This window comes from Anabrus simplex, chromosome 10 (genome assembly GCF_040414725.1).
Source record: "Anabrus simplex isolate iqAnaSimp1 chromosome 10, ASM4041472v1, whole genome shotgun sequence".
NCBI lineage: Eukaryota > Metazoa > Arthropoda > Insecta > Orthoptera > Tettigoniidae > Anabrus > Anabrus simplex.
Genome location: NC_090274.1, coordinates 69,336,276 through 69,480,454, shown reverse-complemented (window position 1 = coordinate 69,480,454; position 144,179 = coordinate 69,336,276). Strand labels below are relative to the sequence as shown.

General features: G+C 40.1%; 2 protein-coding genes across 2 annotated transcripts in view; one reads left to right on the top strand and one right to left on the bottom strand.

Annotated features, from left to right (window-relative positions):
• Positions 1-4,267, top strand: part of LOC136882159 (sphingomyelin phosphodiesterase) — a 365,024-nt gene extending 360,757 nt beyond the window's left edge. Inside the window, exon 15 of the mRNA XM_067154709.2 lies at positions 2,267-4,267. The gene's annotated coding sequence lies outside the window, so the exon portion shown is untranslated. The remainder of the gene's footprint in view (positions 1-2,266) is intronic.
• A 29,419-nt stretch (positions 4,268-33,686) lies between these two features.
• Positions 33,687-140,388, bottom strand: LOC136882247 (sphingomyelin phosphodiesterase). Its single transcript, XM_067154800.2, has 14 exons — positions 140,350-140,388; positions 127,174-127,241; positions 123,438-123,622; positions 112,614-112,788; positions 107,465-107,598; positions 97,404-97,568; positions 93,870-94,097; positions 85,435-85,607; positions 85,131-85,313; positions 79,733-79,897; positions 67,690-67,882; positions 59,583-59,767; positions 54,350-54,520; positions 33,687-36,515 (listed from the first exon to the last, which is right to left on the bottom strand). The coding sequence occupies exons 2-14, from the start codon at positions 127,229-127,231 to the stop codon at positions 36,461-36,463; spliced, it is 2,070 nt and encodes a 689-aa protein (XP_067010901.2). The 5' UTR covers positions 127,232-127,241; positions 140,350-140,388; the 3' UTR covers positions 33,687-36,460.
• Between the last annotated feature and the right edge of the window lie 3,791 nt (positions 140,389-144,179).

Below are 144,179 nucleotides of genomic sequence, written 5' to 3'. Positions count from 1 at the left end.
TATGGAAACGTGGAGACCTGACGAAAAGATTGAAAGCCAAATTAGGCGTGATATAAATGTACATAGCCAAAAGAAATATAAGGGAAAGGAGGCGAACTCACCTTGAGTAGCCTGATGGCATAGATGTTGAAAGGAGAGGAGCTGGGCTAATGAAGAGAGCAATAATGGAGGCCGAGTAGCGGAAGGGAAGGGAGAGTAAGGGGAGGGGAAGGGGGAAAAGGAGGGGCTAAAGCTGAGGAGTAGGGCTATGGTGGGGCAGAGGGATGAGGTAGTGGGGGTAAGTGATGGGGTTGTGGATTGCACATGGCTTGAAAGATAGCGCTAGTGTTTGGAAATCTGATATTTTTAAACAAGTTAATTAAGAAATCGAAAAGGATATTAGGCTTGTCAGAGATTTCGTTTAAGTTTAAGTTAGGATTAAAGTATTGATCGAAATGGATGAAACAATTTTCTATTATGTTCATGAGAGGCCCGTTATTGGCCATTTGAAAGATCTCTAAATTATGTTCAATGTCGGTAAACTTGTGGTTGGAGTCAGAGATGTGTTGACCTATTGCTGAAAACCTATTGTATCTTATAGCGTTGACGTGCTCTGAATATCTAATTTGGCTTTCTATCTTTTCGTCAGGTTTCCATACTGAACTGGGAATTGTGACGTTAATTCAAATTATGATCTTCACAAGACCACATTGTTGGCTTCAAAACCACCTGAATTAAGCCTGTTAATAACCGCAACTTGAGAGAAGAAGATTATTCTTCCCACTGATAACATATGAGGCCTAACGATTTATGCACTTCAAGCTCGACTATTCTCTTGTTTATCAAGACTCAGCAACTGGGATACCTTCTCAAAAATCTTGTTTTACAGTCAGACTCACCACATCATTTCAACTGGTTATAATCTAACAGTTCTTTATAGGTGCTGTCATGTGTTTTAGATGGTTACACGCACCATACCCTCATCATTTTAATGTTATATTTAAAATTTGCCTTAGATGGTGCATTTAAATGTTGTATATAGATACGCCTTATGTTCTACGAACCTCAAACTGGACTACTTTCTCGTGTATCATACCCTAACTATTGTTACCTTCTCTGTTTTGATTTCATTGTTTTAACTCTTGACAATTTAGCTTTCAACATTTATCCTTGTATTTGCTGTCGCGTGTTTTGTATTTCAACTATTCATAGTTTAATATTTGTCTTGTAGGTGCTATCATGTGTTATATACTGCTATTTTGCTCAATTGATTTGTTGGCTGATGATGACGTGCAATGAGCGTCAAAACTAGTACCAACTTTCTCTAGAGGTTATGTGATATATATTCACATCAATAAACATTCATGGTACTGAAAAGGTAGACCTTTAACATTTTCATTTTACTGTAATCCCAGTTCAATACGGAACAAAATGAAGTTTCCAACTTTCAATAGGATAGGACTGACGTGGAGGGGAGGGGATCAAATGAGGTGGGTAGGGTTGAGGCTCTGGTCATGGGGGATTCCATTGTTAGACATGTGGGGAAAGTGTGTGGAGGAAAGGGGACCAGGGTAGAGTGTTATCCAGGAATTACGTTGAGGCAGGTGTTGAGGAAAGTAGACCCTCATTGTACAAGTCTACAGCCTGTAAGGAAAAATTATTTCTGAATTGTCGCTGGTGTCAAAATGTTGCTGTTGAGGAACTTCTTCAGATGCAGAAAGTTCAGAATCACAGAAATTATGGGGACCAACTTTGATGGAAGGACGAAGGAGTTGATAATTCCCATCATTTCTGTGATTCTGAACTTCCTGCATCTGAAGAAGTTCCTCAATGGCAACGTTTTCACACTGGCGACAATTCAGAAATGATTTTTCCTTACAGGCTGTAGACTTGTACAGTGAGGATCTACAGAAACTTGTCCCAAGCGATGTAAAATTATGTAAAAAATAAAAAGTAGATAGAGACATGCAGAAAGGCATTAAAAAAAAAAAGAGGAATCAACCAGTAATATGCACTGGCTCTTATTTTATTTACAAACAGTCCTTAATAAAAAAATCAACCCTTGTGCTTACAACTGGCACGGATAATTTTCAACATATTTATAACACTTATTTTTGTCCTTGTCTTGCAACCAATCAGCTCCTTCCTCCTTCAATCAAAGTTGGACCCCATAATTTCTGAACATGCTATCTAATTATTTATATTGTTAATCTTCAAAGTACAGCAAACTTGTTTCTAGATTTTTGTGTACAACTTGTTCTAATATCTTACCGTTCTCTTTTTCCAGGATGTCTGTTTTAATGTCGATTCCTACAATAACTTACAACCTACTGGGTTTGGGTTAGCCTCAGAAGAGCGGTGCTGTGATTACGGAGAGTCTCAGGGACGTTGTGACTGTAGGTGCACGAGTCTCGTCGCGTGAAGCTGTGTTGTACAAATTGTTATTTTCTGTGATTCTGAACTTTGTTTGTATGAAGTAGCAAGGCAAGTTGAAGTGATGTAGCACCTGGTGAGAGATTATCTTGTGTCATGTCGTGATCTGATTTGCTCAGCGAGATTTCACTGCAATAATACCTGAGGTTCCTTTAAATAAATTGCAGTATAATTTGTAAATTAAGGACTTTGTTAGCAAAGCCTGCTTTACATTATGGATTAACAAAGCATTTTAGTTTTGGAATATATCATGAAGTTTCTAAATTAAGAGTTTCAAATTTTACTTTCAATGATTATGACCATTTGACATGAAATTCTATCCTAAGTTAAGTTTTTAACTAGAAACTAATGTGAACATTTTGCTAAACTAATGTTTTGTTTCACTAGAGATTTAACGTTGCACTTACACATTGTGATTTTTGGCAACGCAAGGATGAGAGAGGGCAAGGATTGGGAAGGTAGCGGCCGTGGCCTTAATTATGTGCAACCTGGTATGAAAATGGGAAACCATGGATAACCATATTCAGGGCTGCAGATGGTGGAAATCGAACCCACTATCTCCCGAATACAAACTCACAGCAATGCCACCCGAACTGCATGGCCAGCTCGCTGTCAGTAAAATACATTTACCTACATAACTGAGACATAAGTACAGTAAAATCTCAGGGCATTTTCCCCACAAAGTTCAGGTTTCCATTTTATGAAGACGTACCGGTACTAGAAAATAGTGTACTTGAAAACGCATCAAATATTACTAGAATACATGAAACTAAACAGTAATCTGATTACTTTTGTTACTGGTAGAAGGGACACTGGAATACACGTCATTGTCCAAAGCCGAGTGAGTTGGCAGTGTGGTTGGGATCACACAGCTATGAGCTTGCATTAGGGAGACAGTGGGTTCGAACACTTTCCTATCCCATAGTCGCCATAAAACCTATCTGTGTTGGTGCGACATAAAGCAGCTTGTATTAGGAGAAAAGAAAACACAGGGGGTAAAGTACATCTTGGCATTTGTTGAAAAGATGCCCCTGAAGGAACTCCTGTGTTCAATTTTAAGAACATCGTTGGTATAAATATGAGATCTTTGTAAGTACTGGAGAGGTAAGAAAGTAGAACTGAAAAAGTTATCTTCTTCATCATTTATGGTTTGTCTCTTTCTGCTTCCATGCAATGTATAGCCTATCATTTACAGTATTAGAATGTAACAAATACAATTTTCTTTCAAGAAGTAAATTACAAGTAAAAATTACATTTTGTAAAAGTAACGATTACATGTAAAAATGACTTAGAATGTATTTGTTTTCCCAACTCTCATTATCTGGGCAACTTTAAGTTTTGTTGCAGTTCTGGTTAAAATGTTTCCTCTTTCTTTTCTCATTGTAGTGTAAGGTAACAATCACGAAACAAAGCTCACGCTGCTCGCTTCACATAGCTTGTCTTTGGTGCGAAAGTCAAAGTGACTTAAGCTCAAAATATGGCTCGGCCCAGTCCAAAACTTCTACTCAAACTGTAGAAGTGACCTTGGATGGTAAAATACAAATCTATACATTAAAATATATTCCTAAAAGCAGTCCAGTCTGTCCGTTCGTTCTACTGGACCGATTTGCTTCACTTTTTAAAAATTCTCTCTGGACACTGATAGGTCTCTAAGTTCAGTGAACTTTGATTAAACATAAAATTAAATCATTAAATGGAAACTCCAATTATTGCAGGTGAGAGCTAACCCTAGCTCGCAATACATTCTTTACTTAGCAGGTTGCTCACAGTTAAGGATCGGTATCTTAACATAAAGGTATGTATGTATGTATGTATGTATGTATGTATGTATGTATGTATGTATGTATGTATGTATGTATGTATGTATGTATGTATGTATGTATGTATGTATGTATGTATGTATGTATGTATGTATGTATGTATGTATGTATGTATGTATGTATGTATGTATGTATGTATGTATGTATGTATGTATGTATGTATGTATGTATGTATGTATGTATGTATGTATGTATGTATGTATGTATGTATGTATGTATGTATGTATGTATGTATGTATGTATGTATGTATGTATGTATGTATGTATGTATGTATGTATGTATGTATGTATGTATGTATGTATGTATGTATGTATGTATGTATGTATGTATGTATGTATGTATGTATGTATGTATGTATGTATGTATGTATGTATGTATGTATGTATGTATGTATGTATGTATGTATGTATGTATGTATGTATGTATGTATGTATGTATGTATGTATGTATGTATGTATGTATGTATGTATGTATGTATGTATGTATGTATGTATGTATGTATGTATGTATGTATGTATGTATGTATGTATGTATGTATGTATGTATGTATGTATGTATGTATGTATGTATGTATGTATGTATGTATGTATGTATGTATGTATGTATGTATGTATGTATGTATGTATGTTCAGTCGTCAGCCCGAAGGCTGGTCGGATCCTCAACAGCTCCGCCATCAGCTGTCGTAGATGGCCTAGGCATCACTGAAGAGGCATACTAGGGAAATGAGGACTGAGGTAGTTTCCCGTTGCTTTCCTCACCGAGCCAGAAGTTGCTATTACATATCAGTCTGCCAAGCCCACTGAAATGCATGCATCAACCGACCCTATGAGCAACATTTTCACACCGTTCATAGCAGGGACTGGCTACATAAGGAATGGAATTTCTAGCATCGTTCATACCTCAGTCACTTTCATATTGTCAAAGCCAAGGATAAGACTATGACAGGTTGATGAAAGTAACAAAATTGCTCTAGCCTATACCAGAAGACATAGTGCACTGTAAACACTAGGTCCTGCCAGTAAAGACATAAAGGTATCAAAGCTAATGGATTAAAAAATGACAGCAACTATAGCCCTTTCAGACTTGAAAGAAAACTGGCGGTGTGAATTTTTGTTTGTACATCAAAAACTGACTAAAATGCTCTTAAATACATATATATTTTTAGTTTATTCTTCAAAATAAAAATTAACTTCAGAGAAAAAGCAGCCACACAATTGTGAGTGTCAGGACTTAATTCACTACTTACAAAAAAAAAAAAAAAAAATTACCTCATTGCATGTGAATGTGGGGAATAATTTTAAACAATTAAATCTTCATTCAAACACAAGTAATTATTATATTTTCTACACTGAGGACGAGTTTTGCTTTTACTGACCTTTTGGCAGCAGCACCTTGTCGTCAGATCTGAAAGAAAACTGGAGGTGTGAATTTTCATTTGTACATCAAAAACTTACTAAAATGCCCTCAATTCCATGTTTTTACAGTTTATTTTACAAAATGAGAACTTTCAGCTAAAAAACAGAACCCACACAATTGTGCTTGTCAGGACTTAATTCAGTACTTACAAAAAATAAAAAAATAAAAAAATTCAGCTCAGTACATGTGAATATAGACATGTACATGATCAAATGTTCTATTTTACAGTGTGGAACAATGTATTTTAAACAATTAAAATCTTATACATTACATTTCTCACGTAGAGTACGAGTTCTGCTTTCACAGTCCTTTTGGTGGCAGCACCCAGCACTCTTGCATGCATTGCCTGTAGGGAAACCTAGCCCGCACACTTGTGCGTATCAACATTCAAAACCTCATGGTATTACGTACGATGTTGTAAGTTCACAATTTATGTTCGCTAAACAATTTACACACTTCATTGATTATATTCTGATATTCAGTAGAGCTTCTAGATTAATATGAATGCAATAAATAAATACTTATTTTAGGTATTACTGCTTCCCGCCATCTTGCTGATGAACTGTATTTTTAAACTCTTCTTCCTGCCCCCTGGTGGTCAAGCGCTAAATAAAAACAACTGAAATACATGCTACGTGTCCCGCACAAGCACTGCAGTCCGGTCTAGCGGCAAGAAAACGTCAAATAAGCTCAGACATAAATAAAATACGAACCCACACTATTGTGTGTACACAGTCTGAAAGGGATAGGCTAACCTGTAATTTCAATCAGATTTGGTACACATACAACGTACTATCTGGAGCGAAATACTAGGATAAGACACCCCTACGATTGGGGGTTGGGAGGGTATACGTGCAAAAATCATTGGAAACAACCAATATTATTGTCGAATCCACACTTTTCGGGGTCACTGAGACAAATTGTGACACTCTGGATGCCGTTTGTCCAAGTTCAGCCTCCATCAGAAGGGATGGGAAAGGAAATGTCCAAAATGACCTAGATTAGTATTGAATTCACAGTTTACAGGTTCGCTAGGCCGATTGGAAACCATCACGATGACAGGTGGAATCATGTACATCATATCTAAAGCGTGATATGTAAATATACACCGTTATCACTTATTTTTATTACTTGAAAGGATCAAGTACTTCACAGACAATCTGGGCTGCCACAAGGACAAAATTCATGTGAAACAAAATCCTCTCAAGGTACAAAATATGTCATAAAAACGAAGTGAGTCACTGCACGGTTCAGATCATGTAGCTGCCAGCTTGCATTTGGGAGACAATGGGTTCGACCCCTGTTTGACAGCTGTGAAGGTGGTTTTCCTGTTTTATGTCAGGCAAATGCTGGGGCTGTACCTTAATTAAGACCGCGGTCACTTCGAACCCCATTTGGCAGCTCTGCAGATGGTTTCCCCGTTTTATTTCAGGCAAATGATGGAGCTGTAACTTAATAAAGCCCATGACCACTTCCTTCCCACTTGAAGCCCTTTTGTATTCCATCGTCGCCGTAAGACCTAGTTGTGTCAAATTGTAAAAACAAACTTAGTAAAATATCAATTGACGTCACAATAAAGAAATCTGCAAAATTTCGCCTCACACATAACTAACAGGTAATACAAATGCTAAAAGTTTACGTTCAAAAAATTACCCGGACAGCACATGGAGCAATTTTGTATTAAGACAAGTTATCTGAACTATTTATAACAATCCTGCAAAGCGGCACGGGTTCTCTAATTAGACTAGCTTTACATAATTTTATTTCAATCAGTTGAACAATCATTGACTAAAGAGATCTACAGTTATTCCAGACAAAGCCATATTTTGATCTCACCTTGGTACCAACTCAGTTAAGACTGCTCCTGTATTTCCATTTAAATCTTCAACTCAAATGGTTCTTTATTCTGCATACAGTATTAAATTTAGTCAACATTTACCATGTATCTTTGAGTCTATGTACTCTATGATGTGTTCCAGAATTAAGTCTTTGTTAATTTGAGACAGACCTAAAAAAGAGAAACCTTCCTTATAAGTAATGACCACATGACAAAAAAATGGTAACTTTCATTATCGTGTTAATTTATTGAACTCTATTCCAGTTTAAGATGTGACAGCTCGTGTGTTATTTTAACTGTTAGAATCTCACATTTGGAGCTGATGAATATCTGCATATTGACCCTAGAGAATTTCATGTAACATCCCATTATTTCCCTGTGCACAAACTAGATTATTCTGAATTAATTTATTTTTATCTGACTCAAAGGTTTCTGAAGGCTATAGGTGAGTGTTAAACTGAGCCCTATACCATTGATATTGATTACTTTTGATATCAGCCAGAGCTTTTCAGTGGAACTCTTATGAAATAGATCCTGTTACTGAAATCTGTGAATGATCTAAAAAGCTATCTTCCAAGAATCTCAAGTTCTTAAATTTTTAGCAGAAGGCCGTAGTTAATTTATATTCTGTGTTAAGTATTAATAGTGTCATTCTCCAAGACCTTACACAATATCTACAACAAAGCCTAATTTATTTATTTATTTATTTATTTATTTATTTACATATTTTATGCCCACATTGGAGCACTGAAATCAATACATTTGAGTTCATTTCTTCTTTTTCTTCTCCCAGAACTTTCTCATCCTCTATGACCTGGAAGCCCTTTGTGTGTCCGATATAGTATGTTGTTTCCGTTCAACTGTTTTTAGTTTGAAACTTATGCTTTTAATATAAATTAATTTTCCCATTGATATTATAACTCGGAGCTTGAATCTTCATGCTGTTTAAAGTTAATATTTTCTGTGAAACTGCAATGAAATAGATTCTGTTACTGAAATCTCTCTATGGTATTATGAAGATTTGGTTAGTCTAGAAATCTACCTTCTAAGAATCTAAGTGATATTTCCTGAAGTCTGTAAGCATTGTTATAAACAGATGTGTATGTATCTTTAACTAAGTCCGTCCAATATTTTAGGGACAGCCAATCAAACAATAGGAATTACAAGAAATAAAATTCAGAAAACTCAATCGTCAAAAGTTACCAGTGTTTCGCCCAGAGTGCGGCATGGGCTCATCAGTTCGATACCGCACCTTTTCCAAGACACTGGCCGGCTAGCACGCCGGTAGTGACACCACTGCAAGCCATACATGTGATAAGCACAATGAAGTGCCAACGTACTAGGGGAGAATTGCATCTCCACTTGCTATATTGCCCTCCCGGGCAGTGTCTTGGAAAAGGTGCGGTATCCAACTGATGAGCCCATGCCGCACTCTGGGCGAAACACTGGTAACTTTTGACGATTGAGTTTCCTGAATTATATTTCTAGCTATCTCAATTGGAAGCCATATTTTGGTCAATAGGAATTACATCTCAGTGTGCAGAACAAAATCGGAAGGTCAGTGGGAAAGGAAAAGTAAAATCAAAATTCTCTTTCTAATCACCAAGTTGAGAAACTGCCAGTTGAATGTAAATTGGTGTTGTGTGCAGTATAAGAGTCAGACTGATTGGTGATGTGTGACAGATCCAGTAAGAGCTAGAGAGGTAGAGTATAATGTCTCTGACCATGTTGACCAAGAGATGAAACAAACATTCCTTTAAATATTGTGATCATGGATCATGGGACCAAATATATGTTGAACCTGATCCTCTTCCCATTTTAAACAATCTCATATAAAACCTGGCTACTGTGGTGGAAACTATTGACAATATCATTGAGTTTTCTTGTTCAAGTGTATTTACTTTAAACTGTGAGAATATTTCTTTGGACAAGTTAACTTCAAATAATAATCCTATCTGTTGAAGAGATTTATGAAGAAAAGAATTTAAACTGCTTTCATGCTTCTAATCAACATTGCTCTTGTATGCATCCAGCTATTATTGTGCTTTCAAACTTAGTATGTCCCTTCAGATTGTTTTATTATAAATATCATGCATTGTTATTCAAAATTTTGAAATAAAATGGTATATTTAAACTAATTTGTGATTGCTAATAAAAGCTGTTCCATTTTAGAATAAAGTTTTATAGTAGTTATCATTTCTAATTTCACAAAACCTTAAGGAACAAAAAAATAGAATACATTTATGTGTCATCTCTGTTATTAAGTAATATTACAAGGAATCAGTGCTATGTGAACAGTATTTTATAGGCAGCATGTAGTCCAAACAAAGAGATCAGGTATGGAGAGGCAGATGTTATATCGTAAGTTATTGTTCTGAATTGTTAATTTGTTGGAAAAGCTTTAAAAATTATGTGTTATAATGTGGAGTTGACCTACCACTTTTAATAAAACATTATATTTATAGCAGTGTTTTAATTTATTGAATATGTAAATAAACCAATTCCATTCCTCGACTGGACTTTATGTCAATAACTAGCTGTCATAGCCATCTTTGATAGGTCGACCATGTACATGGTTCAGGTAAATGGAAGAAAGCAATGTGATGCATGGCTGAAATCAAAGCATGAATATGGAGGTCAGTCAATCAGTCAGTGATCTGTATTTAGGGCTGTCTCCTAGATGGCAGGCTGCGGTATCAATTGTTTATCTAGCTTTTTCCTAAATGTTGTCAAAGAACTTTAAATTTTACTATACACTTACCTTGATAAGTTATTCCAGATCCTTACTTCTCATTCGTAAGCTGCATATAATGTGGTCAGGTGTTGAGTTACAATACTGTGAAACTCCAAAATACCTAGGAGTGATGCTTGATAGAGCTCTTACATTCAAGAAACACTGCATGAACACTAAACTTAAAGTTTCCACCAGGAATCATCTTCTACGTAAATTATCTGGATCAGAATGGGGCAGTCAACCAAAAACTATTCGTGCTTCTGCCATGGCACTATGTTATTCTGCAGCGGAATATGCCTGCCCTGTTTGGTACAATTCATCTCATGCCAGACAGGTAGACATATCACTTAATGAGACCTGTAGACTTGTCACAGGTTGTCTAAAGTCTACTCCAACTGAAAAACTCTATCGTCTTGCAGGGATAGCACCACCCGGTGTGCGAAGAGAAGTAGCTGCAAATAAGGAAAGGACAAAGGTTAAGCACGAAAGTACTCATCTACTGCATGGACATGAGCTTCCAGTACAGAGACTGAAATCTAGGAAGAGCTTCCTACGAACCTTTCAGGAACTTATAGTACCAGCTGAGAAGGCAAGGATACAGCTATGGAAGACGAAGATCCCCCAAGGCTCTGAGCAGATGGCGGTTGAGGAACGTTTGCCACCCGGTTGCAATGAGAGCTGGACAATCTGGAAATCTCTCAATAGGTTGAGATCAGGAGTGGGAAGGTCCAAAGTTAATTTGGCAAGATGGGGCTTCATCAATGGCGACAACACCAAGTGTGACTGCGGAGAAGATCAAACCATCCAGCATATGCTTCAGTGTCCGCTGTGTCCATCTTCGTGCACGCAAGATGACCTGCATCGAGCTACGAAGAGAGGACTCGAAGTAGCGTTGTATTGGTCCAAGATTATTTAAATGTTACTTGAAATTGTTGTAACTGTTTTCTTTTTTTGATGTATCTGACACGAGAATAATAATAATTCTATAAATGAATATTTGCCCCTATTTGTCCTCTTGAATTAAAACTTCATATTATAATGAAAAAGAAATGGCGTATGGCTTTTAGTGCCGGTAGTGTCCGAGGAAATGTTCGGCTCGCCAAGTGCAGATCTTTTGATTTGACGTCCATAGGCGACCTGCGCGTCGTGATGAGGATGAAATGATGATGATGACAACATGTACACCCAGCCCCCGTGCCAGCGAAATTAACCAATGGTGGTTAAAATTCCCGACCCTGCCGGGAATCGAACCCGGGACCCCTGTGACCAAAGGCCAGCACGCTAACCATTTAGCCATGGAGCCCATATTATAATATTTTCTTTTTTTAAAAGCTCCACTAAAACTTATTCATCTACTAATGTCATTCCACACTATCTACCCACTGACACTCGGAACATATCTCTTATTGCATGTTATAAATCTCATTATCATCATCCGTATTGAAAAATACTATGTATAATTAGGTATGAAGGATGTACTGTATTGTTTTAATGTCCACCTTCCAACATAATCCCCTTGTAACTGTATGCACTTTTACCATCGATGTGTCAGTCTCTCCAGACCTTCCCGAAACCATTCTTTTGGAGTGCTACGTACCCATGCCTTCGAAATCCGCAAAACGGCAACCACGCAGAGGCTTCTTCATGTTCCCGAACAGGTGATAATCGCTTGGTGCCAAGTCAGGAGAGTATGGTGGGTGTCGCAGCACCGTGGATCCCATTTGATCAATGGCAGCGGTGATCTCTCGGTTTTTGTGGGGCCGGGCATTGTCATGTTGTAGAAGCACACCTTTAGCCCATTTTCCTGGCCGCTTAGTTTTAATGGCACGATGTAAGCACTTAAGGGTTGCCACATATGCTGCACTGTTAATCGTGGCCCCAGATTCCAGCCACTCAATGAGAATGATGGCCTTTGTGTTCCAGAACACTGTCACCATTCGCTTGCCAACTGATGGCACTGTTCAACATTTTTTTGGCAGTGGACTGCCCCTATGCTTCCATTGCATCTATTTTTTGTTTTGTTTGTGGCTTATGGTAATGAAGCCATGTCTCATCACCAGTCACAAGCCTAGTCATAAAGTCGGCTGGATCTTGATCATGGCGTTGCAAAAGTTCTCTGCACATGTCCACACGCCTCTGCTTTTCGTCTGCAGACAAGAGTCAAGGCACCCACGTGGATGACACCTTCCCCAACTGTAAGTGGCAGTGCACTATCCGCTGCAGGAAGTTTTGGCTAATTCCCGTGGCTGCCTCCATTTCCGTAAATGTGATGCATTTGTTTCCTTGGATGGCCTGTTCGACCCGAGCAATGTTGGCTGGTGTTGACACTGTTACATTCCTTCTAGAACTGGTTCCCTTGTCCATCAATGTGCGCCTTGTTTACCAACCTTCCATGTTCTCCATAGACTGCCACCAAATGCTGATGAATTTCTGCAGTAGTCACGCCTTCTCTGCATAGGGAGCAAGTAGTATAGCGCTGTCCCTGACGGTTGCTTTCCATGTTGTTTGCTCCTACGCTGACAGTGTTGTTATGAAATGGTTATGACGAGTGCAGTCGGTGGCCCCTATGCATGTGCTTCTACCAAAGGGTGGAACAAGACACTAGTTACATGTCACCACCTTCAAAAGTGAAATGTGAACCATACCTGGACGTACAAAAAATAAAGTGTAAAACAATATAGCATGCCCCTCATACAATTGAGGGTCCACCTGTTCGATACACATGATTATTATATCATTAACCTTTTATTTATGGAACATGTTTCATGCATTTTTCAGACTTCATTAGCTGCTACCTAATGACTAAGATGAACCCTTTGCCGCCCTTAGCGCCCTTAGCGCCCTAAAGCGCCCGACTGTTCACTTTGCCTTGTGGTCCTTTGCGCCCGAAAGCGCCTGGCTGCATTATCTGCACACGTCTGCGATCTATGCGATAGTTTTAATTTTATTCAGCAGTGAAGTGTTTATAAGGCGTTTATGAACACACACAAGGCTTAGGAAATAAATGAAGAGCGATAATCTGTCTTGAAGTTGTCTAGGCAACAGTCTTGAAATGCCGCGAGCACGGGTCAGCTGTTTCGTTCGTAAACATGGAGAGACTGAATACTTCGGATATTGAAACTGAGATGAATATAGGCAAAAAAAATGACACAGAATCATTTAATAGGGGTGGAGGTGAATTTCTAGTGAGTAAATAACGTATCAACGAAGATAATTTTAGTGATCACAGTGATATAAGTGAAAACAGATATCGAGAAATCGGACCTGATGGCGTAATTCACGTAATACAAACATTTCGTTTTGTTACTCCTAATGATTATATGGATGATGTTGAACCTGTCCATAATTTCGAAAGAGTATTATGAGAAATAGATTATTTTTATATATGTTAGGAGACACATTATTCGGTAACATAACCAATTGCATATATATCAGTGCAGCATTCAAACAGGTGCATTCCAGTAAAATAGGTACACAATGGGAAGACATTAGATCAGAGGAAATAAAAGCTGAAATCCATGAGCACCATTCAACTTCCAGAATCATGTATTGGTTTAATGGGATTCAGACAACATGAGAATGTGACAAATACAGCCCACCTCTGTGTCGAATATCACCAGCAGGGGTGGAGATTTGAACCAACAACCTTATGACTCAATGAATATAGAAATGGATGCGATGGTGTGTTTTCTAACATTATTGAAAATGTGAATACATTGGGATCAATAGTTTTTATAATATTTAACTTTTTCTGAAACAATGTGCTCTGCTTCAGTGTTTCCTAAATAATAGGTTGAAACCTGGGGATAAGCGGAGTGAAAATGTGGACGGGAAAGGGTTAAAATTAATGTTAAAATAAAAGACAGGTTTTTAATGAGTAACCATGATGCTTACGCTATGTGAGCTATCTTTTCTAGTATAACGATTAAACATTAAAGTCAATAAAACTTAAAACTTCATCTTCTTGTCTCGTAACTGTCCAATTTAAAATACATTTCTTTGAAAAAAGGCTCTTGTAATGAAAAATCTTGATTTGGAGCAGCTACATAACTTGTGGAAATTATCACAACACTGGTTATCAGGTATTGTTGAAATGAAGCTTTAAAAATCACTGTGTAGAATAGGGGATTTCTCAAGTTGTTTTTAAAACAGACCACATACAGGGTATCTCTTATAAACCCAGATTGAGTGCACAATATTTGTACTCTCTGCTACGTCAGCTGCCTCAGCCGAACATACGTTGCATGGCTGCCCTGCTTTAAGTGTGTATACAATCTTATATGAAATCTTACCTTATAAAAAGACTAGCTGATGTACCCATGCTTCACTGTGGAATTCTACATTGTATACAGAATTCTAGGTTAAGTGGTGTACATGTTGTGAGTAAGATTGTATTAAATTCCATAGCTCTTAACGTTACCCCAGAAATGCGATGGGGAAGTCACTATACGTCTTTCCTCATGTGAAGACTGGGTTAGGAAATTTTCATTGTAATGGTAAGCCCTCTTGCCAACCATCAATCATGATCAAGTTGGGGAGTATGAATCTCACATTACGTCGACAATGTTCTAGGTATCATAGATAGTAATCTTAACGAAGGAAAGGAAATTTTGGAACTACTCAACAGTTTAGATCAGAACATTAAATTCACTATGAAAATGGAGAACAATAACTCGCTTAATTATTTAGACATAACATTGTCACGCCATAAGAATAATTACCTGGCATTTAATATTTACCGGAAACCAACTTACACTGCTAACACCGTTAAACAAAGTTCAATACAACCTGAAGCTCATAAAAAAGCTTCCTACGATAGCGTGTTAGAAAGAGCTTTAAAAATCCCGCTCTCAAAGGAAAATTTGAAAAAAGAAATCAGGACCATCCGTGAAATAGCCATGAGCAACGGATTCAGCATAAAATTTATAAATTGCTAATCAATAAACAGACTAACAAGCCCACAACTACTTTGATGAAAGAGTCAAAAACTAAAGAAAAATATGCCACATTCACATTTAGCAATAATCTGTATATATAAAATAAGAGTTTTGCCTGTACATTGCTCAGAATTTAAAAAGTATCATTTATGCATCAGTCGTGTCCACGGAAATAAGGAAATGCACTTTTTATTTTCCGTAATTATGTATGTATGTACACGCATCATGAGAAAACGGCTGAAGAGAATTTAATGAAAATCGGTTTGCAAAGTTGGAAAGTAAGTCTTTATAATGTAGGCCATAAATAATTTTATTCATGTTAAGTGAAATGGTAGTTTAGAGGAAGGCCCAAAATTTAATTCTCAAATATTGATGTTATAAATGGCTCTATCTTAATGAAAATCGGTATGCAAAGTCAGGAAATAAGTCTCTATAATCTAGGCTATAAATAATTTTCTTCACGCTGAGTGAAATGGTAGTATAGGTAAGATAAGGGTTATTCTGCCCGAAGGCAGGTCCGAACCTCCGCAGAGGTGTTCCTGAGCTGGAGTTTACGTGCGGTAGGGTGGCCAGTTCCTTTCTGCTCCTCCATTCCCTTACCCCCCACCAACAGCGCGTGGCAACCCATCCAACACCTGACCACGCCCAATGTTGCTCAACTTCGAAGATCTCACGGGATCCGGTGTTTCAACACGGCTACGGCCGTTGGCGTAGTACAGGGGAAAGCCTAAAATTTAATCCTCAAATAGTTATGTTATTAGTGGTAGTATCGATAAATGTTACATAACTAAAGTTATATAGTATAAAATTTCCAATCATTTATGTCTTATACATTGTTACCGTACTGGCTATGATCACAGAGATATTCATGAATTTGGATTTTTGTTACGAAGTCCATATCAGCGCCAAGTCACAAGAAAATGGGTAAACAGAATTTAATGAAAATTGGTATGTGAAGTCAGAGAATAAGGAACTACAGTCTATACTATAAATAGTTTTATAAGACGCCCTAATATCACAGAGTCAAAAGAAAACTTAATGTGAAGGCATACAATATAGAAGCTCATACAATTGATCAACAATAACATTACATTGACCATTGTTGTTTGTGATGCACTTTGTGTCTTCTGTTGCCACTCATCTCCGATAGATAGGATTACTGCTGCATACCGAGTATTTTTAAAAATTTGCCTTACGTCACATTGACACAGATAGGTCTTTTGGCAACAATGGAATAGGAAAAGGCTACCGGGCGAGTTGGCTGTGCGGTTAGGGGCGCGCAGCTGTGAGCTCGCATCTGGGAGATAGTGGGTTCGAATCCCACTCTCGGCAGCCCTGAAGGTGGTTTTCCGTGGTTCCCCATTTTCACACCAGGCAAATGCTGGGACTGTACCTTAATTAAGGCCACGGCCGCTTCCTGTTCTATCGTCGCCATAAGACCTATCTGTGTCGGTGCAACATAAAGCAAATAGCAAAAGAAAAAAAAGGAAAAGGCTAGGAGTGTGAAGGAAGTGGTACAACAAATAAGGTACAACTTTCTTCTTTAGCATGCAATTCCTCTGATTCATAAATTTTCTGATACTACTGGTACGTAACACACTGGTTCAATATAGCATTCAAGCTTTTCAATCCTTACTCTGAGGCGCTGATTGGAATGAGAAGTGTGCATATTTTACAGATTAATGGCAGAAGAGTGTTCACAGCTGTCTGTGGCCTGGTCATTCTTCCAGCTCTGGAACTTTGGACTGTTAGATCGGCACCGTAGTACTGTTACAAGTAATGAAAATCATTTTCTTCGTATTGAAAGAATCTTAATATAAGAAATTTATTTTAACTTCAACCTATTCAATACAGTACAAGATGTTAACGTATTAGTTAAACATCGTTAAAATAGTTGAGACATGTCGCCCCTTTTGTGGGGCATCATCAGTCATATCACTACCTCAAAATTCTACCAGACGTCCAGTTAGAAGTTATAAAAATATGTTGCATAAGTGAATACATTAAAAAACATTTACAAGATCTTATCATTAACAAAATATCAAATTGATTAAAAAAATGTTACACTAGTGAACATGTTGATGAATTTTCACTTTAAAATGAGGCCGTCATATGTACAGTATTGACAATAATGGTAGTTTAAAGTCTTATTTGATGCTAAGTTCGAAGACAGTTTAAAATTTATATACAAATATTGTGAATGAATGCAGAATACATATAATTGCAATTGCTGTACATGTATTTTACATTGTAAAATGTTGTTAAGAGCATTCCAAATTTGTATTAATTTCCATTAAAAAAAATTTTTAACCTCAATATTACGTTCCTGATGTAGTTTAATCAGAATTAGCTTCAAGATGTGAAATTTTGTATGTGATGTTATGACCAGCTCATGTAAAAATGTTGCATTACGTCGTAATTCAACTTGGATGTCTATGTTGACTAATTATTTTTTAGACTCAAACAAATTATTTCGCCAAAGTATCCATGGGCTAATCACCCCCGTTGGACACTCTCTATGAAGACGGAGTGCCTAGTGCATGAAAACAACAGTTGATATTTGATTCAAAAATGAACCTATGTTGTAACAAGTTAAAATAATGGCTTGAATGAAGGCTGTTGAAATGTCGTTAAATCTTCCCAATTGAATAGTCCAAAACAGGGTTTCTTTTACTAATGAATGTACATAACGTGGTATAAGCAATCCCTAAGTCTGAAGCAATTTCAGTTTTTGAATGTGTGGATTAGCATCCACTTCTCTTATGAATTTTTCTTTTTCATCTAGGGTATAACTTTTCCTGTTCTCCGTGGCTAATCAAAAGCAACTGAATGACAAAACTACTGTTCAACAGTAAACACCAGATACCGGCACCATGGCCATTTTACTTCTCCGTTGTTCCCGCGACAGAAATTCTTGTATTCAAACAAATTTACTGTACTTTCTTTTGTTTTGCGCACCGAAACTGCCCACCTTGCTTGTAATGTATCTTAATTTTTGGCGGCATTTTGAAGGTAAAAAAACGACTAAGGTAGAGGAGGAGCGAGAATGAGAGCTAAGGGGACTCGCTCGGTTGGCCTTTGTTAGGCCGCCAGTAAGTAAGGGTCAGCAATATCACTGGGTGAAACTATTTGGCTCTGTTTCAGCACCGAAACCCGACTGCTCTACAGTACTTCTGCCTACGCCGACAAAGAGGAAACTTCGTAAATACAGTAGTTTCTTTTAAAAAAGCATGTGCTCATTATAATTACGCAAAACTCAGTTATATTTCACTGACACATAATACGTATAACAGCGAATTACGTATAAATGGATTACGAATAAATAAGGTTTAATTAACATGCTTTTAAATTACATTTTGCCGGGACCTAAAGGAAATTTACTAATACGAATTACGCAGAACAGAGTTACGTATAAAGCAGGTTCAACTGTGTGTGTATATATATACGTATAGATATAGATGCTGGAAGTATCATTCTTCATAATGACGGACTTCATAAACACCATTAGGATTTTCTGCACACCAATAGTGAGAGTCGTGACTGTTCACACGACCATTAAGATGAAACCAGGCCTCATCCGAAAAGCTGTGGGTCGAATAAACGATCATTCAATGATGCAAGATACCACTCACAATATCTCACTCACTCTTGTGGCTGGATCAGCAGGTTTTAAACAATGGGCCCGTGTAAACCTGTACGGTTTGATGTGTAACAGCTTCTAGCTCTGTGTGCAGTAGAAACTGAAACCCCCTATTTGTTGTGCTAATTTTGTAAGTGATTTATTCGGTGACCATTTAAGATCCACACCAATGTCATCTAGCTTTTCGTCTGTTAAAACTGTTCATATGTGTGTGTGTTTTTTATTGAGCAATTTGCAATTTATTTGCAATTATGTGCTCATGATGGTGGCACTTCACTAGGATATTGGTGAACAAATGCATCCCGTACCCGTCGAATAGACTTGTACTTAAAATAACTTTTACATACGAAAATACGGTGTTGCATTGATAACTGTCTCACCATGTTAACAGCTGAGATTCAGACTGGCTGTTGGTCGAACATGTGCATGCTCCTTGCAAGGTCAAGCACTATGTGTGTGTCTCCTGTACAGCTGTTTATATCTCGGATGGTTTATATGAGATACCCTGTATGTGGTCTGTTCTACTCAGTGATTTTTAAAACTTCATTTCACCAATACCTGATAACCAGTGTTGTAATAAGTGCCACAAGTTCTGTAAACCAAATTAAAAATAACAAGTGAGTTAATTCCATCTTTCCAATATAAATTAAATAGTGTTTGTTAAATAAACAGTTAATGGGACTATTGTCGCGGCCACGAAATTAGGCGGGTCAGAGAAATTACGCTGTTGCCAAGGTTATGTAGCAACTGGTGAAGAAATGTCTAACTGAACACATCATTTCGGAGCGTGAGGCAAGTTGTTCTCTCTCAAGCTTCTGATGTTACTTCATACAATGTTTCGAGACAAATTATACTACAAGCTTCAGAAAAGACTGCTGATTCCAGTGGTATAACTATTTTCCATATAAAACCCTTTAAATAATTATGAAAAATAAAATCTTGAACGAGTAAGTTTAAATCCGTAGAATCATGTATTGAAAATTTTAGTAAGCGGCCAAGTTTTTATTTCTTCAGCCAATAAAATTTTGTCTGCGGGAAAAATGTAAAAAATCGCCTGACTTATATTTTTTATCTGAAACATATTTCCATGAGTCTTGTAATTTTCCTGGAAAATGGCCCGGAAAGCGATCATGTAAATGTCGCTAGCTGAGGCAGTTCCGGGGCGCGCGCACGAGTACAGGCTGCAGGACCCCATAAATACTTTTGGATTACATATTAATCTGTATCAGTTTTATTACATTATAAATATTTGAATACTGTATATTGTACCTAGTAATATAGGAAAAGAACTACTTTAAAGAATAGGTTTACATTAATTTACAATGAAGTAAGAATCGGTTTCTGGCTTCAAGGCAGTCTTAGTCACTGTCATCACTCATCTCACTATCTGTCGAGTCGTCTTTTACACTGATGATGAATGACTCCTTTCCTTCGTCCCTTACTATTTCCTTGGCCCAATTGTCTGTTTGAACATCTTCCGCACGATTGAAGCACTTTTCCCAATCTGCAGCAGTCGCACGGTCGATGGCTTCTGACGTGAGTTTTTCTACGCCCTTTATTTTGAATGTCTTGTTCCTCTCTGCCACTTCTCTCTTGACTTGAGTCCAAATCAATTCACATTCACTATCCATCTTTAACTGCCTTTACGATGCGAGCTCAACAGCTGCTTGACAGGGAATGACTCTGGTAAGGTGGCCTGGAGTGGATGGGCTTCAGTTTGACAGCACTGCACGATCAGCATTGCCAATCCGTGCCCAGGGGCAAGCGACTCTCGACCATCTATCGCTTCGCCGTTCCCATATCTGATGACAGCGCAGTTTTCCTCACCTGCCTAATTTGGTGGCCACGACAATAGTTTTGACCTATTTAAAGGTCATCTTCAGCCATATCGCATGTAGAACAAAGTATTTGAAACACAGTGGTTTTAAAGATGGTCTTAAAGTGTAGAAGTTCGACACTATGAAAAATTATTTTTACAATTTCATGAAAACACTTTTGTTGTAAGAAATTAGTTCACTTAGCTGTAGGAATATATGAGAAAATGAAGTCTTTAATATTCTTTTTAGCATTCAAGAGCATAGATACAAATCGAAATTCACAGTCTTGATGAGATGTGGAATTGGGCATATATTCATAATGTTGTTGTAGTGCCGAACTATGTCATAGCTTCTACAGCAACCAAACGTTCCTGAGTTGATCTCGGAGATGGCATTTCCCATCTGCATAGACGAGCCACTTGGTTTATAAACTATGTTTTGTACAACAGTAATATGGGTAATGGTTTATTGAAGGGGAACATTCATAACTTGAATAGGTATTCCTTTTTTGTCAGATGTAGTGATTTATTGTTTAATTTTGTTTTGAAGTGAATGCCTCTACGTTCTCCGTAAAGTACGTGCATTTGGTACGGACACCAACACTGGTGACATTCACTTCAAAACAAAATAGTTCCAGTCGTTGACACACTTCCCTTCACCTCCTCTACATTACGTAATCACCAGCATAGTAGCAAGCACAGGAACAAGGATATGTTTGTTTGGTTCAGAGGTGTATAAGTTTGTTTTAATTTTTATAAATTTGGTACCAGCTGAAAGTGAAGTAAGTAATAATTTTCAGTAGTCATCTGAGTTGTCGTCTTTTTTGTAAAAATAAGTTTCTAAAGTTGTTTTGATGGTTGTTTATTTTAAAGGAAAATGACGGTTAAAAATGGCTCGCATGGTCGGGCAAGATTAAGAGGAGAAATTATGGTTTATATGAAAGGTCTTAGAACTTTAGCAGTAAGTCAATTGACAATTTTTGGAATAAAATATACAAATACGATTTTTGAATTACAGATTAAGGAATTTAAGTATTATGTTTTTCTTTTTTTTTTTAGGTGTAAATAAGGATTTAAGGAAAGTTTTCAAGAACAGAGCAAGACAGCCTTCAAATTTTAGTATTTAGTGCTTATTCATTTTGTGATTTGAAAAATATTTCATTTTAAAAGTTTTTACTAAATGACATAGTAAGGATAAGTGAACATTTTAGACACAAAGGGAAGATTTAATGATTTCAATAATTTGTGTATAATTTTTTTATTGATGACTGTATTGTACAAATGTGTCAAGTCCAAGGAAGTTTGCACCACTGAGGAAGAGAGTACTTGAGCTCTCAAACCATCAGTGGCGGCTCGTGGCTGTAAAGTATGGTGAAGAGCTGTTACCCGTTCGGTTTCGAGTGACAGATTTAGGAACTTCTTTCTTTCTTTCTTTCTTTCTTTCTTTCTTTCTTTCTTAATCTGCTTAACCTCCAGGGTTGGTTTTTCCCTAGGACTCGGCGAGGGATTCCACCTCTACCGCCTCAAGGACAGTGTCCTGGAGCTTCGGACTCTGGGTCGGGGGATACAACTGGGGAGTACCTTGCCCAGGTGGCCTCACCTGCTATGCTGAACAGGGGCCTTGGTGGGGGATGGGAAGATTGGAAGGGATAGACAAGGAAAAGAGAAGGATGCGGCCGTGGCTTTAAGTTAGGTACCATCCCGGCATTTTCCTGGAGGAGAAGTGTGAAACCACAGAAAACCACTTCCGGGATGGCTGAGGTGGGAATTGAGCCCACCTCTACTCAGTTGATCATCCGACGCTGTGTGGACCCAGTTCCAGCCCTCGTACCACTTTTCAAATTTCGTGGCAGAGCCGGGAATCGAACCCGGGCCTCCGGGGTGGCAGCTAATCACACTAACCACTACACCACAGAGGAGGACAAGATTTAGGCACTACGTGTTGTTTTTGGTTGTTTTGTACTCGTACCTCGTTCCTGTGACTGGCAGAGGGTCCAGCACGTGACCACGATTTATTGAAGTTAATGTTTCGTCATGACCACGAAAAGCTAGTTCTTGCTTACTTAAATAGAGCACTGCATCAATTACAAACTGAAGGAAAAGCCTATTTAAATGTACATTTTCACTGAACTGTACAATTACAATATACAGTTTGGCATTTTCCTTCAGGACATCAGAGATCGTATTTTGGTTTGATTCCAATGTCTTGAAATCTAGCTGCCGTATTTTATGTTCTGCAGAGTCTGAGTTCTTATGTAAAGAACATGTTATGTTCAAAAGGGCTGAAAATCCTTCTTTATTCCATACATTATTTTTATTGATAAAAGACAAGCGGGTCCAACAAAACAACTTCTGTAGAGCTGGAGAGGAGCACAACCATAGAAATCCCTTAAACCACGATCGTTTGAAACTAAGATTGTAAGATTTACCGGAATGTTTCAGTTTTTTTGTAGCACAAATTTGCAGTGATTCAGTAGGGCGATCAAAACGTAGAACTTCATTCTGATCTTCGTTTCTCCAACGTGAAAATGGTGTTTCTAATGAAATACACACTGTCATAAACAGGATACATGTTTAAATAAAACAGCACAACACTACGAATGAACCACGATGCGTTAGTACTCGTACTTTACACAGGATGACGCAGCGAAGACAAAACATTCCGATCTTCCCGCAACTTCACTTGTACATTTCGCACTGAGTTGAGTACGCGGGTGACGTCATGGTTGTCATGGCAACCGCCAAGGCCGAGCGGCACTTGGGAGGTAAAGCCAGCTGCTAAATCTCTCGTCTTCACTCAAGCTCACGCGCCGTACTGTGGGTGGCCAACAGCCGGCACTTTTGTGAGCTCCCCTGGTTCTCATCAAGTAATGCGAAGTCCTGGTGCTCCAAACGCCGTACAAAAAACATTTTCTTTCTGTAAAACCAACAAATGTCATAAGAAAAGTAAATTTAAAAAATCATTCTGGTAAAAATAAATGGTGAAGTGGCACTTCACCTGAAAAGCCGCCCCTGGAAAACATGTACGGGAAGTAATATAATAAATTGTGAAGTATTGACAAGGCAGAAAAGTGTGTTCATAGATTGAATGTAAGTCAATACAGACAAAATTGAACCATCATGGTTAAAATAATCAATTGAGAGGAATGTGGAGTCAGTGTACAGAGAAGCTGTCACAAGTGTAATTGGAACAGTGTTAATGGTCAATGCTGTGAGGGGTATTGTCCTGTTGATTAGCACTGTTGAGTTGTTACCTGTTTAGCTATCAGTGTTATGTTGTTTGACTGCATAAATCACTGGATTTTCTTTGGAGTCGAACCAAGGAACAGTCAATCGTATGTTGTGGGGGGTCAGCAGCCTTGAGGGTAAACCTATCTGTCTGGACGCAGCTGCTGAATGGGGTGACTGGACTTGTGAGCAAATGTGAAAGTAACGCGAGCCTGTCAGTAAGGATTATAGCTCATTGAGGTAAAGACCTGCTGTGAGAGACTTGAAACTAGGCAGCTGTTAGTGGCTGTGCTCATTCATTGTTGCATTGAATTGTGTGTGTATTTATTGCCGGCCCTATGGTGTAGGCGTAGCACAAGAGTACAAGGCTTATGATCTACCAAGTTCGAGTGCTGGAATGACCTGGCCACAGACAGCGGTAAACACCTGGAGGCCCCGTGTTTGACTCCTGGCCAGATCAGGGATTTTTACCAGTATCTGAGGGCTGGTTCGAGGTCCGCTCAGCCTACGTGATTTCAATTGAGAAGCTATCTGATGGTGATATGGCAGCCCTGGTCTAGTAAGCCAAGAATAACGGCCGAGAAGATTCATCACACTGACTGCAGGATACCTCGTAATCTGCAGGCCTTCGGGCTTAGCAGCGGTCGCTTGGTAGGTCAAGGCCCTTCGGGGCTGTTGGCCATGGGGTTTGGTTTGGGTTTTTGGTGTGTGTATTTATTGGTTCATCCTGAAATAAATCAGAGAGATAAAATGGACAAAGTTTTATTCATAACAATGTAATTAAGCAAGTCAAATGTTGCGGTTGAAAGCAGTGCTATCATATGAAATGCCCAATCAAAAAAGCGGCACATATTCTTACTTTTCACAAAGAGTACAAGGCTTATGATCTACCAAGTTCGAGTGCTGGAATGACCTGGCCACAGACAGCGGTAAACACTGCTTCATCCAGTGTGAGAAGAAGAACTGTAATTAGCAGCTCTCGATCTTTGTTCCCCCTGTGGGTAGGGGTGGTATAATAGCACTCACAGTATCCCCTGCCTGTTGTAAGAGATGACCAAAAGGTCCCCCAGTGGTTCTTAACTTGGGAGCATGGATTGGCAGCCACGGGCTGTTCTTGTTCTGTTCCGACCCCGATGCTATTAGGTTTCCGAGGGCTAGGGTGTCTTTCATTTTCAGCTCCCTTCGTGGCCTTTGTCTTTCTTTGGCCGATACCTTCATTTTTCAAAGTGTTGGATCCCTTCTATTTTATCTCTCTGATTATTGTTATATAGAGGATGGTTGCCTAGTTGTACTTCCTCTTAAAACAGTAATCACCACCACATCTCGATCTTTGTTCATATGTTTCGTGTCTTTTTCGTTAGTTACTCACTGTCCATCCTGCAGTAAGTCCTCCTTTCGCAGGCCTCAATCTTCTTTATTGTAGCTATTTTTAGCATCCACCCTCAATGTCATACAGAAGTACAGATGAGATGTGGTGATTGTTGTTCTTGTGATTATCAACTGATGTAACATTTGAGGTTCTTTACAATGACAAGTACAATATAACACAAGGAGAACTGGAGGCAAAAGGATAAAAGGAGCAAACAAAACACTGAATATTGGTAATCACACACTACCAAAGCCTGGTATTTCAGCCAGTGTTAATTTTAAATGGAACTATAATTTTTCAGTCTTACACTGTGTGTAAGGGAAATTACATCAAGAAATTACTTACACGTGATAAATTTCATTTATGGTGAAACATTTGTTGTAAAGATTTTCACAAGTTAAGAAATTACTTGTCAAAAAGCTTTTCCAGTTCTGCTTCAGTCCAAATCAAATTTGTGAATTATGTTTTGAATAAATCCTGAGTATAAAGAAGCGTAAAATATACAGTCATTCAAAAAGGAATGAGTGCGTGGTATGGTATAAGTGTCCACCTCTGTAGTGTAGTGGTTAGCACTATCATTTGCCATCCTCAGGAGTGTGGGTTCAATTCCTGGTACTGCCAGAAATTTAAGAATGGCAGGAGGGCTAGTATCTGGTTCAAACCTGTGTTGGGACAGCAAGCTGGAAATTATTCTCTTTGTGTTTTGTAAAATTATCTTATCTAAGTCTGGACATGTAAACTATTCACCTTTTATTTTAGGAAAACTACGAAAGTTAAGACATTTGTGTTTTATTGAATTTTGGAAAATAGGTTGTGTATCATTCTATTTAACTTCAGAAGCCTCAAGAAAAAGAGACTTTTGGACTCATGAACTTTTGAAAATTATCAATATAGGAATACAGTTGAACTTGCTTTATACGTAACTCTTTTCTACGTAATTCGTATTTGTACGTAATATCCTTCAGGTCCCGGCAAAATATAATTTAAAATCGTATTAATTAAACCTTATTTATACGTAATCCATTTGTATGTAATTTGCTGTTATACGTATTAAGTGTCAGTGAAATATAACTGAGTTTTGCGTAATTGTAATGAGGACGTGCTTTTTAAAAATAAACTACTGTATTTACGAAGTTTCCTCATTGTCGGTGTAGGCAGGAGTAGAGCGATCAGGTTTCGGTGCTGAAACAGAACACAAAGAGTTTCGCCGAGTGACATTGTTGCAGCTTACTTACTGGCGCCTTAACAAAGGCGAGTCCCCTTCTCTGCTCCTCTACCTTCGTTGTTTTTGACACGCAGTCAAAGATTAAGATACATTTTAAGCAAAGTGGGCGGTTTCGGTGCGGAAAAGAAGAAAATACAGTAAATTTGTTTGAATATGAGAATTTCTTTCGTGGGAACAACGGAGAATTAAAATGTCCATGATGCTGGTATCTGGTGTTTACTGTTGAACAGCAGTTTTGTCATTCAGTTGCTTTTGATTAGCCATGGAGAACAGAAAAAGGAAAATTTATACGAGAAGTGGACGCTAATCCACATAAAACAAAAACTGAAATCGCTCCAGACTTAGGGATGCTTATACCACGGTATGTACAGTCATCAGTAAAAGAAACGCTATTTTGTATGAGTTCTTAAAACTGGGTTCAAAATCAGCAAAGCGCAGCTGTCAGCAAGAATGATGGTACGTAGATTTGGAGGAAGCACTTTTCACATGGTTCCAGCAAAAGCGGGCTGCAGCTCTACCAATTAGTGGAGACATGCTGAAGGCAAAGGCGATAGATTTAGCTAAAATGATGAGTATCACTGCTGATCAAGGCTTCATCAGGATGGTTGCAAGGATTTAAAGATCGTCATGGAATCACAGGGAGAACACTTTGAGGTGATTCAAAATCTGCGGACAACGTCACGGCGCAACACTGGAAAGAAGAGGTTCTGCCGGGTATCGTAAGCAATTATCAGCCTTCAAACATCTACAACTGTGATGGGACCGGCCGATTCTACAATCTCCTTCTTAATAAAATATTAGCTGGAAAGGGTGACTCATGCCATGGAAGGAAGAAAAGTAAAATTTGTGTAACAGTACTTCTCGCCACCAATGCAGATGGATCTGACAAAATTCCTCCACTTGTAATAGGAAAATCGAAGAATTCGAGGTATTTTAAGGGTGCGAAAACAAAACCTATGGAATATGAATCCAATGGAAGAGTGGCTGAAAAACTGGACATTAAAGTGAAAAAGAACAGAAGAAGATCCTTCTTCTTATGGATCGTTCTGGAGAATGTCCGAGCGGAATTTTTCTCTCCTAACTGTACCAGTGTTCTACAACCGGTTGATTTGGGCATCATTGGAAATTTCAAACCGCATTATAGAAAAATGCTGGTTCAACATTTTATAACACTGAGTGATGCAGGAAATGAACCTCTCTCCAATAATTTGCTACAAGCCATGGACTTTATTCAGGCTGCATGGAAGCAGGAGTCATCCTCCACAAGCAGCAACTGTTTGTGCAAAGCTGGTGTCTTATTAGAAGAGGCTGCCTCTAATGATCATTATGGGGACGAAGTTTTGTCTGGCAATGAGCTAACGCTACTGGAGGGTGTAGAATTAGATACTTTTGTGCATTTCAATGATAATCTGGCTGTATGTGGAGAACTACCGGATGAAGAGATGAAGCGAAGCGGAGAGATGAAGCGGATGAAGCAAAACATTGAACTGGTCGCAACATGTGATGAAAGTGTGTCAAAAGGTATATCAAAGCCTGCATCCTCTGAAGCGGTTTAAAAATATATTTCCTCGGTCCTTGAAAATAAAGCTCATTCAATCACTCTTGTTTCCAATTCTCGAATACTGTGATACAGTTTTTATTGATATCAATAACGAGCAAAGCATGAGACTGCAACGTGCCCAAAATGCATGCATCAGGTATGCATTCGACATACAACCATACGCCCATGTATCCCCATTCTATACACAATTATCTTGGTTACGACTGAATGACAGACGTAGACTCCACGCAACTACTTTGGTGTATCAAGTGCTTTCTGAAAACACTCCTCCTTACCTATCCACCAGATTTCGCTACCTTAGTTCCCTGCACCTGTTCAATACCCGGTCAGGCTGTACGCTAGAAATTCCTGTGCATCGAACCGCAACCTACAACAGATCGTTCACAATCTCCGCCACGAGCTAGTGGAATGAACTCCCCAATGACATCAGGGAAGCTAAATCTAAGACAAAATTTAAAATCCTTTGCCAGCGTCATCTTTTAAGCACTTCCAGTCTTTCTTGAGTGTGAATGGGATGCATGAATGAGAGTGAATATGGTTGTTTATTGCAATGTGTTCCTGTATATAATTTAGTTATACTTTACTCACCTTAGTTTAGTTAGTGATACTTTAGTTGCTTTAGTTATACTTTAGGTTGTAAAGATTTCATATGTTTAAATTTTATGTAAAATATACATTGTATATACATGAAGTGGTTAAGTGTAAGAAAGGGCCGGGAGCCCTAACTTCGCCACAATAAAGACGCTTTAATAATAATAATAATAATAATAATAATAATAATAATAATAATAATAATAATAATAATAATAATAATAATAATGCCAACAACGCGGCGGTGATGGACAAGCTACAGGCGATAGTCACATTGGAGATGGAGATAACGACTTGAATCTTGACATCTGAACTAAGTGAAGTGTTAACTGCAATCGAAGTGTGTAGGTGTTACATCAGTGTGAAAAGTTGTAGTGAAAATGCTTTGAATATATTACTAAGTTTCCTAAAGGAGGTTTATACTCTTAATGCAAGAAAAGTGAAACAAGCCAAACTATATGATTTCTTTAAGGCTGGACTAAGTTCAAAATAATATTTTCTGTCTTAATGTATTTATTACTTGCAAGGATTTACACATGTAGGTCTTGTCCATTGGTTTTTCAGTAAATATGTGATGTATTGTGTAAGTCTGATTTCTAAGTAATTCTGAGTTAAAAGTAGTTTTTTCCCCTTGATATACGTATAAGTCAGATTCAACTGTATCTTCATACATTGTTTTTACCATTTTATCTTTCTGGACTGGTGAAAAAAATTATTTATTAATTATTTGGAACTGTAAATGAACATTGCAAGAATTATGTTCAAAGAAATCTTGGTATTTAAAATTTCATGTAGTTGTGGTTGTACCAATCGTTTAATGTAACTAGCATTTGTAGAATTTAAGGTAATGAATTTTGTGGCAGTGTGTAGCTACACATGCAAGTATTAGTAAGATGCTTCTAGTGATTTCTTGTTTCATCAGAAAGGAAATTTCTGGAAGTTGTAAAACTTTAGGAGCTCGTATTGGCCAAAATAACATAATTTCTGATTGGTGAATGTAAGAAATGTAAGAAAAGCTTCTCAACCGTGTCTTTCTGAGTTGACCAGCGAAGAGAGCAGACGTATTCTCAGTCTGTCCCGAGGTGGGGTTCCCAGCCCTCAAAGTGAGCACAGTAATTGTCTCTATTTTTTGGTCTTACACCTTAAATGTAAATTTTAATTAATTGTTTAGAACTTACCTTTGGCATTTTCGCATTCACCAAGTTTTGGTTTCAAACAACTTAGTGTCTAACTAGTCGCTGCAGCTTTTCTTTTAGACGCAATTCCCTTTTGTTTTGAAAATTTTAAGTAAATATAAATGTTAATTTTCCATGGGGTTGCCTCCTGTAGTGCTGTTACAATTTAAAGTATACCTGTTATAGTTATGCGGCTTTTACTGAAGTGATTTAGAAAGGCAGCAACTTAGCTGGTCTGCACATTAAATTTTTGTCTTTAAATTCTCACACCTTCTTTATTGGTAATTGTTTCAACATGCTTCTTTCTTCATCTTACTTGTAAGAGTGGATTAGCTTTTGGAAAAAGGTATTATTTTCACTGTATTTTCACCTTTACATTGTAAAATTTAATTCGCCAACCTTGGTAATTATGGTAACTGACTGTTGCCTTTGAAGATTTTTGTAACTATGGATTTGTATTCAAGTTAAGGACTGCATCAAGAAAAATGAATAGTAGCAAAGTTTTAACAATATATGTGCGGCAGTATGAGTACATGTAATTTAAGTTGTTTGAATCCAAGGATTATTTGTATAAACCTCGTGGTTTAGTGGAACTTTAATTTCTAGATTTTTAAGAGTGCACGGCTGTGAGCTTGCATCCGGGAGATAGTGGGTTCGAATCCCACTGTCGGCAGCCCTGAAGATGGTTTTCCATGGTTTCCCATTTTCACACCAGGCAAATGCTGGAGCTGTACCTTAATTAAGCCCACAACTGCTTCCTTCCCACTCCCAGGCCTTTCTTATCCCATCGTCGCCATAAAACCTTTGTCGGTGTGACGTAATGCAACTAGCAAAAATGTCTAGATTTGTTTGCGTGATGTCACATTTCTTTCAATTCTATTGTTATTTTGTATGTAATGTCATTTTCACTAATTTTTTCATTAAAACTAGGGTTTTATGGGTGATTACGACGATTTCTTCTTCCCGCAACGATGTTCCTTCTCATGGACCTCCTAGGGCCCTCCACTGCTGCTTCCATTTCCTCTCCTTGTAGTTCTTACGTTGGTATCCCTAGTTTGTTTTGTTTTACGCAGTATTTAATTTCAATGACCTTATGTGCGGGTACTTTGGTTGAATAGATTTTTGGAGTTTCATGACATTTAAAAATTATTATTAGTATTTTAATTCATTCATTATATATCATGTAGCCATTGCGGTTATATATGGTACATGCAACTCACCTCCACTGGGTGGGGGTTGCCTGAAAAAAGCTGAACCGTCTCAGGACGAGGACAAGAGTTTACTTTATTGTACCGGGTGTCCACAATTAAACTGTTGGTGTTCAGCGTGGCACAGCATGAGCTATAATGATTGTATGGATCTGAAATTTTGTGGATATGCTAATTAAGCAATACTAGTGCGAATTATGGCACAAAATTATTAGTTCCATATCTTGCCACCAGGCGAAAATATGGCGCTCCAAATAGTGGTAGGATCACAGAAAAAAAGGCAGGATAGATCAAATACATGATGACGATGGTTCTGGAACATTTATTAGGATTTATGGTTATAAAAAATGTTCAGTATGACCTCCCAATTCAGCAACATGTTGCATCCTTAACACGGCATGGTCGACAGTCGCCCGCACCATATTGGGTGAAATCAGAGCGACAGGTCATAGTATGCTAGCCTTTAGATCAGGCAGATACTGGATAAGTCCCTGCTCGACATGATACTTCAAATATCACCACAGCCAGAAGTCGCATGGATTTAGGTTGGGAGATCTTGAAGGGCTACGTATATGGAAAATGCCCAGAAATGATGCAGTCATATGAAGGTTTCTTGCAGCTAAAAGGAATCAATATGTGTCACCAAGGAAATGACGTCAGAGTTACAAAATATTGCACGCTTTCACTGCTTACAGTGCCATATTTTCACCTGGCGGCAAAACTTGGAACTAATCATTTTTGTACCGAGCTCGATAGATGCAGTCACTTAAGTGCAGCCAGTATCCAGTATTCGGGAGATAGGTGGTTCAAACCCCACTGTCGGCAGCCCTGAAGATGGTTTTCCATGGTTTCCCATTTTCATACCAGGCAAATGCTGGGGCTGTACCTTAATTAAGGCCATGGCCGCTTCCTTCCCAGTCCTAGCCCCTTCCTGCCCATCGTCGCCATAAGACCTATATGTGTCGGTGCGACGTAAAGCCAGTAGAAAAAAAAAAAATTGTGCCATGATTTGCGAGCGGGTTGCTTGGTTAGTACATCGATGAAATTTCAGAATCCTACAATGATTACAGCCTGTGCTGTGCTGCATTGAACACCATCAGTTTAATTGTGGACACCCAGTATAAGTTCCTTGTGCGTACACTTTTGTCAGAAACGGTTGAACCTCTAGATAGACTGTATTGTTAGTTGTAGGTGTCCAAAGGGTTTTTACCTAGATGATAAGAGAATTCTATTTTAATAGAACTCGGCAATTCCAAGTGAAACCCCGCAAGAAATGCGAACTTGGATTAACACCCTCCTGCCCTTCTGTTGAGGATGTTAACCGAGGGATTAGGATAAATGGCAATGTCATTAATAATATCCGCTTTGCTGATGATATGGTTGTAATAGCCAGTAACCTTGCTGGTCTTCAAATTATTATTAACACATTAGAGACGATGCCCGTCAGAACTATGGGCACATAATTTCATTGCTGCTGACAAAGCTTGGAGAATCTACGAGGGCATGTTTTCATTGTAGCTAAAAATAGTAGCCATCATTTCAGAGGGCTGTGACTTCACCAAAATACTATTGGATGCTTCTATAAGCATAAAATCTACTAGTTATGATCATAAGGCTCAAGGCTTTGATAACACAGCAAAATTCCTACAAAACCTAAGGATGCCTCATTGTTCACTCTCAGGTGTGAAATAAATGGGAAAGTAGGTGCATGTGGACAGGAAGAGTGCGTGTTTGAGAGGCAGGCTTGTTTGTGTCATTCTTGTCTAATTCAAGTGTATGAAATTTAGATGATGAATCTATTCTGGATGTTCTTATGGAAGTCTTGGTTTCTGAAATTGAGGGCGAGGATGTCAGTTACAGTACACACCCATTAAGCATAATGATTCTGATGCTTCAGTCAAATAAAATTAGACAATAAGCTAATTTCAAACTGGAGTGAAGTTGTTTCTGTCGTGTACCTTTATACAGCTCCCCTACATTTTGGTTTGTTTCCCACGTACAGATGAGACATCCTGCAGCAACTTGTTGCGAGCCCATCGTCAAGCGACAAATGACTGCAAACAAATTACTGTATTAATATAGTATGTTTTAGTAGATATATCCTCAATATTTGTAAAATTTTAACCTAACTGGCATCCACATCTGCAACAGAATGTTTTTTTCATTTTAAAACTTATTAGCTCCATACATAGATGCTTCCTGGAAGTAAAGAGAAGAATAACATTGGCAAAACAGGCATTTATGACTAAGAAAAATATTTTAACCAGCAGACACATGAATATAGATGTCAGAAAATCCTTTGCAAAATCATTTGTATGAAGTACACTGTAGTATGGAAGTGGGAGTTGGACTCTGGGTAAATTAGGAAGGAATCGACTTGAAGCTGCTGAAATGTGGATATGGAAGAAAATTACCAGAACAAGCTGGACAGAAAGAAAAACTAACATGGAAGTCTTAAGGGAAGTTAAAGAAGAGAGAAGATTATTAAAGGAAATGGAAAACAGGAAATTAAAATTTATTGGACATGTCATCAGACACTACACTTTCATCACTAATATTCTTGAAGGGAAAGTACTGGGAAAGAAAGGAAGAGGAAGACCTAGGATGAAGTATTTGGACAACATAAAGAAGAGGTTAGGTTGTGACAATTAAATGGAACTGAAACGAACAACCAATGAAAGAAGAGAGTGGTTGTATCCACAATAGTCTATAGAATATTGATTGACATTTTTTATTTAAAAAATTCTTCACTATTAGATGATTATTATTTTTGTTTAGAGAAAAGTGTGATTTTTCCAAATATTCCACAGGACATTACAATCATTGGTTTCCCTAGCATAGCCAAAATTTCAAAAACCATTAAAAATCTTGCAATTTCTGAAGGGCAGCACATTTTTAAATATGGCTGTCTCCAATGTGTTAATAACATCGTAAGAATCAGTCCAGCATTGGTCTGTTCATGAATATTGGCAAGACCAAGCTGATTGTATTGTCGAAAATACCCAAACAGTCCTCCGTGCACAATAATCAATTGTTGAACAAGTGTCATCCTTCAAATATCTTGGGACTGTAGTGACTGAGCATTGCGATCCCTAGAATAAAATCTTATCCAGAATTGGGCAAGCCAAAAATTTGTTCAACAGTATGAGGGCGCTATTCACCAGTAGAGATCTCAACTTTCAACCCCGAGTTCCCACGTTGCGATGCTTTTCTCTCCCTCCGTCCTTCTGTATGGTTTTGAAGGCTGGACATTCAGCCCTTTGCTGGAGAGGCGGATTGGAGCTTTCAAAATGTACTTGTACAGAAGAATGCTTCGAATATCCTGGATAGAAAGGAAGTCCTCAACTTGTTAAATATGAGAAAAGAGCTTCTAACATTCGCCAAGGAACAAAACCTCAGGTACATCGGGAAAATCATGAGAAGTGAACGATATGAACTTCTTGATCTGTGGGGAGATGGAGAAATTCCTGGCTTAAATTCCTAGTATGGACGAACTTCCATCGAAATCTTTTTAGCCGCTGTTTCAAGAGTTATCATAATCAATTGGGTCACCAGAAGAAGCCTTCTATCCCTGGTCGTGCAAAACCAATAGCTTTCTAATCTGTATAGGGGAGTGTCTAGGCATGAAGTGAAGATCGCTCAATGTTGCCGAATATGCCCACAGGTCAGTTCTTGTCTAGCCCACACGGGAGACATTTCTATTAAGTGCTGTAGGTGCGTGCTTTGTTTGTCACTGCACACGGGTTGGCAATGCTGAGGCCTAAATCGCCAGTGCTGCCGGCTCTAGCACGCTGAGTGTTGCACTGTATTGAGTGTAATATTTTTCGCTGACATCTTTGTTTGAATATAATATTTTATCTTACTGGGAATATAGTACCTCTGTGTGTTAAGTAATGGCAAGTGCTAAAAACAAAGGTGTTCATAGTAAAGGGAGAGAAATAGCAACAGTGCGTTCACTGTCTTCTGTCTCATATCCATCCTGCTCTCTCTGTCACAAAGCTGACGGAACTAGTGCTTCCAAGCTCTTACTTCAACTTTTCGTGCTATAGCAAAGCGGTCTTTGGAGGGGTGGAAGGTAAAGGCTTCCACTATTCATAACCTCGCCACTTGGTGGGGTAAAGTGGTTAGTTCTACGCATGGCTGCCTTTGCCTCCAGGAATTAACCTTGTACTCATTTTAGGTACAGGAGATGTGAACCTCAGGGCCATTTGCACCTACGGAAGCAGAAATCTCTTTTAATTTTTCGTCTTCCTCATGGGCAATCAAACTCATGTCCTTCTGGGTGAACTGAGCATGCCTTTAATGCCTCGGCCAGGCAGCCCCTATATATTGATTATAATTACAATAATTACAAAAGTCTGTTAACATTTGATGAGGCAATACTTCATGGAATATTGTAGATGGAGAAGTAATAATTGACATACATGATTGGTTGGACATGAGATTTTATTGACGCCAAAATAAAGTGCACAAAATGACCAACAGATGATGCTGGACAACAACACGCCAGGTACAAATGGCCACACATGCTTGACATGACATGGGTTTCATTGACACCAACAATGAGTGCACAAACAGGCCAACAGACGGTGCTGAACAGCAGCACGTATGTGATGCCACATGAGACCGTGTATGATGTAAAAAAGTGCTGTCATAAGAGAGAGCGTCAGATGTGCCTGCAATCGCGGCATGTCATGCTTGGCCTCACCGGTCCCCCAACCTCAATCCGTGTGATAATTAGTTGGGGGGTTACTTGAACTCACAAGTCTACCATGATCATCCGAGCTCATTAGGGATGCTAAACGACAACATCTGACACCAGTTTCTCACCATACTTAGGGATATGCAGTACAGTGCTGTTCACAACATTGTCCTTCGACTACAGGTATTGTTGATGAATGACGGCCGACACGTTGAGCATGTGTTATAAAGTACATCGTCTTTGCTAAACCTTGATTGTTATGCTAATTATTGCTCGTGTATCATATGAAGCGCCATCTGTTGGTCATTTTTTATACTTTATTTTGGTGTTAATAAAACCCCGTATCATGCCAAACAAGTGTGTCAGCGGTTACCTCTCTACCTCCAATATTCCGTGAAGTATTGCCTTATCAAATGTTAATGGACTTTTGGGTCACCCTGTACAATACCATGCACTCATTCATTTTTTGAGTGATACAATAACATAATGACAGAATTAGGGAGGTGGCATTCATTGAATTCTTAACAGGAATGCCTGTGACATTCAGTTTGGAGTCTCCTTCAAATCTGAGTCTCTTTAAACAATATGGTGTCTAATGTTTCTTCTCCCTCAAATAATGCACTGTTAAAAGTCTTTAAAGTTCCAATTTTCTTAGATGTCTACACCTTAGAGTTCTTGGTTCTTGCTCTCTTTATCCTGTTGCACTAAAGGAATTCAAGCACATTTTCCACTCATTCCTTCAGTTCATAGTTGCTTCTCTATTGCGTGCTACACCAGAACAGATTCATCAAAAATCTAACTGTCTGGATACCAGGGAGTAAACTGGAACTATCACCGAAAACCTGGAAGAAAAAAAAAACAAGTAAAATGTAAATTATTTCTCTATGTTGAATTTAATAAGCAAGAGTGAACTTTATGAATGCTGAAAACCTAAGAATTCACAACAATTATTTGGTTTTCTTTCAATAATATTTTTATAAGGGGAGACAAATGAAAACGGAACACCCGCCATAACACATATTCTGCGCGTAAGATGGCAACACTGTTGTTATGTATTGATACTGCCATCATTGTAATAGGAGAACTGCATGCAGTTGTTGGATGCGCAGACTGGCCTAGTGTGTTCATACAGCTGTAAAAATGGAGGCAAGCAGAGAAGTGTGGTTCGTTTACTTGCAGCTGAGGGTGGTGGAGTATGCGAAACTCATCATCGCATGCCTGCTGTGTATGGCAAACACTACTTGTCCATGACGAGTGTGCGCGAATGGCATACGAGATTCCGAGAATAGTGCACATCACTGCAAGAAAATGTAGGAAAGTTACGCTTCAGCGATTTGGTTGGGGAACTCTTAAACATCCTCTGTACACCCGGATATTTCACCTTGTGATTTTCACATTTTTGGCGACCTGAAGAAAAAAGTTTGTGGACGTCTGTTTCATTCGGACAAGGAAGTGCAAGAGTGGATATGGTTGTGGATCCATCAGCAACCTACCTCTTTCTACAAAACTGGAATTGATAGTCTCGCCTCCTAATGGTATAAATGTATTAACATTTTTGGTGATTACTTTTTTATAAAACCATTCCATGGTCATGTTGTAGTGGGTGTTCAGTTTTCATTTGTTTGCCACTTAAATAATATTGTATTTACTTGCATATATCTCACATTTTTTCTTTCTGAAAATTCTAACTTAAAAAGCTAGGAGTGAGGTACATGCAGGAATTTATTAAATTGAAGTTGATAAGAATTTAAACATACATACATACACACATACATACATACATACATACATACATACATACATACATACATAATCATTATAGACCATTACGCCTTTCACCGTTCAGTTTACAAGCCTCTGAGAATTTACTAAACATCACCACAATTCTCTATTTGCAACTAGTGCTGAGGCCTCATTTAGTTCTATACCTCTTATCCTTAAATCGTTAGAAACCGAGTCTAACCATCATTGTCTTGGTCTCTTTCTACTCCTCTTACCCTCCATAACAGAGTCCATTATTCTCCTAGGTAACCTATCTTCCTCCATTTGTCTCACATGACCCCAACACCTAAGCTGGTTTATGCATACATCTTCATCCACTGAGTTCATTCTTAGCCTCTATCTCCTCATTCTGAGTACCCTCCTGCCATTGTTCTCACCTGTTTGTACTAGCAACCATTCTCACTACTTTCATGTCTGTTACTTCTAACTCAGGAATAAGATATCCTGAGTCCACCCAGCTTTCACTCCCGTAAAGCAAAGTTGGTCTGAAAACAGACCGATGTAAAGATAGTTTCGTCTGGGAGCTGACTTCCTTCTTACAGAATACTGCTGATCGCAACTGCGAGCTCATTGCATTAGCTTTACTACACCTTGACTCAATCTCACTTACTATATTACCATCCTGGGAGAACACACAACCTAAATACTTGAAATTATCTACCAGCTCCAGCTTTGTATCACCAATCTGACATTCAGTTCTGTTGAATTTCTTACCTACTGACATCAATTTAGTCTCCGAGAGGCTAATTTTCATACCATACTCACTGCATCTATTTTCAAGTTCCAAGATATTAGACTGCAGGCTTTCGATGCAATCTGCCATTAAGACCAAGTCATCAGCATAGGCCAGACTGCTTACTACATTTCCACCTAACTGAATCCCTCCCTGTCATTTTATACCTTTCAGCAGATGATCCATGTAAACTATGAACAGCAAAGGTGAAAGACTATAGCCTTGTCTAACCCCTGTAAGTACCCTGAACCAAGAACTCATTCTGCCATCAATTCTCACTGCAGCCCAATTGTCAACATAAATGCCTTTGATTGATTTTAATAATCTACCATTAATTCCATAGTACTCGAGTATGGCAAACATCTTTTCCCTCGGTACCCTGTTATATGCTTTCTCTAGATCCACGAAACATAAACACAACTGTCTATTCCTCTCATAACATTTTTCAATTTCCTGGCACATACTGAAAATCTAATCCTGACAGCCCCTCTGTGGTCTGAAACCATACTGCTTTTCATCCAACTTCCTCTCAACAATTGATTGCACCCTCCCTTCCAAGATGCCAGTGAATACTTTGCCTGGTATACTAATCAATAAGATACCTCGATAGTTGTTGCAATCCTTCCTGTTCCCTTGCTTGTAGATAGGTGCAATTACTCCTTTTGTCCAATCTGAAGGTACCTTACCAACACGCCATGCTAATCTTACTACTCTATGAAGCCTTTTCAACCCTACCTTTCCACTCTACTTCACCATTTCAGGTCTAATTTAATCTATTCCTGCTGTTTTATGACAATGGAGTTTATTTACCATCCCTTCCACTTCCTCAAGCGTAATTTCACCAACATCATTTTCTTCTTCCCCATGAGCTTGGTTGTTCACGACACCACCAGGAAGATTACCTTTTACACTGAGAAGATTTTCAAAATATTCCCTCCATCTGTCCAGGGATTCCCTGGGATCTATTATGAGTTCACCTGAATTACTCAAAACACTGTTCATTTCCTTTTTCCCTCCCTTCCTAAGATTCTTCCCATGAGTTCATTTTTAATTCAACAACTATTTGTTTTGCTCTGTTTCTTTCATCTATGTACAAATCCCTGTCTACCTCACCCCTTGTTTGGAACCATTTCTGATAAGCCTTCTTTTTACATTTACAAGCTGCTCTCACTTCATCATTCCACCAAGATGTTCGCCTTTTCCCTTCTTTACACGTAGTTTTTCCTAGGCATTCCCTTGCTGTTGCTACTACAGCATCCCTGTATGCTATCCATTCACTTTCTATATCCTGAACCTGCTTACTGTCCACTGTTCGGAACTTCTCACTAATCATATCCATGTACTTCTGTCTAATTTCCTCAATCCGGAGATTTTCTACCCTTATTCGTTTGCAGACAGATTTCACTTTCTCTATCCTAGGCCTAGGGATACTTAGTTCACTACAGATCAGATAGTGGTCTGTTTCATTGAAAAATCCCCGATAAACTCATACATTCCTAACAGATTTCCTGAATTTGAAGTCGGTTAAGATGTAGTCTGTTATGGATCTGGTACCCCTAGCCTCCCATGTGTAGCGGTGAATAGCCTTATGCTTGAAGAATGTATTCGTAACAGCTAAACCCATACTAGCACAGAAGTTCAGCTAATGCTTCCCATTCCTCTTAGCTTCCATATCTTCCCCACATTTACCATTCACCCTTTCGTATCCTTCAGTTCTATTTCCAACTCTTGTATTGAAATCGTGCATTAACACTATTCTATCCTTGCTGTTGACCCTGACTACGATGTCACTCAATGCTTCATAAAACTTGTCAACTTCATCTTCATTCTGCACCCTCACATGGTGAATACACTGAGACAATTCTTGTCCTAATTCCTCCAACTGCCAAATCTACCCACAACCTTCGCTCATTGACGTGTCTAACAGAAACTATGTTGTGTGCAGTAGTATTGCTGATAAACAGTCCTTCCTCATACTCTGCCCTTCCCTTTTTAACACCCATCAAGTACACTTTATAATCTCCTATCTATTCCTCGTTATCTCCCCTTACCCAAATATCACTTACTCCTAGTACATCCAGATGCATCCTCTTTGCTGACTCAGCCAGTTCTATTTTCTTTCTTCCATAAGCCCCATTAATATCGATAGCTCCCCATGGAATTCCATTTCGTTCGCCAAGTTGTTTCCAAGGCGTCCCTCGCCTGTCAAATGAGAGTGGGACTCCGTTACTCCCATAGGTCCGAGGCTTGCTTAAAGAATTTAAATACTTTTAAAAAATATGAAGGCCTCATAGTTTTGCATATTATACTGCATTTTATTATGATCCATAATACGGAGATAAAGTTAGATTTAAAAAGTATTATTATTTGTTTATAGGAAGAGGAATTGAGGACTGGAGATGTTTTCCAAATGGCATTCCTAAGAAATTTCATTTTATAAGCCTGCAGTTTACTAAGGTCTCTAGTCTGCAAAGTGCAAGTTTCTATATGTCCCCAGATCAGGGGACCAATGAGGTTATACTGGGTGAGCAGAATAATACTGGCCTGGAAAATAAATCAAGATCCAGATTCAGATCACGGAAGCAAAGAGAAAGAGGAGGAGTGAGAGAATGACGAGGTATTGGGAGGAAAGAAGACATGCCAAACAAGTCACTCGTGATCCTCAGGGGTTGTAACAAACTGAATAGAATATATTTAATTTGTTTGATACTAATTTCAGTCTGGTCGCATTTTGAGTTTGCAGAAGTAATGCGACTGTGTTACCATGATTGTTTAAACATTTACGTAAAGGTCAATTAGGTTGAAGCAAATTTCAACTTAAGTAGATTTATTGTATCAATAATTGTATTAATTATCAAAAGCAAACTATTACTGGCCAGTATTTTAGATTTATTTAAGACTTGTTTCTATTACCCATCAATTATTATTTTCTTTAATCTTTGGTAAAAAGTATGTTTTTCAATTTTCTTCCAGTTTTAATTGATTGTAAGTTAAATTTATTTATTAATTAAATATTTTATTTCCACCTTAAGGTTTGTAAATATTTTCTGAAGAGCACGAATGGTAGCTTCTGTAGTAGTAGTCGAATGCATATCCACTACATAGGGAAAGTTCGATAGAGAATCGATGATGATGAGCCACATGGAATTGAGGAAAGGACCTGCGAAATCGATGTGAACTTGTTCCCATGGAGAAGTAGCAGGAGGCCATGAAGCTAGATCAGAAGACGGGGCGTTCTGATTAATTTGACATTGTTCACAATGGCGGATGAGCTTTTCGATGGCGGCATCGATACCAGGCCAGTAGCAGTGTTGACGTGCCAGTTGCTTAGTGCGGGATATACCCCAATGACTTTGGTGTAACAAGTCGAGAACTTGTGTCTGTAGACTAGGTGGGATAACCACTCGGAAGGTGGTACCGGTTTCGAGGAGTATAACTCCGGCACGAGTCGTAAGACGATGCTGAATACGATGATAAGGCGCAAGGTGGGCAGGAAGTTTGTTCTGAAGGGGCCAACCATTGCGGATGTAAGTACGTACCGTAGCAAGTGTACTGTCCTTATCCGTAGCTTTAGCAATGCAGGTAGCGTCAATAGGAAAGGTGGATACGGTGTCTTCGAGTTCTATGTCTAATTGAAGACATTCGGATTCTTGAGAATCGAAGGCGGTATCGGGACCGACTGGTAAGCGAGAGAGGGCATCAGCATTACAATGCTGGGATGTGGCACAATAGGCGATCTGATAGGAATAATCAGAAAGGAACATGGACCATCTTTGAAGCTTTCTGAGGGAATGCTCAGGGATCTTATTACCAGGATGGAATAAGTGTACTAGAGGCTTGTGATCAGTAATGATCAGGAAATGGTTGCCATAGAGATATTCATTGAAATGGCGAATACCAAAGATGATTGCTAAAGCTTCTTTTTCTATCTGGGAGTACCGACGTTGATGCTCATTAAGTGTCTTCGAAGCGAAGGCGATGGGGCGTTCTTGTCCGTGACGATCCTTCTGGGAGAGAACGGCGCCGACGCCGTAATCTGACGCGTCAGTAGCTAGCGTGATGAGCTTGCCAGGCTGAAAATGAGTGAGTTTAACAGCTTGAACAAGGGCTTTGTTGATCGTTTGCCAGGCCTGTTGGCATTGCGGAGACCACTGAAATTTAACACCTTTTTTGCGTAAGGCGTTTAATGGAGCCGCAACTGAAGCGAAGCGGGGAATGAACTTGTTATAGTAGTTCACTTTGCCTAGGAAGGATTGGAGCTGCTTGATGTTCTGTGGTACAGGCATGTTTACAATCGCCGAGACATTCCGTTCACTAGGTTGAATGCCGTTTTTATCGAGGATGGGTCCCAGGTAGTGAACTTGCGGCTGAAAGAAAGTGCATTTAGCGAGATTCGCTCGTAGGCCATTGTCTTTCAACTTCGTGAGAAGGAGGCGCAGATTATGGAGATGTTCTTGATGATCTGCGCCGGTCACAATAATATCATCAAGGTAGTTAGCACAACCGGGAATGGAGGCGGTGAGTTGAGCTAAATAGCGCTGAAAAATAGCCGCTGAGGAAGAGACGCCAAATGGGAGACGCTGGAGCTGGAGCAGTCCGATAGGAGTGTTGAGTGTGAGAAATTGCTTGGATTCTTCGTCTAAAAGTAGCTGTAGATAGGCTTCTTTAAGATCCACTCTAGAGAAGAATTGTCCACCAGCTAGACGACGGAATTAGTCCTCTGGACGGGGAATTGGAAATATATCTGTATCGATTTGTGCGTTGATCGTAGATCGGAAATCACCACAAAGTCGTACATTGCCATCAGGTTTCTTGATTACAACTAGTGGAGTGGCCCATTGACTGGAATTGACTGGTACCACTATTCCAGCTTCTACCCATCTTTCTAACTCCTTAGTGACCTGGTCTTGAAGTGCCAGGGGTACTGGACGTGCTTTGAAAAAGTGCGGCTTAGCTCCTGATTTCAGCTGTATGTGAGCTGTATAGTTTTTTGGCGGTTCCGAGCGTAGAGTCGAAGACTTCAGGAAACTGCTCGATGAGAGCCGTAATATCAGAAGTAGGTTGCAAAGTAGATACCACGTTGATATTGTCATGAATCTGGAAGCTGAATAAATTAAAGAGATCCATGCCCATAATGTTCAATGCGGTGTAGTTGTTGACTACGAGTAGTGGAATGACCTTCCGAATTCCTTTATAACTGGCTGGAAGCGTGATTTGGCCTTTAATGTCAATCTTCCGTTTGTTAAATGTAACAAGCTGGATGTCAGCTGGAGAGCATGAAGGTGAACCTAAGTCGTGATATGTAGCCAGGTTAATGATAGAGACAGGTGATCCAGTGTCTAACTGAAAATCGACAGAGTGATCAGAGAATGATAGAGGAACGATGATCTTGTGAGAATTCTTGGTGGGAAGAATAAGATTTATCTGATCAACTTCCATGTCCTGTTGGGGCTGTATATGCTTCGGGCGCGTTGCAGGCGTCTTAGCAGGGCGGAGCGAACTCTGACATACAGTCTTGATGTGTCCTACTTTATTACATCGTTCACAAGTGGCTTTGAAAAAACGACAGGCACGTTGTTCATGATGCTTGAAACATCCTCTGCAGGAAGGCAGGAGTTGCCACTTACTCTTAGAAGTGGGCTTCCTTGGAGAAGAACAAGAGGGAACCGGCCGAGAATGCTTGGCAGAGAGCGACTTGGCTGCGCGGTTCAAGGTAGCAGAGGACTGGCGGGCTGGATTAGAGACTTGAGCGACTTCGTGTTTAGAAGCTATTTCTGCCGCAGTCTTGGTAGTAAGTTCGTATACCGTAGCAATACGCTGGACATCTTCTAAAGAAGGGTTACTCTTCTTGACAGCGTCAAAACGAACTTTGTCCTCAGGAGTATGCAGAATGACCATATCCCGAATGAGGGAATCGGTATAGGGCGTACCACAACCGTCCTTGGAACATATAAACTGGCAGGGTTTAGCTAGACCTCGCAATTCCGCTATCCATTCAGCATGAGTCTGATGCAGTTGCTTCCTGCTCTGAAAAAATTTGTAGCGAGCGGCCACTATGTGTGGGGCTTTAGCATAGTGTTCAGTGATACGGGCCAAGAGCTGTGCGAATGGCACTTCAGAGAGTTGCTCCTCTGGACTTAATTTTTGTAGTAATTCGCACGTAGCATTGCCAACCGAGCTAAGAAATAGTGCACGTTGGCGCTTGTCATCCGTGACGGAATGGCATATGAAATGTTGCTGTAGGCGGGCGAAATAGACTGACCATTCTTCCTTAGCCGGATCAAAAGCAGAGAACGGAGGAACTGCTGAGGGCTGTTGAGAAACAGAAAGAGTTGGCATAGCTGTGAGCAATGCCGCTTTTTGTTGCTGCATGAATTGCTGTTGTTGCTGCTGTAGAGCTTGCAATACGGCAGCTAGCTGCTCGGCTGTAGCCATGTTGAGATGCGTGAGAGAAAAGAACTTGTCTAGCAGCGTGTACTGAGCTGGCTGTAGACGAGACCTTCACTGGAACAGCTGGGAGTGTGTGAGAGAGCAAGCAAGCTGAAGCGTGCCGAACAGGTGCTGCGAGCGAGAGAGAGCCTTGGAATGTCGGCTGACTGTCTGTATATTTAAAGTTAAAAACTTCATTATTGTTCCGTATTGAATAGAGAAATAAGATGTACAATATAATAGGTTAGGATCCACCTTTCAATACTCCGTAATAAGATGGTAAGAAGTAGTTACAACCTGTTTAATGGGACCGGTTTCAACACATTTTAAGTGTCATCATCAGCCAATTTTCGAAGATCTTAAAACAACTAGCACATTGAATACAGGCAAAAAATTAACAATGTATCATAACGTAGCAATTCAGTAAATGTTCAAAACACAATAATCACAGTCAAGAGAGGAGGCTAATAGTTGCACTGTAGAAAAGGCTAACTGCTGGTAGAGGCCGTACAGGTTCCAATGTGGAGTGGTGATAGTTACGGAGTATAGTGTCACTGTGCCAATGAGTGGAGGATATCCTGTAAGAGTTTGTTGCCCTGTCGCGAATGAGTTGACGACAGAATGTAATCAGTTTTGTACCTCGTTTCGAATGAGTGGGCGACACACTGACCACTGTTTGACTTCATCGCCAATGTGTTGGTGGCAGATGGCACTTAGTTTTTTTTTTTTTTTTACCTCGTCGCCAATGAGTTGTGTTGTAAACAAGATAAGGTTTACAAGAACACAACTTATTTATTTGCTTCACACAGAATTCTACAGTATGTACAGGAATAAAACATAAAATTGTCTTGAAGCAAAGTAGATGATTAATCTTGAGAGAGTTTCTATTTCTATACACTATGTACACTCTGAACGTATTTACACTCACTGCTATCTTGAAAAGATAGTTCTTGGGAAAGATATAGTTCGTGATAGTTGAAAACTATCATTTGCACTAGCATAGATTAGCTAAGAGAGTTCCTTCTAACTTGAAGTGTCTGAGTTCATAAGCTTGTACTAAACGAAAGCTATGTTCACAATTAGAGAATCTAATATGTGTGTCGGAGCTTGAGTGAGCTTGGGGATGTGTGGCATACAACATCGGGGCTCGACATGGATGAAGGAATGGGAAAGTGGAGTAGTGACCTGAGGTGAAACCTCATACTACCAGAATTCCGTCCACCTGGTCGAGACACATTTTTAAGAGGAGTAGCCTCCGTGTTCGACGTTCAGTGTATTCTGGAGCAGGACACTGGGGAGAATCCTATGAGTGACAGACAGGGAGCTCCTTATATACTGCACACGACGTAACAGACATGCGCACTGAAGACCGCGTCGAGTATCGAATGATCCACACTTGCGTGCGTGCGGCTGGCTGGCGCTGAGCGAAGAGAGCAGAGGACATACAACATCAAGTATATATTTTTGTTTTTGATCCTGGCTTTTTAACCTCTAATTAATTCTGGGCCCCGTCCACATTTTATTTTTGTAGCTTACTGCACCCAAGGTAAGTAGCATTTGTTCCTTGTTCTTGTATTTGGTTGTTTTGAACATGTTCGTTTTGAGTGTCCTTCGGCTGTTGCAATTTTTATGGCAACGGTTTTTGTTTCGCTCACTTTCATCTTAAAATCCTTGAACTTGGCTACCCATTTGTTGAACTAGTCTTGTACTAATCACCGGTAACTTAGACTCATGGTGTTCCTCACATAGTGAGACTAATCATGGGCACTGGTATTCCTGTGGTGTTTCTCACATAGTGGAAGTATTTACAGGTCACGTATACTCTTGGTGCCGCTCACCTGGTGGTACTAATCATAGGCCATGCAAATCCACGGTGTATCACACATTATGGTACCACCCACAGGCAACATAGACCCATGGTGTTCCTCACATGATGGTACTATTCACGAGCAAGAGCCAAACCCATGTTGTTCCTCATATGGTGGTACTAATCAGAGGCAACGCAGACCCATGGTGTTCCTCATATGGTGGTACTAATCAGAGGCAACACAGACCCATGTTGTTCCTCATATGGTGGTACTAATCAGAGGCAACGCAGACCCATGGTGTTCCTCATATGGTGGTACTAATCAGAGGCAACACAGACCCATGTTGTTCCTCATATGGTGGTACTAATCAGAGGCAACACAGACCCATGTTGTTCCTCATATGGTGGTACTAATCAGAGGCAACACAGACCCATGGTGTTCCTCATATGGTGGTACTAATCAGAGGCAACACAGACCCATGGTGTTCCTCATATGGTGGTACTAATCAGAGGCAACACAGACCCATGTTGTTCCTCATATGGTGGTACTAATCAGAGGCAACGCAGACCCATGGTGTTCCTCATATGGTGGTACTAATCAGAGGCAACACAGACCCATGGTGTTCCTCATATGGTGGTACTAATCAGAGGCAACACAGACCCATGGTGTTCCTCATATGGTGGTACTAATCAGAGGCAACGCAGACCCATGGTGTTCCTCATATGGTGGTACTAATCAGAGGCAACACAGACCCATGGTATTCCTCATATGGTGGTACTAATCAGAGGCAACATAGACCCATGGTATTCCTCACATAGTGGTACTAATCAGAGGCAACACAGACCCATGGTATTCCTCACATAGTGGTACTAATCAGAGGCAACACAGACCCATGGTATTCCTCACATAGTGGTACTAATCAGAGGCAACATAGACCCATGGTATTCCTCACATAGTGGTACTAATCAGAGGCAACACAGACCCATGGTATTCCTCACATAGTGGTACTAATCAGAGGCAACACAGACCCATGTTGTTCCTCATGTAGTGGTACTAATCAGAGGCAACACAGACCCATGTTGTTCCTCATGTAGTGGTACTAATCAGAGGCAACATAGACCCATGTTGTTCCTCATGTAGTGGTACTAATCAGAGGCAACATAGACCCATGGTATTCCTCACATAGTGGTACTAATCAGAGGCAACATAGACCCATGGTATTCCTCACATAGTGGTACTAATCAGAGGCAACGCAGATCCATGGTGTTCCTCACGTGGTGGAACTAATCAGAGGCAACACAGACCCATGTTGTTCCTCATATGGTGGTACTAATCAGAGGCAACACAGACCCATGGTGTTCCTCATATGGTGGTACTAATCAGAGGCAACGCAGATCCATGGTGTTCCTCACGTGGTGGAACTAATCAGAGGCAACACAGACCCATGTTGTTCCTCATATGGTGGTACTAATCAGAGGCAACACAGACCCATGGTATTCCTCACATAGTGGTACTAATCAGAGGCAACATAGACCCATGGTATTCCTCACATAGTGGTACTAATCAGAGGCAACATAGACCCATGGTATTCCTCACATAGTGGTACTAATCAGAGGCAACACAGACCCATGGTATTCCTCACATAGTGGTACTAATCAGAGGCAACATAGACCCATGGTATTCCTCACATAGTGGTACTAATCAGAGGCAACACAGACCCATGGTGTTGTTCCTCACATAGTGGTACTAATCAGAGGCAACGCAGACCCATGGTGTTCCTCATATGGTGGTACTAATCAGAGGCAACACAGACCCATGGTATTCCTCACATAGTGGTACTAATCAGAGGCAACACAGACCCATGTTATTCCTCACATAGTGGTACTAATCAGAGGCAACACAGACCCATGTTGTTCTTCACATAGTGGTACAAGTCATAGGTTATGCAGACCCATTCTTAACACAGGGGAACTGACACATTCCAGTGCAGTATACGGCACCTTTTCTCACATGGACATTAGTCCGCACAGCCGAGTGCCCGCCCTCCCCCCAAATAGGAACATCATCAGAGAACACAGAGACATTTTAATACAGTATGTGTTCAAAATCTGTACCATCACATGCCATCTTTCTGAAGGTTATTGAACACAAAAATCACAGGAATAGAACCAGCTGGTGGGTGGTCAGGCCATGTGTGTTTGCAGAGTTTTGCCCAGACGTGTCATTTGGGCTCATCAGTTGGATTGACTTTGCTTAGCAGTGGATGAGGGAGGTGAAACATGGAGGATGTTTCCTCAGGTCAACTTTTGTACTATAATGCAGTAAACCACACCTGCCAAAGCTAGCTAGTTTCACACCACTGTAAAATACTACATTCTTGTACAGTCTGAACATGCTCATATAATTTGTAAAGAAACATTGCCTGGTGGACAAGTTGAAATCCTTTTTAACTCATCATCATCATCATCATCATCGTCATCATCATTTCCCCTTTATCCAGCTGTAGCCAGGTAGGGGCAAATATGGTCCCTCTCCACTTTCTTCGGTCTTTCCACCACTCCTCCTCCAACACTGCGTCCCAGTCCAGGTTTCTTTCTATAATGCTGCGTTGGATGGTATCCTTCCATCTCAATCGTGGTCGTCCATGGCCTCTCCTTCCTTGGATTTGCATTTCCATCACCTTTTTTGGCATTCTTTCGTCGCTCATTCGCTTTATGTGCCCAAACCATATTAGTCGGCTCTTCTCTATTCTATCATTCATTTTTTCCACTCCAATTTCTTCCCGGATTTTCTCATTCCTTATTTTGTCTCTTCTACTCTTCTGTATCATACTCCTCAAGAACTTCATTTCGGCTGCCTGAATTCGACTCTCATCCTTCTTTGTCATTGTCCAAGTTTCTGCTCCGTAAGTTGTTATGGGTACGTAATACATCTTGTACATAGTATCCTTTGCTTCCGTTGGCACATATCTTTGTCCCATAACATGTTTCTTACACTATGATAGAAACAACTTCCAGCTTGAATCCTTTTACTAATCTCAGCATCCAGTCAAGCATTCTCCATTAATTCACTCCCCAGGTATTTAAACGTTTCCACTACTTCCAGGGGCTTGTCTGCAAGACTAATCTGACCTTTCCCTTCTTTCTCCCCTCTAGTCATAACAACTAACTACCAAGTGGATATTTTAAGTATAGCAGCGTCTGTGATACAATCTGAAAATGTTGTTTATCATCCCTTGTGAAAGAAATGTGATTTCCAACTCTGCTAATCTTCTTCTTCTTCATGTGCCATGTCCTCGCAGAACGTTGGCGATCAGTAGCATAATCTGTTGTTTGTTCATAGTTGTTCTGAACAGAGTAAGCTTTGTCACCCCAAACCACTGGCTCAAGTTGCCGAGCCATGATGTCCTACTTCTCCCCGGACCACGTTTTCCATTAATTTTCCCTTGGAGTATTACTTGCAGAAGGTGGTATTTAGAGTTCGGCATCATATGACCAAAGTATTCTAGTTTCCTTCTCTTGATGGTTGTGAGAATTTCTGGTTCTTTGTTCATACGGTGCAAAACGTCTATATTGGTCATTTTAGCTGTCCAAGGTATCTTCAGCATCTTTCGGTACGTCCACATTTCAAATGCTTGCAATCTCTTGTACATGGTCTCAGTTAGTGTCCATGCCTCAACGCCATATAACAGAATGCTGAAAACGTAGCACCGGAGTAGTCGTGTCCGTAGTGAAATGGAAAGGTCACGGCTTGTCAAAAGTTTTCTAAGTCTTTAGAAAGATGTTCTGGCCTGCTCAATTCTGCATCGGATCTCGTGAGTAAGGTCCCAGTCATCATTGATGTGACATCCCAGGTATTTAAATGCTCCCACTCTCGCGATCTGTTCCTTTTCTGCTGTGAGTTTACCTCAAATGCCATCTTCTTTCCTACTTATAACCATCCACTTGGTCTTCTTTACATTAAGCTTCAAGCCCATTGCGCTGCTGGCTTCAGTGACAGCATGAAGTAGTTCCTGTAGATCCTGGAGATTGGTTGCAAGTAGCACAGTGTCATCGGCATACCTGATGTTATTTATGATGAAACCATTAACCACAATTCCTTGAGTCTTTCCGTAAAGAGCATCTCGAAAAATCTTTTCTGAATAGATGTTGAAAAGCATGGGGAAAAGAATACAGCCTTGGCGAACTCCTTTCATAATTGAGACTTCTTCCGAGACACGACCATCAACTCTTATGCAAGCACACTGGTTCCAGTAGAGATTACCAATAATATGAAAGTCCCGTCCATCAAGTCCTAATTCCTGAAGAATGTTCATAAGTTCATCATGGCGGACTGTATCGAAAGCCTTTTCGTAATCGATGAAACAAGCAAAAACATCGACATTGACATCTCGGCACCGTTGGACTAATACCTGCAGAGTGAATAATGCCTCTCTAGTACCAAAACCATGTCTGGTAATAGCTCTCACCAAATTAGCATGATAACGGGTAAAGGCCTTGAATTCCTCAAATTCACAGGATAAGTTGTACCTTCGGGGTGCGTGCTGTTTCACTCAGGAATGCTCAGTTTTGCTTGCCATTTACAGCAAATTCGCTGAATAACACAGTGAGCCTGTTTGTGCTTGTATTTCACATTCCATTCAGAAGTTTATTTTGTGTTGATTGGATGTATTTCCATTTGAGCTTAAGGCCAAACTAATACAGACACTGGTTCTCCCTATTCTTGATTATTGTGACGTTGTTCTAGTTGATATGACAAGAGAAGAAACACTTAAACTTCAACGAGCACTGAATTCCTGCCTGCGATTTATTTACAATATTGGGTACGATGTTCACATTACTCCATACTATAAGGCTCTCTCATGGCTGAAGCCTGATAAACGTCGGCAGCTACACATTTTAACGATGGTATTTAGAGTACTAGCGGAAAGTCAGCCACTGTATATTTCTTCTAAATTCACTTTTCTATCATCATTTCACAACTTAAATACATGTTCCAGATCCACTCTTTCTATTCCAGTGCACCGCACAAATAAAATTAATAGATCGTTTGTAGTGACCGGCGCCAGATTATGGAATTCCCTGCCAGCTCAGGTCAGAGAAACTAACTCTTTACAAAGGTTTAAGGTCACCTGCCGAGACTACCTGCTGAGGACAGCTAACTGAATGGTTGAAGTATGAATGTGTGCGCGCCTGTGGATAAGTCAATATTAAGAGTTCTTACTTTTAATTAGTTTTATTATTAACTTAGTAATGTATTTAAATTTGCTCTCAATTCTATTAATTTTTTGTTTGGTTTTAACTATTTTAAATACCTCATAACTTTATGTATGGTTTTGATTAGTATGTGGTTAAGTGGAAGAGAGGGCCTCGAGCCCTAACTTCGCCACTGAAAAAAAGGCATTAATAAATAATAAATAAATAAATAAAACAGTGAAGTGAGGTGAGTGAGTATTTGTCATGTGATAGCCTACATCTGGATTAGAAACATAATCGTGTGAAGTTGACTAGTGTGGTACATATTTGTCTTGTGATAGCCTAGTTATGGATATGGAAAAGTTGTGAAATTCCTTATTGATGAAGACAAAATTTCAAATCTGTCAGAAAGTGGTCTGGCATCTACATTGTTAAGCATGCGGGGGTCGCAAATATTGAAACTCGCACATTCGAGTTTTGACTCAATCAGTCGAGTTGGTCAAAGTTTTGCCGGATTCAAAATGGCAGCCAAAGTTATTCCTCGCAGCTGCACATGGCCGAATGTAACCTCCAATTCATTGTCTAAGAGTGTGACCAGAAAAATAATGTTTAATACAGTACTCATCCACTGCTCCAAAATAAAAGGCTTCTACTAACATTTGTTTTAGAAAAAGTGTGATCTGCAATAATACTTCGATATTTTTATTGGCACCCGCGCACATGTTTTCATGTTTGTTCTCTTGTGTTTTTTACACCTTTTAATACTTTCCTTTCATTTTTAGAAATGGTAGATATAATTTTCACTGTACCTGTGGATACACAACATAAAATGAACACATGTAAAAAATCATATATAGTGTTTCCATATCTCTGCTTGATAGTTTTTATTCTTATATTCAGAAGTATGTTCTCGCTTAACACGTTAGTTTTTCTTATCCCCTGCAGAAATGTCTTAAATGAGGTTTTACTGTATCTAATGATATTGTTATTAGCTTTGCATCCCACCGACTACTTTTCTACAGTTTTTTGAGATGCCGATATGCCGGAGTTTAGTCCTGCAGAAGTTCTTTTACGTGCCAGTAAATCTACCGACATGAGGCTGATGTATTTGAGCATCTTCAAATACCACTGGACTGAGCTAGGATTGAACCTGCCAAGTTAGGGTCAGAAGGGCAGTGCCTCAACCGTCTGAACCACTCAGCCTGGCTTACTGTATCTAGCTGGCGATGGAGATTGAAACTTGTTCTAGTGTTTTAATATAAGATATAATTGAACTTTAAATTTCTTGTATTGATCAGGTGGAACATCCCCTCCTTTGAATTACAGACTGAACTGTTGTCCCGTTTCATTGGTATAAGACCGATCGCATATGACGGAACTTGACTATTTTCACCATTTTGGTCCGTATTGACATTACGTAGCCGGCAGCACAGCGACTAGTAGCAGCGAGCACAACAAGATCATTGACAGCAGAGAGTAGAACACGTTTGTTTTCAAACTAGCACAAGTATATATTGAGAGTAAGGTTAAAATTTGACATCAAGACGAACTGAAGTAAGTAAAATACAATTCTCTGAACATCTAGATATCGTCTTTTTTATAAAAAACACGTCACTAAAGGTTGGTTGTTAGTTTGTTTATTTAAGGAATTTGACGGTTAGAAACAACGAGCAGATCATCATGCAACCAACAGCAAAGTAGCAACAAGGAGGACATATTGTTTGGGTTCAGATAAACATCACATCATTTCAATTTGTGGATAAATTAAAGGAATGAAGTAAGTAGACCTAAATGAAAATCTCCAAATATCTGAGTCGTCGTTTTTCTTTTTCGTAAAAAGTCTCTAAATTTTAGTTTGTTTGGTTTTGTTTATTTAAGGAATTGGAAGAGAGTAAGAAGAGAAAATTCTGATTCATAAGAAGCCTAGAAAATTAAAGCAGACGTTAAGAAAGAAGAGAGAAGAAATATTTTTAAAAAATGACTAACTTCATAAATGTAGTTTATTAATTTAATTTACAAAGTGGCTATTTATTATTTGTTATTTTATAATTCAGGATAGAGACTTATTTTATAGATTTTATAGAAGATGAAGAAAGAGTTACTATTTTCAGATATTAATAAGGACATAAATTAACATAGAGAGATTAATTTAATTAGATTTTATCATTTATGATTGGTAAAATTCTGGTAAAATATGTGACAAATGACAATGTAAATGGGCAAAAGAAAAACTTAGAGTAATATTGTAACTAATTTAAAATTCATATATTTTAATATATATAATTGAAATATGATACCAATGAACCATAGTCCTAAGATAATTAGTATTTGGCACCGCTGAGGAAGAGAGCAGAGGCTCTCGAAACATGTACATGTACAGTAATTAAATAGAATAAAGAGTATAAAGTATTGACAAGGCGGAAAATTATTTTATAGAAATTTATGACGGAACTTGTCAACAACATCTAACATTGTTCTCTCTTCGTACTGTTCTCGAACGTGGAGCAACCTCAGCCCATTCTGACATTCCACCCCTTATGACCGTAAATAATGTTCCATGGTAAACACCTTATCCCTTGTTGTGAGACCCATAACTGCAGAAAACAACATAAAACTGAATTCACAATATGTCAAACTAACAATAAAGAAAAATTTGAATGCTAGGGAAACGTGGAAAAAAGATGAGCAGTAATTTCAATGTCGTTTGGTTTGCAGCACTGCGTACTTACGTGATCACGAGGCTGCTGAGGTGAATTCTTACCGAGGCACCAACAATGCTCTCGATCTCCTGACAAAGCTCTTGGCGGTGTTGTGATCTTCCTGATCTCAGGTCACATAAGAGTTTCTTCTTACAGTCTGTGTCACATTTTGGATACAGTGTTGAATTCCGTGAGTAATGTCTACAACACGAAAGACAGTGAAATATTAAATACCAATACTTAAATATCTAGAAGCATAGATAGCTGGGTAGAAGTTCCAAGATGCCATCAGAAAGTTTGCTGAAAACTTAAGTGTGTATGAATTCTATTGTAAGTACCTAGGTGTTAATATAAGAAAAGATCTTCATTGGGGTAATCACATAAATATGATTGTAAATAAAGGGTACAGATCTCTGCACATGGTTATGAGGGTATTTAGGGATTGCAGTAAGGATGTAAAGGAGTGGGCATACAAGTCTCTGGTAAGACCCCAACTAGAGTATGTTTCCAGTGTATGGGACCATCACCAGGAGTACTTGATTCAAAAACTGGAAAAGATCCAAAGAAATGCAGCTTGATTTGTTCTGGGTGATTTCTGACCAAAGAGTAGTGTTACAAAAATGTTGCAAAGTTTGGGCTGGGAAGTCTTGGGAGAAAGGAGACGAGCTGTTCGACTAAGTGATAATGATGAAATCGAGAGTTGTGTCCAGGTTCAGGATAGAAGGTCAGGCTGGTTCGAAACGAAGAGTGGAATCCAGCAAGGAGATTGTCTTTCACCACTCCTCTGCATAATCATAATGGATGAAGTCTTAAAAGCAGTTAAAAGAAAGAATCAACAAAATAATGCTCTGTTTTTTGCTGATGATGTAATGGTATGGGGTGAGATGGAAGCAGAAGTACAATATAGACTAGATCTTTGGTATGAAGCTTTTACAACCTTAGGTCTTAAAATCAGCAAAATCAAGACAGTTGGTTTGATGATAAGTAGAAACTCTCTAACTATTCACCCCGTGCGGGTGGGGGTGTAGAATAACACCCACGGTATTCCCTGCCTGTCGTAAGAGGTGACTAAAAGGTCCGTCTTGGATCAAGATATTTCTAGAACCTCAAAGACCTTGAATGTAATGCTCCAAGAAATTCTGGTTCACCAGTCCACTCCTATTAAGTCGATCTATATTTTAAGAACACTAGCAAAGACAGAACATTATGTATATGAATATTGCTCAACAACATTATATAATGAAATAAGAATTTCGTTCTATTCAAACCCCAAAACAGAGTGAACCTGTAATCAATTCTAAAATGAACTGTTTTGCCCACTAAAAATCTTTACTGCAAGGGACCTCTGTAATGGACAAATAACGTTTTAAAGTCTAAAATATCAGCCGAACTTATCATTTTACTCGATTTGTTGTTAAATAACCAAACTTCATTAACGCAAGACATTAAGTTACCAAAGACTTATACTGTAACATATCTCTACACCTAGTACAAATAGGTTATTGTTTCCAATTTGATAATAGGTGAACTCATTTTAATACATGTCAGTTTTAGGTATTTTTGACCAAAATGCATAATTGCCTTTAAACGCCTAGTAGTTATAAAAGTTTTCAAAGATTGAAAATTTTTTTAACTGGATGCTAAATCAGCATTTTGTAATATTTAAAGAACCTGATGAAAGCTTTAACTTTAGTCAAAAATTGTATAAAAGTAATAAGTCATAATATGTTGCATATAATATGCTACCAATTTTAATCTTAAGTTTTAAGGAGTACACCGAAATTTTTAATAGTTATGTAAGAATATGGTCAATTTTTATATATATTTATGTTGTATGTCATGTTAATATTGTACTTAAGCCTTGTCACAAAGTTTCCTATGGCTGATGATGGCATACAAATAATGTCGAAACCGGTCCCAAATTTTTTGAAAGGTAATACATTCGTGATGTGTTAATGACGTCACATTGTATTTGTATTGAAAAGGTGGACAAAATTATCCTCAATTTATAGTGTAAAAGGGGCCCCAAAGGCTCTGAACAGGTGGCGTGCGTTGGCGACCACAGGGCCCTTAGCTGAGTCCTGGCATTGCTTCCACTTACTTGTGTCAGGCTCCTCACTTTCATCTATCCTACCCAACCTCCCTCGGTCAACTCTTGTTCTTTTCCGACCCCGACGGTATTAGAGCATTCGAGACCAAGGAATCTTTCATTTTCATGCCCTTCATATGGCCCTTGTTTTTCTTTGGCTGATGTTGTATACAAGAAGCACAGTATACAGAGCACAACTTGAAAGTTTATTTTTATGAAATCTTTCACACAATACACAAAAATAAGTGATCTTCTTATTTGGAGCACACACTAAAGAATACAGTGAGTAAGCTTGCTGTTTGAATGAGAAGTATTTACATTTATACAATTTTTCCCTATTACTTACAATTGGGCCCACACTGACAATATAGAATATCATGAACATATGAATGTGTCTGATAGCTGATGGCTGTCTAATGTCTGGAAGTCTGGCTTGAATGTAATACAAAGTTCTTCCTAGCAGAATGATATGTGTGTGTAGGCCAAGTTATAAGGAAGGTGGGAATATTGAGGCCGTAGTGAGTCCTGAGGTGAGACCTCTCAATCAGAATGCAGTCCACCTCTTCAGCCTACATTTTTAAGAGGGTACCTCCGTGGGTGATCTACGGCATAGAGCTGATCGCTGGACAACAGCTGACTGCCCCCTGCTGTCGAATTTTGCCTCGTATTTATATTGGCAGGCTGACGTCATACGCAATGAGTCAGCGCGCTGGCCGGAAACCCATCGCACGTTCTCGAAGGCTCGATGAATGAGCGGGCTGCATACTGCCAGGCGGAGGACACTACAACAGCTGACACCTTCATTTTTCAAAGTGTTGGATCCCTTCCAGTTTCTCTCTGGTTAATGTTAACCCCTCAGCGCCGACCTCTATACGTGGTATAGACCCTCGTTTCTTCCGTAACCGCCGACCTCTATACGTGGTATAGACCCATACATGGTTTCGCATTTACGGCTATAGCACGAAGAGTTTTCGAGTTATGGATATGCAAATTGTTTTGTTTCCAAGAAGACATTTTTCGGGTTTATCAGAGTTGTAAATAAGAATTGAAAATCGTTAAAATGAAGTTGTTTTTGCAAGGATAAATATTTGTCAAGTAAGTCTGAGCACTGATCTCTGCTTTAAAAAAAGTATGTTTACTTCTTTCTTTCCCACAGAATAAAACAAAGAAATGATATTCTGAGAAGTTTGTCTTTTTGCGTGATATTCTTTGCTCTAATTTTACATTAAGAGTGCGGTTTATTTATTATATTTGTCTTTATCAGCTTGTAATACTTTCGTAACTCTCCACGGGCATGAGTTAGTGCTGCTTTTTGTCATACGATACAAGAACCAGTTGTTCATGGTATATATCTCGTTTGAAAGACGATGTCTCGACCTTTTATCTGAAATATGTATCAAGTTGGTTTTTTGTCATAAATGTCATTCTCCTCATTCAGGTTCATCCTGGTGCTTTCGGTCTTGCTGCAGCTTCATCAGTCCGTGTGACGCGCCACGCTCAATGGCTAGCTCCAGCCGTGGTTTGACTGACAGTAACGTGCTTGAAATATTGTATCATTCAGATGAAAGTTTAGGCGGAAGTAGTAGTGACAGTATTAGCAGCAGTGATAATGAAATAGATGATGTGGCTGTAGTGGATGCAGTGGTAAATGATGAGAGTGATGATGAGGAGAAACCAGTACTTGGAAATTTCGTGTGGGAGGCTATGGGTAATTGTACAGGTCAAAGGGAAGTTTTCAACGGTGAATTCTGATTCCTGAATTCTCTAATAATATTCAGACAAGTCACAGGGACAAACATTGAGCAATTATCTTATCGGGTTCAGCTGATGGAAGGTTTGTTTACAATATACGCTCGCTCGGGCAGTGAACGAAATATTCAAGGCTGGTGCGCATAAGATAATACAGTTCCAAGGTTGCAGGAAAGACGTTTTATCAGGAAATTAGCACCCAAGAGTGAGAAATCCAAACCTCAGAGACGTTGTATCGTATGTTCAAAACACGGCGCAAAGAAGACGTCAGGGTGCTGCTGCCAGGAGTGTGATTTGGGTCTCTGTCTCGAAGAGAGATTCGAACTCTATCACACAAAACTAAATTACTAAGGAAATGTGAAACAATTATGTAATTATCTGCATGTACACAGTTCTATCATAAGGAATTCCAAATTTCGTGAATATCGGGCTACTCTTATACTTGTACTAACGCTTGAAGTGAATCAATGTATTTCAGTCACGCGTAGTTGAAATCTCATCCGGCCGTGGGATAGGAAGGTCTTTAAATGGCTGCGACGCTGAGGGGTTAATAGAGGATGGTTGCCTAGTTGTACTTCCTCTTAAAACAATAATCATCAACACCACTTTTCAAAGGTGGAAAACGAAAGTCCATTCATAGATAGATAGATAAAGCCTTTATCTTTGCCACAGAAAATAAAGGCTTTATCTATCTATCTATCTATCTATCTAACACTCTATGCTGAACAATGTCAGAAAGTAAAAGGTCTCTGGTGACACATTTGGTCTTCTTGTGGCAAATTTTTACATCGATTTTGTAATTGTATTAGGATTTGTAAGCTACATGGAAGTGAAGAATGGGAAACATGAAATTCCAGGTGTAAAAATTATCTCTAAAGATAACAGGCAAGTTAATTGTTTTTGGGGCGTTCAGACCTGACAAGGCTGGCGCTGATGCAGAATAATTTGACAAGATGATCAGCCATGTGAGGAACGACACAGAAAGGAACGATATTGTAGTGGCTGAACTGAACTTACCAAATGCTAACTGGGAAGGTCATGCAAATGACAGAAGGTACAACCAACAAATGGTGAATAAGTTATTATGGGAAGGACAGCTGAACCAGAAAGTGAAGGAACCAACTAGAGAAAAAAATATTTTAGACATCGTGCTGATAAAACCAGAAGAGCTCTGTATAGAAATGGAAGTGGTAGATGATGTAAGTAATCATAAAGCTATCTTTGTCACAGTGAAATGTAAATGTGATTGAGTTAGGAACGGCTGCAGGAGTAAAGGTTGGTTAACTTCCAAGCATTTATATGCTAGCTAATTAAAAGCATGCAAAGCTTCTCTTGTCCCTAAGGCATTCTTAAATCCTTTACATTAAGTAAAAACTCAGCCACACATTCTGAGACACAGAAACTAACATAATAATATGAACTTACGCATAGAAGAGATCAAAGAGGTCTGGATCTTTGGCCATCTTGATGATGAAATTGTCCCAATCCTGTGGCGACAAAGATTGCATCTTATAGGCTGATCGTGTACTGTACAACTTGTACCAGATAGGGGAGTTGTACAGATTAGCATAATTTAGGTTCAACGCCCACGTCTCATGATCTATAACAGACTAAAGCAGAAAAAGTACCTAAAGCACATTGTCATTTATGGTCTAAAATCAATGTAATCTACTGCTTGTATAAACATATACAATTTAAGAATATCATGTTTAAATTGTTCCGTATTGTCTGTTTATCATGAAAATTATACAACTGAAAGGATCTACCTAAGGGTACGAACATGCCGAGTGGATTACTCCTCACTCAGTGCTCATAGCAGTGCTCTTCACTCATCACTCATCATTCAACCGGGTAGGAGACCCTCGCTCTTTCTTCATTAATGAGGAAACGTTTTCCATCCAGTTATGATTGTGCAGCATTCACGAGTAGATAGGGTTGTGTTCCTTAAATGTAATTTTGTTTCGTGAAAATGTTCATACTCCTCTGTATACATAATAGTACTGGGCGAGTTGACCGTGCGGTTAGGAGCACGCAGCTGTGAGCTTGCATCCGGGAGATAGTGGGTTCGAATCCCACTATCGGCAGCCCGACAGTGGGGTTTGAAACCACTATCTCCAGCCTGAAGATGGTTTTCCGCGGTTTCCCATTTTCACACCAGGCAAATGCTGGGGCTGTACCTTAATTAAGGCCACGGACGCTTCCTTCCCATTCCTAGGCCTCTCCTATCCCATCGTCGCCATAAGACCTATCTGTGTCGGTGCGACGTAAAGCAAAATAGCATACATAATAGTTAAGTATAGTAGCAGAAGTGATGATGAACATAGCAATGATAGCAAGCAAACTGTACTTGATTTCAAATTCTGACAGAAGATACAGCCCACATCCAATTAATAAGAGAAGGCAGAGATTGGGTGAATTCCATCATTTATACCAAGAAGTGAAGAAAGACCCACAGAAATGTCACGACTATTGAAGAATGTCAATGCAGACATTTCAGTATACGACTCCTTGGCTGAATGGCCAACGTTGATGCCTTCGGTTCAGTGAATTCCGGGTTCGATTCCTGGCCGGGTCGGAGATTTTATTGGCGACATTAATTCTTCTGGCTCGGGGACTGGTTATTTGCGTTTGTTCCAACAATCTCCTCTTCATACTCAGACAACACACCATACTACAAACTACCACCGAAACACGCAATAGTAATTACATCCCTCCACATAAGGTTGACGCCAGGAAAGGCATCCATCCGTAAAACAGCGTCAGTCAACATGTGTGATACGGTTCGCATCCGCGGCCCCACAAGGTGTGGCAAAAGGCGGTAGAAAAAGAAGAAGAAGAATGCAGACATTTCAATATTTGCTGAAAGGAATTGAAGGCAATATGAAACCATGGAAGTACAGCAGCTATCATGTCAGTCATACTTGCATTGAAGAAGAACTGGTCATTACAATAACGTAAGCAGTAGCAATATAATATTATTCTCCACTTCAATAAAGCAATCTGTACTTATCGAAATATTAAATTTACCGAGTATAAAGATAATATTCAGCATGGATATTTTACCTTCAGTGAACACAGGCCGATAATATTATGAGTAGGCGGCCGTGGCCTTGAGCCAACCAATCACAGAACAGCGCTCAAGAAGCACATCGCTCCAAAATCAAACCGATTTGATTCTTGAGGGAGGAGCGGAGAGAAGAGGGATGAGTGAAGTGCCGGCATGAACGCTACTATTGAAATGTATGGGTTTGTTTTGCATCTCTCAGCTTCCTGTGTGAAGACACAGGAGTGATGAGCGCTGAGCGAGGAGTAATCCACTCGGCATGTTCATACCCTTAGTCAATATAATGCAGGTCTTAAAGAATCCTTGACAAGTTGAGCACCGGACAAAATTTTTAAAACCTTTCTGTTGGACCATGTATTCTTTTGTATTAATCACTTCTCAGATGTAGAAAACTGTGGTCAAAATAATTAATATGCATAAATGGAATAAAAAATAAATGTTTTCTGACAATATTCATAGTGGTCCTGTCATAACAATGTTAGGACCAGTGGTTCTGCATAGCGGTCTGGACAAATTTTTCTTACATTTCTATGAAATATTTTCATTTAGATACCTTCGGGTCATTCGTGCTTCAATAGTTGGTAAGACAGTATCTGAACAGATATAAATTAAACCATTTTCATTCCGTCCCTGAAGTGGACGGTGGGCCTCCTTGATGATAATGCTGTCTGTCAGGCCAGGGAGATGTTCTGAGAAGGTGAGGGGGCTGGCGGCAGCGACCACCTGTAGGCCGAAGTTCACTCTGCATCTGCCCTTATGTCATATGCAACCGCCTGCTTTTATGTAATCATTGTTTTGGGACAACATTTCTGTGTATGGCTATTGTGATCATTAAAATGTCTGACTCCAGATGAACCAAACCTTCCACAGGGACCACAGTGGTCTGTAATGTATGTTATTTCCATTTAGCAGTGGTCCTCTGGTCTCCAGGAAACACTAAGTTCAGTGCTTACTCAATAATCCCTGTGGACCACCGTAGTCTGACGGGAAATTGGCTTGTGGTCTCGTTAGACTGCAATGGCACCCAACATGTTGAGCTGTATGTAAAAACAAAATCAGTCACTACTGATCTGCATTTAGGGCAGTCGCCCAGGTGGCAGATTCCCTATCTGTTGCTTTCCTAGCTTTTACTCAAATGATTGCAAAGAAATTGGAAATTTATTGAACATCTCCCTTGGTAAGTTATTCCAATCCCTAACTCCCCTTCCTATAAACGAATATTTGCCCCAATTTGTCCTCTTGAATTCTAGCCTTATCTTCATATTGTGATCTTTCCTACTTTTAAAGACATCACTCAAACTTATTCGTCTACTGATGTCATTCCATGCCATCTCTCCACTGACAGCTCGGAACATGCCACTTACATGTAATACATTTCATGTTTGGTCAGTATTGAATATTTATTAAGTTAAAGAATTCTTATGAATGTAATGTTCTTATGAATGTAATGTATTGAAAAGGTTGACCATATAATAAACTTGATTTGTTCTTAGCTTAACATACCACTTAGTTGAGCAGCTCGTCTCCTTTCTTTTTTGTAACACTACTCTTTTGTCGGAAATCACCCAGAACAAATCGAGCTGCTTTGCTTTGGATTTTTTTCCGGTTCTTGAATCAAGTAATCCTGGTGAGGGTCCCATACACTGGAACCATACTCTAGTTGGGGTCTTCCCAGAGACTGATATGCCCTCTCCTTTACAACCTTGCTACAACCCCTAAATACCCTCATAACCATGTGCAGAGATCTGTACCCTTTATTTACAATCATATTTATGTGATTACCCCAATAAAGATCTTTCCATATATTAACACCTAGGTACTTTCAATGATCCCCAAAAAAGAACTTGCACCCGATCAACACAGTAATTAAAACTGAGAGGACTTTTCCTATTTGTGAAACTTACAACCTGACTTTTAACCCCGTTTATCATCATACCATTGCCTACTGTCCATCTCACAACATTATTGAGGTCATTTTGCAGTTGCTCACTATCTTCTAACTTATTTATTACTCTATACAGAATAACATCATGTTAGGTGTTCAGCCTGAAGGCTGGTTTGATCCTCCACAGCTCCACCAAAAGCTATCATAGTCTAGGTGTCACTGAAGAGGCATACTAGGGAAATGAGGAGTGAGGTAGTTTCCCATTGCTTTCCTCACCGTGCCAGAAGTTGCTATTGCATATCAGTCTACCAAGCCCACTGAAATGCATGCACCAGCCGACCCTATGAGTGATATTTTCACACCATCCAAACAGAGACTTGCTGTATAAAAAATGGTATTACTAGCATCACCCATACCTCGGTCACTTTCATATTGTCAAAGCAAAGGATGAGACTGAGACAGATCAATGAAAGTAAGAAATTTATTCTAGCCCTTACCAGAAGACATAGTGCACTGTAAACACTACAGCATGCCAGCGAAGGTAAGTAATACAAGCTAATACAATAAAATGTACATGTTTTGACTTTATTTGGCCTTCTTCAGCCTTAGAAACAAATTACAATGATAAAACCAATTCATATGACACTAATATTAAAACATTACATTGAAAAGGTCTTTATAAAAAGTCATATTGAAAATTTTTGTCTTCATTTCAAATAATTCCATTAAAATATTAACAAAGTGCCACATAGAAGAAAACATGAAAAGCAACCATTCCTAAAGATTTTCACTCATATATTGCCTTAATGAGTGTAAGTAGCCTATGCATCCCTACATTTGAGAAGTGATTAATACAAAATGAAACATGGTTCAACGGGAAGGTTTTAACTCTTTTTAAAATTTATCTTGTAATTAATTGAGACTTTGATGATTGCTGATGAAGAAAATATTCATTGTTCTTGAAACATATTCGATGAATAAATAGCTTCATTTCAATCTACAAGCAGGAGCCTGATCCTTCAGAAACTGGAAGAACTGTTTTACAAAACTGATAAAAAAGTAGACTCCAGCATTCTGTAAACCGTCTGTAAATTATGCAAATGTCTATGTGATGGCGTCATATTTTAAAGTAACGCTCAATCAACTGCAGATCGTAGTGTTAAAGTATTAAAGCATCTGAATTATATAAGGTATGTGTGAATTTGTATATGAACATGTTGTAATTACAATGGTGAGGCAATAGTTAGTGTAAACATTTTGAAATACACTAGTGTCCAAAAGTTAGGCATACGTTATGAGTAAGCAAGGCAACAGGAAATAGACCACAAATCGAATGACGTATGCACCTACCAACCTTATGTGTTCGCTCTGTATAGGAAAGGAGTGTTTCCTGCTTTGACTAGGGGCGTAATCGCAAGGTAAACACAACCAGTGCCTGCGCCCCACATTCCCTCAATCCTGTTTGCCCTGTTATAGTATGCGGAGTGTAGCCTCGTGGTGAACGTGACAACATAATGGCACAATGACGCCATTTGGACCCCGTTTTGCAGGGTAGAATACTTGGCCACCTGGAAGCAGGCCAGACACTGACCGAAGTCGCCGTATCCTTGAATGTGCCACAAAGTGTCATTTCCAGGCTTTGGAGACGATTTCGAGACATAGGAGATATTAGTCGTTGGCCAGTACCAGGTCAACCAAGTGTAACTACCCCACAGCAGGACCGATATCTGGCCTTAACCGACGGACGAAATCGGAATGCACCTGCAAGACAATTGTCAGTGGAGCTTGCAGCCATCTCAGGGGTTGCTGTTTCCCAGCTAACTGTGTACCAGAGGCTCAGTACAGCAGGGCTGTTTGCCCGACGTCCAGCAGTGTGCGTTCTGTTCACTCCAGCACAGAGACAGGCCCGTTTACTGTGGAGCCGTCAACATCAAAACTGGTCCACGAATGAATGGAGGCATGTGCTCTTCACAGATGAATCCAGCTTCGGTTTGCAGAACGATTCCCGTCACACATTAATCTGGAGAGAACCAGGTAGCCGATACAATCGCAGGAACATCGTGGAACGAGACCAGTATGGTGGTGGTGGCGTCATGATGTGGGGCGGCATCATGTTGAATGGCCGTACGGACCTGAACATCTTCATGGGTGGTCCGAGGAACACTGTTAATGCTCAGAGATACAGGGATGAGGTACTGAGACCACATGTTCGACTCTTCAGAAGTGCGGTTGGTCCAGACTTCCTCTTAATGGACAATAATGCCCAACCGGACCGCGCTGCTCTGGTGGATGAATTTATGGCGGGACAAGACATTCATCACATGGACTGGCCAGCGAGGTCTGTGGATCTGATAGAGAGCATGCCACATCACTGCGAAGCATGTGTAGCCATTAGGAGTAACCATACACCCTATTAACAGCATATTTTGTTGTGGAAGATATTGCCAAGTTTTGTTAGTTGTTAGCTATCAGAACCTTTCTGACACTGTTTTTTTTCAACAATTTATGTGACATATGGTGTGTGATTGAGCTTCTGTTTGTTCAGCAATCTGTCTGACATTCTTATCAGGTGGTATGGCCTCGTTTAGTGATTATGCTTAACATTTGGACACTAGTGTACTTAAGATACTGAAGGCACTACGTGTGAATTTGTATATAAACGGAGTTGTAATTTTAAGTTAGTTTTAAGTTTATTTCATTATCGTACTACTGTAAGTGATCATTGTGACCAGGATATTTCCCATGTGATGTATCTATTAATAATCATAACATGCCCCATCCATCTGAGATGATGGCCAATGATAGCTTATAGCATGTGTTTCCTCAATAACTGCAAGGTTGGTCACATGGTCCTCTCATTTGATGTTCAAGATGGATCGAAGTTTTTGCACATGAAAATGCTCCAGCTTTTTGATATCCTGATGATAGAGGGTCCAATTTTCACAACCATAAAGCAATATTGATATGACAATAGCACAGTAAACCATGATATTGATATCCACTGTAAGGTCATTATTCATGAAGACACGACGGGACAAATGTCAAAATGCTGAGTGGACAGCACCAATTCTCCTGTCCCCATCTTGCGAGCAGTTAGCACACATTGAGAGAATACTTCCTAGATATAAAATGTAGTTGACCTGCTTCAGTGAAGTATCCAGAACGAAGATATACAGCGAGGTTCTCTCATCGGTTGGCGGACAGGCGCACCCACTTATCTGCCTCCCGTTGACTCATCACTTCCCGCTCTGCGGCAGAGCAACAAGGACAACACTTCCCTCGCTTTATTGGGGCATGACATGTGATAACAATTAAAATTAAGAGGTCATACCTGCATCCACACATTTCTGGCATCATCTTAATAAACTCCAATTCACACGCATAAGTTTGTCTTCCGTAATTGTGGCTATTTCTCACCAGCTTTGTTCTTTCAGTTCATCCAATGTGTGAGGATTTCTTGCATACAATTTATTTTTTAAGCTCCCCCATAAATAAAAGTCACAAACAGTTAAATCTGGGGACCATCATGGCCATAAGTCCGTACTAATAACACGGAGTTCAAAAATTTTCTCAATTAAGTTCAATGTGTCATTTTCGTAGCCCACCATGCCAAGCTCTTTGAAACCCTGGCTTCTTGTCCAAGTCATCTTAGGGACTTTGTAGGTGTATGTTGTAATCTTTCCGCAATATCAGTTACTTTTCTCTCGTTACGTACACTTTTTTAACACTTCGCTTCTAATCGAGTAAAGAACCACTTCCTCTCAATTTGTTTATGAGTTCCCACACGATCTCTCTATGCAGAGGGTGTACACCTGGAAATTGAGTTGCAAATCGCTTAACGACTTTCCTGCAAGACTATGTTTTCACATAATTATCGTACATAAATATCCTACCATGTACTGTCCGCACACTTTATCTTGATGCATTTGTGTATGGGTTTGAGGAGTAAGGAGGGAGCTGTCCCGGTATCGATAGTGCTGCCTGGTGCTGCCAACTGAATGAAAATGAAATCTGAATTGAATCGAGAATATGATCGATCGATATGAAATTTCTAAACCATTATCATCTTAAGCCAACAACTATGTCACATACACATTATATAACATTATAAAACATATCTCTCGATGCGAATCTTGTTCCTAGCATGAATTCTAAACTTTGGCTTTGATGTGTAAACAACAACAGTACGAGTACGTAAAGTGTACGCCAGATGTCGCACAACGATGCTTAAGCGATTCATAGTTTGTGTTTCAAAGGTTGCCAGTACGAATCTCGAAGATCGCCGAGGTCGACCGATTCAGCACTAGGATGTAAATGCACCAAGATAAAGTGTGCGGACAGTACACACGCCGAGGCACTATAAGAATTATACCCCGAAGTAACACTTCACAAATCAAGAATAGTAGGAGGGACAGATCAACATTTAATACACGTTCACAGCACGGAGATGAATTGCGAAGTGCTGTCGCTGCGCTGTGTAACGGGAAGTGATGATTCAACTGGGTGCGCCTGCTGGCCAACCAATGAGAAAAACTCGTGTAGTAACAGAGATGAAAAGTGAGTCAGTTTTCATGATATCTTACCCTGGTCGTAGTGCTGTGATCACCATCAACGTAATATATTCGATAACTAGGATTGACGTTGATGAAAGGCGTTACAGAAGGCCCAATATACGCTACGCTAATGGCTCGTTTCTTGTCTTCAGTATCGTAGAACACTTCGAAATTATCCATATGGGTGTGGCCAAAGAATTGGGCTGTAATTGTCGATTCATACCTGAAGCAGAATAGAAGAAATATTTAAGAAATATGTACAATATTAATGCTGGTCTCATGGGAATTAGTATAAAGAAATACAAGGGACAGAAGAGATCAAGCAAGTGACAAATCATTCTATTTAACACTTTCATCACTACCATATTTCAACATGGAACCTGGCAGTGAACTGAGCCTTCTTCCTGAATTGTAATACATTATTACACAACAGTGAAAATAGTACATTTGTATCATATGAAGGTGACAGCCATCCAAAATGAAGACGTCAGTCAGGAAGTGCATATCTAATGTAATTTAATTATACTAGTCTTATGAAAAACAAAAAATGTATGGAAAAATCTTTTATATTTAAGTTATACCAATAAGCCTGCTCAAACAATAAAAATGAATCATTTAATGTGGCTACTTAAGCCACAAATAAGCACAATTACATTTGAAATACAAAATTTACCTCTTTAGGAATAGTTTGTTTTGGTGTAGTAGCCCTGATAACATTGGTCTATGCACAGTCCAACCTTGTGCTCCTTGCACCACTTTCCTTTCATAGTACAGGTGAATCATCAGCCTGCGTCCCTTCGTCCAAATGAAAACATTTCTGGAGAGGTGAAGTATTTCTATTATTTGTATTTGGAGTGAAGTAATGTAGCTAAAAACTTGCATTAGAAAGTAATGTAACAAATAAAAATCTTGCCCAAACTATCACTTGATATGTAATCTGGTTTGTAATCAGATTATTCATCACTGTCATCTATTACTGAACCGATAAAATATCAAAGATAATACTATCATTGAGCTGGCATGAGGACATGTTTGTATCAGTGGCGTATGCTGGTATCAAGATGTGGGCTACCACTAGACTTAGGTTACCCCTTTTTGATAGTTGGTTTAGCATTTTGAGCTGCAGCCAACAGCCAACGGAGAAGCCTGCTGTTTACAAGTAACAACTCTCATTATTGTTCCGTATTGAAGATGACGTTAGGCATAGATATCAAGGATAATTAAGGATAATATGCCTAACGTCATCTTCAATACGGAACAATAATGAGAGTTGTTACTTGTAACTGATATCTATGCCTATCTATGCCTAGAAGCCTGCTGTGTCGTCAAGGCTGCTTCACAAGCTACTGCCCTGGCCTCTGCCACTGCCAATACTCAACACCTGATCAATCGAGTTGGTAGCCTAAGGTTTAGCAAACAGCAGTCCAACTTTGAGGCTAAACGGATAGAATGCTTGCCTTTGGTCCGACGGCCCCGGTTCAATTTTCAGGATCAACCCCCTCATACTGTTAATTCCCCTGGCTTGGGGACTGGGTGTTTATGACGTCTTTGCCATTCATTTTTTCCTTATTAGGTCACCACCAAGCCTATGCAGATGCCATGCACTATTATCATCATCATCATCATCATCATCATCATCATAATCGTTAAGTAACAAGGTTGAATTTTACAGCGGTCGTAACCATCGTTCACTGGTTAATTATCTTCCTCGGAAGATCAGTGTTGGTGTCCGACCCATGATCACGGGTTCGATTCCAACCAACAAAAGAGAACACTAAACCTGAAAGATTGCTTTTCATTTTAGCAGATCTACCAATAAAAAGAAAACTATATTACTCCTATAACAGCAGCCCTGCAGTGTCTTCCTACAAGGAGGTAGAAGTAAACGGGAGTGAAATACCAGCACTCCGTTATCTATCTTATTAAGTCGGAAGGATGAGGTGAGGAAGTATATATGATGATTAACGCGTGGTTGATAGTTATCAGTGGCGATCTGACGGACCGAAGCCTAGCACATCTATCCTCCGCCGGTCCCCGCACCTGTAGGCAGACAGCAGCAAGCCGCGTGAGGCGAGTCAAGGGGAGCGGGACGAGAGTCTGAGCTGCAATACCAGTCTCCGAAGCCTTGTTCTCAGAAATATGTGCGGTGTCTTTTCTCACTGCTTTCAAGGTTTGCAAATGGAACAATGTGTCAGATGCTTACAATATAATGTGCTTTAGATTTCCATCGCTCGCATTTGAGGTTTGGGCTTCACTGATAGCCTTGGTAGCCCTCAGTATATGCCACTGGTTTGTACAGTAACACAGCTGACAGCGCACGACATATTTGGCACGGCAAGGAGAAACTACCCTTTTTTATTGTTTCAGTTTGAATTTCCCGATAACTGCTGCATTCTGGTGGACACTAAATAAACTACTACCTCCAATCAAGGGACAGGAGCCGTATGCGATATGTACAGCTGCCTATAAACACGCGCAAAAATCACGCCTGTATCCCGTACGGGCGTAGTGTTGAAAGTGGTGAAGAAAGATTGGAACATGGGAAAGACCACACAAGCACAATGACTGCTGAGTGTGGGCATGCAGTTGAGGTGAGCACATTCTGTGCAAGCGAGTGGACATCCAGACACAGTTGTTTATTAGAGCGTAGCAGCAGCGGACACAACAAGTGTAACTGGAACAGTGTTAATGTTCGTTTTGTGAGGAGTACTGTTCGGATGTTTAACTGTTGCTGTTTGTTGTTCACTGCATGTGACATCAATCAGGTTGTCCATAGCACAGATACTCCGCGAGAAAGGATTTCAAATGCATGGCACCACGAGAAGATGGACATAATCACCATTAAAGGGAAAAAAAGGATATAATACCAATATAGTTGGTCCGCTATTGGACATTATAAACCTTCCAGCTAACTCATTCCTGGTTGCCAGTGTTTCGTCCCAGTGTGCCAAGTTGGGCTCCTCAGTTGGTAAATGGCATACCCACCAAAAGGCATGGTTAGTGCATACCGTGGAGGCCACTGCGTAGGCTACCCAGAGCCACCGGCAATGCCAATGCACTATGAGAGACCATGTCTCATTTTCAAAATGTCCAATAGCGGACCAACTACAGTATATTGCTATTATAAATTTACTCATTCGGAACAGAAATTTCAGGTTCCCTATAGGAATCAACATCTTTATCAAAAAAGGATATACCTCATTAGACCTCACAGTAATATTTGTAATGTACCCCAACCAACCAGATGAAGTAAACACAGAAAAGAAGTATATCTACTTGCCTACAGCACCATATTATATGAATAAATATAAGACGTGATCAAAATAATTCCATTTGAACATGTTGCTGCAGCAGACTTGCAATGTAGCGCAACTCTGATGCAGGTATATAAGCACGGACATGCAGGCAAAGGGATTAGTGTGGCAGTCGTGTCACGCCGAGGTGAGTGCATTAAATGCGGCCACTTGATCTACAGCGACGTTATTACCGAAGGCGTCCAAAGAGAACCAACATGCTCTAACTCTGTTATTGGCTGCCTGAAGGACAACAACCGGTGAACATACATCAGAGAATGTGTATGGGGCAGCATGTCTGTAAAAAACCACCTTAGTGGAGTGGTGCGCGAAGTTCAACGCGGATCACGTTTTGATACGAGACACCGATCCATTATGGACAACAAGCAGGCAGTGAATGAGGCAATTAGGGTGGACCAATACAAAACCTGATCTCTCCCCATGCGATTATCACACCTTCGGTCCCCTTGGCCTTGAAGGGTCTACGTTTTCTGTCGGATGTACAGCAGGTAGCTACGGACTTCTTCGTGCAGGACAAGACACGGTATTTTACCACCAACGAGGTGCATTGGTGGGATGAGTGCCTCAAATGCTTACGGCGATTTTGCCTGATTGGCATCCCAATTCAGGACTGTACGGTCATCAAATGTAACTCTTTGATCACCCCTTATACGTAATTTGGTGTTGTATGCATTCATTTCTATTAAATGCAGTTTATTTGTACATAACAAAGTTGAAATAATGTCCTGATGTATGAATTTCCTCTGATCAAAAGAGAGGTGAGTTAGAAATGTGATATATTAGAGTCGGCATTGTTGGCAGCAGGACTTTAGTTGCAAATATGGGAGGGATGTAGTGAGTCTGGAGAGGCCTGATGCAGGTCTTTTGATTTCACGTCCGTAGGCAACCTGCGTGTCCTGATGAGGATGAAATGATGATGAAGACGGCACATACACCCAGTCTCCGTGCAAGGGGAATTAACCAATATGGTTACAATTCGTGATCCTGCTGGGAATCAAACCCAGGACCCCTGTGACCAAAGGTCAGCACGCTAACCATTTAGCCATAGAGCTGGACATAGCAAAGGTCATGGGAAGTGACAGTGCAGAACAAAGCTAAGTAGAAAGATTATGGGACACAGGTTTGGGACATACAACACACTTCCATTTTAACTGTTTTGCAGCTTACTTACCCATTAAAATCTGCCATATTCAGTAATAAAAACTGTGGTTCTATCAGTAGGAATCATATATTGCTGTCAGTGGGCCATGGAGATCAGAAAGAGAAAACTTACATGCTTTGGAAGAAAGTAAAATTTGTATGAGAAGTGGAGAATAACCCACATAAAATTACAAATGACATAGCTGGAAATTTATGAATTGCTTAAACAATCAGGAGCAACAGTTCCTTCTTGCTAATAGCTTCCTGTCTCTCAACCTTCATTGTCATGGGCTGGAGAATGTGACTGACTGCTCTGTTTTAAAGACATCTGCCAACTGATCAATTTGATACACTGAGCCCGTTCCAGTTTCATTGCAAGTATATGTTTAGTTGATTATCTTCATGACACGGTTAGTAATAAAAGACTGCTTTAGAATGCAGAATGTGTTTATTTTCTTTCGGTGTGGTTTGAGCATTCTTTTATGTACAAATATCAAATTGATACCCCACTCCTGAATGAGATATTTTATAGGTCTTTTCGTATTTTAGGTGAGGTCATGGCAAACTTCATTGAGAGGTACAATCCTCTTGACCCAAAATAAAGGGTCTCTCTTACAAGCCCAGACCGTCCAGCGGCGTTTCTACTCTCCGAGACCTAAGCAGCTGTACAGGAGGTGCGCGCATAGTTCGTGTTCGACCTAGCATCAGTAGCTAGTCTGAATCTCAGCAGTTAACATGGTGAGGCAGTTATCATTGTAGCACCATAATTTTGCATTGATGGTTATGAATTTCATGTTTTTGGTCCGTATGGAACTGAGAATAATATATAAGTAATAATAACAACTAGTACCGTGTAATTTATAATTTTGTGAATATATTTTAGTATTGAAAAGGTGGAAACGTTTACGTTGTTATTATTATTACTTATATATTATAATTTTGCATGTAAAAGTTATTTTAAGTACGAGTCGGCTCGATGGGTACGCGATGCATTTGATCAGCAGTTTCCTGGTGAAGTGCCATTTTCATGAACACAGATTCATGTGATTGTAAATAAATTTGTAACTACTAGCTCAGTGCTCAATAAAAAACATGCATGCACACAAACAATTTTAACAGAGAAAATGCTAGACGACACCAAATAAATCTCTCAAAAAAGTAGCACAAGTACGGGTTTCGGTCTCTTCTGCACACAGAGCTACAAAGCTGTTACACATCAAACCGTACAGGTTTACACAGGCCCATTGTTTAAAACCTGCTGATCCAGCCACAAGAATGAGATACTGTGAGTGGTATCTTGCATCATTGAATGATCGTTTATTCGACCCACAGCTTGTGTTCTTTTCAGATGAGACGTGTTTTCATCTTAATGGTCATGCGAACAGTCATAAATGTCGCTCTTGGTGTGCAGAAGATCCTAATGGTGATTATGAAGTCCCTCGTTATGAAGGACGACACTTCCAGCATCTTTTATAAGGTAAGAGTTCATATAAGATTGCATACACGCTTAAAGCAGGGCGGCCGCGAAGACGTAAGTTGGGCTGAGGCAGCTGCTGTAGCGCAGAGTACAAACACCGTGCGCTTGGTCTGGGTTCAAATCAAAATCTCTTTATTTGCAAATGAGGTGTCTACCTCGGTGGCAAATGGTACACTAACATTATTGTCAAGCACTAAATATTAAATTAACAAGAGAAGAAAATTTTCCTATAATACAATATTATGCAATTTACGCTAACAATATTTTCTATTAAACACACAGCTCATCCTTAATGAATTTATATTGTTTACAACTTACTACTTACAAATATAGTCAACTGATATACAGTATGTGGAATTACTTCAAATGATACTATACTCATTCTGGAACCTAAGTAGCATAACGTCCTGCTACATCTTAACCTTTTGCCACCACTTTTCAGAGTTCCTGAAGGGCCTTCACAGCTACCGTAGCGGTCCCAGAGCCCTCGAAGTCCTCACTGTACTTCACCCCTACAGGCAGTTCCCTAATTCGGCTGTCCAAACTCCTTAGACCAGGGGATGGAATTAATTTATTCGCACACATTTTTTCAATTTACAATAACCTGCACTGGTTGAATGCCCCCTAACACTTCATTTATTTTCTCTGTTGCTGTTTATTCTCTTCTTGAATATGTGTACAGATTTTGGAAAAGGATCAAACACTACCCCTGGTAAACTGTTTATAGGAGAGCCCCTGTATATTGAATAAATCTGAAGAGGAGAAAAGAAAATGGAAGAGGATTTTGATGATGAAGTTGAAATTTGCAACGAAAATTCAGAAATGGAGGAACAAGGCAGTGAAAGTGGTGAGGAAATACCTGAGGGAAGTGATAGCCACTTTGTAGGATGGTGTATAAAGAGACAAGATGGAATAAAGTTCCACCATCACAAAGCACGTTTCAGAAGCCACAATAGTACCCAAAAATTTCCTGGAGCAATAGGTGCTGCGAAAGTGAAATGAAATGGCATATGGCCAGTGGTTTAGTTGGACTGGAACGGGCCGGAACGCCATTCCGGAAAATATTTTCCCGCTTTAGAATGACGTAACATTTCTACATTCAGTAAGAAAATCTTATAATCTATACATAGCGCTGAAACGTCATGGGTGTACTCTAGCGGACTAATATCGAACCTTACGGTTTTATGTTCATGAGATACGGTCGCTATTACACTCCTAGGCAGTTTTCTAGTTCTTTAAGGTTGGTTACACTGCTATTGGATTCGGAGAGCGGGAAGTGAGCACAACAACTTTCTTCCACTCGTTATGTTTGTGTGAATCCAAATTTTGTTTTATGTTTTGCTCAATGTGTTGCTGTGAAGCAGATATTATGGAATCTCTCTGCAGTTAATGAACATCAGTAGCCCCGTAGTACCTTCCAAGTTTTCCAGTGGCTGTGAAAGTGAGTTGTGAGTGTGGCCATGAGTTCAGTGAAGTGGCTGGGTTCAAAAAAACGTGCTAGGGATGAAGAAGAATCAAAGAATAATAAAAAGGTGTGTGATGGCTCAAGTAAAAACGAAACTGAATGGAGTTCCAAGAACATTAGTTTCATTAAAGACGTGAGTATAAAGACAGAGCCTGGGTTAAATGTTGCTGAAACGTGTGATACAGATTCAAGGGAGAATCTAGATTATGGTTCTACACCTTCTACCATCGACTGTGAAATTCAAGGACCCAGCTACCGAAAACAAGGTTTTCCACACTGTTGGAACGAGTCTCAGCACCGTTATTTTTTTGTCAGAGAACAAGTGGTTATTTGCATAAAATAAACATTTAGGCTGCAATATATGTGAAAAGCAAAGTAAATTAGGATTAGGAGTTACTAAAGGGGCAGGACTTAAGCTAATGAAAGTATGGGTAGAATGCAAGGTTCATCCCAACGGAAAAAAATATTAATCAACAACAACTAAGTCTTCGGGAAAAAATATTTGAGCACAAAAATTCAGAATCTCACAAAAAAACTATGTTACAAAAATCAGAATCTAATAAAAAGATATATCAAAGTTGCTTGAACACTATGAATTTCAAACACCTACTGTATAAACTACCGTTCGAGTATTTCGAACAGCATACTCAATTGCAAAACGAAATAGACCCTTCGTAGATCTACAGGCTTATGTTGAACTTCAACAATTAAATGGTTTACATATGGGACGAGTTCTTCATACAAACTTTTGTTGTGCTAATATTATTGAACACATTTCACAGGAAATGAGAAATAAAATAGCAAAATCTATAACAGAAAATCAGAGGAGAATCAAGTATTATGGTTGATGAATCAACAACAGTTAATGTAAAATCTGTTTCAGTATTATGTTTGAGATGTGCTCATTCAGATAATTCTGAAGTTGTTTCGTTTTTCTGGGACTTGATAGAACTTGAATCAACTACAGCAGATGTTATTACTCGAGAGATATTGAAAAATCTTTCTTCATATGGGTTGAATGAAAACTTTCGGGCGGAACATTTAGTTGGTCTAGCATGTGATGGGGCCTCTGTAATGTTAGGTAGAAAAATGGAGTTGGAGCACAGTTTTTAAAGTTATTTCCAGATGTAGTAATCTGGCACTGTTTAAACCATCGCTTGGAATTGGCCGTTTCTGATACAAGAAATGAAGTTACAGGTGTTAACCATTTCCGTTCTTTCTATGATGAATTGTATTCTTTACACAGAATGTCTCCCAAAAATCAAAGGGAACTTTGGGCTACTTTGCTGGAACGAAAAGTTAATAAGATTGGGAAAATATTTACAATAAGATGGATAGCATCAAGCCAGAGAACTGTAAAAGCTGTCTGGGAAAACTACTGTACACTAGTAAAACATTTCAGTGAGGCCAAAAATGACCACCAGAGAGACTCCAAAGAAAGGGCAAAATTCCAAGGTCTAGAAAATATGTTAACATGTGTAGAATTTCTAGAAAATGTTGCAATTATGTATGATGCTCTTGTTGAGTTAGCTGATTTGTCATTAGAGTTGCAGAAAAGAGAAACAAGTCTGACAAAGGCTCAAAATGCAATCAAGCATACTATAAAAATGTTTGAATCTATGTGTAACAGCTTCTGGAGAATACTACAGAACAGTTCCTGAAGCAGCTGAAAACAAAAAGTTTAGAAACATAGGATTACATGATTCTAAAAAAGTTGTAAACATTGACAGAAAGCAGTTTTTCAGATGTCTTGTCATCATCATCAGTTTTCCACTCCAGTTGCCCGGGTGTGGTTTACGAGCACTCTCCACTTCTGTCTGTCCATGTACCACTCTTCTCTCAAGACGACATCCCAGCTGATTCCTCTTGTTCCTATGTCCTCTTTCACTTGGTCCAGCCACCTCTTCCTAGGTCTTCCTACAGGTCGTTTTCCGGCCACGACTGTGTGTAGCCATTGTTTTGCTGTCCTTCCATTGTCCATTCGTTTGACATGGCCAAACCATTTCAAACGGGCCCTTGTCACTTTTTCATTCAGGGATGGGTACACACCAGCTTGCTCTCTTATTCTTTCATTCCTTACCCTGTCCCAATTTAAATAACAGGCTTATGGAAAATGTGTCCACATCATCTCATCTTGGTTCCAGCTCTAGTCAGCAGAGACATGAGAGAATGACAAAAGTTATCAGTGATTCAAAGGTATTGTACAAAAATAATTGGCCCTCCACTTTGGATATCTGCTATGGTGATGAGAGTGTTGGCAACCTTTGTGACTTTTTCCACACGTCAGACAAGAGGAGGTACATTAATGCTTTTGGAAAGTATGTCGAGACCAAGGAAATTCCAGTGGAGCTGATGTCTTTAATCAAGACTGTACAGACCATTCCCATCTCTTCAGCAGAAGCTGAAAGAGCTTTCAGTACGATGAATGAGATACACACCGAAAAGAGATCAAGGCTGCTGGTTGCAAGATCAAGTGGACTTATTTTCGTAAGCAGCGTTGGACCTCCTGTGCATATATTTAATCCACAACCAAATGTCAAGTCATGGCTACGAAAGGGGAGACGTTCAGCTGATGAAACAACTTGTCGGAAACATGAGGGCGCTAATTTTGACACCCAATACGAGTCCATTTGGAAATTGCTGAATTAATAAGGTGAGTTCCTGTAAATATTTTGTTCCAACTAAATCACTGCATATGGCTTTTAGTGCCGGGTGTGCCCAAGGACAAGTTCGGCTCGCCAGATGCAGATCTTTTGATTTGACGCCTGTAGGCGACCCGCGTGTCCTGATGAGGGTGAAATGATGATGAAGACGACACATACACCCAGCCCCAGTGCCAGTGGAATTAACCAATTATGGTTAAAATTCCTGACCCTGCCGGGAATCGAACCCGGGACTCCTGTGGCCAAAGGCCAGCATGCTAACCATTTAGCCATGGAGCCAGACACAGAAATCAGTATATCGAGAGAATTAAAGATTCATTTCACTGTAATAGGGACAAAAAACCAATAGATGTTATAGAACTAAATGCCTTTATTGGTCTCTTTTAGCTGGAGTTAACAAAAGTAACTGGCAAAGCTTGGAAGATCCATGGGGAAGTGATGGGGATGGTCTTGAAAAATTCTGCCTTGTAATGAACATCAAATATTTCAAATTCATTATTTGATGCCTTGAGACTCGCAAAGAAAGGAGAAAATTAGTGATTCTCTCAGTGACGACCAATCAATTTTTGTGATATAAAATCTTCAGCAATTTGGGTTATTCCATGTTCAAAGACCAAATGTTGGGTTTTTAAAATGTAACTGAAGGACAATTACTGGTACCTCCGCATAAATTCCCAAGAGTTAGTTCAAAACACGTTTCATATTAAGTGAAAACTTAATGTGATCATTTTGATACACCGCACCCGATCTCGTTCCGCACAACACCGTGTCTGACAGGCTAAGTTATTTTAACGAGACAAGACAACCAAAAATTTCAAGCTGCAGAAATGAAGTTCCTAGGCACCATGATAGAGAAGATCAGGAACGAAAAGTCCGAGAGGAGGTGGGAATGGGAAACTCTCTACTACAAAGGATCCTGAAAGCAAGACTGAAGTCGTTTGGCCATGTAAGAAGGATGAGTGTAAGCAGGACAGCACGAAGAGAATATGAAAGAGAAGTAAAAGGAAAAAGACCAGTCGGCAGACCCTGAGGAAAATGGACCGATCTGGTGAAGAAGGATATCGAGGAGAGAGTACAAGATTGGGAGAAGGTTACGAGAAAACAATGGTTCAATGACAGACAAAGGTGGAGTGGTCTCGTACACCACACCTGGGCTGCTGGAGATGGTCAACGATTATGATGATGATGAATATTTATGTGACATAATATCGAAAACTGATTTGTAAGTAATTCATAGTTTTGCGTAAAATCTGGTCTTCATGCTGATATGCGTCTAACTGATGAATATCTGGGCATCAAAAAGACTCCACCCTAGAACCCTTCATTAGCACACCACCACCAGATAACTTTACCAGTGAACCGGTATTTACAGCTATAAATTATGTGGCGAGGTCGAATCAAACAGCTAATCCTCTACAGACGTGTCATTGGGATTTTCTCATTATACATCATGTTCCTGTCTTTTGTTGTGTATTTGTTCATAGTCCCACAAAATTAATTATTTATTTAATCCATTTATCCTCCAGGGTTGGTTGTCAACCCCGACTCAGCGAGGGATCCCACCTCTACCGCCTCAAGGGCAGTGTCCTGGAGCGTGAGACATTTTGATCGGTGATACAACTGGGGAGGAAGAGGACCAGTAACTTGCCCAGACGACTTTGAACAGGGACCTTGTGGGGTGGGGATGGGAAGATTGCAAGGGATAAACAAGGAAGAGAGAAGGAAGTGGCTTTAAGTTAGGTACCATCCCGGCATTTGCCTGGAGAAGAAGTGGGAAATCACAGAAAACCACTCTGGGAATGATTGAGGTGGGAATCAAACCCCCTCTACTCAGTTGACCTCCCGAGGCTGAGTAGACCACCTTCCAGCCCTCGTAAGACTTTTCAAATTTTGTGGCAGAGCTGGGAATCAAACACGGAACTCTGGGGATGGCAGCTAATCACACTAACCACTACACCACAGAGGCGGACCCCTTTCCATTACTTACTTAAAATGATGTGTTTACACAACTCACCGATTTACAATCTGGTTGTAGTTCCGACTCCACTCTTTGAGACACTGTCCCGGAGGGATGTGACCAATCACGTGCACCTTTTCTCCATTCTTCTCCGCTAGATGTAGCTCGTTAATGAACCACGCCAACATGTTGCCAGGATCGGTGCTATTGAGAAGTAGCCACCTACAAGGATGGTGGAAAAAAGACTTGAATAGAATTACAAAACATCTCACTATGAAAATGAAATGTCGTATGGCTTTTAGTGCCGGGATATCCCAGGACGGGTTCGGCTCGCCAGGTGCAGGTCTTTCTATTTGACTCCCGTAGGAGACCAGCGCGTCGAGATGAGGATGAAATGGTGATGAAGACAACACATACACCCAGCCCCCGTGGCATTGGAATTAACCAATTAAGATTAAAATCCCCGACCCGGCCGGGAATCGAACCCAGGACCCTCTGAACCGAAGGCCAGTACGCTGACCGTTCAGCCAACGAGTCAGACATCTCACTATGACAAGCAATGAGCAAAAAACATTTCAGCACTAAAATTCAACAAAATGGGAAGTCAGAGAAGTTAGTAAGACAAAGAACAACAACAACTGTTTTCTTGACATGGCAAAAGCCCAACAGCTTATTATCATGTCTACAATTACGGGGCGTTAAAGGACCAATCTAAATATCTATATACAGTATATACAATCCCTATTCAACCGGGTGAGTTGGTCGTGCGGTTAGGAGTGTGCAGCTGTGAGCTCGCATCCCGGAGATAGTGGGTTCGAACCCTACTGTCGGCAGCCTTGAAGATGGATTTCCATGGTTTCCCATTTTCACATCAGGCAAATGCTGGGGCGGTACCTTAATTAAGGCCACGGCCGCTTCCTTCCCACTCCTAGCCCTTTCCTGTCCCATCATCACCATAAGACCTGTCTGTGTCGATGTGACGTAAAGCAACTTGTAAAAAAGCAATACCTATTCCGTCTGTCATTCACAGTGATATTGAGAAAATGAGAAGGTTTCAACAGTTGAAATTTGTACCAGTTATGTCTTCTTTACACAAAAAAGTTCGATGAAACTCTCATGAACACGACTTTGATACTTTTTTATGGACAAATTTGTTACTGTCAGTGAATTTGTTGTCTCATCAACATGATGACATAAATACACAGCTATATCTGTCGGCATGAGGTAGAGCTACATACATCCTAACTTCTGTTGCCTTCCACAGAAACCAGTACCAAATGTACAAAAATCGTGATGTTTTAACAGAAATGTAAAACCTTCACGCAATATATAGTATTGAAAAGGTGGAACTTACCGTCCTTTATTTAATGTTCCACAGATACACAAGAACTCATTTATCTGGCCCTCATTAATCTGGATTTCCAGTTTATCCAGATCTAAAATAATGAAAATTTATTTTTACTTGTACGGTATTTCTTTTATGGGGTCGATTATTCTTGAATGCCTTTACCGCCAAGGATAGTTGAGGACAGGAATTGGAAGTAAGTTGGCCGCTGTCTATCAAAGGTACTGTCCCAGCATTCGCCTGGAATTGAGAATGGGAAACTGTGAGTTCTTTGACACATTTACACGCATTCCCAGATGCTCGGACGTAGATGTGAAACGACGTAAATGACTGGTTGAAAAATGACAGTTATTAATGATAGATGAATAAATTATTGCCTCTTGTTCCTCGGCAGGTAATGACGAGAGTCATGGTAAATTCGAAAATGAAACCGGCGCTCCATCAGAAGAAACAATGACTCATGTAGATGCAACAATGCAGCTGGACAAACGGATGGCCTATTTAGAATCCCAGACTAAAAACACACCGACAGAACTGATCCTTGGATGTTAGTAAAACATCTTCATGATCATGCTGCGTGCAAATGCTATACAAATGTAAAACAGGAAAAGCTCACTCATTATTTTAGTGCATAAAACAGAGCCGTAAATTTAAGAAAAGTGTTCTTATATTTTTTTGTACAATTGAAAAATCCGGATTTTTGATCATCCAGATCAGTTCCGGTCCCACCAAATCTGGATAAACGAGGTTCTTGTGTATTGTATATGGAGAAAATGGGAACATTCGTAAGTTAAAATGGTACCAGATACGGGTTACAAGAATATTGCAATGAAGACCATCATACTTGAACTATTTAGTGAAAATGCTATCTTTCAGTGAAATGAATGAATCTTTTTTTTTTTCTTTCATTTTTCTCTGTTGATAAGCACACAATACAGCAGCCCACTTGGTGGCCACAGTCATTAATGTGTCAAATTTACATAGTCTGAGACCGTGGTTAGTCAGTTCGAGTCCCATTAGTTGAAAATATTTTTACCATCAGAATGTTGGCTGGCACGTGAGGGGAGGTGGTAATGTGAATGAATGAAAACCTGTAACCTGTTTTCCAGTCAGTGACCGGGTCAGGAATTGGATAGGAATTGTGCCGGCTGCCAAAACCTGTCGCACTCCTCTGGGGCAATAATTAATGACTGACAGATGAAATGAAATGATAGTGGAGAGAGTTGCTGGAATGAAAGATGACAGGGAAAACCAGAGTACTCAGAGGAAAACCTATCCCACCTCCACTTTGTCCAGTACAAATCTCACATGGAGTGACCGGGATTTGAACCACAGAACCTAGCAGTGAGAGGCCAACGCACTGCCGTCTGAGCCATGGAGGCTTTTTAGGGGAGATGGTAATGTACAATTACTAATCATTAAAATGCGTGCCAAAAGTCTGGATTAAATTCCTAACATCTCTGCAGCGCTATACGGAGGGCATACGACGCTGTTGATGGCGATTCGTTTTGGACAGTTATATGTAGCTTTGTTAAGAGTACACAATTCCATGGACATCAAAGTACAACTCCTAGCTACAACTCCACTCAAAATGGTTTAGGAAATACTACTACACCTGTTTTGATTCCATTTGAATGCCCTATAAAATCTGGAAAGTGTAACTTTTATTCATAAGATATATTTTTTATTTATTTAGTACCTTTTTTTTTTATAGTGGCAAAGTTAGGGCTCGAGGACCTCTCTTACACTTAGCCACATACTAATCAGTATGTTAAATAAAATACTGAGGTACTTAAAATAGTTAAAACTACATAAATTAATTGAATTGAAAATAAATGTAAATAAATTACTAACTAAAGTAATATTAACATTAATTAATATTAAAAACTCTTGAAAATAACTAATCCTCAGGCACACACACATTCATACTTCAACCATTCAGTCAGCTGTCCTCAGCAGGTGACCTTAAATCTTGGTAAAGAGCTAGTTTCTCTGACCTGAGCTGGCAGGGAATTCCATAATCTGGCACTGGTCACTACAAATGATCTATTCATTTTATTTGTGCGGTGCACTGGAATAGAAAGAAAGGATCTGGAACGTGTATTTAAGTTGTGAAATGATGACAGAAATATACAGTGGCTGACTTTAGCTAACACTCCAAACACCAATATTAAAATGTGTAGCTGCCGTTGTTTATCAGTAGGGCTCGGATGTTTAAGACCTAAAAATAGCCCAAATAAGCAAGCAAATATGACCTAAAAAGTGATGAAATATGACGTAAAAATTACAAAATATGACCCGAAAATTATTAATCTAAATATGGCCATTAAAAATAAGTTATAAATCGTAACGACAATTCCTTTGTTACATGTTTGTTAACTAAATTCTTTATTCTTACTTTCATATTATACATCTTTAGCAGTTATTCACAGTCTTTTGTCCTTGATTCACTTATCAAACATTTGCGAATACATACCTATAAATATCGTCAGATCACACAACAATATTATACTGTACTTTTAGAAGAATAAGTATGTTTTCTTTTTATTTATTTTTTGAAAGTGGTTTATGGTTTGTTGCATGTTTATTCAATAATGATTTCATTAGGATTAAAGTATAATTATATTTGAGTTGCGATTTAAAAGTCCATGTGATTGTTGTACTGAAAGTTCAACACTTCTCACAATTTCAATACCTGTATGAATTTCTAAGCTAGCAGCTTCTAAACGAGTAATTGCACTCGATATAATTCCTAAGTTCGACGTAATATATGTCATTCTTTCTGAGAAACTGTTGGAAAACAATTCCTGCGCAATCTTGATGCAAAATGCAAACTTGTGTCCTCATCCCGAGGTGCCGCAGCTCCGTTCAGGCGCACCCCCATTGGAGGTGAGCTGCATGCACCATTTCAACCACATACCAGCCCTCCTGCCATTCTTAAATTTCTGGCAGTACCGGGAATCAAAACCGGGTCTCCGCAATCTTGATAGAAGAGGCAGAATATTCCACTTGTATTAACCGCAGATGTGATACCGAGAAGCAGTTTTGTGAATGCTACTTCGCATTCGATAAGTTGAAGATGATTTTGCACAGCTACAGCTATCGTCAAACCGCCGAAATATGACGCTTCTACGAAAATAGCTCAAAATATGACCTTATGACAAAAAGTAGCCAAAATATGCATTTATATGACAAATAAAAATCACTTTATTATGACGATAATCACCTGATCTGCACCAAAATCCCATCAGGCAAGGAAATAAAGACAAAGTAAAAGTGTGACTTTTCCTAAACATCCGAGCCCTATTTATCAGGCTTCAGTCATGAGAGAGCCTGATAGTATGGGGTGATACGAACATCGTACCTGATACTGTAAATAAATCGCAGACAGGATTTCAGTGCTTGTTGATGTTTAAGGGTTTCTTCTTTCATCATGTCAACTAAAACAACATCACAGTAATCAAGAAATAGGGGGAATCAGTGTCTGTATTAGTTTGGCCTTTAGCTCAAATGAAATACATCCCTCTGCCGTTTGAGAGGGTGAAGCATTTCAAAAATATTTTTATGAATTTCTTTTGTGTGATCAGACCAATCAAGTGTTTCATTCATAATTACACCAAGATTTTTAACCATTTTACTATAGAGAATAATGTTACCATTCAGTAGGATAGGCAGGATTGCAACATTGTCCATGTAGAATTTCTGATTACTTTATATATAATATTTCTTTTTTTGCTATTTGCTTTACGTCGCACCGACACAGATATGTCTTATGGCGATGATGGGATAGGAAAGGCCTAGGAATGGGAAGGAAGCGGCCGTGGCCTTAATTAACTGGTGTGAAAATGGGAAACCACGGAAAACCATCTTCAGGGCTGCCGACAGTGGGGTTCAAAACCACTATCTCCCGATTACTGGATACTGGCCGCACTTAAGCGACTACAGCTGTCGAGCTCAGTATATATAATATATAGTAAGTTTGACTGTTGAGGACAGGCTTATGTACTAGTCGTTATATATTATTCGTATATTCTATCACATTGTGTGACCACAAGCAAATAACCACTTTTGTCCCATTGATAGCAATAAACAAACTCAATATTGCCTTACCCATTCTTACTGAAGCCGTACAAAGTGTTCAGAGAAATGATGCGGAACCCTGGACGAATCTGGATACTATAGAAAGCTCCATGGTTCACTGAAGGGTCCGAATAGTTCAAGAGCATCTGGGACCACCGATTATCGAGCACTTCGTAAAGCCACGATATGTTGTTGTATGATGGCGATGGAAAACTGTCGACAAACAAACAAACAAACAAACACTGTGTTGTGAGCTCTACTGTAATAGAATACTGTGACTTGTAAGGCCTGTAAATATCAGAATTGTTTCTTCTGTATCACTAGCAATACATACAAGTTTGGCGGCAGAGTGTCGTGATTGCCGAGGGCTGGGAAGATGGGAGTGTTCGGGAACACTTTGCAGAGCATGTCGACAGTTTCCTTCAGCACCGCAGCATAGTCTTCCTTTGATACATTCAAAGAGTTGTGGGGATATGCGTCACCTGTCCAAATAACATAGTCAATGTCCTGTAAGAAGACATATACATTGTTAATTTTAGAGAAAAATTAAAAGTTTTAGTTAGTTTTAGTAGAGGAAAGAATGGACTGATGCATTGTCATCAGAAGCAGGACTGAATGTTGGGTATAAGAAAGAGAAGTTCAGTGTACCCTGTCTAGCCTTTGCTGATGATCTCGCCCTACTGGCCAACAGCATGGAGGAGGCTACTCACCAACTACGGTACGCGCCACAATATACAGTACTCATTTTTGCGCAGTGCGCAGTGCACATGCGCACGCCTGAGCGTCTGCGTGTTGTTACATCGCCATGATGAATTGTTAATTGTGTAAAGAATGTTGTGCTCTGTGATTGGAAGTGACAATGGGTCTCGTGACAGAGGAAAAAGTGTTTATAGTGGAGTATTATTTTCTGCTCGTACGGAAACGGTTATCAAGGAGGGCCGAGTTTAAAGTTAGTGGCGGAACAATATCGTGAACACTTCAATAAGCCAGCACCTAGCAACACAGTTATGCTATCTATTGTTAAAAAATTTCGTCGTACGGGTAGTGTATTGTGTCAACGAAAGGGAAGGTCTGGTAGGCCAGTAACTGTGTCCACAGATGAAATCATGGATGTGTCCTCAGTCAGGTGTTGCAGTCTCCAAAGCGAAGTCTTCGGTGAACAGCCCTGAATTTAAACATCAGCCCTACGTCACTTCGACGATTGTTTTAAGACATAGGTGGATTTCCATACTGAATACAGGTTGGGCAACGACTGACTGAGCATGATAGGCATGTCAGGGTGGAATATTGTGCACGATTTTTGGCCGTGGTGTACGAGGATCCTGATTTCTTGTTTAACGTGTGGTTCTCCGACGAAAGTCACATTTACTTGGACGGTTTTATCAATCACCAAACAACTTGCTTTCTTGGTTTTGAGAGGCCAGACACTATAGTCCAGAAACCGCTACATAGTGTGCGTGTGACAATTTGGTGTGCAGTGTTAGGAAACAGTGTGCTAGGTGCGTATTTCATAGAGAATGATGATGGTGCACCTCTTACTGTTAACCAGGAACGCTATAGGAACATGGTGATCAGGCCATTTATTCAGGATCTCAGAAGGTTTTGTCGTGCCTGGAACATGCAGATGAATAGACAGTGGTTCCAACAACACGGGGCAACCTGCCACACCGCTCGACACACTATGGCTATGCTGCAAGAAACCTTTCCAGGACGAATAATTTCCTGCGGGGCTGAGTTCCCCTACCCATCACATTCTCCCGATCTCACACCACCTGATGCTTACGTGTGGGGAATGTTAAAGGAACACATTTTCAATTGTCCTGATCCACCCAAAACCGTGCCTGCATTACGTCAGATGATTGTTTCATTCTTCGGGACTCTGTAGCAACCTATGTTCCAGAATATGTTGGAAAATCTGCGTGATCGTTATGAACACTGCCTACAGCACAATGGAGCACATTTTGAACATGTACACTATCATCCCGATAATTAAGGTAATGAGAATAAGACCAACATAATTTCCAGTACTGTATATTTTGGCGTATACTGTACAAAGACTCTACAAGTATTGCAGCAAAAACCGGCTTGAGGGTTAACATATAGAAGACGGAGTTAATCACTAAAATAAAGCAAGCTCCTTCTACAATCCCACTAGGAACAACATGATAAGTAAAGTTCCTGCAGTCAAATACTTAGGAGAATGGATCTCAGCAAGCGAGAGCAAAACTTTGACCATGGACGCCAGGTGCAGCAAGTTAGAGATGGCCTGTCATTCCTATAAAAGCATCTACAGCTCAACGTACCTCTCCAAGAATCTAAATCTGAAGCACTTCAAATCAGTAGTGAGACCCTCTGTACTCTATGCCTCTGAGTGCCTCTTGATGAATTGAAAGCGCCCACTCAGGAAACTAGAACTTAAAGAGAGGAAGGTCTTTAGGCGGATACTAGGAGCCATAAGAGAGGAGGATGGCACCTACAGGATCTGGCATAACAACGAGCTCTATGAACATCAGGAAGATGTAGTCACATGTATGAAGAAAAGGCGACACTTTCTGCGGGCACATGAGCCACCTGAAACTCTGCAGGCTCACCAACAGAATCCTCACAGTGACAAGTAGGGGAGAGGCTTCCAAGACCAGTAAAATCAAACCTAGAGGAACTACAGATCCCATTAGAGACCAGAGAGAAGTGATCTCAGTACCAACAGGCCATCTTACAGGGGGTCTTCATGCTGTCCCTCATAAGTAAAAAGAGTAGAGGGACCACCTGACCTAAGTGGACAAATGAAAGGAAGCAGGCACACAGCCAAAAAGAAGCAGAAGAACATAGCTAAGAGTTAAGACGAGCCCTGTGCTCCCTAGTAGGCCAAAATGAACCAAGAAAAAAGAGGAAGCAAATACCACATTCTATTTGTAATAGTCTTTACCCTAGGAAAGATACTTTGGTTGTTTAATACAGGGACCATTAAAAAAAATGTAAACACACTGTAACCCATAAGCGGACTGTTATGCCAGTACAGAATAAGTTTTTATTAATTTCACCTCTCTAACTTGTGAACCACGTGCATCCCTTGCTCCTACTAAATAACTATGAACTTGCTTGTCTCGGGAGCACAAAATGAGTGTTGTTTTTGCTCTTCAAATTATTTAAACAACAACTAAAGAGGATAAATGTAAACATACATTAAGCCCAGATTAACAATGACAGTTACCTATTTACCAGTTATTTGCTGCTTTGCTGGTATTAGTGACACTTGGTAAGATAGAGATACCATTAGATTGCTCCTGTCTTTGTGATTGTTTAGTCCGCCCTGTCAATATATTATCAATATTTGATTTTTTACATGTTTCACACGTACATGTTTCCCTTCATCAGTGCTTTCTCCATCAATATATTGGGTGAGTTGGTTGGGCAGTTAGGGGCACACGGCTGTGAGCTTGCATCCGGCAGATAGTGGGTTCGAATCATTCTTGTCCTATTAACCATTTCATATCATCATTTAAGGAAAAAGAAAGCGATAATCTTCGTCTTGCTCTTTCTTATTCTTCCACATTTTTTGACTACTGGACTACCATAGAATAGGGGATTCATTTTTTCACCCTTTAGCCAAAAAACTGTTCCTTTTTTTTTTTTTTTTGCAAGTCGCTTCACGTCGTACCGACACAGATAGGTCTCATGGCGACGATGGGACAGGAAAGGGCTAGGAGTGGGAAGGAAGTGGCCATGGCCTTAATTAAGGTACAGCCCCAGCATTTGCCTGGTGTGAAAATGGGAAACCACGGAAAACCATCTTCAGGGCTGCCGACAGTGGGGTTCGAACCCACTATCTCCTGAATACTGGATACTGGCCACATTTAAGCGTCTGCAGCTATCGAGCTCGGTCCTCTTTAAACAATAAGCATCATCATCATTCTCAGTAGTCCCCCTTTTGGACAGAAACCAAGAACATGAGGGAGGGTTTCTATCTCTGAATAATATCCACTTCAATTTTTTTTTGTTTCTTTCCAGAAAAAGGTGCTGGTACCGCATACCATTTCATACCACCACAGAAAAAGGACTGCAAAAAAAAAAAAAAAAAATGGATCCAAAATTTTTGGGTTCAGCCTTCTTCAGTAGAGGATAGAATAATAAGGGTCCCTGTTGGCAAGTAGATGCTGTGAAGAGGCAGACAACAGAATGGGAAAAAGGAGCAGTTATCTAATGTTAATGCTGGGTACTTCTGGGCTGACTGAGCACCAGTTGATGTTCAACTTGGGAATAACTGAGGGTGAGAGAGTGAGAAGTTGGTGGTAAATGTTTGAGGACTTTTAAATACTCATCAAGCATGCCTGGTGTCAGTAGTGGCAGTTAGGGGGAGGAAACAAAAATACGGACAACAAAAAGTACCTGGGTTATTGGGATATAGCGGGGAGGGGGGGGAGGGGATAGGGGGGGTATATATATGTAAACTGGAAGAAAAACTACAAAGTGGTACATTTTTTATGCTCTCTGGGCGAATTTCCACAGAGAGGTAAAGGTTTTACCAATTTAAGTGTGGTAAGTCCTTTAGAATACCAGAGAGCGCAAAAGCATTCCTCGGCGAGCGAGCGAAAATTGCCGGGAACGCAATAGCGCTCCTTACGCAAGCTGTTTTGTATTTGCTTGTAGTTCTTAGTTTCCGGACATATAGCAGCACAATGCAGGTGATCTAGACTCTTCAGATCCTGTAGTTTCTAAATCTACCACAACTATCGTGCCAATCGCTTTATTTACGGAGATATTATTTTATCAAAGCTACTTATATTCTGTACACCGTAAAAGTTTGTGAGTAGGAAATTGGCCGCCTCTGCCGCGCGCGATGTGTTCGAAAATGATGACGATTTAGCTGAATATATTAACGGACTCTGTGCCAATGACGACTATATTGTGTCTGATGAAGATGTAGCTATATCAGGCTCATGTAATAATGATGTTGGTGATGTTATTTCAGAGACAGGAAGTGAGTGTAGCAATGACATTCCACAGTACAATAAACCTCGTGGTATAGTCATTAATGAAAGTGACAGTGATGCTGATTCGGAAAGTGACGGAAATGAAGACAGTGTAGGCCGTGATGCAGGCAGTAATGACAACAATGCCTACATGCATAACACAATGTCCAGTGAAGTTTCAGTTGGAAATGACACACGGTTCGAGCCCTCCCCACTGTATCTCGAAACACCCGGTCATAAAATATTTTTTAAATTAGAAACTTTAGTGCCTAGGTTATTGAAATTTTGCAAATAGTGAACCAGGAGCATGTATCTGCAGACAATAATATTTTTCAGTGCATAATTTTAATTTTGGTTTGTGTTTCTTTATCTCAATTTTCTTTTCCAATTTTTATTTTGATAATTGTTAAACTAATAATTTTTTATATGTTATAGCATTAATATAACATACCTTGTGACTTTAAAAACATGTAAAGAACCACATTTTCTATGATAAGTTAAAATGTCAGAGGCATATCTTCAATAATAAGAAAGTTATAATGATTTTACTGAAACATTGCAATTTCTTAAAAATAAGCCTGTTATTCTTTGCATACACCACCTATAAGCGACTGGTACTAAAAGGGTCAGTTTTTGAGATATTGATCCAAAACTAGAATACAGAATAAAACTTTCACCAAAGGAACTATGTTACACAAGTATTACAATTAAATAGAAGTATGGCGTGAATATACAACTAAAAATCATTTAGTATTTGACTACACACAAAGAAACTAACAGACAATAAAGAGACTGCCTGCCCAGGGTTGCCACCAGACAAAAATGTTTTGTACTAAATTCTGCCCTAAAAAAGTACTAGATTATGGGAAAAAGGTACTAATTTTTTTTTTTAATAATGGAGTAGGATTATTCACAAAGGCAGTATAGAAAACAAAGTATACTTATCAAAAATACATATTTATTATATGATAAATTTGTAATAATCAGAACTTTGTGGTTTTGATATCTATGATGGGAAGCAGCAATGTTGTAGTTTGAATCACCACCATCCTAACACATCCATTTCCAAGCTCATGACGAGTGGATAGTCATTTATTTATATTTAGAATATGAACACTCTGAATATTCTCACGCATTTCAGTTCAACATTCACACTACACACACCTCTTTTGTCTTCATACACTACCCAACAGTTGGCTGTCGTTTAGAATATATTCACATGCATTTCATATTTTACTCTTCTCTTAATCCTTAGAAAACATTGCCATAGCAATAAACTGTTCAGTAATGTGGACATTTTGGGCAGACGAATGTTTTAGTTTTTCCCTTGTTAGAAGTAGTATCCTCCGTGGCTCAGATGGCAGCACGTCGACCTCTCACCGCTGGGTTCTGTGGTTCAAATCCCAGTCACTCCATGTGAGATTTGTGCTGGACAAAGCGGAGGCGGAACGGGTTGTTCTCCGGGTACTCCGATTTTCCCTGTCATCTTTCATTCCAGCAACACTCTCGACTATCATTTCATTTCATCTGTCAGTCATTCATCATAGTCCCAGAAGAGTGCGACAGGCCTCGGCAGCCAGCACAATTCCTATCCTCGCCGCAAGATGGGGAGTCTTCATTTCATCCCTGACTCGGTCACTGACTGGAAAACAGGTTGTAGGCTTTTTCTTTGTTACAAGGAGCCCATTCAGCATACAGGATTCAAGTTTGTTTCTCGATTTGGTTTTATTTGTAGTAACAGCAGAAAAAACCCCTTTCTGTTGCAGCAGAAAAATGCAGTAAACAGCACAGCCTTCAAAAAATTCATCAAATTTGGAAGGATGTAGTCACCTACAGAATTTTTTATTTCAAAAGCAAAGTTCCAAAATTTCATAAATTCTTAGTTTCCTTTCAGCTATTCTGTGGGCTTGTTTGTTAAGAAGGTACTTTCCAGTGTCGACTCAGTTAAGTGTAACTTAAAAACTTTTCAGTCTGTTGAACACACAAGTTCAATAGAAAATTGTTTAATAGTGTGTTTTTACAGGTACATTATAGTGTTATAATTTATATTGAACTTGTGTGTTCAACAGACTGAAAAGCTTTTAAGTTACACTTAACTGAGTCGCCACTGTGGATATGGCTGACCACCATTTTGTATCTACCACCGGGCGAGTTGGCCGTGAGGTTAGGGGCGCGCGGCTGTGAGCTTGCATTCGGGAGATAGTGGATTCAAATCCCACTGTCGGCAGCCCTGAAGATGGTTTTCCATGGTTTCCCATTGTGACACCAGGCAAATGCTGGGGCTGTACCTTAATTAAGGCCATGGCCGCTTCCTTCCAACTCCTAGGCCGTTCCTCTCCCATCGTCACCATAAGACCTATCTGTGTCGGTGTGACGTAAAGCCACTAGCAAAAAAAAAACATTTTGTATCTAACTTCATAAACACTTCCTGTAATTACATTAGGGAAGTATATAGCTAACGGGATTGTATTGATGACACTGCCATCTCTTTTGCAATTTTCTAGGTTCGACATGGACAGATTTCTTAAAATAGGATCACAAAATCCATCCTCTTTAAAATCTGTTTGCAGAATTCAACATGAGAAAATAGACACTTGGCTTTGAAATTTCTTATCAATTTATTTCTTGCAGTAGAAGAGCTTCTACTCTACCTCCGTAAAAGGTACTAGATTTCCATAAAAAGAACTAACGTACTAAAGACGTCCATGAAGTACTAGATCTAGTACTAAAGTACTAAAGGTGGCAACCCTGTGCCTGCCGGGCTGAGTGGCTCAGACTGTTGAGGCCTTCTGACTCCAATTTGGCAGGTTCGATCCTGGCTCCATCCGGTGGTATTTGAAGGTGCTCAATTACGTCAGCCTCGTGTCGGTAGATGTACTGGCACGTGAAAGAAGTCTTGTGGGACTAAATTCCGGCACCTTGGCGTCTCCGGAGACTGTAAAAGTAGTTAGTGGGACGTAAAACAAATAACATTATTATTATTATAAGAGACTGCCAGCCGGATGAACCATACCTCAGTGTTCTTGATCTCGGCGAAAGGACACACCCCTGCTACCCCTTCATAGCACATGCAACGTCTCCACTACTTAATGAGGCGCTATGCAAATCGGTTAGCCACGATGAACGACATTCTTTTTACGTATTTCCGCTAATAATTAAAGAAAATAAACTAAAGAGCTAGCTGATAAGATAATGGGGCTCATACAATTTTTTTAAAATAATTCCAATAGTTCCTAGTTTTAGTCGGCTAAAATGGAATAAAAATGTAATATTTTCTCAAAGTGGGGGCGGGGGGGGGGGGCAGTGCCTCCCATAGTCACCGCTACTGCCTGGTGTGAACAGGGGCAGAAAGATCTATGCTGGGGGTTTTGCAGTGGTCGCATATACGTTTAGTTAAAGTATCCAGCCAATGTAGAAAGGCGGGATGAATCTGAATTGAAGTTGGTAGATGATGATCGATGAAGTATAGTGATGATGATTATGACAACCTTGTATAGAGGTAAGGCTTGTTGGTGATGGTACTGTTAAAATTGGTGCAGCAGGTCTTATAGCCCCTTTAACCTCCTGAATCTAAAATTGTTGGGAGCGTGTCGTGTACTGCTCCTTGTGCGGCAAGGCCTGTTGTTTGTAACAGTGGAGTGGAAAGGGGGTGGAGCAGAGGGGAGAGTTTGAGGAAAGGTCACCATAAGACCAATCTGTGTCGGTGTGAGGTAAAATAACTTGTAAAAGAAAAAAAGAAAATTTTGTAGAATCCAACATATCTTCTTACTGACCACTAAAAGAGAAGTTCTTTACTTACAGGATGTGTACTGGAGATGTGGTCCAGCATGCTTTTTATGGTACTTCTGGGAAGGTCACATGCCCTGTAGTCGCCCCATCTTCCTGCTGCCTTTTCTGCAGATCGTGCTGGGCCATTGCTCCGCCGACAGCACAGAGGTTCGTTGCACTCTGCATTTGTACCTTCCAGATAGAGAGGATCGTAGTGTGTATCTGAGAGATGGAGAACTTTGAAGGACGGCTTATCGGTCTGGAACATTGAAACACAATAGTTGTACCATCCTTAGTGAAAAGTGAGTTCCGTCATTGTTTTCCAGATTCAGGGCTGTCCCACTGTTCGCTTTGAAGAGACTCGAATCACGTGAAGGATATGGACCTAGAAAAACATGTTTGCCTTACCTCTCAGCAATGTACAAAATACCTATCGATCGATGGATTGTTAAAGGTCCACTATTAGGAACAAGAGGCATACTTCTGCAAAATAGACAAATAGTAATACAGATTCTGTTCTTTTTCATCTGTGCCTGAGAACATGATTAACATTCCTCTCCAAAAGAGAAGTCAATAACTGTATTAATAATTATAAATTTCTAGTTTTTGATGTTCGTAAATTAAATTAAAATTTTAACCTGATTTTATTCTGGATCCAAATAGTCATCCTAATTGCGGGCTCAGGAGGGTATAGATAGCAAGTGGAGGTTTAATTCTCCCCAAGCACATGAGCACTGCATTGCGCTTATCACAGGATATCTTGCAGCGGTATCTCTACCAGCATTGCTAGCTGTCCAGTGTCTTGGGAAGGTGCAGTATCCAACTGATGAGCCCATGCCGTACCGGGGCGAAACACTGGTAATTTTTGATGATTGAATTTCCTGCATTTTAGTTAGCTATCTCATTTGGAAGCCATATTTAAAAAAAAAAATTTCTTTAATAAATCTCTCAGCTGTGAGCTTGCATCCAGGAGATAGTGGGTTCAAACCCCACTATCGGCAGCCCTGAAGATGGTTTACCATGGTTTCCTATTTTCACACCAGGCAAATGCTGGGGCTCTACCATATTTAAAGTTATGGCCACTTTCCTTCCCATTCCTAGCCCTTTCCTCTCCCATCGTCGCCATAACACCTGCATGTGTTGGTGCGACGTAAAAAAAAAAAAAAAAAAAAAAATGTCTCTCCTACTTTTTTGTCAACAATAAATACTGAAACAGTTGTGTTTAGAGGTTTGTTCCAGGTGGATTCCAAGGTGTTGACAGCTGCCTATAATGAAATAATAGGGACTGTGTAGAGAAAACTCTTGATGCTGTACTAAAATAATAGGGATGACTTCCTTTGAAGAATCGTGACAAGTGATGAAACATGGCTGCATCATTTTCAACCAGAGATGAAGAGGTAATAAATAGAGTGGCATAATGTAAATTCACCCCATTAAAAGAAACTCAAGGCGATACCTTTGAACAAAAAAGTGATGCCTATTGTTTTCTGGAATTTGCTTTACGCGAGTGAATGCTGAATGGACTCAGGATTTCTTATTCATAAATTAGAAGTAACAGACATGAAAGCAGCGAGAATGATTGGTGGTACCAAACAGGTGGGAAAAATGGCAGAAGGGTACGCGGAATGAGGAGATAAAGGATAAGCTAGGAATGAACTCAATGGATGAAGCTCATGTGAGGCGAGTGGAAGTCTGGTGTTGGTATCCATACCAAGTGCACGTAACTTACGAAGAACACAGGGACATTCACTTCAAAACAAATTAAACAATAGATCACTACATCTGATAAAAAGGAATACCTATTCAAATTACGAATGTTCTCCTTAAAGCTACATAAGTCATTACCCATATTACTAATGAACAAACATAAATTATCAGTCAAGTTGCTCGTCTACACAAGCATTGACTTGCTGGAAGAAGCAGGCAATGTTTACATAGTTCTCCATCAGATATTAGAGATTTACTTCTTTACCTGAGGTCCTAAGTGAACATAATTATCTTGACATTGTGAAAGAATTGCACATGTTCTAATATGGTTAATTTAATTCACATAGCCACTCATGTTGTATTATATTTGCACATATTTGTGGAATTCCATGCATGTAATGACAGTTTAACCTGTGCATTAACTGGACTGGTTCACATCATAATACCAATATAGTTGGTCCTTTATTGGACAAGAATCATAGACCTTATAATTCACTAATTTTAGTGGGTCCTTACTACATTTCCAATGATTTTATGTGTGACTGAAGATGTCCCATAAGAGGACGAAACATGTTTCACCAATATAGTTTAATGTAGTCTTATTAAAAAAAAGACTATTACAGTATTGTAAAGGTGGAAATATAAATTTAAATTTTCACATGTTGATTCAACCACACAGACTTGTGGCAGGATGATGTGCAGTTGTCTGACAATGCTTGACCACATGCCAGCCAGAAAACCAAGGATGCTGTCTAAAATTCTTGCACTCTCTAATTAGCACCTCTTTGGTAAACTGAAGAACTCACGTTAAAGATAACTTGTTGGGGACAGAGGAAAACAAAGTGGTGGAATGACAGGAAATAGTGGCCCTGCATCAGAGATAAGAATCTACCTGAAAGGCGGCCAGGTAATGGACTAACCACTCCATCCATCTTACAAGGGAAGGGTGCATGGCGGGGAATTGCCGATCTTACGTAAACTTTGCACACACATTAAATTGGCCAAGAACAACACAATGACCAAAATACTTCTTTCGTATGTTTGAATTAACGCGCTTGGCTATGCAGGCTGCTACTTTATACCCTACCTGCAACTTGCACTGTCCAACAGCTTACATATGCTTATAGTCGTTGTATGGGACTAGTTGTTGTTTGTGTAATCAAGTGTGCAAAGTAATTTTTGCTTTAGAAGAGAAATAATATGGAAAATGTGATATTAAGCCCTTATCCTCGCTTCGTTAGATGTGGTTTGTACTTTCAACATTTCTGCCACGAGCATCATTGTTGCAGACGCTATAAGGAGTAACTTGCTTTCATGTAAAACGTTCCTTGTTATACTGATTAACCTTTATTTTCACTATAACAATCTTATTCTATTGCCTTTATTGACGGACAATCAATGCAGGAATTAAATTATTTTTCTTAATGTTACTACATCATCTTTGCGACATGCTACGTAATTACTAACGCAATAGAAAAGAAGATCAGTGGGGCAGTCCCTTGACGACTGAACCCAGTGCATACCGCTGAAGTGCGCCAATTCAAACGTGCCAACTTCAACGCTTTCTGTAGGTCACATGAGTTAATTTCCCCAAAAAATGTTTTGGCAGTTGAGTTATTTTGGCTCATTTAACGTGTGTGCAAAATTTGCGCAAGATCCGTATTTTCCCAGTATGCACCTTTCCCTTGTTAGTGGCGAGGTTACAGCTTAGATGTCTTCCACTCTTTAAAGAGCCTCCATAGGGCTGATGACATACTGTTAGGTCCCTTTAAAAATCATCAAGGGTCTCCATGGCCTGTATGGAATTGGCTCTGTTCTACCGTTTCACCCTTTTTGCTTATGGATATCCTGTACTTACCGTAGGAGTAACGAAAGGTTTCACTGGTGGTTTTGGTCCTGGTGGCAGTGTAACATTCCATTTGTAGTCTGAGTTGTCGAACTCACCACACTGATTATCCAAGATAAAGCTACAAATTTCCTTTGGAGTCAGGGAGATGCGCTTCATGATGTAAACAGCTTCATCCTGCAAGAAGTAAGTCATATATGAAGACCGATTGAACTATTAACCTATGTTCTTGCCTTTGAAGGTCCATGACTAGTTGTAGTACATGGCTCTGCTTGGGTACTTTGTTTGAATGTCTAATTTTAGGATTTCTATGAACTGTTTGAAATGATTTTTTTTTAGAGATTTCTTTATTTTGATGTTGAGTGATAGTTTAAAAACGTGTAAAATTAGAGTTGTTGTTGTTTGTTTAATTTTAAATTTTAGCTTGAGATAATAATTTCACAGTAAACCATTTCCTTGTGTCAACCCAGTTTGTGAGGGAAGTACCCGATTCTTTCAAACAAATAATAAAAGTAACTCATAATTGTATGTATTTAGACCTTGCACAATAGATATGATGTACATGATTCCAACTGACACTGGAATCTTCAGGGATCTCAAAAACTGAGGATTCAACACAAATTTTGGTCATTTTGGACATATTTTGTTAAGAATGAAGCCATGTTTTCCAGTGTTGACTTAGTTAAATGTAATAAAGGCTTTTCAGTCTGTCAAACACACAGCAAATACAATGTAAATTATAACACTATAAACATACCTGTAAAATACACACTAACATACAAAGAATGACATTTTCATTCTATGAGAACATCCTCAGATTCTATCATATCACTTAAAAACAAGCTTATATATGTACAGTATTGTTTTGCGTAGCGTAAACGTGTCAATGATAGAGAGTTTAATGATAACATGAAACAGTAATGCCAAAAATAAAATATATACAAGTATTAATATAATGAAAACTTACGTACTTATCTAGACTGCCGATGTTAAGTCCGTTGTCACCAAACACTATTTCAGTGGTTGACAAGTTTACACTACGTAAACAATACTGTACATATATAAGCTTGTTTTTAAGTGATTTGATAGAATCTGAGGATGTTCTCGTAGAATGAAACATGTCATTCTTTGTATGTTAGTGTGTATTTTACAGGTATGTTTATAGTGTTATAATTTACATTGTACTTGCTGTGTGTTTGACAGACTGAAAAGCCTTTATTACATTTTGGACATATTCTTGTTCACAACTTCTGAAACCCCCATGTCGATGGAGGCTGAATGTGGACTTTCAGTGCATCCAAAGTGGCACAATTCATCTCAGTGACCCCGAAAGCCGTAGATTCGACACTATTATAGGTCGTTTTCATTTATTTTTGCATATCAACCCCTCCTCTAGTGGAGTTAATGGCGTCTTACCCCCCCACAGTGTTTGTCCCCAAATCGTAAGTCATAAGTCGACCAAGTTTGGTTGAAATTACTCCAGTGGTTGAGGAGGAGATGTGGAAAGGTACTTTATAAAACATGGCATTGTATTCCCATCCTCCTATGTACAGCATTACTGGACTGTCATGATGCAGATTAAGTCTCACAGTCTGTCCATCAAGGTCAGTCCAATCTTGGCTTGGTTTTGCAGTTACTATAAACTGAAAATGAAAATTCACAGCCTGTTTCCAGTCATTCGAGCAAGCCAGGAATGGAATGAATGAAATCCCATCTAGTGGCGAGGATAGGAATTGTGCCAGCTATTGAAGCCTGTTGCACTCCTCTGGGCCAATGACTGACAGATGAAATGATTACTGGAATGAGAAATGGCAGGGAAAACCGGAGTTCCCAGAGAAAAACCTGTTCTGTATCCTCATAAGATACCAGCCCCATGGTCTAGTATTATCAGAAATTTATGTCTTATATATAAATTAGAGAGTGCAAAAATCTCACATGGAGTGACCGGAATTCAATCCACGGAATCCAGCGGTGAGAGGCCAGCGCACTGCCGCCTAAGCCACGGAGGCACATGCAGTTACTTGTCATAAAAACCTATCTATCGGATTTTGTTCAGATCACCTCCTAAACCCTCCCAGGAGTAATAAGAACAATCTGTGAAATGTTCAGTGAAATCGGTCCAGCAGTTTTTGAGTCCATTCGAGACGAACAAACAAATATTCAACAATGCACCTAATTTTCAGCATCTGAATGTTGATAGAAAAACACTGGGAGAAAGGCAAGTATCTCTTCATGGTTTTCTTGGATGTCGAGAAAGCATATGACAGTGTGACAAGAAAAAAGATCTGGAGTTGTCTAAGAAAGAGAAATGTGCCTGAAGGATTAGTGAGGAAAATTTGGATGTTATATGAGGACTGTACAAGCTGTGTGAGGGTTGGCAGAGGTTATTCATCCTGGTTCGAGACCAACAGTGGAGTATAACAGTGAAGTGCACTGTCACCACTACTGCTTGTCACTGTGATGGACAAAATAATGAAATCCATGTCCTGCTCCATGGCTAAATGGTTAGCACGCTGGCCTTTGGTCAGAGGGGTCCCGGGTTCGATTCCCGGCAGGGTCGGGAATTTTAACCATAATCGGTTGATTTCGCTGGCACGGAGGCTGGGTGTATGTGTCGTCTTCATCATCATTTAATCCTCATCACAACGCACAGGTCGCCTATAGACGTCAAATCAAAAGACCTGCACCTGGCGAGCCAAACTTGTCCTCGGACATTCTCGGCGCTAAAAGCCATACGCCATTTCATTTCTTTTCTTCATGAAATCCATCAAAGAAACATCATTAGGTGAATTAAAAGCCATGGTCTTTGCAGATGATGTTGTGATCTGGGAAGAGTCAGAAGTGGAGGTTCACCGAGCTCAATAGCTGCAGTCCCTTAAGTGCGGCCAGTATCCAGTATTCGGGAGATAGTGGGTTCAAACCCCACTGTCGGTAGCCCTGAAGATGGTTTTCTGTGGTTTCCCATTTTCCCACCAGGCAAATGCTGGGGCTGTACTTTAATTAAGGCCATGGCCACTTCCTTCCCAGTCCTAGCCACTTCCTGTCCCGTCATCGCCATAAGACCTATCTGTGTCGGTGCGACGTAAAGCAAATAGTAAAAAAAAAAAAAAAAAAAAGAAGTGGTGGTTCAATCAAAATTAAATGTTTGGAAAGCCAAGTTCGAAGCATTCAACCTCAACATCAGCATGACTAAGACCGTAGTGATGGTAGTGAGCAGAGAGGTCAGACCAACTGCTAGAATGTTTAGAAAGCTTCTCCTATCTCGGCAGCATAATCTCAAGCGACGGCTTAGTCACAAAGGAGATAAACAATAGGGTGCAAAAGAGCTCCCATTTCTACCAACAAGTGAAGATGCTTCTTTGTGATACCAAAGTTCCAAAGAAGGCAAAGTTAACCATGTTCAACAGCTACTTTTTTACTAATATTGACATATGGTATTGAGACATGCACCCTAACCTCGCGAGACTTGTCAGAGATGAAGTTCCTGAGGGCCACTATACAAAAAACTTAGTTGGACAAGGTAAGGAATCAGGAGTTGTATAAAGACATCGCTACCAGATCGAGTCAGCAATTCTAGACTACAGTGGTTCGGACATGTGATGAGGTTGGAACCAGAAAGAATGGCCAGACTGAACCTAGAGAGAGAGGTGACAGGAAGAAGAACGGTGGGAAGGCCTAAAACCACTTGGATGGACATTGTTAATATGGACATCAAAGACAGGGTATCAACAATAGCAGAGGTCAGGGAGAAGAATATGTACATTAATAGAATGGAATGGAGGAGGCTCATTAACAGTACACTGGGAACTGGAACTGTGAAATGATTATGATGGAAATGATATGAGTAAAGAACCGAAATGGAATCTCAGATAAGGCACATGACATTCTACTCTCTAGAGTAGAAAAGTAACTTACAGGATTACGAGTGGCTTTAAGAAGACCTAGACAATGTTCTGAAATGGACATCAGACAGTGGAATGAGAAGTCAATGAGGAGGACATTTGGAATTGAATCCAGACACTTTGCACGCAATCTAGTGATTAGAAATTTTATACCATCACCTCTCCTACCCTCCTGGCCAACATTCTGATGGTAATTTTTTTCCAACAACAGGACTCGAACCATGTCAGACCATATAGACTTAATGCTTGAATGATCATGGACACCTGGTGGGAATCGTAAGAACACTATTGTTGATATTGTTTGAGGTAGTGATAGAGATCAGGAGGACGATACAATTCTGCCTAGCTGCCAGGAAAAATAAAGTCTCAAATATTTTAGAATGTTTTGCTGCAACACCTTCTTCTACTACTACTAAAATGTTTTCATTCCTCCCTGAAGGGGGAGGCGGGCCTCTTAGACGGTGACGCCATCTCTCAGGCCGGGAGATTTGTTACGGTGAAGGAGATGCTCAGAGAAGGCGATGGGGTTGGCGGCTGTGACCTATACTAGGAACTGTCCCGGCATTCGCCTTAATATAGGAGAATGGGAAACCATGGAAAATCATTCTCAGGACAGCCAATCCTTGGGGCCAGCCATGAGGTCCAGCCCTGTCCCGTCTCCCGAATGCAGAGGCGTGGCCACCCCTCCTCTGCTCTGTTGGCCGGTCAGAGTGCAGAGCTGTTGGACCATGGACCAGCCATGGCCACTCAGGGGCCGAGACCCGCTCTGCGTCTACCGACTGCAACTCCTAAAGTAATAATTAATGGCGTATGGCTTTTAGTGCCGGGAGTGTCTGAGGACGAGTTCAGCTCGCCAGGTGCAGGTCTTTTGAATTGACACCCGTAGGCGACTTGCGCATCGTGATGAGGATGAAATGATGATGAAGACGACACATACATCCAGCCCCCCTGCCAGCGAAATTAACCAATTATGGTTAAAATTCCCGACCCTGCCGGGAATTGAACCCGGGACCCCTGTGACCAAAGGCCAGCACGCTAACCATTTAGCATGGAGCCGGACACTCCTAAAGTCACACTGTGTTTACTGAAGCTATGGATGCAGTTGATCGTGAAGTGACAAGACACTTTCATTCCTTTGAGTGATAGGGAAATATTCTTCAATTTTTCTCCCCAAAATTACTTGTGAGTACCTTAAAAGTTGCTTATGTAATGTAAACCATTTACTGCACTGTATGTACTCCACTCGTCAGAAAGGTGAGGTCCTGCTGTCAGTCTCAAGGGAAGAAACTTAACATGCTAGCATTGTCCACTAAATGTTTAAGTCAGAATTAGAGGGGAGTTGTCTGAATCGTTTGAAATCCAGACTGGACTTTGACAGGGTGACGGTCTCTCACCTTTACTATTTAACTGCACACTGGAGAAAATCATGTGAGTGTGGACTAAGAAATACCAACCAAACATCAAGATTGGCAAAAATATCAAACTCAGTTGCCTGGCATTTGCAGATGACCTTGCGCTGCTTCCAAATACTGTGGAAGAGGCTAAACACCAAATTGAAGAACTCAAAAAAATAGCAGCAGAAGTCAGATTACTTGAAAAAATGGAAAAGTTGCCATCCTTCAAGGTTGAAACGTGATCACACTGAATAATAAAAAACAAATTAAGATTGTAAATAAATTGAAGTATCTTGGGGAGATTATTACTTGGAACTTAAATGAGAAAGTATCAGTAGAAATTAGAACAACTAAATTGAAACAAGCACCACGTATCACTTAGCCTATCTACAAGAAGAGATCTCTCTTGATAAATGCAAAATTCAAACACTACAACTCCATTATTAAACCTGAAGCAACTAGTGAAACACTATTCAATTTGAACACCAAATCAACAACAGATAAATTACAGAAGACAGAAAGAAGAATCCTTAGAACAGTCATAAACAAAAAAAATGCCAAGTAGATGGACAATGGTGATTATTACCTAATGAAGTTGTATACCAGGAAACTGAGTCAATAATAGACACAATGCAGACAAGGGCGGTTGAATTTTTCTGCCATATATCAAGACTACCAGAAACTAGGGTACTGAAACATCTTTTCAACTACTTTTGGAAAAGTAAAACCAAGAATAATTGGTTCAAAGAAGTCCAAGATGATTTAGTTGAGTTAGGCTTGACAATGTAGCAAATTAAAGACAGAGAAGAGAAGAGGATCCTGAGAAACAGAGACTTGAGACTAAAACCAAATATTTTACACGCAAACAGTACATCATAACTGATGAAGAAAGGGCAGCCAGGTTGGAAAGAATGAAGAAATTTTAGGAGCAGAAGAAGAAACATAAGCCAAATTTGTAGCTAATACTCTTAAGACTTAAATGTTAATGGATTGATGAAAGTGCTCCAATGGGGCGTAAAATAATTTTAAAAAATACTGTACTGTAAAACTCTATAATTTGGATGTTTTTTAATACTTTTATATTTAAACACAAACTCTTGAATTTCCAGTCTCTTGGATCAGGTTAACATTTTCACTCTGGTTAACTGCTGTATCAGTTGTGGTGGAGCCATGCCTCACAGCCGGTTTTTGGCTGTTTTCAGTTTCGCGACAATAGACTGTTGGGGACGTTCACCCTTGGAGGTCTCTTGTGGCTGCCTTGGGAGTCTATAGTTACAGCTGTGGTCACCAGATGACAGGAGTAACCAGTTCAAAGAAGAAAGCAATGTGTCCGCTATGCTAGGCCTACTCATTTCTTGCCTCGTTACTTCTCTGTGTTGAAGTGCTAGTGCATCTCAACTTTGCTTTCAGTCACTATGAAATTGTGAAAGGCTTCATTTTCTCTCGGGACTGACAGCAGGACCTCATCTTCCTGAGGAGTGGAGTACGTACAGAACTTGTGTTGTCTGCAAAGTGCAGAAGAGGAAACACACGAAAATGTGTTATAAGGAATGTATTGTAACATTATGCACCTTTCGCTGCTTCAAAACTTATCCCACACAGAAAAACTTTTTAAAAAGATTGTTAACTTATAACATGCAAATTTATTTATTTATTTATTTATTTATTTATTTAGTGTATGTTTACATCACTAAAAAATTAATATTTACAATAATTATCTCATAATAAAATTACAAACTAATATTCAGGCCACAAATGTAGTCTATTGATTCCACCGTCATAACTAGGAACTCTGTTGGATTACCAGGGAAAGCTCTCAGAGGACATTCTTGGATTACATGGTGAACAATCTGCTTTTCTGCGTTATAGTCACAACTTGGAGAAGTTATTTTCTTGCGTGACAGTTCAAAGCCAGGTGGCTTGGTCGATATATCATACGAAGGTAATCCCAAAAATAAGGTCTCCTATATTTTTATAAATACATAGACATGTTTATTTCTGCAATGGTTTACATCATTTTACAGCTTGAACATTTAGCTATTTTTCTACATAATCACCATTTCGCTCGATGAAATTTGTAGGCACTGTGACAGTTTTCGTATGCCCATGTCATACCAGCTCACCACCATGTTGTTCAGGTCACCTCGTCGTTGGTACTGGCACCCATCTTGCGCATACCTTCTGGTATTTCAACTTTTCCGTTAAAAATTCTGTGAGCAGCACTTTGGAAAACCTCAGGGACCAAAGTTAAGAGATCATCCAGGGTGATCCACCGATCTTCACGCATGATTTGCTCAACCTTCACGACTGTGTCAACGGAAATTGACGGTCTCCCACTCCTTTGTTTGTCATGAGTTTCAGTCCGAACGGTTGCAAACTCTCTACACCACTTACGAACATTTTTGACATCTATGCACTTGGCGGTAACATCCAACGGGAGCTCCATTCTCAACGGCTGCCAAGCCAAGACTGAGTGCCTCAGCGCGGCGTGCGCATGTTTATATGCGAGCACGGGAAACACTCTTCACAATATTGTGACCAACAGCCACACGAACAGAGTTCTGTATTCATAAAAAATAGGAGACCTTATTTTTGGGATTACCCTCGTAAGTTGTTCCATCGTTGCTTTAATTTGCCATGTCTGTCTCCAGCAGTCATTAATATTAAACCTTTTGTCAACTAACATCTTGTGATTTCCAGGGGTGGATGACGAGAGCGAAACCTTCCTTTACTGATGGTTGGAATGTCTGCATGAACAGGGAGGTGATGATTTTTCTGTAGCTTTTTGTACTCCCGTACAAGTTCTCTTTCCCGCCGCATAGAAGGAGGTGGTATGTGGCTAAGTAGGTGTAGGTCTGATTGTGTCGATTATAAGATGCATGGTATGGCTGAGCTGTGTGTTAACAAGTCTTGTGTGAGTACTGTTCATCCAAGCTGGAGAGCAAGGGTAAACCAACCCCAGTGCTGAAGTATTGATGCAGAGGATCCCTATGATGTTTCTGGAGTACGTTATTTTGAGTTTTTATTTTGTCTGTTGCTCAAGTCCGCAGGTTTAACTTTCTAATTACCCTGCAAGTGTCCTCTGGGTGGTGCTAAGTCAGCAGCGAAATAATGGCAACCAAGACAATCCTTGAGATCTCCTGGTTAATATTATATCACACATCAGAACATGACATGCCATCTAATGTATGTAAACAATTTGTAATTTGAAATGAATATTTATGTAAAATTCTATTATGTAAATTAATAAAATTGAAATAAAGGTAACTAAAGACAAAATTTATAATAAAAAAACAAAAGTTTTAAACTCTGCTAGAACTTCTAAAATAATTATTAACCTTTTCACTCCGATCGACTGCTGTAGATGTCACGTGTCTTTTGGCTGTTTTCCGTTTTGCTACGATAGACCACCGGGGAAGTTCGGCCTAGGAGGCTGACTTGGGAGTCTATACTTATGGCTATGATCACCAGATGACAGGAGTAACCAGTTGGAAGACGAAAGCAATGTGTCCGGTATGCTACTCACATTGCGCCTAGTGCTGACGTGCTTGTGGTTCACAACTTAGCTCTCGGTTGCCTTAAATTGTGAAAGGGCTGATGACAGAGGAAAGATATACTGCTGAGGAACTCTTGCCCTCATATTGGGTAGCGACTTTGAAGAAGATGACTGTGATTGTGATTTGTCACCTGATTCTGGTGACGGAACGACTTCAATCACACCTTCTACTTCAGGCACGTTTTCTACTCCAGTTACCGTTTTGTCGTCTAAAAGGTTGGCCTACTTCGATGATTTGACTGAAGATGAAGATCAGGTGCCTGAAATACCAAGCACAAAACTAAACTGGGAAAATAAGAACCTGAATCCAAAGGAACATAAGTTTGATGCAGCTAATTCTGGACTGAAATGTTTAGTGGACAACGCTAGCATGTTAAGTTTCTTCCCTTGAGACTGACAGCAAGACCTCATATTCCTGATGAGTAGAGTACATATAGAACTTCTATTATCTGCAAAGTGCAGAAGAAGAGGAAGCAGATGAAAATGTGTTGTAAGGAATACAATGTAACATTATGTGCCTTTCCCTGCTTCAAAACTTATCACACGCAGAAGAATTTCTAAAAGCAATTGTTAACTGTACATGCAAATGAATATACATAAACTATTTGTAATCTGAAATTAATGTGTATACAAAATTATGATATGAAATTGATAAAACTGAAATACAGGTCACCGAAGATAAAATTTACAATATACAGCAACACAGATTTTTACTCCGTCAGAACTTCTAAAAAATATTGTTATATGATGTTTGCAAGTTAATGAAGGTAAAATAAATGTAACTCAAAGTTGATGTTTTTGTAAAAATATAATATGTTATTAATAAAATTGAACTAATGGGAACTAAAGATAAAATTTACAATAACAAACAAAACAAGCTTTTAACTCAGACAGTGCCATATCCAAAGCTGTGGTTCTAAAAGAAGGATGCAAAGCTTTGCCTGAATAAAAAGTGCTATGAATATGATTATAAGCATTTGACTAAATTTGCATTAAAAATAAAATAAAATTAAACTCTGCCTGTCCTCCCTTAACGTCCCAAGCCAGCTGTGGATGGGAGAGTGGAGCGAGACAAGTATCCCGTACAGCGGGCTCGGTGAGCCACCCGCTACTCGCGTCCAGTTGGTTATGCCTCTATACTCTATACTCGCTACTCGGTTAATAAGGTTTTGTAGTGCTGTATTTAGGAAGATTGTGAATGACTGTCTCGGCTTTACCTACCATAAAGATATCCATATCAGCTTTACATATTCTCGGTGTCTGCATCTTGATACTGACGCAGAAACTGTAGCCTATCATCTTCAGCTCGTCTGTAGTGGCACTTTCTCGCAGATAATGGAGCATTAGGCCAAGTCCTGGGAAGTAAGTACAAGGTATTCGGTCAGTCAGCCTCATAGAGGTCCAAAAGTATGGCTTCCGATTGAGATAGATAAATATAATTCAGGAAACTCAAACATCAAAAATTACCAATGTTTCGCCCCAGTGCGGCATGGGCTCATCAGTTGGATACCGTACCTTCCTAAGACACTGACCGGCTAGCACGCTTGACGATTGAGTTTCCTGAATTTTATTTATCTATCTCAATCGGAAGCCATATTTTTGGTCATGCTAGCCCAGGAGGGCATATGTGGCAAGTGGAGATGCAATTCTCCCCTAGTACGTCAGCACTGCATTGTACTTATCACATGTATAGGTTACAGTGGTGTTGTTACTGGTGTGCTAGCCGGCTAGTGTCTTGGGAAGGTGCAGTGTCCAACTGTTGAGCCCATGCCACACTGGGGCGAAACATTGGTAAATTTTGACGATTGAGTTTCCTGAATTTTATTTAACAGAGCAACATGGCAAGAATATTAAATAAATGAGTGAAAAATACAGGGATTAGTGCTTCCCTTAAATAATAATCTTCAAGCAAACTCTGAAAGCAAAATAATTTAACAAACAAGAAAGTTTAAAATTTAGAATTGAAAGAACAAAATATTTTGAGAAAATTCATGAGCCCCATTAAAGAGGGAGGTGAATACAGACTCAGGCATAACAATAAGCTTTACAACATTTATAGAGTATTAAATCAGCCATGGGAAGGAGGAGACTTACCTTCTACAGTCACACAGTCAGAATGAACAATAAGAGACTGACCTCAAGAATCTTCAACACCCTTTCTAGAGGGAAGGGGACAAATACTAAACAGAAAAAATTGGTTTGAAAGTAACTAGAATTTTTAAACATATTTTATTTACTCATGTCAGAAGCATACTTAATATTTACAGTTAAAATAAAATAATAATAATAAAACTAGGCATGATATAGGCTTTTGGGCTTATGCCGTGTCAAGAAAATAAGTTGAAATTCTTTACATTTCGCCGAGAACTGTGCTCTGCATCATCAGAAGAAAATCTCAACTGTCCATGAGAAAGGCTTTGTTTAAGAAGTCTTCGCGTGGGATGATCTATACCACACAGTGGATGTGTATTCTGCAGCAGACTAACACAGAGCCAATGCAGTGGTTCTAAGAACTTGTGGCTTTGCACCCCAGTTTGTACCTTTCAGCCTCCTCGGGATGTTGTTTCTGGCACTGACTTTGAGTTTGAGGTTGGAACAGTGTTTTCTGGAAGTGAAGGAGTCTTCTACTGTTACCCCTAGATACTTTGGGGTGAAAGAATGTTGCAAGAGGCTTCCATTCCAAGAGACATGTAATTTCCTTGATGCCTTTCTGATCTTGAGGTGGAAAGCACAAAGCTGAGATTTTGGCAGATTCGGCTTTAGATGGTTATCCTCGTAATTTGTGCCTAATCCCTTCAAAACACTGTCAAGAACAAGTTCTACCTCTTCAAAAGTTGCGCTCTGGCAGGCTAGTGCAAGGTCGTCTGCATAGATGAAACTTCTTGTTTTGTTAGGGAGTGGTTCATCATAGTATAAATACTAAATAGCAATGGAGCCAGTACACTTCCTTGAGGCAAACCATTTTTCTGTGATCTCCATCTGCTTCTTTGTCCTTGAAAGTCAACAAACATCTGCAGTTCTGCAACAAGGTTGACATCAATCTGGTAAGTTTTGAATCTTTCGTGAGTGAAGCAGTATACACTGTATCATATGCAGCACTGTGGTCAATGAAAGCTACCCCTGTAATTTTTCGATTTTCAAAACCGTCCTCAATGTACTGCATGAGGTTGAGAACTTGTGCAACAGTATTCTTGCCTGGTCTGAAGCCTGCCTGTTGTGGAATGAGGTTTTCATTGATAGTCTGGATGAGTTTGTTGAGTATCACCCTTTTGAAAATCTTATATAACTGGCACAGGAGAGATATTGGTCTGTAGTTCCTGGGGTCCGTGCTGTCCTTTCCATGCTTTGGAACAGCAATTACATGTGTTTTGCTCCACACTTTTGGAATCTTGGACATCTGTACACAGTTATTATAAAACTGTAGCAACCATTCTTTCAAGTTCCTTCCAAAGTTCTTTATTTGCTCAACTCGCATATCATCCAAACCCGCAGCTTTACCTGATTTTCACTTGATTATTGCATTTTCCAACTCAGTAATGTTGAAATGTTGCATGAGCTCAGATGTTTCTTCATCCCTACCTGCAGGTACCTTCCACATAGTTTTCCAGGTTTTGGCTTCTAATTTTATTTTGCCATTCGTGATAAGATGGTGGGCAATCTGATTGGCTGTAACAGAAGGATTTGTGTTACTCATGGTTGGATCTCTGCTCAGCTTCTTTAGGAGCCTCCAGACCTTTAGACTGCTCTGCGTCATATCCAATTCTTCCATTAATTTTGACCAGCTTTCACTTTACAATGAGGCTATTAGAGAAGTGAGGGCATGTGCTGCCTTAATAGTTTCCTCACCCATTGGGTTCTGTTCCAATAGCATGTAACAATCCTCTAGTTGTGAGACTGCATCCAGATTAAGACCTGCGATGTAAGTGGTGCGACATCCACGAGAAATAGGTTTATGAGAACTTTTCTTAACAGCCTCAGTGAACTGTTCATACGCTTCAGGAACTGGTTTGATGTTTTGAACCATATCATGCAGTACAGCAGAGAATTTTGACCAGTCTGCTTTTTCTGAAGTTGTATCTGCGACAAAAGGGAACATACTGAGGTCGGAGAGCGGAGTGAAACCGACATTGGATTGGTCTGTTTTGACACTTGAGGACTAGGTTGCATACTCCCTCGCTGCACTGTTGTGCTATATTATTAGTGACGAAGATCAAATCTGGATTATATCATCTTCGCCAACGGCCACTGTTAAAAGAAGGTGACAGTTTACTATCATGATAAGAGAGAGTTCCATATCATCTGCCCAGTGTTGTAGTAAATCTCCATTGTCATCACTGTGTTCATATCCCTATTTGGTACTGTGGCAATTAAAATTATCCACCACAAAATTCACTTTCTGGTTTCTAAAGTTCACTGGTTCTTTGAAGGAGATATTGGAGTCTGGAGGCTTGTAGATCAATGTACATTTGGAAAGTTCATTTGATATAATTTTGATCGCATTCTCTATTGTAAATGTCATTGACAGAATCAAGGTTTCAGGTTTTTTAAATACGGCACTTCCATACTTGCTATGAAGTATTTCCACAATAATGTAGATGTTGATTCCCATAGGGAACCTGAAATATTTGTCCCGAGTGAGTAAATTTACAATACCATATAAATGGTCCGTTATTGGACATTATAAATTTTCCAGCTAACTCATTCCCGGTTGCCAGTGTTTCGCCCCCGTGTGTTAAGTTGGGCTCATCAGTTGGTACTTAGCACACAAACCAGGGCACATGGCTAGTGCATACTGTGGAGACCATTGCGCAGGCTACTTGGAGCCACAAGCAGTGCCAATGCACTATAAGAGACTTTGTCTCATTAACAAAAATTGATGCCTGCCTGGCCATCAGATGATGTAGATGTTGATTCCCATAGGGAACCTGAAATATTTGTCCCGACTGAGTAAATTTACAATAATGTAAATGGTCCGTTATTGGACATTATAAATTTTCCAGCTAACTCATTCCAGGTTGGCAACATTTCACCCCAGTGTGTTAAGTTGAGCTCATCAGTTGGTAAATAGCACACCCACCAAGACGCATGACTAGTGCATACCATAGAGGCCACTGCGTAGGCTACTTGGAGCTACCAGCAGTGCCAATGCACTATGAGAAACTTTGTCTCTTTACCAAAAATTGATGCCTGCTTGGCTATCGGATGATATAGATCTTGATTCCCATACGGAATCTGAAATATTTCTCCTGAATGAGTAAATTTATAATATCAAACGCTGGCAACCTGAAATGAGTTAGCTGGAAAATTTATAATGTCCAATAACAGACCATTTATATTGGTATTATAAATTTACTCATTCAGAATAAATATTTCAGATTCGCTATGGGAATCAACATCTATATCATCATAAATTTACAATACCAATATAAATGGTCCATTACTGGGCATCATAAATTTTCCAGCTAACTCATTCCCGGTTGGCAACATTTCACCCCAGTGTGTTAAGTTGAGCTCATCAGTTGGTAAATAGCACACCCACCAAGACGCATGACTAGTGCATACCATAGAGGCCACTGCGTAGGCTACTTGGAGCTACCAGCAGTGCCAATGCACTATGAGAGACTTTGTCTCATTACCAAAAATCACAGTAGTCTGTCGAGTGCCAAGTATGGTTCTGGGGAGACAACGTGATGTCCGTTCGTTAAACAGCTGTAGTTTTCCCGTGCGGCAGTTTAGGCAGGTGGTAACATTCTCTCTGCAATATTGAAGATCCACCCTCGACACTGTTGACCTCGGAGGCCCGAATTCGCGTGTAATCTCCGCAATGCTATCACCCATGCTCCATGTGCCGATGATCATCCCACGTTCAAAGTTGCTTGACTCGCGACGTGTTGCCAACTTCACGGCACAGGTGTCCGTGACAGACTGATCAACTATGCCGCAGCTAGCCACAACACTCAGGGATCATACACGGCACATTTTCTAATGAGACACCCCTTCCCGTGACTTTTGGCCAGTCAGTGTGTGTTCCAGCGAAGTGGACAAAAGAATTGGACATAAAAGTAATGGACTGATGTTTTGTGGACCACAACGTGTGGACAAACCTAGTATGGTATGTGACCATGAGAGTACTGTAACGGACGTGTCACCTGCAAAACTGGACTAGAGCAAGTATCGCCATGTTGCCAGAGTGCCAGGAGATTTATTCTTTCAAAAAATATGAATATTTCAGAAAATATCTACAGCTGTTTCAAAAATCTTCAAGTCATTGTTTTGCAAACTGAAAAGTGGAGTGGAGAGTGAAAACAAATTATGAATGAGAGAGACAGTGTTTGGGATATGAGTTACCACAGCATTTCCTTACACCTACCTGCTCTGCAAGCATTACATTTCTCCTCCTTGCGGTAGATGTTCACCTCAGGAACAGTTCGAACTAATTCCAAGAGCCATGATGCCTTATCCACTTGCCTTCTTCTGCCAGGACTACTTTGTCTTCCGACCTCCAATTCTCTGTCCATGTTCTGGAGAAACTTCTTGTAATCCAACTACAAAATAAATAATAATAGAAATGTAGTATGGAAGGATTCCAAGGAAGATTGAACAAGAAACCTAGTGCGAAGTGGTCCGAGGACAGAAAGAAACAGAAAGAAGTGAAAAGATGAAAGAATATTGTAAGGAACAGAAGAGAAAACAACAAAACATGAAGAATGGAGTTGAAATTGGTACGTGGTCCTTAGCAGGCCCCATCAGAAAGAAGAGGAAGAAGAAGAATACAAATAACATATTAATTATAGACTGTTATGCCTTACAGTGGTCGGTCTGGAAGCCTCTGTGAATAAACTATACACTCCACAATTCTCTGTCTGAAACGCACTCTATGGCCTTATTTAGTTCCATACAGGGGTGAGTAAAGCTATTTGGTGCCCCTACACACAGAAAGATATTTCTGCTGCTTATTTTCACATGTATGTGGCACCAAGTACACTACATCAGAAATAACTGAATAATAATAATAATAATAATAATAATAATAATAATAATAATAATAATAATAATAATAATAATAATAATAAATTTAGGATTTAGGAAGGGAAGGTCATGTGCTGAACAGATATTAAACTTAAAGAACATAACAGAAATGAGGAAAATATGTACTGTAGTTACTTTTGTGAATTTTAAGAAAGCCTATGATTCAATTGACAGAAATGCACTACTTGACATTATAAAGGAATTAGGACTCGATAATAAAACAACATTAACAAACACAACATCCAAAGTAAAATTTAGGGGTGAACTCTCTAAACCTTTTGAAATAAAGTCAGGTATAAGACAGCGAGATGGTTTGTCACCTCTGCTTTTCAACTGCACATTAGATAAGATAGTTCGAGAATATAGGAAAGCCATCAATACTAAAGGTTTTCAACTAGGAAGAAATCCAAATAAAATCACTGTAGATTGTCTAGCTTTTGCAGATGACATGGCGTTGATTACTGACTCACTAGATAATGCTCAAGAACAAATGAGAGAATTACAAAAATAAGCAGCTAAAATAGCACTACAAATATCATTTGAAAAAACAAAGTTCATGACAAACATCAGTGATGTTCTGTAAAATATGACAATTCATGGCAACACAATATGTAAAACAAATTGCTTTAAATACTTAGGAGAGTGGATAAGGAATGGCTCAAAAGAAAGAAAAACAGCTACAGAAACTAGAGTGCAGAAAATGGAATGGATGTTTCACATGACAAAAATTCTATATAACAAAAAATCCTTATCCTGGACACTACCAAAGAGTAGTCAGAACTGAACATTTATATGCGGCAGAAACACTTAAACTAACAAGAACTGGAGATCTTGAAAAACTAGAGAAGGGTGAAAGAAGAATTTTGAGAAAAATACTGGGAGCTAAACAAAATAACGCAGAATACAGGTTAAGACCAAAGAGAGAGCTATATTTGAAAATTGAAAAACTAACTGACGTAATGAGGAAAAGAAGACTACAATTTTTTCGACATGTTTACAGAATGGATGACAACAGGTTAACCAAGCGCATCTTCAACCTTCTGAAGAGTTACATATCTAAATCCACATGATTCACTGAAATTGAGAAAGACATGAAAAATGCTGGAATTAAAACAGATACAATCAAAAACAGAACACTTTTTAGAGAAGCAGTTCAAAAGGCAGTGTTTCAGGAGCGGAAGAAACCAACAACTAGTGGACTCAAAATGAGAAGGAACGACACTCTCGAAGGATGAAGGAAATTTGAAAGCAAAGGAAATTGAACACAATGAAAAGTAACCAAAGTTGATTCATCGTACCCTCCAAATGGGTTATTCGAAAGAAGAGGAAGAAGAAGAAATTATGGAATAGTAAGTGCAACATTAAGTGGATTACAGAAATCAAGGAAGATATGGATGAACTACAAATTACAGCAGAAGACCTAAGAAACAAAACTGGCAAAATAAGGAAACTCACAGACAAACAAACTAGACTGCAAATCAGAATCACCAAACAGACAATAGGAAGAGTGATTTACGATGAAGAAAGAAAGGTAAGATCCAAGAGAATGAAGAAGTACTGAGTTAACAGGAAACTTAAAAATTTTTCATATAAAGTTGGCTAGAGTGGTACAATGAAGGCCATAAAATGAAAATAAATATATATATATATATATATATATATAAAGCAGAATGTCTATCTGTCTGTGTGTATGTACCTTATACAAATCCATACTGTTCCACCAATTTGAACCAAATTTTTTATACTTAACTTTTAAGACCCATCTACAAGAAATTTTAACATCCCTCCCCATTCTCTAGATTTAGGCCCTTTGGCACATTCATCATCATCATCATCATCATCATCATCATTTTCCTTTATCCAGCTGTAGCCGGGTAGGGGCAAATATGGTTCCTCTCCACTTTCTTCGGTATTTTCACCACTCCTCCTCCAACACTGTGTCCCAGTCCAGGTTTCTTTCTATAATACTGCGTTGGATTGTGTCCTCCCATCTCAATCGTGGTCATCCACGGCCTCTCCTTCCTTGGATTTGCATTTCCATCACCTTTTTTGGCATTCTGTTGTCACTCATTCGCTTTATGTGCCCAAACCATCTTAGTCAGCTCTTCTCTATTCTATCATTCATTTTTTCCACTTGAATTTCTTCCCGGATTTTCTCATTCCTTATTTTGTCTCGTCTACTCTTCTGTATCACACTCCTCAAGAACTTCATTTCGGCTGCCTGTATTCGACTCTCATCCTTCTTTGTCATTGTCCAAGTTTCTGGTCCGTAAGTTGTTATGGGTACATAATACATCTTGTACATAGTATCCTTTGCTTCCGTTGGCACATCTTTGTCCCATAACATGTTTCTTACACTATGATAGAAACAACTTCCAGCTTGAATCCTTTTACTAATCTCAGCATCCAGTCGAGCATTCTCTATTAATTCACTCCCCAGGTATTTAAACGTTTCCACTACTTCCAGGGGCTTGTCTGCAAGACTAATCTGACCTTTCCCTTCTTTCTCCCTTCTAGTCATAACAAGAGTTTTACTCTTGGCACATTAATATAGGCTAATATAGGCAAAAGTTTCAATTTGCCGTACAAGGACGTGACAAAGCTCATTTTGAGCCTCACGACGTGTAGAACAAAACTCGTTCAGGTGCTATGGGCCATGAAAACATGTTTTAAGGGCCTAAAACCAACCATTTTGGAGATATTGGCATCACACTTCCCCACTCTAGGAAATGGATGAAGTAACCATGGCAATGTTAACTCAAGGATTCTCCAGTAGAATACAGACCTGATGTTCGAAGAAGGCACGCGCTTGAATGTAGGTTAAGCAAAGGATAGATTCTGCTACACATATGACTGTCTCAGAAAAAGCACTGTGGGGTAAGCCACCCCTAGGGGTTGTGGTTGAGAGGGGGTGACATATATAATAATAATCGAAAATAGTTCGAAACCATAGGTTTCGGGGTCTCTGAGAAGAACAGTGATACTCTGCATGTCGTTTAAGTCCAAGCTCAGACCCCATGGACATGGGAGTGAGAAGGGCTGAAAAAAGTCCAAAATGGGCCAGTTTATGGATTTATGTGTGTGCACCCCTCTGAGTCGGAGTGCAAATGGGATGAAGTAAAATTGTAATATAAAACGATCAATATTAAAGCAAAATCCATAGTTTTTGGCATCGCTGAGATGAATAGTGACACTTCAGTCATTGTTTAAGTCCATATTCATCTGCATCGGCACGGGGGTGAGAAGGGGTGAAAAGAAAAATATCCAAAATACCCAATATCCTGGGTGAATGCATGTTCTAGCATAGCTTTGAAACAAACAAACAAACAAACAAACAAAAAATGACTATGGGGACAGGACTCCCCCAACACCGTGACACTTTGGATGCCATTTAAGTCATAGTTCAAGCCTAGTCAGAATGTCCAAAATGACCGAGACTATTGATGTATGTGTTATATTCCAGCATAGCTCTCAACTAAAATTGGTACACACGACTTACTACACAATCTGGAAAAAAATGATGTGGGGTAACACACCCCTAGCACCTCTGGCGGAGGAGATGATACTAAAAAATAATCAATAATGACGAATAATACTGCCAAATCCATAGTTTTCGGGGTTGCTTAGATAAATACCGACACTCCGGATGCCTTGAAGTTGAAGGTCAAACCGCATTACAGCTCTCAACCAGACTCGGTATGGTTATGAGTTACTATCTCGAAAAGATACCATAGGGATTAGACACCCCTGGGGGAGGGGATGACAAGTAAAATAATCAAAAACAGCTGATATTAGTGTCGAATCCCTAGTTTCTGGGATCAATGAGATTAATAGTGGTACTCTGGACGTCATTTAAGTCCAAGTTCAGCACCCATCGGCATGGTGATTCAGAATGGGTGATAAAGAAAATGTCCACATTGACCAAGATTAAAGTTTTTACACAGTTTTTGGTGTCAATCGGCTGATTGGTGACAGTCCCAGTGACAACTAGAATCGTGTACATCATATCTATAATGTACTTATTTTTAATATTTGTTTGAAAGGATCAACTACTTCCCAGACTATCTGGGCTGCCAGAAGGAAATACTTTATGGAGAAACAAAATAATCTTAAGCTAGAACGTACAATTATACACATAACAATACTGTATTTCAATTTAAAAATTTACAAAAAAGAGCTCATAAACAATCAATCAAAGTCACAATTAATAAAACATTTAAAAAAACTTGAAATAAGTAATACAATTCATAAATGTAAAAGTTGTGAAAGGGAAAATTACTTAAATTGTAGATGTACGTGTGTACAATATCTTCCAGAATAGCTCTCAACCAAACTTAGTACAAATATGAATTACTATCTAGAAAAGCTACTGGAGGAGTAAAACACCTTCTAGCGAACCTAAGGGAGAGAATGAGGTACAAGAATAATCAGAAACGACCAATATTAGTGTCGAATCCATAGTTTCCATGGTCGCTGAGTTATATTGGGGCACTTTGCAAAGGAAAAAAATTGTATCTAACGAGAAAGAGTTGAAATTAAACACAACAAAAACTTCTAAACTACAAAATAGTTCTTAATCAGTCAACGTCATAATAACGAAATCTACAAAAAATCTCTTCACACATAATTAACAGGTAATAAAATACCTAAAGGAAACGATAGAATGTCTGGGTAATATAGCTAGTAATAATAATAAATCCACAGCCTGTTACCAGCCATTCGAAATGAATGAAGCCCCCATCTAGCGGTGAGGACAGGAACTGTGGCGGCTGCCAAAGCCTGTCGCACACTTCTGGGGCAATGATTAATGACTGAAAGATGAAATTAAATGACATTGGACAGTGTTGCTGGAATGAAATATGACAGGGAAAACCGGAGTACCTGAAAAACACCTGGCCCACCTGTCCAGCATAAATCTCACATGGAATGACTAGGATTTGAACCACAGAACCCAGCGGTGGCAGGCCGGCGTGCTGCCGCCTGAGCCACGGAGCCTCAACAATAATAATAATAATAATAATAATAATAATAATAATAATAATAATAATAATAATAATAATAATAATAATAATAATAAATCTAACGCTTCATAAAAAGGACGAAATCGAAAATATCCTAAAAGAAGAGCAAACTATGTGGAAGAAAATTTTAGAACTAAGACACACGGAAGAAGGATACCGCCTCCAATCCCGGAAAACCACAGAAAAATTATCTAATATTGCGGCAGACTTCAGGAAAAGAAGGCTGAAATTTTATGGACATGTTAAGAGGCTTCCAAAAACCAGACTAACCCACCAAATTCTTGAAAAGAGTTGATAAACTTGTGCCCATTTACATCTCGTAGACAGCTTTCAGAATGGTGCCGAGTGAAGGTATGGCCCATCTGATCTATAAGATGCAAGGAATAGGTATCTAATGCGATATTATTGAAGGCCATACACGTCACGGAACGGTCAAATATTGAAGGCACTACGGACAGTGGACTGTCAAGTGAATTGTTTTACGAAAAAAATAGAAGACAACGGATTGTTTAAAAAAACTCCATCTTAAAAAATTTCACCGGAGAGTGAAGAGGCAATTGGCGAATGCGCTACGTAATTTGAAGAAGACGGCAAGATTTAGTAGAGGTACTTGAGAAAAAGGGATCGTAGTTGTAAAAGAAACGACATAATTCACCAGCCGACGAAGAAGAGCTGATAAAAAATATAAAAATAAGCAAGATACGACGAAATACGCGTGGGAGGATCTCGACAGCAACTGAGCTACATTCTACAAGGAAGAAGCAAGTGTAACCTAGGAGAAAGATTCTCTAACGGGAAGAAGACTACCTTGGTATTGTTTCAAGAGAAGAAGAACAATTTTTCGACATTTGCAAGAAGCAGCCGATATAGATATATATACGCAGAACTTAAACCCGACGAAATTAAATTCACCTCTGAGAGCAGCAAAAAGAAATAACAATTGAGGAATTATTATCGTCGAATGGAACATACCATGGCTATTTACTGCTCTGAAATCTGCATTTTTGTTCCTAACAGAAGTAGCATGATGATGGCTTGCTAAATACGCATGGTGGACCAAGCTGGGGAGCAGTACATCCTTACCGGAAGACCAACCCATGATGAGGAAGGCAATGGGAAACCAGACGACCAACCCATGATGAGGAAGGCAATGGGAAACCAGACGACCAACCCATGATGTGGAAGGCAATGGGAAACCAGACGACCAACCCATGATGAGGAAGGCAATGGGAAACCAGTTGACCAACCCATGATGAGGAGGCCGAGGACCTACCAGGCGATCAACCCATGACCTGACCGCAGAGCTAACTACATCCGAGTGGAGGCGGAACAGCTGGACCAGATGTAACGATAAGCGAGCTAAGTCATTTACATTATTTAATTACATAGTTTTTGGTTCGCGTACACAGGTGCTTTTGGCATGTGCCGATAAGTTGGTTATAGAAACCGTGGAATTTAAAGTGCAAGTGAATAATGAAAGTGATGTGTGAGATATTTAAGTCCATAGTAATACGATTAAGCAGTGTAGAATAAGATTCTTGTATGTTATATATATACATCACCACATATTGGTCAGAATAACTCGTGAGTAACTACAAGTTGAAAGAAGTGTCTTTAATAACAGCTGATTGTAATGACACATTGAGGAATTGCAATGAATTCATATTGGTTATGCTATATGTCTACGTCACGTTTGGTATGCGCGGTGGTAATAAATGCATAGAATTACGTACTCTTTGCTTCGCAATAAGTGCATTGAACTCAGCTTTAGGGTTATGATAAATACCGATATTGAAATGCGTTTATAAGAAAGGAATTGTGGCATTTTGACATGGTAAAGTGAATATAATCGCGACATGTTGTTATGGAGGCTATGATAATTAAGATGTTAAGTGAATATGGAAATATGGTTACAATAGTGGTAACTCGACGAAGTATGTTGTTGTATATGAAATGCGAAGGTTTATTAATGTATTACGTAGAGGCCAAGGGGTGCCTGCAGCTTAGGATATGCCATGCCACACTTATTATAGGGAAGGAATTATGTGAAAGGATACAGGTAAGTGAAATTGACCACACCGCGGAGATGAGTTAAACCAAGGTATGGGTGGAATTCATTGAAGTAGAATTGAATTTATGACGGGATTATATGTCAATTGTAGATGCATTATTCCAGTACGAGAATATTATGATATGTTTTATGACGGTGATCTTGATCAAATGCATTCATGATACCTATAAATGCGGTAATATATTCCCAAGTACAAACACATATTATTTACATTACGACTGAGCATATGAATTCAGTAACTTGCCTAAACGAGAAATGTTATGGAATATAACAGAGAGAGGGCACATTGAGCCTCAAATACGTGTGTATGTCGACCAAAAATTTATGTTGAAGTTAGATAGATAGCTTATTTATCCTGAGACGGAATTTGTTGGAATTTACATTCTTTCAATGAGTAATGGTTAGGGAAATGATAGGCTAGGAGCCAGATTTAACAGGCACTAGGGAGAAATGCCTTAGTCCGTAAAAGTCGTTAGCCATGTGCAACATAGAAGAAAGATCAAATAAATGAGTTCAGATTTATGATTTGCAACGTATAATTTAAATATTATGTATAATTCAAATATAATTGAGATATATAGTTCGAAGTTATAATTCAGAATTATTTTCAAGCTTAGATCTATTTGTTGATCTTACATTCACTTCAGATTAACTGTACGTCTATTCAGATCTATTTAGCCTAGGTTTAAAATGAAACTGAGCAATCTTAACAACATAATGATATTGGTGTCGTCTCAAGGACTTGATTTCAAGGAGGACCGTAGATGTCCAGTGATTAATTGTAAATATTAGTATCCGATTTTGAATTCATGACGGAACTGATGTACATAACTTAACATTATATTTATTTTCTTTTTCTACGAGCCAACGCTGACTCTGAACTACACCTGTAAATAATACCAGACCAAATACTACCCCAAATCAGATTACATTTTCATAGGGCATCTGTTTATTCAATAAATACTATTATTGTGCTTTTCTATAATTTGGTGTGTTATGAATTCTTTCATCTTGACATAGTTGATAAGTTAGTTGGTAAGATATGCGAACTAACGAATGGGTAGATACCTGATTTGAATATATTGAGTTCTTACGTTGTTGGTACCTTAGTTAGGAGAAATAATTGATTGATATTATGTCTATATCAAACGACCGCAGATAAGTTTACCGTGGACCGCCACTCTCTTCGACCTCACGTAAAGCGAAACCTAGTGTAAAATCTCCAATTTTACTTGACAGTCGGATACCCTGAGAAGAAATTGAGCTGTTGGGAAAAATGTCCGGTCAACGACTGTGTTCAAACTGAAGGATTTCCCTTGGACACAACAAACAAAAGCGATATGAAGAATGCACAAATTCATCGTGAAGAAATTTTGAATTGAAACATATTGGGTAGAAAGATAATCGACAAGTGGGAAGTTACTCCAGACAATGAACTACCAAAAAGAGCAGATACCAAGTGGACGGAAGAAAGGAAGAGGATCTTTAGCGAACAGATGAAAGCATCCTGAATCCTCCTCAAATGAAATCATACATAAAGCTTCGTGCGTTGCAAAAGGGACCATTCACGAATAATAATAATAATAATAATAATAATAATAATAATAATAATAATAATAATAATAATAATAATAATAATAATAATAATAATAATGTCCGGCTCCGTGGCTAAATGGTTAGCGCGCTGGCCTTTGGTCCCAGGGATCCTGGGTTCGATTCCCGGCAGGGTCGGGAATTTTAACCATAATTGGTTAATTCCGCTGGCACTGGGGCTGGGTGTATCTGTCGTCTTCATCATCATTTCATCCTCATCACGACGCGCAGGTTGGCTACGGGAGTCAAATCAAAAGGCCTGCATCTGGCGAGCCGCACTTAACCTCGGTCACTCCCGGCACTAAAAGCCATAGGGCCTACGCCATTTCCATTTCAATAATAATAATTGCATAGATATTGAACTCGCCAAATTCAGTCAGGCGGTGAATGGTTTAAGGCGTGCTTTCGTAGTTGTGAATTGATTGACCACATCTTCATAGTGTAGTTGCTGCTAGTTAATGTTAGAATTCATGGAGAGGACGGTATGACTGTTGACTTGATCTTGTGGCACAGACGATTGTAAATAATTCTTAAGACGTTTGAGGACTGAAAAAGTGTGTTTGGTCGAACAATTCATTGTAGCAGTTGACAAGGATTTTTCACATGATTTGCTTTACAATAATTTTGATTTAATGGGATACATTTTCAAAAACTCCTAGGTGATGTTTCAAATTTTTAAAGTTCACTTCGGTGCGGGAGGAGGTTTGAATCCCCATGAACACCTCGCTGGATACGGCCTTGAATTATACGAGGGTTGGAACTTCAATAGTGACAACACTGCTGTGGAGACGCTATGCAACGGAATCTAATATTGTCGCTGATAGCACACGTTGGTTAGGCCTACATACCTACCTTACCTCAGAGCAAATTGACTCGCCCTTCCCACATCACCTGCGTGCGCACAAGCGAGAGAAACACAGTCACGTGTGAGCTAGCGGTCTAATGTAACGTTGTCACTATGTTTTCCAAACAGGAACAACGGAGTTGGATCAAAATTGAATGTGCTAGAAGTCGTACAGCATGACAGTGTCATCAAGGTCTTCAAGAGGCTTGCGGGGAATCTGCATTGCCTTACAGAACAGTGGCACGTTGGGTAAAAGCCTTCAACGATGGTCGGCAAACTGTGGCGGACATTCATCGGGCAGGTCGTCCTACGAGCGTCAGTGAAGAAGTGCATGCTCTTCGATTTGCTTCCGAAGATGAAGGCATTCGCTTCAGAACTGTTGCAGAGATTTGACAAGCAGTACCGGTAGACCGCTCCATTCGCACCATCAACAGAACAGGCTCGCCAGTAACGGGTTATACACAACGCTGGTGACTACATTGAAGGACAGTAAAGGTTGCTAACATGTAACTCTTTTGTATCTGTTGTAATTAAATAGTTGCCACTATTTAAGTTCCAACGTTCGTACTATCATGTCTAATATTTTGGGGTACAAACTAAACCAAGAAATGCTAATCTGTTCCACGAAGTACTCACATTCAGCAGCTCGAACTGTTCTCCGATCCATTCTTCGAGCTCCTCGGAGTTAGGGACCGGCGGTAGTTCGTGTTTGAAGTTCTTCGGGCGGAGAAGGAACGAGTTATTCAGATTCAAATCGAGAAAACTATCGGTAGTGCCCCTTATCCTCTCGTATTCTGCCGTCAGGTTCGATGAATGTTCTCCTGGAACAGTATTAAAATATATTATTTTTTGCGGCAGAATGAGCAACGCACTCATCGTCTCTGAAATCTGAAAGTACATCGACAATTCGTATCCTACCCTAGGTTGATATACTCACAGCTTCATAGTTCACGTACATGGCAGAGGTTGCCGCATTGGAATGTGTGAATTTAATGTTTTCATTCCCCACCCGGAAGGAGTGAGGCAGACCACCTAGATGGTAACGTCCTCTCTCTGGCCAAGATACGGATTGAAATGATAACGCAAAGTTGCGCTATGTCATGCACGAGGACTGTAAATAAAGTAATAGCACAGTCTAATATATACAGTCGCGAAGCTCTGATTAGATTTTTCATCCGATGCCACTACAGCGCTCCAAGCGGCTAAGTAGAGGGAACGCTACCTTCACGTACTGCCACTACAGTCTAAAATGATCATAACTTCTGAATCATTCATGCAAATAATGTCCTGACAAGGTTATTGTAATCCTTATGAAATAGTGGAGGAGGTCAAACAAGTCATTTCGATGAGGAGTTCCAGGACAATTTCGAAATATTTATTAAATCTTTAGGAGTTTTTTTTTTACCGCGCACTATAACATACAATCGCTTCTACAGGGCAACCGGTTCGAAATAGGTATATACCATCGCGGACTTTTTGTAGAGGTTTCTATGCTCTACAATCCTTACGCTTACACTTGGGGTCTATCGTTGACAGTTCAGGCAGCGTAAACCAAGAAAGCAAGTGACGACCATGGTTGAGCGCTGCGCTGGCCTTCTTAGCCCAACTTGGCAGGTTCGATGTCGGTCGGTCGGTCACTTGCTTTCTTGGCTCACGCTGCCTGAACCGTCAGCGATAGACCCCAAGTATAAGCGTACAAAATGTAGAGCATAGAAACCTCTACAAAAAAAAGTCCGCGATTCTATATACCTATTTCCAGCCGGTTGCCCTGCAGAAGCGATTTTATGTTATAGTCCGCGGTAAAAAAAAACTCTATAAGAAAAATATTTCGGTATTATCCTCGAGCTCCTCATCGAAATAAATTGTTTGACCTCCTCCACTATTTCATAAGGATTACAATAACCTTGTCAGGACATTATTTGCATGAATGGTTCAGAAGTTATGACCAATTTAGACTGTAGTAGTAATTTGTTCCCTGTTGTCTGCTAGCAAGTTGCCTCTACCTCGCCGCTAGAGGTGCTAGTCTTGCTCCAGGTGTCAAATGGATGACCTTCCTCTTAATAGAGGTTCGCGACTGTATATATTAGAATGTGGTAATAGCAACGTAGACCAGGCACTCGCAGGAGATCGGGCATGAGCAAATAGGATATGGGAGCGGTCAGGTGTTTCTGCTGCCGATGTGTAGTGTGCCCTTGAAGGGCATCCAGTTGGGAGTGTTGTTGCTGTGTGGCGTTGCAGTGAAGAGAGTCGATTTCACAGCTCTAAAGCATGTTTTCAAAAGGTGATCAGCGTTCGTGGATTAAAATGTAGGTTGCCCGTAGCAAAAATGCTTCAGAATGTTATTGAGGATTATTTGAAACCTGTGGCGAGAATGCATTATAGTATAGGATGATTGCACGATGGGTCAAGGCTTTTCATGCGGGTCGGAGTGAGACTGCGAATTTGTACCGCAGAGGCCGACTGTCCATTCCTCAAGATCAGACGTTTCCGTAGACCATCAATGGACTGTTCGGGAATTATCCGTTGGAGGTTGGTCTCAGTCATCAAACAGTGTGGCGCACATATTGATGAAATGTCTTAACATGAGGAAAATTGCGTCCCGTTGGGTTCCACGTCAACTCACCGACATGGCACTGGTATGCACTGGCTGGCATCGACCTGCACAGGTACCGCAACGAAGGAGACGCATTTCTGCAGCGTATTGTCGCCACTGATGAGACGTGGACACGAGCCTGAATTAAAGCGTCAATCGAATGAATGGCGTCACCCAGGTTCCCCACGTCCACAGAAATTTCGACAGAACCCGGTCGGGTGAAGCTTATGCTGATTGTGGCGTATGATTACGAGTTTGTTATTCCTACGCATGCTGTGCGTGAGGGACAAACTGTCAAAAGTGACTTCTATTGCCGATTTCTGAAGTGTCATCTGTGTCCAGCTATGTGGCGCAAACGTCCACGTATTTGCGAGACGATCGCCCTATCGTGTCGCATGACGACTCACATTGTTATGTCACAAACAATGTCAAGCTCTTATTGCAACGTTGGCATTGCGGGGGGGCGTCTTGGAACAGCCTACACACTCACCAGACATGAGTCCTTTTTCCGAAGTTGAAGGAACCCCTCTGAGGCCGCCGCTCAGTCTCTGCCATCAACAGAGAACGTCTTGCCAACGGTCTCCAACGGCTTCCCGATATTTGGCAAAAGGTAACAGACTTCGCCGGTGACTTCATTGAAGAAATCTAATGCAATTGCACTTGTTACTTCATTAAATATTGAGTTATTTACAGCCCTCGTCTGTGCAAACCCCCAACCACTTGACAAGCTCGCCACAAAGTTAGCAAAAACATCACCTTGTTCAGGACAGACCGATAGACGGCGAAAAAAACAAAAAAAAATGACTCCATTGGTATTTGCTTAAGACAAATAGAGTCTGCGGTGTTTCAAAATTCGCCTGCGAAACTGTAGGAATGGATTCCACATAAAGAGAGAAGGAAGAAATGTTATTGCGACATAGGTCCGGAAATGCATAATAATAGAGTTATCTGACATTTGCTTGGCCACTGCGCTCTCCTGAAGCCCGGGTTCTTATTGATGTCCTGTCATTATGTCAAAAATTCGCATGTTATAGCAAAACTATTAATTACATTTAACCCCTCATCTGGGAGTATACAATGAGAATCACAATCACATCATCCGAGGTAAATAAAACTAATTTTAACAGCTTTTGTGCACTTAAATCCATTTAAAATAGGAAAATCTCCTATATACATTGTAGGAATGCTGTAGAAAACCCCACATCGCATTTGAAGATGGCGGCTCCATAAGTAACGTTCCTGTCTTGACTTGTATACAGAATGTAACAGAACTTTCTTTCTTAATCTGTTTACCCTCCAGGGTTGGTTTTACCCTCAGACTCAGCGAGGGATCCCATCTCTACCGCCTCAAGGGCAGTGTCCTGGAATACAACTAACGGGAAATAAACTGAGGAGAAGAACCAGTACCTCGCCCAGGCGGCCTCACCTGCTACTTCTGAACAGGGGCCTTGTGGGGTATGGGAATATTGGAAGGGTAGACAAGGAAGACGGAAGGAGATATTAACCCTAACAGAAAAGCAGAACTTTTGTAAATCAATAATTCATTAGGGGGGGGGGCGTGAAATAATTTACGGATGCAAATGCAATGATTGAGAACCACTGCTGTAAAGTTTATCTTTCATTCCGGTAGTTCTGCAACCGCACCTGTGTACTTGTAATGACGGTGATCAAAAAAGAGACGTCGCGAGGAACTGTCTCCCTCCTACTACCTGCTGACTATCTGCTGACCTTGACAGTGTTATAAGCTGGCCGGACTGATAAAGAGCTCATGGACGTTACCTTCAGCGGTGACGACTGCTACAACGAGGACACAGTAGAGAGTCCGCTGCACAAACATGGTGAGCTTCCTGAAACAGAAGAGAAAGATGTGCTTTTGAAATGCCGACACTCTTTACACACTGAGATAACAAAGATGATACGAACTATTTTTGACGATAAATTAATTACAATATACTCCAGATTGTTTGTAGTAATTAATGTACGACCACAGGCTAATATATACAGTCGCGAATCTCTGATGGTATTTTTCATCCGATGCGATTACAGCTCTCCAAGCGGCGAGGTAGAGGCAACTTGCTAGCAGACAACGGGGAACGAATTACCACTACAGTCTAAAATGGTCATAACTTCTGAACCATTCATGCAAATAATGTCCTGACAAGGTTATTGTAATCCTTATGAAATAGTGGAGGAGGTCAAACAATTTATTTCGATGAGGAGTTCGAGGATAATATCGAAATATTTATTTAATCTATAGGAATTATTTTTCTTTACCGCGGACTATAATATAACATCGCTTCTAGAGGGCAACCGGTTCGAAATAGGTATATACCATCGCGGACATTTTGGTAGAGGTTTCTATGCTCTACAATTCTTACGCTTACACTTGGGGTCTATCGTTGACAGTTCAGGCAGCGTAAGCCAAGAAAGCAAGCGACCGACCGGCATCGAACCTGCAAAGTTGGGCTAAGAAGGCCAGCGCAGCGCTCTACCATGGTCGTCACTTGCTTTCTTGGTTTACGCTGCCTGAACTGTCAACGATAGTCCCCAAGTGTAAGCGTAAAGATTGTAGAGCATAGAAACCTCTACAAAAAGTCCGCGATGGTATATACCTATTTCGAACCGGTTGCCCTCTAGAAGCGATTTTATATTATAGTCCGCGGTAAAGAAAATTAATTCCTATAGATTAAATAAATATTTCGATATTATCCTCGAACTCCTCATAGAAATAAATTGTTTGACCTCCCCCACTATTTCATAAGGATTACAATAACCTTGTCAGGACATTATTTGCATGAATGGTTCAGAAGTTATGACCATTTTAGACTGTAGTGGTAATTCGTTTCCTGTTGTCTGCTAGCAAGTTGCCTCTACTTCGCCGCTAGAGGTGCTAGTGTCACTCCAGCTATCAAGTAGATGAACCTTCCTCTTATTAGAGCCTCGCGACTGTATATACACTGACTGACAGTGACAATGCAACACCAAGAAGGAGTGGTTCGAAAGGGATGAAAGTTGGGGAAAAAACAGAGACGGCACGGACGAATAATTGATGTTTATTTCAAACCGATATGCAGGTTACACGATGCGCACGGCATCGACTCAGTAGGATGTAGGACCACCGCGAGCGGCGATGCACGCAGAAACACGTCGAGGTACAGAGTCAATAAGAGTGCGGATGGTGTCCTGAGGGATGGTTCTCCATTCTCTGTCAACCATTTGCCACAGTTGGTCGTCCGTACGAGGCTGGGGCAGAGTTTGCAAACGGCGTCCAATGAGATCCCACACGTGTTCGATTGGTGAGAGATCCGGAGAGTACGCTGGCCACGGAAGCATCTGTACACCTCGTAAAGCCTGTTGGGAGATGCGAGCAGTGTGTAGGCGGGCATTATCCTGCTGAAACAGAGCATTGGGCAGCCCCTGAAGGTACGGGAGTGCCACCGGCCGCAGCACATGCTGCACGTAGCGGTGGGCATTTAACGTGCCTTGAATACGCACTAGAGGTGACGTGGAATCATACGCAATAGCGCCCCAAACCATGATGCCGCGTTGTCTAGCGGTAGGGCGCTCCACAGTTACTGCCGGATTTGACCTTTCTCCACGCCGACGCCACACTCGTCTGCGGTGACTATCACTGACAGAACAGAAGCGTGACTCATCGGAGAACACGACGTTCCGCCATTCCCTCATCCAAGTCGCTCTAGCCCGGCACCATGCCAGGCGTGCACGTCTATGCTGTGGCGTCAATGGTAGTCTTCTGAGCGGACGCCGGGAGTGCAGGCCTCCTTCAACCAATCGACGGGAAATTGTTCTGGTCGATATTGGAACAGCCAGGGTGTCTTGCACATGCTGAAGAATGGCGGTTGACGTGGCGTGCGGGGCTGCCAGCGCTTGGCGGCGGATGCGCCGATCCTCGCGTGCTGACGTCACTCGGGCTGCGCCTGGACCCCTCGCACGTGCCACATGTCCCTGCGCCAACCATCTTCGCCACAGGCGCTGCACCGTGGACACATCCCTATGGGTATCGGCTGCGATTTGACGAAGCGACCAACCTGCCCTTCTCAGCCCGATCACCATACCCCTCGTAAAGTCGTCTGTCTGCTGGAAATGCCTCCGTTGACGGCGGCCTGGCATTCTTAGCTATACACGTGTCCTGTGGCACACGACAACACGTTCTACAATGACTGTCGGCTGAGAAATCACGGTACGAAGTGGGCCATTCGCCAACGCCGTGTCCCATTTATCGTTCGCTACGTGCGCAGCACAGCGGCGCATTTCACATCATGAGCATACCTCAGTGACGTCAGTCTACCCTGCAATTGGCATAAAATTCTGACCACTCCTTCTTGGTGTTGCATTTGCTCTGTCAGTCAGTGTATTAGACTGTGGTACGACTTTCCGCAGCAAAGTCCATTTTATACATCTTGTTTCAAATTACGTTCGGTTCCCCGCCAGATCAGGGACCTGACGGATGGTGCTAGGTCCACTCAGCCTGGTGATAACAATTGAGGAGCTACAGTGTCTGACAGTGAGATAGTGACCTCGGTCTAGAGAGCCAAGAATAACGGCCGAGAAGAGTCGTCGTTCTCAACCGGAGCCCACGTTTGACTCCGGCCCGCAATCTGCGTCCTGACTGTTATGTTTGGGGCAGCATGGATTGTTGGGTTTTCGCAGGTCAGCCTGTGGGCACTGTATTTTAGCTTGCATTCTGGGGGCGCCGGGTTGCATGGGTTGCAATTGGGCTTTCGTTTTTCCGTGACATTGGAGTTCAACTTGGTGCCGTTTTTATGGATCGGCGTTTTATTGCTGTTTTTGGGACGAGGATTCTATAATGGTTTCGGACACAAGGTTGTGAATTGACGTTGTGATAGTTTTGATTGTTCATGTTGTCGCGTTTTTGGAGGTGCTCTAAAGTTGTTTCTTGGATGTGATGTGGTTCGGTTTTTGGACTGATGTAATTTTGATTTTGACTATTGTCTCAGGAGCATCATTTTGGGGTTGATGTTGGGGCTGGGGATGTTCTTTGTATGGGTGAGGCATGTCCCTTGGAAGAGTTAGATGTGTGAGGGTGTAGGGCGCCATTGGAGGTGATTTGTATTGAATGGATGGACGGGAGGTGCTTCTTATTATAATTGCCGTGAATAAGTGGTAGGCCTATGTTCCGAGCTGTCAGCGGAGAGATGGCGTGGAATGACATTAGTAGAAGAATACGTTCGAGTGGCGTATTTAAAAGTAGGAAAGATCACAATATGAAGATAAAGTTGGAATTCAAGACGACAAATTGGGGCAAATATTCATTTATAGGAAGGGGAGTTAGGGATTGAAATAACTTACCAAGGGAGATGTTCAATAACTTTCCAATTTCTTTGAAATCATTTAAGAAAAGGCTAGGAAAACAACAGATAGAGAATCTGCCACCTGGGCGACTGCCCTAAATGCAGATCATGATTGATTGCTTGCTTGCTTGATTGATTGATTGACTGATTGATTGATTGATTGATTGATTGATTGATTGATTGATTGATTGATTGATTGATTGATTGATTGATTGATTGATTGAAGTGACCATGCGTCATCCCGTAAAACTGCAGGCTTTCGAGTTGAGCAGTGATCGCTTAGTAAGCCAAAGGCCAATCAGGGTTTAAAAAATATGTCACGTACTTTAGGTAAGCTGTTTATAATAATTTTAGAAACCAGGCTACATTTTAAGAGTGTAAATTTTAGAAAGGACAGAGCATATAAATGGGATTTAGCTTCTTCTTTTCTTGTATTACAATTCTGCATGATGAAACTGTTTTCAAATTTTGTTTTAACAACAACGTGTCCGCCTCTGTCATGTAGTGGTTAGTGTGATTAGCTGCCATGTCCGGAGGCCCGTTTTCGATTCCCGGCTCTGCTACGAAATTTGAAAAGTGGTACGAGGGCTGGAACGGGGTCCACTGAGCCTCGGGAGGTCAACTGAGTTGAAGGATGTTTTCTGTGGTTTCCTATTTCTTCTCCAGGCAATGTCGGGTTGGTACCTAATTTAAGGCCACGGCCACTTTCTTCCCTCTTCCTTGTCTATCCCATTCCCCCACAAGGCCCCTGTTCAGCATAGCAGGTGAAACCGCTATGGCGAGGTACTGGTTCTCATATCTCAGGCTAAAAGTTGAAAACTAGAAAAGCGGCTGGAATTGATAAGATTTCTGGGGATATACTAAAAACAATGGGTTGATATATAGTGCCATATCTGAAGTACTTATTTGATTATTGTTTGGTCAGAGGAGCTATACCAGATGAAAGGAGAGTTGCTATAGTAGCCCCTGTGTATAAAGGAAAGGGTGATAGACATAAAGCTGAAAATTACAGGCCAGTAAGTTTGACATGCATTGTATGTAAGCTTTGGGAAGGCATTCTTTCTTATTATATTAGACATGTTTGTGAAACTAATAACTGGTTCGATAAAAGGCAGTTCGGTGTTAGGAAAGGTTATTCCACTGAAGCTCAACTTGTAGGATTCCAGCAAGATATAGCAGATATCTTGGATTCAGGAGGTCAAATGGACTGTATCGCGATTGACCTGTCTAAAGCATTTGATAGGGTGGATCATGGGAGACTACTGGCAAAAATTAGTGCAATTGGACTAGACAAAAGAGTGACTGAATGGGTTGCTATATTTCTAGAAAATAGATCTCAGAGAATTAGAGTAGGTGAAGCTTTATCTGACCCTGTAATAATTAAAAGCGGAATTCCTCAAGGCAGTATTGTCGGACCTTTATGTTTCCTTATATATATAAATGATATGAGAAAAGGAGTGGAATCAGAGCTAAGGCTTTTTGCGGATGATGTTATTCTCTATAGAGTAATAAATAAGTTACAAGATTGTGAGCAGCTGCAACGTGACCTCGAAAATGTTGTGAGATGGACAGCAGGCAACAGCATGTTGATAAACGGGGTTAAAAGTCGGGTTCTGAGTTGCACAAATAGGAAAAGACCTCTCAGTTTTAATTACTGCGTTGATGGGTTGAAAGTTCCTTTTGGGGATCATTGTAAGTATCTAGGTGTTATTAGAAGGAAAGATCTTCATTGGGGTAATCACATAAATGGGATTGTAAATAAAGGGTACATATCTCTGCACATGGTTATGAGGGTATTTAGGGGTTGTAGTAAGGATGTAAAGGAGAGGGCATATAAGTCTCTGGTAAGACCCCAACTAGAGTATGGTTCCAGTGTATGGGACCCTCACCAGGATTACCTGATTCAAGAACTGGAAAAAATCCAAAGAAAAGCAGCTCGATTTGTTCTGGGTGATTCCCGACAAAAGAGTAGCGTTACAAAAATGTTGCAAAGTTTGGGCTGGGAAGAATTGAGAGAAGGAAGGAGAGCTGCTCGACTAAGTGGTATGTTCCGAGCTGTCAGTGGAGAGATGGCGTGGAATGACGTCAGTAGACGAATAAATTTGAGTGTTGTCTTTAAAAGTAGGAAGAATCACAATATGAAGATAAAGTTTGAATTCAAGAGAACAAATTTATGGCAAATATTTTTTTTATAGGAAGGGGAGTTAGGGATTGGAATAACTTACCAAGGGAGACGTTCAATAAATTTCCAATTTCTTTGAAATCATTTAGGAAAAGGCTAGGAAAACAACAGATAGGGAATCTGCCACCTGGACGACTGCCCTAAATGCAGATCAGTATTGATTGATTGATTGATTGATTGATTGATTGATTGATTGATTGATTGATTGATTGATTGATTGATTGATTGATTGATTGATTGACAAATGTTTCACGCTCCAGGACACTGCCCTTGAGGCGGTGGAAGTGGTATTCCTTCGCTGAGTACGGGGGAAATCCAACGTTGGAGGGTAAAAAAAAAAAGAATGTACTAAATTTTAGAGATTTGTTTGAACGAAATCTTGTTATTTAAATACTGGAAAGGTATGACATTAGTCTGTTTCATGTTTGTATTCTGTTTAACTAAGAAAATACAATCCCATTATGCTATTTACTAACATAAATATGTAGCATTACATTAGTAGGCCTCTCTAAAGCTTAGCTTATGAAATTAAATCATAGGCTTCGGTCTACAAGTAGTCACGACTGGTTCGCGGTCCGACAGCTCTGCATTCCAACCAGTCAACCGAGCAGAGGAGGGGTGGCCACGACTCTACACTGGCTCTACGACTCTGTATTCGGAAGATGGAGAGCAGCTGGTCCCCTATCGTCGGCTTTGCTCAGAATGGTTTTCTGTGGCTTTGTATTCTCCTGCACTAAGGCGAATGCCGGGACACTTGCTAGCATATGTTATTATTATTATTATTATATATATATATTGCGAATGAGCCCATTAGGACTACGCAAAGTACTTAGAGACAGGCATTTGCCTTTCTTTGTGCCCACACTTCCTTCATTCGTTTGCTGTGTGCTTCTTTTCTCTCTTGAGACCATGTTGTTCCGGTCTTCTTCTTTGGTTTTTCCTCTTGGTCAACTTGCCACTTATGAACTTTGGTTCTGAAGATAACCCGGCTTTGGATGTCTTTAGGTGTAATTCCTGCCAGTTTGAGATCTGTTTTAATTTCGCCAATCCATTTTATTGTGTCCGTTTTAGCTTTACTTCGGTTTTCAGAAAATTCAACTATTTGCTTGGTAAGTCTATCTGGGTTCATCCTTTTTATATGTCCAAAGAATCTTAATCTGCGTTTTCTGATGTCGCTGTGAATGTTAGAAAATTGTTTGATTTCCTGTTTCCCTCTAAGGCGGTACTGTTCATCTACGAGTTTTGGGCCTAAAATTTTTCTAATGATCTTGCGTTCCTTTTTCTGAATATTTTCTAGATCAGTTTTCCTGTTCAAAATTAGTGTCTCTGATCCATAGAGGCATTCTGGTTTAATAACTGTATTATAGTGTCTTAGTTTAGCATGCTTGGAGAGACACTTTTTGTTATAGATATTTTGGGTGAGTCTATACGCAGTTTCCATTTTTTGGCATCTAACTTCATTGGCTTTTGTTTCCATTCCATTCTCCTGAATTATTTCACCGAGATATTTGAATTGCTGGACCCGTTTTATTTTGCCATATTTTGTCTCCATGAATTTAGGGGCTTCTTTGCTGCAGGTCATGTATTCAGTTTTTTCAAACGATATTTGGAGGCCGACTTTTTCCGCTGTTTCTTTCAGGAGTTCGATCTGGTTTATGGCTGTTGAAACGTCACGAGTTAAGATTGCCAGGTCGTCCGCAAATGCCAGGCAGTCTACTGCTAATTTGCCCCTACCAAGAGTGATTGGTTGGTCAATCTTGAGGGCAGACTTCTGTTTGCGCCATTCCTGTATTACCTTTTCAAGGACGCAGTTGAAGAGTAGTGGAGAGAGCCCATCTCCCTGTCTTACTCCTGTTTTGATCGGAAAAGGGTCTGAGATTTCCCCCATGAATTTAACCTTAGATTTTGTGTCTGTCAATGTCTCTTTTACAATTGCGAGTGTTTTCCGGTCTAGACCCTGTTCTTTTAATATCTGAAACAATGATTGACGATCAACTGAATCATAGGCCTTTTTGAAATCAACAAAAGTACAAACTACATTTTTGCTACAAATCCTCTGATGCCTTAGGATTAACTTTAGGTTCAAAATTTGCTCTGGACATGAACGGCCTGGTCTGAAACCTGCTTGATATTCTCCAATTTTTGGTTCTAGTTGCTGTTGGGCTCTATCGAGAAGGCACTGAGATAAAATTTTGTAGGCAACAGATACCAATGAGATTCCTCTGTAGTTATTTACATCCGTTCTGTCTCCTTTCTTATGTAAAGGATGAATTAGTGCACTTTTCCAATCTTCTGGAATTAACAACAAATACATCGCAAACGGGAAATATCCTGGTGGCAATGGTCACTTGCAGTAGTGTAATAACGAAGTAAAGTAAACATAATTACCCAACAACAACAAACAAGCAGCGGGGTACAGGAAAGCGTATCTACACGACGCTACAGATGATGACTACCGGAACAGTAGTCGAAACGTCTAGAACAGGGGTTTCCGAATGTCGGCCAGGGAAGCTACATTTTGCGGCCCGCGAGGGCTTTAATAAATGTATTTTAAGAAATTCATTTTAAGAAATTTGAAGAAAATTTACGAAAAATATTTCATAGCTCGTTCAAAAATATATTCATTTTTATATCCTGTATAGACAAAAGTCAGAACTCATTCATTCTTTAATATTATCTCCTGTTTTTTAGTATTCACTTGTGCGTAATAGATTCTTTCATTTAATAAAATTAAAATCCAAATTTCGCCGGAAAATGAGTCCTCACAAATACCAGTTCTAGATCTTAACCATTATAAAAATGGCTATGGCATCAATACCAATTCTTGAACTCCATGCCGACCTCACTGTGGCATTTTTATTCAACGTAGCATGCAGTGAATACCAAGAAATATTTTAAAAGCCATTGGTGTAAGAAGCGGTTTCATTTCTTCCTTCTTCTCTCATTGGCAGTACTGGCTGGTACACAGTGAAAATTTTCAAGGAAGTATTCCTGGAAGTACACTGTTGGGACTTTAGGCTCTTACAAGTGTGTAGCAATGTGCTCTTCACACTACTCCCTCTAAATTTTCCTCCTTCTTGTTTTGACTACATTATTAATTTTAGTTTGTCTATAGTTTTACTTTTCTTCATTTGTCAAATATTAATTCAAATGAACTGACATTGTTGGGCGCTCTTCTTCCAGATTCAATCGTCCTGGGTATAATAGCGATTATTCTTAATTTCACTCTTTTATGCGATTTTAAAATTGTTAAAATTATTAAACCTTCATTTCAATTGAACTATGCATATTGTTTTGTATACTGGTACCTCTGTTCTATTGCGGAAGTTTACGAAAATTGGCCTGTTATTATAGTGCGGCCCGCGGTCATGCTTTAGGTTTCCAATGTGGCCCTTAAGTTCTTACTAATTGGAAACCCCTGGTCTAGAAGAAATGAGAGAAGTGGACCACGGCATAATAACGGCATAATAACACAACAAGAATACAAAATAAAAGAAATCGCACGCTCAGTTGGAGATTAGCTGTCGTTGTGAATACATCGTGGTCAGTTGTATAGAATAAGAAATTTAATGATGGAAAATAAAGATTTGATTAGGATTCGGCAAAAACGTGCAAAGATAAGAGTTGTAACGAGAAAAGTGAATGATGAAAGAATAACAGAAATGAAACGAAAAAAGTCAGGGCATTACTTTTTTTTTTGCTAGTTGCTTTACGTCGCACCGACACAGATAGGTCTTATGGCGACGATGGGACAGGGAAGGGCTAGGAGTGGGAAGGAAGCGGCCGTGGCCTTAATTAAGGTACAGCCCCAGCATTTGCCTGGTGTGAAAATGGGAAACCACGGAAAACCATTTTCAGGGCTGCCGACATTGGGATTCGAACCTACTATCTCCCGAATACTGGATACTGGCCGCACTTAAGCGACTGCAGCTATCGAGCTCGGTCAGGGCATTACTATGAGAAACTGAAACAGTGAAAACAATTTTCAAATAGTAACTACTTTGAAGTTACTCATAATACTCCCGAACTCTTAAATTATGACTCTTATTCTCATATCGCAGCCCATACTACACGGAGTTATTACCATAATCCAATTCTATATTCTAATGAATTCCATATTCTAATGAATAAAATTTATTATCCACATAATATTTGTCTTGTATTTCTAATAAGAAGATCTACAAAAGCCTCAAAAACCTGTGGCCGTTACAATAATGACATCCTACCGTCAATTTTATTTATTTATTATAAGTTGTTTTACGTCGCACCGGCACATACAGGTCTTATTGCGACGGTGGGATAGGAAAGAGCTGGGAGTGGGAAGGAAGCGGCCGAAGCATTAATTCAGGTACAGTCCTAGCATTTGCTTGGTGTGAAAATGGGAAACCACTGAAAACCATCTGTAGGGAACTCGTATGTTTATGTCTGAATCTTGTACAAACTGTGTGATGATTGAGTATAAATCCTGTGGTTGAAAGGCGTTGGTAGCGCCAATAAATTTATTGTTAATGGCGTTCCTGACTGAATGAGTTGTGCCATATTTTCTACATTCTAAAATGATGTGGTTTAAATATGCGACATTGGTGGGGAGGGGGAGTGGGATTGTCATAAACACACAGGGGTGTTTACAACACTTTTATCCTATAGAGGGAGTCCTTGAGAAGGGCTCTAATATTTACATCAGAGGCAGCACGCAACAAAAGAAGGAAAAAACTCAATATTTTAGAAATTATGGTCCGCTACTACTACCATCAATGTTCACCATGTTGCAATAATTTACGGAGGATCGTACGCAACAAAACACGGAAATACATTCCCACCTAAACACAGGTCGAGCTTATGTTCTGCGTTATGGTTTAACGCTGTTACTGTACGATTCATGTTCGCCTTGGTGTGCGATATGACTACGTGACATGCGGCGTGTAAGTTATTTACGTTATGTGTTTTGACTGGGTGAGCCAGGCCTCTGTGCGGTGACCCAGGTATCTGCTCTGTGCTCTCAGATCAAGCTGCAAATGTGGTACATACGTGTTGGGGCACCGACCCATTTTCATCCTAGTATTAGTGTTAGGTGACACCTACCACGGCTCTTCCAAGAGCGATGGATTGGTTGGGGAGGGCCAACACCTTGGCCTGCCCGTTCCCCTGACATTAATCCTTTTGGAATTTTGGCTTTGGAGACATGTAAATACCATGGTGTAATATGAAGGTAAAGTTGGAAATTAAAAGAAAAATTTCGGACAAATACTGTTTTATATACCGAGCGAGATGGCCGTACGGTTAGGGGCGCACAGCTGGGAACTTGCATTCGGGAGATGGTGGGCTCGAGCACCGTTTATTTAAGGCAAAGGCCTCTTTCTTTCGACGCCTAGCCCTTTCCTCATTGTCGCCATAAGGTCTATCTGCGTCAGTGCGACGTAAAGTCAATTGTAAAAACAAATTTTAAAAGTACCGTAAATAAATAACTAAATTATAGAACGAGGAATTAGACAATGGAGTAATTTACCAAGGGAGATGTTAGATAGATTTCCAACTTCTTTGAAATCACTTAAAATAAAATCAGGTAAACAACTGATAGGGAATCTGCCACCTGGGCAACAGCTGATCAGTGGATCAGATGATTGATTGATGGATGGCGCTCACATGGAGCACATGTTGTGAGGAGCAGATCAAAGACATGGGGATCATTGATGGTAGTGGACCATAAAGCCTCATTCACAATGCAAACGTAACGTAACGTAAACTTAAAACTCAGAAGTTAGCGGCCATCTTATCTAATGGAACCATTCACAATGCGCCGACGTAAACTTAACTCCGAGTCCGTAAAATTGAGGGATTGCAAACTCCAAGCTCTTGCGGTTAATTTTGCGTTAACTTTAAGAACCAGCCAATCAGAGCAGAGGTAAACATTGTATTTTGTGCACGATATAATGACTTCTTTCGACGAAACACTTGTAATTCTCTTTCAAAACAATTTTTGGAGAAAGAATTACAAAGACGCTGTACCGAAAAATTATAGGTGGAAATAAATATCCTGTAGCAATGAAATCTGACGGTAAATGGCGGGAGACAAGCTCGCAGCGCTTGCGAACGGACGAGAGACAATCCCTGTCATAAATAAAACAGTGTCCCTGTATATTTCTTAACATTATACGGACTACTAGTTTACGAGGACGATATCATCCAAACAAATAGATCCAAACATCTCATCGGGGTGTGATACATAGGGGCATAGATGTCGGCAAAGGAGACCTTATATTTCTTTTTTATTAGAAAAGAGGAAGTAAATCGTAAGAAAGGCAAACGGTTCAAGTTTCATCGACATGTCCAAAACGAACTGATGAGGCTCATTTCTTACATTAGATTACCGAAATCGCACTGAGGTAACCTCCTTTGATTCAAGGGATGAACCCATTTTCTGCACCGTTGTTTAGATCGACTTTTCCCAGGAGCAAAGCAATAGATGTTTGAAGTAATATGAATTCCGCTACCACGTTGTTTGATTCCATCGAGGTATTGAAATATAATACTGCGAGATAGTCCAAAACCCGACTTCCGTGCTAAATAACATGGCAGTGTTTTGATTGGCTGCTGTGTACTCTTTACGTTAATGTAATGTTCCTCCATTGTGAATACCACAAATTTTACGGTTACGTTTGCATTTTGAATGGGGCCTAACTCCGAAGATAATGGGCCGATTGCAGGAACGATGACTAGTTTTAAGCCTTAAACAACGTCTACCTATACAACGTCTAAATTGATCACGATCTTCAATTGCATAAACAATGTTCAGCTGGTGTTTAACTAGACATCGTTTAAAGTTTCAATATTTGTTAAAAAATGGAGATAGACGTATCTTTCGTGCAACTCTTTGCTTGTCGCAACCAATGAAATTCGTCCGTGCGCGTGCCGAACGCCACTCAGCTGTTCGTCTTCCTACACATTACTGAAATATGGCTAAGCATGAGCATGACTTGCCCTCAGATAAGAATATCGCTTTCGGTGGAAATTAAATCTCATAATACTTTGTATTATCGACACGCCACCGTACGGGGAAGTGTCGCTTTGATTATAGCGTTGTTACGGTGAGTGTAATCTACTCGTAAATTGCTTCGACGAAGGAAAGATTAAAAGATAGTAATGTGTAACCGAACGTGTTGTGCGGGCCATAAAGGTATAGCTCGCATTCTGGAGATCTTAGTTTCCCTATTTCTACACCAGGCAAATACTAGGGCTGTTATGATGACCACAGCTGTTCTTCCCCAGTCCTCCTCTTTAAACAATAATGAGCACCATCACCACCACCACCACCACCACTTGCCTTTTCCTATCTCATAGTTGCCGAAAACTTACGTGAATTAGCGCGTCGATTATACAGTATGTATATATATAAACCACATACAACCTACTATTTTAGTTTTCACTATTACGTGTGCTTACTTGGCAGTGAATATAAGTGAATTCCCTCCCGGTTGATGTACAGAGTGGCCCACTTAAACCTTTCACCGCAGATATATCTGGAACAACAAGAGATATTGAAAAATGACTTTCACGGGCATGAAGGCACGGAAGGGGCTAATTAAAGTAAATACTATGAGCCAGTCAAAAACGTAGGAAAATAGTATTTTCAACATCAACTTATGTTTTTTTTAATAGACACCCTGTATTATTTCATACCCAATCGTTAACATGAAAAATCACATAATTAATGGCGTTTATTTCATCACAATAGATCAATTACATCCCGAGATATTGCAACGTGAAGTTGACGCTTGAGATAAACAAAACGCGCGGCAGTTGCACATCCCCAGAGTCAAGCGCGAACCTCACGTTCCTCTTACTCGCGATATGATTGCCGTACTACAATGCGACAGGCACTGTACTTAATGTTATTTGCACTGTTATCAAGAGGGATGAAAATAAGAGAAGGGTTTCCTGCCACAGCAAAAGGATATGTAAATAACGGTTTCTCTCTTGCGTGTTTTATTTACCCACACAGTACAGTGCAGTACTCTGTCTTGCACTACTTCAGAATGTACATAATTCGTACAGCAAAGTTACTGTAACGAAATTCTCTTATTATCATCCCTCTTAATAACAGTGCAAATAGCATTAAGTACAGCGCCTGTCGCATCGTAGTACGGCAATCATATCGCGAGTAAGAGGACTGTGAGGTTCGCGCTGGAATCTCGGGATGTGCAACTGCTGCGCGTTTCGTTTATCTCAAGCGTCAAATTCACGTTGCAATATCTCGGGATGTAACTGACCTATTGTGATGAAACAAACGCCATTAATTATGTGATTTTTCATGTTAACGATTGCGTATGAAATAATACAGGGTGTCTCTTAAAAAAACATAAGTTGTGTTGAAAATACTATTTTCCTACGTTTTTGACTGGCTCATAATATTTACTTTAATTAGCCCCTTCCCTGCCTTCATGCCCGTGAAAGTCATTTTTCAATATCTCTTGTTGTTCCAGATATATTTGCGGTGAAAGGTTTAAGTGGGCCACTCTGTATGTGACAGACCTCGGACGATTGGGACACGTAAATCTCACATGTATGTAGTCGAAGAGACTTATAATTGCATGGAAATTACCCCATATATAATAAAATATATCGGTTGCCAAGAATTGTATTCAAGTTGACATTTACCGGACTGTCCCTTTGTCAGTCTCAGGAAACAAGCGAAATCGTTTTTTAAGCTCTACCTCCCCGCACATTTCAAATGAATTGCTGCGATTTCGCAGCGAGCGACCCACAGAGGCCGTCGGACTAACCTTTCTTCCCGGAATCGTTTCAACATAATAATACAATTTGCATGTTTCATGGTACATAACCTCTGACTGTGATTCACTCATCTCATTTGAGGTTAAACAGTGCTCTCGGCAGTATTTAAACATGACCGGTTGAACATCGGTTTTAGACAGTGTCCAAGTGATAAATAACGTCTCTGCAATGCGGCAGCCGTACTTAGGCATTGTTTAACCGTCTAAACACCGTTTCTGCAATCGGCCCATTGTGTTTATGACCAATGTTTGTAGGACCTTTATTCCTTCGTTTATTGGGTGCTGCCACCTCTGTAAATACTGGAACCTTTCTCAAGGACACTCTGTAGAGATGACTGGCCACTATGTTTGGAAATACCTTATGTAACTCCCAACTTCTGTCGCATGACACAGCAATCATCTGTTGTTCTTGCTAGACTCAGCGACTGCTGTTCAAACAATTCCATGCAAACTTGTTATCCGAGGACAAACACTTGAAATGTTAATGCAATTCGTTTGGTATGGTATAATGCCTGCAGTTACAAAGAACCTTACCTGGGGACAAAAACCAATATTTGGTGAATGTGATACCATTATTAGACTAAATAGAACGTATTTTATATTGCATGCATAATTACCAGAAGTGGTACAACTTTTCAATAGCAACCGACTTTTGATATAATACAATGCTGGAAGGGGAGAAGGGAAGGGGCTAGGCTACAATAAACCCTTGTTCTCGAAGAGACCATTCAATAAGTGTAAATGGCCAACTGAAGAGTTCGTTCGTTCGTTCGTTCGTTCGTAATCTGTTTACCCTCCAGGTTCGGTTTTTCCCTCGGACTCAGCGAGGGATCCCACCTCTACCGCCTCAAGGGCAGTGTCCTGGAGTTTCAGACTCTGGGTCTGGGGATACAACTGGGGAGTATGACCAGTACCTCGCCCAGGCGGCCTCAACTGCTATGCTGAACAGGGGCCTTGTGGGGGATGGGAAGATTGGAAGGGATAGACAAGGAAGAGGGAAGGAAGCGGCCGTGGCCTTAAGTTAGGTACCATCCCGGCATTTGCCTGGAGGAGAAGTGGGAAACCACGGAAAACCACTTCCAGGATGGTTGAGGTGGGAATCGAACCCCCCTCTACTCAGTTGACCTCCCGAGGCTGAGTGGACCCCGTGCCAGCCCTCGTACCACATTTCAAATTTCGTGGCAGAGCCGGGAATAGAACCCGGGCCTCCGGGGGTGGCAGCTAATCACACTAACCACTACACCACATAGGCGGACCAATTGAAGAGTTAATAGTAAAAATATGACAATTTCAACTTACACATTTTTATTCTATGCCCGAGACCTTAAATTGGACAGGTAAAAAGTAAATGTAACAAAGTTCAAAATTTAATGTACCCTCTGGAACGGCCAACGGCCGTAGCCGTGTTGAAACACCGGATCCCGTGAGATCTCCGAAGTTAAACAACATTGGACGTGGTCAAGATTTGGATGGGTTGCCGCGCGCTCTGCGGAGGTTCAGACCTGCCTTCGGGCAGAATACACCCTTACCTTACCTGGAACGGCTTTCTAATGTATTCTCGGTACGACTAATTCATGCTCATGCTACTTGTTGTTGGCTACTGTGACAGTCCAGCTAATAAGTAGTTCTGCGATGGACGGTTGGGTTGTAAACGGTACTAAATTATTGGTCCTAGGAACGAGATTACTACTTCTTAATATTGTCACGGTCAGCGTGTTTTGGTTACTGCACTGACTTAGCAAATGTCATGGGACAGTCACCTAATAGCGTGTGGAGCCTACTCTGGTCCTGCGAACTGCAGTGAGACGCCGTGGAAGTGAGTCGAAAAGTCCCTGGTAGTCCTCTGGACGCAACTGACACCAAATCGTTTGCAGAGCGGCCGCCAATGCTGGTCTGTTCGTGGGTGCAGGATCCATGGCACGGAGCCTGCGTTCCAGGACATCCCAGATATGCTCCACAGGATTCATATCGGGCCTCCTAGGTGGCCATGGTAGTCGTTGGACCTCCGCTGCATGTTCCTGGAACCATTTTTGGGCAACGTGGGAGCGATGTGGCGGCGAGTTATCATCTTGAAACACCGCAGAACCGTCTGGGCGCTGGAAGGCCAAAAATGGGTGGAGATGGTCTCCGAGCAGCTCAACATACCGCGTATCATTCAAAGTCTTTTCCAGAACAACTAGGGGGACCATTCCATACCAGGAAATAGCACCCCAGAAATAGCACACCAGCGCCTTGGACCACACCTTCGAGGCAGGCGGGATCCATCGCTTCATGTGGTCTACGCCATGCCCGGTGCCTCCCATCGACATGATGCAGTTGAAATCGTGATTCGTCCGACCATATGACGTTACGCCATTGTTCCAGTTTCCATCCCTGGTGAGTGGCGACAAATGCGCGTCGTTGTGCCCGATGACGTTGGGTTAACAGTGGCACCCGTGTGCGGCGCCGGCTCCCATACCCCATAGAACCCATGTTCCTACG

Excerpts from the sequence above, each read along its gene's own strand:
- LOC136882247 (XM_067154800.2), bottom strand. The coding sequence starts at position 127,231 with ATGTTTGTGCAGCGGACTCTCTACTGTGTCCTCGTTGTAGCAGTCGTC. Across the intron at positions 85,314-85,434 it reads GACACTCTGCCGCCAAACTT|TTTTCCATCGCCATCATACA; the intron begins GTATGTATTGCT and ends GTTTGTCGACAG. Across the intron at positions 59,768-67,689 it reads ATCACAGCACTACGACCAGG|TCTGTTATAGATCATGAGAC; the intron begins GTAAGATATCAT and ends TTTCTGCTTTAG.